The 103463-nt window shown below is 37.9% G+C and overlaps 2 protein-coding genes across 6 annotated transcripts; both read left to right on the forward strand.

Moving 5' to 3' along the window:
* The first annotated feature begins 574 nt into the window (after positions 1-574).
* Positions 575-94963, forward strand: actn1 (actinin, alpha 1). 5 transcript variants are annotated; one of them, XM_030126208.1, is made up of 22 exons: positions 575-1039; positions 43010-43124; positions 44358-44477; positions 53253-53339; positions 53937-54024; positions 61939-62017; positions 65985-66066; positions 67829-67914; positions 74413-74505; positions 76719-76949; positions 77290-77437; positions 79367-79517; positions 81518-81626; positions 82018-82158; positions 82980-83162; positions 84511-84645; positions 85962-86141; positions 87410-87556; positions 91523-91603; positions 91925-91990; positions 92343-92501; positions 94389-94963. In XM_030126208.1, the coding sequence occupies exons 1-22, from the start codon at positions 932-934 to the stop codon at positions 94545-94547; spliced, it is 2748 nt and encodes a 915-aa protein (XP_029982068.1). In that variant the 5' UTR covers positions 575-931; the 3' UTR covers positions 94548-94963. The 5 variants fall into 5 exon arrangements, with proteins under 5 accessions (XP_029982068.1, XP_029982069.1, XP_029982073.1 ...); XM_030126209.1 differs by lacking the exon at positions 67829-67914 and adding an exon at positions 69338-69423; XM_030126213.1 differs by lacking the exons at positions 67829-67914; positions 91523-91603 and adding an exon at positions 69338-69423.
* A 2494-nt stretch (positions 94964-97457) lies between these two features.
* cox16 (cytochrome c oxidase assembly factor COX16) lies at positions 97458-102216 on the forward strand. The gene is made up of 4 exons (XM_030126222.1): positions 97458-97611; positions 98439-98516; positions 100469-100537; positions 101674-102216. Exons 1-4 carry the CDS (start codon positions 97552-97554, stop codon positions 101785-101787), a joined length of 321 nt encoding a protein of 106 aa, XP_029982082.1. The 5' UTR covers positions 97458-97551; the 3' UTR covers positions 101788-102216.
* The last annotated feature ends 1247 nt before the right edge of the window (positions 102217-103463 follow it).

Genomic DNA, 103463 nt, shown 5'->3' on the forward strand with positions numbered 1-103463 from the left:
TCAGTTTTATCTGTTTTGATAAAATAACCTTTGAATTTAGTCTGAGCTTTTATGAACATCTACAGGATCAGTAAGTTAAATATAGGAAAATACCTGATTATCACTGAAAAATGGAAAATGTAGAGGATAGTATTATAATAAATTGTAATAAATCACTTGTGAAAGGTAAAATGTAGAGAAAATATCATTTAGAAGTCGCTACAGTAACAGTTATTTAAGGGTTATTTAGTCTGAAACCTCCAAACACCAATTAAAACAACAATATGGTCACAAAAATATGGGCTGATAGATTATAAAAAGTTTTTTTTTTTTTTTTTTTTTTTTTAATTTTTCCAGAACTTTATGTCCTTCTGTAAATAACGTGTTACTCTTGTCTCAGTCTGATTACAGTCTTGCAGAGTTTGGCTCAGTCAAGCTATGCAGTCAACCTTGGATATAAAGCCTCCACCGTGACAGCAAAACTAGCCAATCGACTTTGAGTGGGCGGGCCTTGTGCTTCGGGGCGTCCAATCAGATTCCAGGGTTGGTTATCGATTCAATTTGTCTGAAGCAAAGTTTTTGCGTCTGTCGCTCCTCGCTACTAGACCTGCCTACTGCCGAGAGCTCCTACTGGGGGAAAATAGAGCAGATAGGAAAAGAAAAGAGGCAGAGTTTGAGGGCGAAAGAGAGAGAGAGAGAGAGAGAGCAAGAGGGAAAGACAGCGCAAGAGAGAAAGAGAGAGAGAGAGAGAGAGAGAGAGAGAGAGAGAGAGAGAGAGAGAGAGAGAGGGAAGCAGGGGGTGGACCGTTAATTTCATCCACACACCGTCTTGAATGCGTGGAGGAGAGTAGACAGACTCCAGTGTCAGATCCAGCTGTAACATCACCTCGCCGAGGACCGGGGGACGTACGACACAGGCAGAGAGCGTCTATATATAAAGCTTTATAAATACATGTATAATATGGATCAATATGATGGAGAGGTTGATTATATGCAACAAGAAGATGACTGGGATCGGGATCTGCTCTTGGATCCTGCGTGGGAGAAACAGCAGAGAAAGGTGAGCCCCAGACTTCCTACCTATCCATATCCACCCTACCTACCTACCCCCTCCACCCCACCCTGTGCGTAAAGGTGGTAACAATAAACATGATTGGTATTATTATGGCAAAGAAATGAGGAAGTCTACTACCGCATGCGCCGCTTGGACTACTTTAATAGCGGACAGATCAGCAGGGATCAGCAGACAAACACGGATTGGTAGCTGTTTAGTTTCATTATCAGGCTCATTATCACCTGTGCGGCATTCTGAGCTACTTTGAACCACACGCAGATGCCGCTCCAGAACTTTTCTGGGCTGTAAATGTGCGCACACTTACACATATCCTGTATAGGGTTATGAAATATCCTGTAGGAGTAATTACAAGAGGCCCACCCCCATTATCTTTGCAGCAGGGTAAGGGGGGGTTTAACAGTAGGGGGGAGTACAAGAGGGTAGGAAAACAATTAAAACTGCACGGCGCCCACCTTTCCAGCGCAACAGATGTCAGCCATGCGCTTGACTGCATATGTGCGGCTGGCCCCTCCTGTCATCTGGCTTATGATGCGACGTGGATTAGGCTATGCTTAACAACCGGGGGATGGAGTGTGTATATGTGTGTGTGTGTGCGTGTGTGTCTGAGGAGGAGGGGGATAAACCGACCACAACTCACTCTGCGTCTCTGTTATTCATTTGGCGAATTTACGCGCGAGTTTCGCACGTAATCACAGCAACATGTTGCAGTTTTTAGGGCAGAATTGAATCATTTTAGAGATAAATTACCCTTCTATTTGCCGATCACAGTCTGTTTTTTGCTGTTCTAGTCTGTTGGTTGAATATGAGCTGTGAAGTATCCGTGTATTGTCCTAAAGTAGAACCTGATCATCTTCCACGCGTCTCACAGCTGCCGTCCCTTTTCCCAGACAGACAGAATATGAATGGTTGATTTCGAGAAGTGGTGCTACTTTTTTTTTTTTTTCTAGCTCCCATACTTTTCGTCCGCTTTGAAAAAGGGGGAAGAAAAGCGCTGTGGAATCTGAGTAAGCGCTGTGGTTTGGGCTGGGCTTGCATGGGAGCAAGCGTGCCCAAAAATGGTAATAATCGGCCCCTCTCGCTGCTGTTGGAAAACTTTTCCCCCAGTTTCTTTCTTGCTCTGCAAAGCTCTAGTTTCCTGGATTATGTCATCGACAGTCTGCTACCGGGCGAAAGCGAATAAAAGGAAATACAGTGTAGGTATGCAGGACTGATGTCAGGTGTGAACAGGAGGCTGGACTGCTTCCTCCTCTTCATCATCATCATCATCATCATCATCATCATCATCTGATGCTGTAGCTCAGGGGTCTCAAACTCATTTTCGGTGCGCAGACATGCCCACAAGACAAATGCCCACAAGACAAATGCCCGCAACCTTAATGAAAAAAGAGACAAATGCCCACAACTTTATTTTATAATATTTTATTTGCAACAAAAGTAACAAAATTATATACATTGTTAGGGTTAGGGTTAGGGTCAGTGTTTGCATACTTCATATAGTTCCCCCATTGGAATAATGCCATACTACAAATTGTGGGCATTTGTCTCTTTTTTTCATTAAGGTTGTGGGCATTTGTCATGGAATCTCATTTTCTTTCAGGGGCCACATTCAGCCCGATTTGATCTGAAGTGGGCCGGACAAGTAAAAATATAGCATAATAATCTATAAATAATGACAACTCCAAATTTTTGTCTTTGTCTTAGTGCAAAAAACCCCCCCTTTAATTATGAAAATACTTACTTTTATAAACTATCCAAACAAAAAAGATGTGAATAACCTGAAAAAACTGAAATTTGTTAAGAAAAAATAAGTGCAATTTTAACAATATTATTCCTCAACTTATCATTTATACACGTACATTATGGATCAGATCTACAAAGACACTAAACACTTGTAAACAGGCAGAAAATTGTCAAAATCATGCTTAATTTTCTTTAGACATTTCAGGTTGTTCATATTTGTTCAGGTTATTCACATTTTATTGTTACAGGATAGTTTGTAAATGTGAATATTTTCATAATTTAATGTTACTTTTTGCACTAAAACAAAGACAATAATTTGAAGCTGTCATTATTTATAGGCATAATGTAATTTTTTTTTTCACATCAAACCGAGAAGAAAATAGGGAGTCATTATTATTTGTAGGTTATTATGTTATTGTTTTACTTGAGATCATATTGGTCTGTATGTGGAACCTGAACTAAAATGCCTTGACTGGAATTTTTGCACTTTTTAAATTCATCCCACAGGCCAAATTGGAACCTTTGGGGGGGCTGCATTTGAACCGGGCTGCATGTTTGAGACCCTTGCCGTAGCTTTTGTAGTGGATCACAGCTTTGAATACACCTCAGTGAAAGTTTTTAGTGCTCTAATACCTGACACTACTTCATACATCTCCAGAAAACAGAGATGATCATGTAACACTTTCCTGAGACAACCCTTGCATTTGTGTCTGATGACTCCCACTGATGCAGAGAGCAGGATGTTTTATTCATCTGTTTCTCTCTGCAGACGGTGGTGATAAGTAGTTATGATGAGATCTGACTTGAGGCACAGACAATTACAGGCTGACAGGGATGACAGCAGCCCCCTAGCAGGCATATACCTCTGTCCTCAGCTTCAAGGGGAGCATAGTTAACAGACACACACACCCATCTATATGCATGTGTGCACACAGAAACACACACACCCAAATTCTTTAACAGGCTTCAGCAGTCAACTCGGATCGGCAGATAACCGAGGTGTTTGCTGATTTTTTCTCCATTGAGAAAATTGCTTGAATTTGAATGCGTTCAATAGGGACAAAGCAGTCGACATAGTTCCAGTGGAAGGTATGAAAACTGGTGTGGTACAGAGGTTTATCTACTGCTGGTTCTCAACCCTTTTTCCAAAACATACAGTGTTCATCAGTAAAACCACAACAGGCCTCATTCAGAAGTGTAAACATAACAAAAGACACAGCTAAAGGGTTAGAGCTCATAAGCTTTGTTATGAATGATTTTATGTCTAAAGTAGCTTAGAGTCAGTTGGAAATACACTCCAGAGTTGTTAGTCTTTACATATTTATGTTGAGACACATCCAATGTTAATGAACTAATGAAATAACAGCTTGGAGCTCCTTCTTCACTCATAAGGTGTTTTTACAGAGCTGTGATGTGCAGAATAAATATGTCAAGGACAAAGAAAAAACATGGCAGGATCTAACAGTTTGACAGATTTTGCCATCATGCTGTATCACATATTGCTGGTAGATGCAGTGATGTGAATAAAACTAAAGCTTACATCTCTTGGTGCTTTTCCCTGCATATGCTGCTACACTTGTCTGCAGCCTGAGGCCTATTGTTGATGAGTAAAGATTTACCTCCAGAAGGATCCTGCTTTGAGAGTCAGGTTCCAAAAAGTCCCTTGGGTCTTTGTTGTTTTTAATTTCAGGTCAGTTTTAGTCTTAAAGTACTTACCTGTTATACAGAAAAACACATAAACATAGAGAAAATCACATAACGGGCAGGTGAGGACAAACCACCAAACCATGACTGTTTGTTGGGATCTGTTTTGCAATACACTTTAATGCTCAGGAGCCTAGCATGTCAGGGAGTGCTTAAAATATTTTGAGTCCAGTGCAAGTCTTAACTTGACCCCAAGTATAAAGGATGTGGTATCTTGGAATCTTAATGTCTTTACAGACTCAGTTGTCTCGTGTACACTGAGCCAGAGGTTCTTTAACGGTGCAGCCATCTCCTGTAGTCTAACATGTAACATATGATCTATCCTTACAAATGACTCTGACTGATTTACTGATCTAACATTAGGCCTGTTGGAGATTTTCCACATTTTTCACAGCAAGGAGGTGGAGTTCAGGTGTTAACTGCTGTGGCTAATTTGTCCATGTTTGTCCATATAAGGACATAAGCTGCAGCACCTTCGACCGGCCCTGCCTGTAAACCTCCCACTTCCCATCGCCCACACCCCAACCCCTGTATTTCCAAACACTCCCATCCCACACCCACATTCCCCAGCACAGACTGCACAAGTCAGGTCATAGATAAGATGAGTGATATCATGATTTGTTCACTTCTGCCAAGAACTTTTCTCATTTTGTGTTGTCTCTTTTGACCTGAAACTGATGAGCCTGGACTGAACATGACAGGCGTGGACCAGTATGTTCTTTTTTGTCCTTTTTTTAATGGCCAACACAGCTCTTAAGTAATCAAGACTTTAAAAAAAATATTTGGAAACTATACAAATTTGGAGTAAAAATGAAGTGTCAGACTTTGGAAGGCCAACTCAAAGCTTCTGTGAAATACCTTTAGGCATATGTTTAATTAAAAGACCAGTTCTGAATGTTAATTTAAATGAATAGATACTGGGATCCTCATACTTTAAACATTAGAAAGTTCAGCGAAAATTTAACAAAATATCTCTTGGACGTTTTCTAAAGTAAATATCGAAAAAGAGTGAAATTTGTACTTAAATCTGAGTATTCTCGCAGAACAGTGTGTTTTAAGATGAATTAATTGTATTGAATATTAGATAAAAACAAAAAAAAAATAACCACAAACATGTTGACTACTGGATCTGCAAAGAGGCCGAGAATAAGTTGACCTTTAACATGAACCCTTCCCATTATTTTAAGCTGCATGTCTTTTCTTGACCTACTAAGTAAGAAAAACAGCAGGTATGCCTCTTTGTGTAACCTTTTGGCTGAGGTGATAGATTTGTTTTCTTTTTGGAACATAATCAAGGTCTTGGTGTTCAGACTAGCAACCAGCAGCAGTGGCTCTGTCAATGCATTTCTACGATTGACAATTGTAGACTCCATTAATCCACCCTGCAGGACCGGCAGCTTTGCAGGAACTTGTCTTTTTTTGTGACAGATATGCAGGAAGTGACCACTAAGCACATCAGTCATCAGACTTGTCACCACTTTACACACCCCACTTTGACTAATCAGCACTCCATAGGCAGGGCTGTTGCTGGCAGCCGGCATTCTGACCTACATCTAAGTCACATTTAACTGCAGCTTGAGTAACATTTACTGAATCTGCAAAAAAATTGTTTTCAGGATGAAAAAGGTGCCTGCTGTTTCTTTTGGATAGGATTTTTCTGAAGTAGCGGATCTGTTAATGTAAAGGTGATTGACTCAGAGCCAGAATGACTGTATGATGTTTCAGTTAAAGAACACCAAAAACAGTTACGTGTTCCATCCTGTTACAACAGAAGTTTACTAGATTGCATAATGCGAAGGGTAGTGTCAGCTGGAACCTATGAGGCAGCTGGCCACCTCACAAAATGCTTCCTGTCATCAGATTCCTCTGTTCCCATGATGCACCTTTTTGAACAAAAGACGGAGAGCGTCACAGACCAGCAGTGGCAAAGCAGGGAATGTCAAAAGACTGAATTCCTCTTGTCTGGAGCAGGCGACTCCTCTCTCTGTCCTGACGAAGGCGTTATGTGCTGAGATGTTGCTTCTTTTCACTACATAAAACATGAGAGCATGCAAGAGTGTGTCATTTTTTTTTTCCATATTCAGTAAACTGCCTTGGATCTATCATGTGATGTTTTTCACCCTGCAGGCTACAGTAGCAAATGTCAGCGAGAACTGGACTTGATTATAAGATTAAACTCACATGCCAGTATTATAGTTTTACATGACAGCATGACAGAAGTACTGCTGTCATCTGTGGGTCATTAGTTCATCAGACTTCACCAAACTTGTAATATGACTTTAACAGTATCCCTTCCCTCTTATAAACCTAGAAAAAAGTCTATGATTTTGTTATTGCGAACAAATTCTATGAAAAAAATCAAAAATCAACAATGAGCTAATTACTTTTCCAGTTTTCTTTTAGTGTCTATGGCTCAAAATGTTAATAAACTCACACAAACACACTTTGAGAGACTATCTACATTACCATGTTATGTAGGGATGCCCGGTTATATCAGCCAGGCATTGTTATGGGCCAATATTTGCTGATATCAGTCAGTATAAGTATCAGCTGTAAACTTGTCTTTTCACTGATGACACAGACAAATATTTTTTTCTTTTTTCTTTTTAAACAAATTTGTGTATTTGTATCTATGTTCATTCAAAGGGAGATAAATAACAACAAATACAGAATAAAGAATCAGACTGTAACATCGATATCAGCCATCAGTGTGGCAATTTGGTGTATCCAAAGTGTTATCATTTTAATATATTTTTTCTTCAGGAAATCTGTACAAAGATATTAAGTGTCATTATTTGCTTTTCCATTGGACATATGCACAAAACTTTAATGTTATTTACTAAATGTCGAAAAAACAGAAGTGCGTAATGTCGGTTTTTCCATTAAATTATAAATGCGATAAGTTGTTTATTTATTATCATGAGATGACACAAGAAGTCATTCCATAAACATGGCGACAAACGTAGATATCATGTTGATTTACAGATATATTCATTATTATTATATATTACCCCTCTATCCCGTACTAAATGAAAAAATAATTCAGTTTCCTGGTGTGTCCACACCTACCGCGCCATGTTTCTGTTAAAACTCTTCTACTTCGCCTGTTGTAATGTCTGTCAACATCCGGTTTTCTTTTGGGTTGTTTTTTTTTATTCAGGTGACTCTAGTTCCAGAAAAAGGCCTTTCCATTGTAGTTTGTGTGATATACCAATTACGCTATTCCCAAAAAAAACACCTCTTGCCAGCGCAAAAACTTTTAATCGAAAAATGAGGGTTTTGGCGAAATTGTTGTTTTTTTCCATTAGGTACATTTTTATGCACAGGTTATCTTTGCACAATTTAAGGGTCAATGGAAAAGCGACTATTGTCAGATATTCCAAAGAAATCATAAAATTTTTGCATTTGACAATCTGCAACTAGTGCAAAATTTTGCTTTAGTATTTCTGCTTTAAAAATTCCCTAAAACTGATGATCAAGCTAATCTATTATTTTCCACATCTTTACTAAAGTGTCTATGATATTAATTAATAAAAATGTCACTGCAATGACCTGGCAGTTACGTTTGGACAACTGAAGGTCTATGAAATTTGTGTCTGAATACAAAGACTGCACTACTCCAGACTTACTCTTTTAAAGTACCTTTGAGCAGGGCACTAAAAAATGACCCACATTTATTCTAATCATTAAACAAAACTGACACTACTTTCTCTCCAGTATCACCTGTCTGAAACAAAAACACCACAGGGAAGTGAGCAGTGTTTGTTTCTCTGCAGGAGCTGGTTCACAGTTTCTTAGTCACCTTTTAGGACTTCATCTCTACAAAAAAAAAAAAAAAAACAGGGCCATGACTTCCTATCTCAAAGGTTCCCGGATGCTCATAATCGTAAGTCTGCTCGCTGTCATGTTTAGCACGGCCGGACAGTAAATCCCAGCAGGAGTGCTCTTCAGACCCAGCCGGCCGCCCCGGTCACGCTGTCATGACTGTGTCTCGTTTGTCATGATTGATGGGGTCATATGCTGACATCCGGCTGAGACAGACCAGGAGCATCCACTGTATATGTCGCAGGAAACTTTATGCATAATTCAGTCATAAGATTTGACTTGAGGTGTGCAGCGTTTCATGAATATGGAATAAGAGATGCAGATTGGCCTGAACGTTTTTAATCAGATATTGTTTTATGAGCATTTTTGTACATATTCCATGATTTGTAGATGGGCATTAGAGGGATGATAGTGAAAGACAGCAGAGGTAAAGGTAAAGGTTAGTGATGTTCCGATCTGGATTTGTTTGCTTCCAATCCCATTTTTTTATTGATTAGTTTTGCAGATACCGATCCGATACTTTTTACTATGAAATTTTGATTTAAATTTGGAGCCATTATCTATAGGTTATTATGCTATTATTTTACTTGAGATCACAATTAGGCTGAATGTGGAACCTGAACTCAAACCAGTATGACACCTTTGACTCTTGATAACTTGTTTTGCACTTTCCAAATTCATACTGTGGGCCAAATTAAAACCTTTGGCGGGCTGGTTTTGGCACGCCGGCCATATGTTTGCTATTCCTGCTATAGCGCATCTATGGACAGGTTTGGCCAGGAATTATATGGGGGGTGTGTTCCCTGCTGTCCGTACCTCACAATGAGTACACGCAGACCATACGACCGTACAAACTGAAAGTGAATCTTAAGGCGTTTTACTAATTCCTCTAAGTCTCCCACTGTTGTGCAGGTCATTTTCCTTTACCCAAACTTTGGAAACTTTCATTTCAGGGGGCAGGATGTTTGTTTAGGAGGGCATTGCCCACTCTTGCCCCCCGCCCCCCCAAACTGCTTGGGGACATCAGTAGTAAAGGTCATCAGGACCCTGTGGCTCATGTTAGGGACTTCTAAAACCTGAAAGCTAAAGTCTGACATTTGCTGCTCTGTATTCATTTGATCGTTGGTATCAGTACTGCAAACACACTAACAAACTTTGCGTGACATAAGTACATGCCGGTATCATCTCCTGTGTGGGTTGCATCTCTGTGTACTTGACAGTGACTGGTGCGTTTGATGTCAATACTTGAAACACGTTGTTTTCATTGTCACTCTTGTGTTATTATCACAGTGTTATTAGAAGCAGAACCAACTTCAACTGCAAAACAAGACTACTTTGAACTCCCCAAACTTCTCCTGAAGCAAGTTCTAATAATACATAAACGGTGCTACTGCATCTCATTTTTTGCCCACTAATGCTAATGGTTGCCTGCTGTAACTGTTCCAAAAGTCAAAAATATCCCAAAAAAAAGTTCCCCCACATTAGAAATGATTCAAGATCAAGATCACCTCTGCGTGGCCTTGTCTGTGGTCTAGGGGAGGTTTCACAACAGCACTTTTAGTTCAGATCAAACTATGAAGTCAGAACTCTATCAAGCAGCTCCATTTATAATTTTATTGACCGTGGACACAATTAGGTGGTTAGATTTGATAATTTAAAGATGATAAGTTCAGAATAAGCTTTATGTCAAGACATAGAAGTGTCTGTTTTATGTGAATAATGATTAATAAATGAGCAGAGCTGTAATGTCAGTAAGTTAATTAAACCCCACATCATTTCTTTTAAACCTGTAAATAGTGACAGACAAGCTCACTTTTCCACCGTCTTGCCTCTTCTTTGTCTTTTCTCTTTTTGGCTCTAAGTTGATGCTGCACTGTCACGGTCCGAGTTTGATGGAGCACATTTCATAATTAACCGAAACATCTTGTTATCTGCTGCTAATAAGAAGCTTTCAGTAAGGAGGAAGCCATGTACTTTTTATAGCCTGTAGCTCCTGGATGATGTATGGTGTGTCAGAAGATACTGACCTGTGTCTAATGGCTCTTACATAACCCGGCTCTACGTCTCAGCCAGGTCTATTGTTCTCATGTGCAGTGTATTGTGGCTCTAGTGGGAGAACTGGTGGCAGTGTTGTTTACCTAAGAAATGTCAATGGGACAGCTCACAATGCTACAACCTTTAGGGAGTTGTTTTACTACTTAAGCTGGTGAAAATACCAGCCTGTTTTCACTGTGTTAACAGGTTAATTAGATATTTAAACTTTAAGCAACCCTGGTTATATAAAACTAATAAAAAATGTACAGCCTACTCCATCTGGATTTTTACTTTGGGCACAGGTTTTGCCTCTGAAATGCCTGTTCTCCTTGGATATTGGTGAACGACATCTCCTTTGTGTTTTGAAACTTTTTGGGTCTCATAGCTGCTCCAGTGCCAGTGATTGAGAAAGCGAATCCAAACATTTTGTGTCTGGGAGAGCTCCTGACTCTTTCTTCTTTCTCGTCTGGAAAACATTTTAACGCTGTAGCTGCAGTACTTACACATGAATAGTTCCTCCTCTGTTTGTTTCAGGAAAGCGAACGCTAATTCTTCCTCATCAAGCTGCACAATGCATCTGTTTTGTAGAATTCTCTGTTTGAAAAGTCAAATGTGAGCAATTACCAGGCTCTTATCTGAACAGCTCCCAAATGCCGGGGCACTGATGCAAATTCTTGCAAAGCTTATTTTCTCAGGCTCATGCTCCAAATTTAGAAAGGTATACAGACATGAGCTCCAAAGCTCTTGGTTACAGGTCATTAAGACTGTGTCAAGGCCAATTGTGCAATAAATATTATCGACTCAGTTTCAAGACTTTGGATGTGTTTGTTTTGCTTCATTTGCAGTTTCATAATTGGAAATTCAGTATGCACAGACTTGTATTATATTTGCAGCTTGGTGGCAGATTCGAAACCCCAGAAGGGGAGCTTTTTGGATTCCTCATTCACCATGGGATTTGGGGTCAAGGTGCATTTCCTGTGGAGCAAAGAGTGCAGAGCAAAAATCTGCTCAATGCTCAACCCTGTCTGGAACCACTACGTATTTATGGTCACATGTCTTCAATAACATACAATCCAGAGGGGGTTTAAAGGCAATCTGTCTGCATGTTTCCAAGGAATTTTTCTGCACCACATGGGAAGGATGTAGCCGGGTCTTTTCTCCGCTAATGCTATTAATCAAACCACATGCATTCTCAAGTGCATGTACTCGACGTGAAGCCGGTCTTTGAAGCCCGGGGGGGTGTTCGTGCTGTACTCACATAGTCCATGAGTGTATTAAACTCCTCACAGGAGCAGCTGCGGTGCGTCTCATGTAAGTGAAAGCAGCTTTGAGTAAACAGACACCGTGGTAAAAGCAGGCAGCAGGCACACCTTTCCACTGAGTAGCTGTGTGGGTGGAGTTCAGGAGGGAGAAAGGGAAGGAGGGAGGAGGCAGTGAGTGGAAGAAGAGGCTCAGACAGAGGAGCTTTCAGGCCTCTGCACAAAGAGAACGTGTTCAGGAGGCCATCCTTTGTCACATTGTCAACCAGGAGTCAATAATTTATCATCACTGACCCTTTTGAAGCTATCAAATAACTTTCCTCTTTCGTCGTCTGCTACCTGAGGGTGTTTCCTCCCGAAATACACCGCCGTTAACAGTGTTAGGCACGATGCATTTAAAGTACAATCAAGTTCTGAGTCTCAACAGAAACAACAATTACCATTAAATTAAAAAAAAGGAAAATTCAGTGCAGTTTAAAGAAACCTGAAACAAACTCCAAAGCCACCTCCTCACCTTCAAGTCACATCTTGTGTACTGCATTTCTAACACGTAGACAGAATACCAACTGGAAGCTGATGCTGTCATTCTAGCTCACTGACAGCATGTTTCTACAGATAAAAAAGCCCAGATGACCTAAAATGTTACATTTTAAGATGTTCACCACCAGAACAAAAACCTGGTTAAAGACAAAACATGACTGTTCTCATCTGTAAATATTGTGTATATTGTGTAAAAGAGTGAGTGAGTGAATGAATGCCTCATATCATATAAATGCAACACAGGATTATTGAATTGTATAGTATGATTGTTTTAAATGATGTATATTTTATATTGTACTGCAGTGTTGTGGAAGAGCCCAGCCGGGGACCGAAGTTGAGAATTAGCACTAGCTATAAACTCTATATGCATCACATCAGCTGCAACTATGTTTGACTGCATTGTCTGACCGGCTCGGTATATAAAGTGTCATGAGATAACTTTTGTTAAGATTTGGCGCTAAATAAATATAATTTGATTGATTGATTGATTGATTGACTGTCCCTGTCAAATAAATAAATAAATAAATCTAGGGCACAGGTGTCTAACAAACACACATCCCACGGGCCAAAACCGGCCCACCAAAGGGTCCAATCTGACCTGTGGGATGAGTTTGTAAAGTGCAAAAACTACCCTGAAGATATCAAGAACAGGTTTAGTCCTGGGGGCACATACAGACCAATATGACTTCAAGTGGGTCAGACCAGTAAAATACTATCATAGTAACCTATAAATAGTGACAGCTACAATTTTTTCATTTGTTTTCATGCAGAAAAAGTAAATTTTCATGAAAATGCTTACATTTATAACTATCTTTTCACAAAAAATGTGAATAACCTCAAAATATGAACCTGAAATGTCTAAAGAGAAGTAAATTTAATTTTAACAATATTTTGTGTGTTACTAAGTGTGCTGTGTGTTTTAGATCCAGTGTGATCTGTAAGTTGTAATACACGTGTAAATGATAAGCATATGAAAATTGCAGTTAATTCAGGTTGTTCATGTTATTCACATTTTTAAGGAAACTTTATAGATGTAAACATTTGCATAATGTCCTTTTACTTTTTTCACTGTTATTATTTTACTGGTTCGGCCCACTTCAGAACCTGAATGAGTTTGATGCCCCTGATCTAGTGTATTAGTTCATTAGTGCCTGATTCCAGTAAATCACCTCAGAACACACAACAAATTAGACATGTTTGGAGTCCGTTAACTGGCTCCCCTTAAGTGTCTATTATCATCTCATGGACAACAAAGACAGACACTGAAAAATGAATATATTATAGTCTTCAGAGAACCTACAGTTACAAATAAATTCAGGCATTTGTTTGTAGCAACCATTGTTAGTCAAAAACCGCAGTTACTTTAATAGTTTACAGGCTACTAGTCAGTTAATTTAACCACGTCATCGAGCTAATGTAACTTTTTGCTTTTACTTGTACTAATGACTTTGATGACTTTTACTACAAATGTTTTAAACTGGCCAGTAAATCTGAAAACTCATAAAACATGCATTTAAATCAGACACTGTAAACCTCTAACAGTACTCAACACTGATTACTGTCAAGCTTTGCTGACCTGTGTGGTCTGTAAATCTGCCAAAAGAAGGCATTTCTGCACAATTTACAGATGCAAATAACAGAATGAATGATCAATTCTGCACAGAAACTTTTAACTTTGGATTCAGTCTTTTTGTCATCACTAACATTTTGAATAGTAAGTGAAATTCAATTACAATTACATATATATTTTTAATGTAGTTATTGTTTCTCCTCAGCATTCTGCACAGTAAATGCCACATCTGGTTGTGCTTCTTCTCAGTTTTCTTCTATGGTTTATTAGCAGCAGTGTCCATGTTTACAGGTGCTTCTTCATTGATATTAGTAGAACAAAATGCATATTTGTATGAAAGGGGTCATTGTTGTGCTTGTGGTAACAGTGCCAGAGACAGTATTGATTCCAATGTCAGCACTTAACCCATAAGATGTTAATGTACTATCTAGAGTGTTTCTGGGATAAAGAGGCTAAGGCTAATGATTGAATGACTGTGAGGACTGATTCCCTACAGTATATCCCTACGTTTAACATGATACTAAGTGATGCATTACTTTGCAGCCCTGATCATTAATCACAATCCTGAGAGAATGAAAAGTTGTAGTCCTGTAATGTCTGCAAGTGGTTTTTCTTTGTGTCTGAAGCCACAATAGGAGTTTCTGCTAATTCTAGCTACCTATTTCTTTTGTTTATCGGTGCTGCTTTGGCCTCAGCATGTTGACATCTCCCTCCTGCCTTATCAGGAAGCCTGTTTTCCACAGCGCAGAGGGTGGTGCGTCACTTTTATTTGCTTTGTGCCTAATAAATGGAACATTGCAGCATTTGAAAACTCAGGACAAGAAGTTTCATAGGGTTTTATTTACACTGTGAGCAATTACGCCTAATTCAGTGGGAGGTAAATTCAATGCGGCAAAGCAGGATTTTAAAGTGTTTGTGATTACAGGGAAGGGGTTAGAAGGTTACAGTTACAGAGTGCATGAAAAGGAGATGCTCATGTGGAAATAGAATGATGATAATGTCGAGATAAATCAATCCATCAGTCTGTGTTAGTGAGACCTTGCAATGAGAGTGGTCTGCTGAAAGTCGAGGCCACAGGCCATTTGTTCTAGTGCTCTCTTCCACTTTTCTAAAGTGGGACAAGTATTGAACGTCTGAATTTCAATCAGTGGATCCTATTGATTGTCTCATCCACTGCTGCTCACGGTCAGTTAGAGCAAGAGTTGACTCCCTGCAGGCTTGTGGCATTACGCACTGATGCCTCTGTGATGTGTGCGATGCAGTTTGACCAATTACGCTCTGTAGCATCAACAAACTCTCACTGCAAAACCTCATGATAGAACCAAGATGCACAGTCTTATTTAACTTTAAAGTTTTTTGGAGAATAACCTATAAGAACAGAGTAAGATTATTAAGATTGTATAAAGACTATTTATTTTTTAATTATTTACAGGGCAACTTTTAAAGGAGTTATATGTAATATTTCTACTTTAAAGTATTTAAAAAATGACCAAAATGTATAAAATGTTTAAGAACTGTGAGAGAAATGTGATTAGAACTGATATAATACAACTTTCAGAGTTAAAGAAAATGATGGAGCAATAAAAGCTAGAAGCATCACAGTTGTTTTCACCATTATTGTTATTATGTGATTTTATTATCTTTGCTAAGTTTGCCATTTGCTGATCCATTGTTCAAACTGGGACATTTCTGATGTTACTTGGTTGATTCCAGATGGATCTTAATGTAGCTATTGACAACAAACTGTGTTGAAAATGGGGGTAATTTGTGATTTTATTGTGGCTGTTTTCTGTCTAAAAATGGAGCCAAGCCGACTGTTATAATGTAAACAATCAGGTGATACAGTTACTGATCTAAAGATGATTATAAGACAGTGTTATTATACTGGCTTGACAGAGTAACTGCCCATGAGTTTTTGTTGGAAGAAAAAAACTTTGCTTGACATTTTATTCAGTGAGCGATCCAGGGCTTGGAGACATAATTTGTCAGTGGTTTTGGTAGTCATGTGATTCCTGATATGCCACTTCTCTCTGCTGCTGGTAGTTTTAGACAACATTCAGCACCCAGACTCAGTGCACAATCACAGTATCACTTTGGCATCAGACACACACGCTCCTAAGAGCTACAGTCGTCTTTCACAAAAACAGTAATTTTACTCACAAAACGCATGAGTTGCCTCTCATCATAGTTTGTGCTATTATGTGGTATTTTGACATTCAAGTTTTGATCTTAACCTGCTCTTGGAGGCAGCACCAGTCCAAAAACACCTGTGTTCTGCAAGGCAGCATCTGAAAAGAGCGATGTGACAACTTGAGTTCCTCACCAGAAAAAACAGTCTGACGGCGAGGTAAAGTGATGAAAATATTCTAAATATACAGTGGTGTGTTCACAGCGCTGACTCTGCTGATAATACATAACTGTCTCATACAACCCTCTTCTGTTTAGCCCATAAAAACCCAAACAACCACTGGCAACCAACAGCATCTACTAATTTAAATATGTAATACTTGTTGATCCACTAACCCGATCAATACATGTAAATAATTGGTGCAAAATGCAGTTTGTCATCTTTTTATTGTCATCAGATATGACCCATTTGGATGTTCAGAGGCTCTGTAGTTACCGTGGAAACACCATCATCTTCTACAATATTGATTCACCAGTAAAACCCATGGAGTTGGATCAATGACAGTGGATGGAGATATTTGTTTTTGCATTCAGTTATTGATATCTTTGATGAAGAAGTAGCTTTTTCTTCTGTTTTCTCTGTTTTAATATAATAATATTGAATTTGGTCAGAGTTTTTATGTATATCTAAATAAAATATAGGCAATTAAATATAAGAAAATACATGATGTTCAGTGAAAAATGCAAAATACAGAGGATAATATAATAAATGTTGATTATAGGTGCATGGTTTGTGTAATTGATGGCAGTTTCAGTTCTGTTATTAATTAGTGATTAGTAATGTTATAATTTAATTGCATTTAAAAAAAAAAAGTCCTACATGAGTGTAATTTAATATTTACATTATTATTTGCACAGTCATGGCATTTTGGTTATTTCATGTCAATGTACAGAAAAGTTGCTAAGGATAAATATAAGAGCCTGTAGCTTTAGGAAGATCCGGTGAGTTTGGGGGTGCTTCCTGCCTGGGGAGTATACGGCATTAGAGCCAAGAGGAGGTCACGGTTTGACCATGTTCGGACTGTGTGGATAAGTTCTTATGTATTTTGACCGTGTTTGAAGAGAAAACGTAGGCAGTGGATTCTTGTATGTATTTACCTTTTATTTTTCGTATTTTGTTCAATAAATCTGAGAAGATGAACTTTTGTGGAGGACACACTATTTACAACATGAGTCAGCCATAAGCTCCGGTGGAAGCTTTTATTGGAAAACCTACAGTTGATAAATCACTTAAGAAATGTTTATTTGAGAGAAAAATTCATTTGGGAACTGACACAAAAGTAGCACTGGGTCTTTACGGGTTAATTCTGAAGTTAAATTACTTTTCTGAGACATCCAGCAGCGTCACTTCGCTTCTCTTGTTCAGTGTCCGTCTGCAGGATTAGTCTCCACGCTCCCAGTGTCACCTCATTTGCGACTGTAAACAACAGCAGCCCCTGTGAAGTGCTCACGCCGGATCTCATTACAAGTTGTAACAGACACCTCCCCTCGACGGCCACACCTCTGGTAACCCAGCGCACGAGGAGAGCCGGTCTGATACTTGTTGTTTTGTGCTGGAGAGCCCTTGGCAGACCGGCTGAGCAGCTGAGTGGTTGGAGCTGTGTGAAGTGCTGGCAGGTGCTCCCTCCTCCTCTGTCGGTCTGCAGAGGAACGGGGGTGACACCAGCACCGTCATCCTCTGGTTCATTATCAGTTCAATCTCTGTGAATGGCTCCACTGAGGCCTGGTGTCTGTGTATATCCTCCTGAACTTTGCACACAGTTTTGTTTCTTTCCGACTCTGCCTTGACCTGTTTCTTCCTTTTTTGCCCATCGTAATTACAACCTCTATGACCTTCCGCTGATCCAACTCGGAAAGCTGAAGAAAAAACACAGATGCCCACAAGATTCTTCTTTTTTGGCATTCTTCAGCAGAAAATACATTTCCTTTTACAAATATCCATGATATATTCATTACCGCTGCTCCTGCTGTTTGTTCTACTCTAGTTCAGGCCTTATTTGGTTGAATGTAGCTACACAGAACTGTGACATCCTGCAGCATAGCTCATATACAGCGTTTGCCTCTGAATGGTACCATGTGCAACCACACTTTGAATAATTTATCTCCTCATCCAGATTTCTTAGAAGTGTCAGATATTTTATTTTTAGGGTTTCCTCTCATGTAAGAATTGCACTCCTGACTATTCTCACATTTGCATTTTGCTGACACTGAATGTCAGGTATGTTGTTTACTTTTATCTCTAAGGAAGCCAAAGACAGTCTACAACCTTCAGGGATGTCAGTATCTGTCAATTAATTCAAAACAAGTAGTGCCAGACACAACAAACCCCGCCCCTCGCATGTATTGGAGCTTATTTTGGCATCAATCCAGCTGATGTCATCATGTCTATGTGTGTGGTGATGTCAGCATATCAAGTGCCTCTGTATATGTGCCAAGTTTGAAGTAAATTGAAAAAAAATTGATGTTTTTATAGACATTTGAAATTTCGACCATTGTAAGTAAATGGGGAAAAAAAAAAGATTAAAAAATTCGTGACCAACATTTCCCAAATGGAATCAGATCTATTCTTGGTCACTGGCAATCTATAAACCCAATTTGGTATGAATTCAACAATAGTGTTGCTGCTAGAGTATTAAACAAACAAACATGGATGGGCTAGCCCCATAAAACTACTTGTACTTTACTAGTATTTCCACTTCATGCTGCTTTTTACTGATAGTTGATATTGATATTATACTGAGGTTGATATTGAACTTTTTACTCCATTACATTTGTCTGGCAGCTTTAGTTACTTTTCATATTACAGTTATTCATCACATGTGCATTGAACTCCACCTGATGTACTGATTTTGAGATTTTCCAAAATCTCAAATAAAATAATCTAAATAAAATCAGATTTTACTTTTTCATTTAGAATTAAATGGTAATACTTCAGGTGTCCTTTTTATAACGTCCAAGGAAGTTAGCATCCTCTTCCTCCGCAATGTTGGTAATCAGTTTTCATTTTTTTGTCAATGTCTTCCCCTCTTGATCTCAGTGAGAAAGTCATGTTTTTAACTGTTTAACTATATCCACCCATTGCTTGAGGCTGGCAGATTCAGAGTTATGCCACTTTTTCATAATACATAACCTTCTTACTTGCAATAAAAAAAGATTTTACAGAATTATCAGTATTTTTTAGCAAACACAATGCAACGGGTGGGAGAATGCACTTATACCCTTTACATGGAATCAGTATGTGGCACATAGCAGTGGGTTTCAGATTTAACAGAGTTTATTAAACAGGAGAAGATGGAGGAAGGTGGCAGGATGGGTCAGAGCCAGTGGAAACCAGGATAGACCAGGAGGATCTGAGGATCAGGGAGTACAGGATGAGGGATCAAAAGATATAATCAACAGTCTCATTCATTATGGACACCAGGGCACCGAACCAAGAGAAACTGCACTATGGGGAATTAAGACAACCTTCTGGTGAAGGTGACTGGGAACACTGGGGTTTTAAGCTCTAGTTGATGATGATGATGATGGGGAACAGGTGGACCGATCCCCATGCTGCCAAACCTTCCTGGGAAGAGAGGGGAGAGAGTGCAGACACTAGAAGACACAGGAATTACAGGGACCTGACACACTTCCTCTGTCATTACACCAAGATAAAGGAGCTGAACATCATGAGGATTTTCATATCCAAGGATCTTTTTTAACCTAAACATACTTATCAAATTAGACGTGTCCAAAAGATACGGGAATGATCGGCATCCATGTGTCCATATAGATGCAGATACTGATGAATTCATTGGTTCGCGGGAAAATTCAGTTTCTTAATCAGCTCAGTAAAATAAAATAGAGAAAGAATGAATCATTATACTGAGGTTTTTTAGACTCTGATGGCAGAGGGTATGAAGGATCTTCTGTCGTTCACAGTTCTGTATCTTAATGAGGTTTGACGCCCACTGTAGCTACTCTTCTGATTTGTCAAAATTAGATGAAGAGGATGATAAGGATTCTTCAAGATCTTCTCCACCTTCTTTAATGTACATCTCTCCAACACATATTGTCTCCAACACTGTTCTTGTGTTTTAATTTACTGTGTAGTAAAACAATAAATGTCAGTCCACCAGCTGAATTCTCTCCACATTCATAAATTGGTCAATGACTGTTGTGTTTTCCACACTGAACACCAATCTACCTACTGTATCTCTGTGTGTATTTCTTTTTTCGCATTTGTAGTAATGTATTCTGTTTTATTTACTTCCTGTTTTTGGATGGCCTTAAATAACTTAGAAGTCCTTTTCTTGTTCTTTTTCTGAGCTTCAGTAAAAATGATCTACCACATCATTTCTCCCTTCAGACCTTTCTGGTTTTATCTTTTTTGTTCTTAGTAACCTTTGATTTGTAGGCATCTAAAAATCTTGTTCTCTTTTAAAACACTTTGTCGTAGGGGTGTGCGATATGACAATATTAGATCGTGAAGGATTAGAATGTGGGTATACGGGGGTGCATTCCGTGCCGCACTATGAGTACGCGGGGTGAAAGTGAAACTTAAAATGACAGGGCAAGTCTATCATAACTTAAGACTTGGCCCCCACACTGGGGCGCCGTAAAGGGCGGGTAAACATGACACATTCATGGGGCCCAGCATTTGCAGGGGGCCCAGTGGATATAGGTTAGAAGTTGTCGGGAGTCAGACGTCCAAAGTTAAGTCTCACTTTCGTTTTTCATGTCTGTTGTGGTTGTAACAGCACTTATGAAACGCATCCCTATACCTGCAGTTGTTCCATTACATTTATACCCCCAGCCACCTGTTCTGTAAGCCTGGAGGATTATTTTAAACAGGCATTTCTTCATTGATATTTTGTTCTGTATCTTATTTATTTGTTTTACTTTTTATGTTATTGAAAACTACCTCAAAAACCAAGTGCAGTTTAGTATTTATGTTCAAGAGTACACTTAATCAGAGTGTTGTTGTTTACATTTTAGTACTGTATGTTTATGTTCTTGGCACATGTTGGCAAAATTGCACAAACTAAATTAAAAATGTTCTGGAAGGTTCTTTGGGCTAAATTATAGTTTTACATAGGTTGTTACATTGGTTGCATTGTTTAGAAACTTGCAAATTAGTTTCAAAGATCAGTGTAAAGAATCACGATAAAATCGAGATCGTGATTTTATTTTTTAAAAATCGTAATATCATATTTTTGCCATATCGCACACCCCTACTTTGTTGTTTCTTCATTTTAACTTTTTGAGTCTAAATTAACTCTTTCAAAACTCTCTTGGACTTTTACTGTCACCACCCTGAAAACTTGACTTTTCTGGAGGTCACAGAACTGTGAGGCCAGAAACATATTGCAGAATTTGATCCATTGCTGTAGATTAAACAGTGAAGAGTATATGAAATAGATAAAATGATCTTAATATTGAACATCTACAGTGGTAAAATGCACATTTCATTGTAATATGAACCCAGAATCATAATATACAGTAGTAAAATACTGACTATGGAGCAGGTCAGCAGTTCAAGTCATTAATGATCTCCTTTTCTGACATAAATTCTCCACTTTAAAGGGATTTTTCACATTGAGGTCACAGTAAGTCAAGTGGCTCCTGTAGCTCAGCTGAACAGATTTTCTGACATGTGATCAAAGTTTCAGTTCATTTATTATCAGAACATGTTCGGTTACTGAAACGAGCTGCTTTCAGGTTGATGTGCTGAAGTGAAAACGTTCCTGCTTCTCACTTTCAAATCATGTGGAAGTGATGATCAGGAAGATTAATGGTGTTTGTTTGGTTCTCATAAGGATCACGTATATGAACAGCACTGAGGCCAAAGCAACAAAAGATTTTTTATAGTCTGTAACAATCACAGTCCGACTCTTTTAACCCTTTCATGCACAGTGGTCACTACAGTGGACAGTTATTCTACAGCTGTTCTCTTGTATATTCATGGGTTTTGTTGTTTTAGTTCCATATCAGCCAACACAGTGGACGCTCATGCATCATCCCATACACTGACATTCAGACCATTACTGTCACTGCTGTTCTTGATAAACCTTATCTGCACTAACATGTTTGAGTGTAAATCAATTGCTAATAATAATTGGGAATTTGATAAAATGTGAGAAAACATCAGATTAGCTGCATTAAAAATGTTTTGATTTGATAGTTTTTTCACACAGTTTATCACTTGATGATATTGCATTCTTTGCTTCAAAAATAAACACATGGTGTCCAGTGGATTGGACATTTTTGGAACTCCATGAAAAATTATGAAGGTAGATTTGTTTCTTTATTGCTTTAACCAAAAAAAAATATTTTCAATAAAAAAAATCCAAAAAATTAAAAAAAAAATAAATAAACATAAATACTTCAATCAAAAAAACCCTTTTCAATCAAAGAAAACAAGTGTTCAAATTACATTTTTTGGATCATAATTTTTTTTTTTTTTTTTTTGCATTCAAACACTTTTTTTTATTGAATTTTTTTTAGTTAAAGCAATAAAGAAACAAATCAACCTTCATAAAAAAAAAATAGGTTCAATAAAAAAATTCAATTGCATTGTTTTTTCATGCCTAAAGAGGAATAAAAACACTCAGGAAAAAAATCTAGACTAAGGTTCTCATTATTCATGCATGAAAGGGTTAATATTCAAGAGCGGAACTTGTATAAATTCCCTACAGAATACCAAATGGTTCCTATGGAAGGAGCATAATATGAGATAATAGAAGGCCGAAGAGATGACTTTTAGCTTGGATTGCAGTAGCTACCTGCTGGTGGAAATATATCATAGCAATAAATATGACATGTTGTAGAAACACTGGCATCAGCGTGCATCATAACATACAGTATGGTGCAGTAAAATATAACACACTGATCTTTACTGCGCACATACCACACGTGTTGAAAGCGTCCTTTGTTCGAGTGCAGTGTGGCTCCGCCCAGCTCAGCAGTTCTCTGAGTCAGGTGACGGTCAGCAGTGAAATCGCTGCTCCGGCACAAAGCGGCGCCAAGAACCGAGCCGCACGCTTCCCCTCACACGACTGCTGGCTGGAGCTGACTCATGATTACTGTGTTATGACTTGGGCAAAGCGGGCCCACTGTACTTCCCATCACTCTGTTTGGATTGGCATCTGACTGTTGACAGAGGGCACAGAAACTCAGTCATGACTCAGCTGCTGTGATAACAAGTTTATTACTGTTGAACTTGAAAAATGTCTTTCCTTCTGTCATCCTTTACATGTTGATCTCTTAACCGGGAATTCAGGATTGTGACATCAATAAACTGATACGGACTTTAACTTTCTATAAAATTTTATGATAATATATAAAATGCGAACTCTTCTTCCAAAATGACCTTATCCAGATAAACTGCATAGAAATTATTAAACCACAAAATAAAGGCAGTAAACAACTTTAAAACAGTCTATGTAGAGATATACATAGATCAAGGTAAAAGGAGGATAAGGTACGACTTCAACAGTTATTTCAGTGCAAATTTAGAGTCAGTCACATGACCACTACTCCCTTAGTTGACATAAATTCCCCCAAACTAATGAGCTTTGACAGTTTCAGTTCCTACTGTAAAATATTGTGAGAAAAGGTCGACTTGTCTGAAAGCTTTTTTGCCCTACGCTGTTCTAAATCTTGCTATCACCACTTGTGCAATATTTTGAGAGCACAAATGGAACTAATTTTTGTTTTTACTCATGTACAAATATAATACAGTTTGACAAGAACCTTTAATATTGAAGTGAAGTTCATATGTGACTGTCTGTTGCTTGTCATTCATGTTGTTTCAGTGCCATAAATCGAAGCCGTAGCTTCACTTTAAACACAAACAGTACTGTACAAGGAGCAGGACTCTACAGACTGGCCTTTGTGCTATGGGACACTTTTGCTCTGACCCAGTGAAGCAGTGAGATACATGTTCACGCTGCGCTTTTCAATGACTTGTTGCTCAGCATGGCAGCTTTCATGTCTGAGCTCCATTTGAATAACATCTGCACATGGATTTGCATCCAATTTGTGTGCTTGAGATCAGCAGAAGTGCCGCATCACTTTTGTGTCATGCTCAGTCAGACACTTGTCAGGACAAGGAGAAATTTGTTTCTGTCTTTGCCAAATATGGACCTTTTTTGAGGAGATGTGACAATGCAAAAGCAGACATGTTATTTGTCTCAGAATTTCTTAACAGACTGTAGATTCATAAAAAACAATAAAGTACAGTTATTTTTCAGATGAAGTCTTGAAAAGGCATCACTTTCACATCCAATGAAAATCCTAATGTAATATTTGATCTCAGAGTAATTTAAAAATGATCTTGGCTGAAAACATTTTCTAAATCTGAATAAAAAGCCTTCCAGGTGACTCGTAGAGGAAATAACACAGCGATTTGTCACAGTCACAGATGTTTTTATGGTTGTAAACTTGTTTTGCGTGGGGTGTGTGTGGATGCTCAGGGAGCCGTGGGTTTAAGAGCCTTCATGCAGCCAAGCTGTTTGTTTGTCATCTCCAGGCTTGTGTGGTTTCCGTGGCAACCACCCAGCGTTAGGTGCTCTGCGGCATTTTCACAGACGAGCCACTCTTTGTTAAATGAACTGAACTGAGGAAAGAGCTATTACCACTCTTTGACTTCTTATTGTAACACACAGACACACATGAATATGCAACAGAACCTCTGTGGGCCACAGGAGAGTAAATATCAGTGAACTGGTCACAATGGAGCCTATTCTTTGTCAGTCTGCACTTTTTGGCAGTCGCGTTGCTCTGTCAGCAAACACTGGAACAGATGAGTGTGTGTGTGTCTGCAACTGCACATATTAACAGTGTTTTCTTGCATTTGCTTGCCTCAACAGTATGTTTTCAGATACTTGTATTTGCACTCAGCCTGTACAGACAGGCTGCTTCTTTTAGCGTGTTTGTTGTACCTGTGTTCACACTCCAGGGTGCATTTGCTTAAACAGACACACAAACACGCTCATGCACACGTGTGTGCTGAAGCAGCAGCCAAGGGGAGAGATAAGTGTAATGGGATGACTGTGCTGAGTCAACAGTTTGCAGTAACAGGCTGTTAGAGTGGCCAGTTGGATGGATGCTGTTCCTCAGAGTGTAGAGGCTCCATGCAGCACTCCATCATGACTGCAGGACCGAGCAAAGTAAACTTCCTCTTCTTCTCTTACTCAGGAGGAAGGCTGCCTTGGGGCGGTGTGTTGTGTGTTTGTCTGAGAGAGTAAAGTCTGAACTGAAACAAGAGCATCAATAGACATAATAAAGGAACAAAAAGTGAGTTAAACAGCCTCAGCCAGTCAGACTGACATTGTTCATGAATGCACCATTATTGTGCATGAAATAGAAAAGCCTTAACGTTTTGTCTATCATTTCATGCACATTTAGTTTAAATCCAGCATGACTTGTGGTGTATTTGGAAGTTCTTAGAGTTTGACAGAAATTCAAAATAAAGTTTTGTGGGTTTCTACAGTCCTTTGTTATTGCATACTGAGCCAGGGGTCTGTGAGGTTGAAGAACTAGAGTTAGTAAAACATCTTACAATAATAGCAAGTGTATATCTGTAAATAAATTGAATAAATAAATTATTAGAATTTCAAGCCAAGCCATGAACATTGCCCAGAACTCACATCAAACAAGATCTAGCTATATAATGAGAACTCTTTAGAGCTCCCCCTTTACACTCTTAAAACTAAACTGGATGAATTGTGGTCATTAGAGAACACTGTGTGCTGTATAATTATAAAGTTAATATAACTAATAAAATATATTACCTAATAAACTTCTGTCTGTTGGATTAATCCAGCATGCTATAGTTATGTGTTTGTGGAGGTTGAAGTCTGTTGTAGAGCATTTACATTGTGCACCAGAATATTTTAATACATTTTAATAAGTTGGTCAAGTTTTAAGCCTTGTTCATCTATTTTTGGATTAGACTTTTTTTTTTAATCTTTAATTTATGTATTTTGTGGGATGTGACTGTGGGAAATTAGGAAAGTAAAAGGGTAGTAGTAGTAATAGTATGTGATAATATCCATCATTCTTGTTAAAATGGTGGATTTTTTAGGAGGATTTATTATGAAAATGGGAGGAAGTGATAAAAAAAAAAAAACAACAACTTTAGAGACATAAGTTGACTATATTTAGATGCACAAAATATATCAGGTTTTTTTTGCCATTATTCCAAAAAATGCATCATTCCTGCTAAGCTGTTTACGTGGTCACTTATATATTGAATATTATTATATTCTGCTTGTATTCCTGTCTACGTGTAGTCTTACTCTGACTAAAGTGACGAACTTGTTTAACCAAAACACTGTAAACAAAGCATCATCCTTTCATTCTGGAACTGTTTTCTTCAAAATGTCACATTTCCAAATACCTGTTAATATCCAACTCTTTCCTAATGTGTAAAAGTAGATGTTTCTCCTTTTGACTATAAATATGATTTCTTCTTTTGGATATGTGTCTGTATCAAACCGTTGGCTCATTGGTTTGTGTGCAACTCATATGACTACAGTAAATGTAAACAGTCATGATGTGTAATAACCAACAATGTGCAATAATGGAAAACACCAATGTGCAATAGCCATAATCAGCAATGTGTAACTAACAACCAACAATCGGCAATAATGAAAATTAGGGGTGTAACAGTACAGAAAAATTTTGGTTCGGTATGTTTTTGGTACAGTGAAGGAGACCAATTTTATAAAAAAAAAAAAAAAAAAACAAAAAAAAAAACTTTACTGAAGTAAAAAAAAATGCAACATATTCTGAATAATTAAATGTCACTCTACAGCTGAAGTTTTTATACTACAGTGTGCACTAATGAAATATAACTAATATACCTAATGAAAATCTAAAATGTGCAATAACTACAGTACTTCCCTCTCACTATCCTCTGTACCTTAACTATTTATTTTATTTTCATTTTTATTTATTTATTTATTTCGAACATGCAAAGAAACAAAATAAAACAAAACAGAGCAAATTAAGATAAAAACAAAATAACATTTAAATGGACCGAATCTATCCTCAAGCACATACAAATCTGAATATTGCTTGGTCGAAAAGGAGTAGGAAGAAGTATAAACTTAAACTAGGTGTGAATATGTGAGTTGACAGAATGGGAGAGGGGCGGGGTGTGTGTGTGTGTGTGTGTGTGTGTGTGTGTGTGTGTGTCTTTTTTTTTTTTTTTTTTTACTGTTTTTACTATTTAATTCTATATTGCATTGTATATTTCATTTTTTTTTACTCAAGAAGTAACATTTCTACAAGTGCATCAGAATTTCGTCGTGTATGCTCTGTGTATACAATGACAATAAGAGGGATCTTGAATCTTGAAGATGCTGTGTTTTGCAAAATGCAGTAAAAACTCTACACATATTCTGAATGTGCTGTGTGCATGTCCACACAAGGCCCCTGAAACCACAATAATATCAGTCTGTCATGCATGTTTTAATTGGAAGATGCTGCATTTGGATTAAGCTGGCACTGCAGTTTTTGAGAAAGCGAATGAGGGAAGTCCGAGGCTGCTGGGATAGTTTGTGTGTCTCTTCACAAATTGCTGCAGTGAGGAAGTAAAACTGTCCCTGTCATCCTCCTGTTCACATCCAACATCTGCCTCACAGCCTCTGCCAAAATGTGTCTAGTGTGTGTGTGTGCGTGTGTGGAGGCAGACAGTATCCTCCAGTGAGCTTTAGAGGAACAACACTGAAGGGATGAATGATGACCTTTGACCCTCTCAGTGCACTCCTCCTTGTGAGTGTGCAGGCCCCCAGACGCCTCTCCATCCTCTGCAGAGACAACATTGTCAGGGCTGTAACTGAAAGACAGGGGTAGATACTTCCCCTTCATCTTTTACAGAGGTTCAACATGCAGAAAGGTCATATTGTTCCTATCCATGACTCACTCTGAGCAGGATGGATGAATGAGCCGCGCTGTGTTTTATTTGCTGCTGTCGTCTTTTTGTGTGCGATGTATAAATGTCTACGTGTGGAGGTGCCTCAGCGGGTGTCAGGTGATTTGTTTTGCATGTGCTTTTCTCCTCGTCAGAGATTTTGCTGTTAAATGTCATTCCTTCTGTGACAAACACAACTCTGTTTTCACTTGTTTCTGTTTACAAATTTCATTGTTTGTTTCGTTGTTGTTTCTCCTCAATGCTGCCTCTGTCTGCCATTGTAGGTGTTTGGTGGGAGCCTTTTTCCAGCCTGTGCTTGGAAAATTCAATAGTTTTGAGTCAACAAGAACACAGCCAGAAGTGACAGAAAACATTTGTTTTTCTTCCCTTATGAGAATATATTGTTTACAATAATCAGAACTGAAAAGTCTTATTGCTGCCAGGACAGAACAGAAGGTGCTACAATGAAACCTGGTGTTGTAGTAATTACCTGCGCTCTGTTTCTCTAATTGGACAGTAAAGTATTCAGGAGATGGTGTCTTTACCGACTCGTCACTATTGAAAAAAACACCAAATCTTTTATTTGTGTTGAGGAATGTACACTTAAGCAGAACACATTTATAATAACCCACAAAGACTCATTGTTACTTTTGTGGCAGTTCCCAAATTAATTTTTCTCTCTATTTCATCTTTCTTAAGTGATTCATCCCCATTTTATCCTCTGTATTTTGTGTTCTTTCAGTGAAAATTGGGCATTTTTGCTATATTTAATTTACTGACCACGTAGATGCTCATTAAAGCTCAGATTAACGTTGAAGGTTATCATATCAGAAACAGAGAAAACTGAAGAAAAAGTGACATTTTCAGTCAAATCTATCATTAACCAAACGTAAACCCATTGTCTCCATCCACTGTCATTGATCCAACTCCATAGGTTTTAGTGATGAATCAATTTTGTAGAAGATGATGTTTCCAGGGTAACTATGGAGCTTCTGAACATCCAAATGGGTCATATCTGATGACCATGAAAAAATGACAAACTGTATTTCACACCAGTTATATACATGTATTAATAGGATAAGTGGATCAACAGATATAAAACAGTTTAGGTCAGTAGATGATTTTTGTCGCCAGTGGCTGTTTGGGTCTTTACGGGTTAAAGTGTGAGGTCTGGTGGCAGAGTGTTCAGAGCACTGACTGTTAATGTCCCTGGTTGGACTTTACACTTGGTTTGTTGACAGTAATTCCTTCTCATTCTTATTTTTGGTCTCTCTTGTCTCTTAAATGGATGGTGTGAATTGGACGTGTTATTATTGAAATGATTACAGATTACAGATTTCTTAAGTAGGGAAATGATTTTAATTACTTAATCAGCACCACAGCCTATTTATTTTTTTAATTCTCGCATTGCATTTCTTCAAGATTTAGCATGTAGGGTAATATTAGAGCCCTTTCTCAGTTCACAAGCAAAAATATTGCCCTTTTTCAAGCATTGAAAGGCATTTTTGTCCAACGATATAGCTGCCTGTCTACACATGGGCAGCAGGTTACAGCCAGAAATAACAGACTCAGATGGCCTAAAGCAATATAGCGATATATGAAATAGAATAAGGTAAAGTTTGTTGTGCACAGACTAGAGCTGCACAATATATCGTTTGAGCATGGTCATTGCAATGTACGTGTGCGCAATAGTCACATCGCAAGTTCTGCAATGTAGGAGGCAATTGAACTCGATGTGTTCTCATGTAATTTCAACCTGGGTACCTGACACACACTGCGCAGAGTGATCCACCAATCAGTTTGCTGAACAGACCACGCCCCTGCACATGGAGTAAGTTGCTGGTAACAACACTGAAAAATGAGCAACAAACAAGAGAAAATCACCAAAAATGAAGACTTGGCAGGGCTCAAAATTAACTTTTTGACCTAGGAGCACTGTGCTCCTAACCCTAAAAAGTTAGGAGCACAGGCTAAAATCTAGGCGCACCACTATTATATAAAAAATTTGGAGAACAAGCAAAACTCTTGGCCATACCAAGTAATATTCCTATTAGGGCTGCACGATTTTGGCAAAAAAAAAAAAAAATCCAGATTTTTTCCTCTAAAAACTCGATTTTCGATTTTGATTTCGATTTTTGGGTAAAACTACAAAAGACAACAGAAGTCAGCATGTCGTTTTCATGAGCAGCCCACAATGCAAGGCACTGCTCTGACCTCAAATCTGTGATGGTATCACGTGATGAACCCCCAGAAGTTTATTTTTTCTTTATTAAATCTTTATTGAATGAAATAGAGTATACAAACAATGTATGCAACAAGAAAATAACATAAGTTTGCCAGGGGGAATACACTATAATACAATGTCCAAATCAGAGCAAATACTTATGTTTTTTATAGCCTTTTTGTTTCCAGATTTATCTAACAGCTTTAAATAAAGTTCAACATCTTTCAAAAAATAAAAATTTGTTTTTGTGTTACAGAACTTACATTTGTGAATGAAAAATTTAGCAAGTAAGAGGACTAAATTAATTATTTAATTTTTTTTATATATATGTGTGTGTGTGTGTGTTGTTGTTGTTGTTGTTGTTGTTGTTGTTTTTTTATTTTTTATTTTTTTTTTCCCTGGGTATCTGGGCCCACAGAAGAGACACCAATGTAAGTCAGTGACAGGCATCAGTCGTGCGTGCGTGCGTGCGTGGACCAGGTTAATATAAGTGATCCACATGCGGTTCTGTTTAAACTGAGGGATCCGTGCGTGGAATAGACTGACCCAGGACACGCTGGAGGGATTCTATCCTGGAGCGGGTGGATGTGTGTGGGCACAGGGCTGTGTGGGCTCCTCTGCTGAGGCTGATGACCCCGAGACCCGGATCGGAAGAAGACAGTACGGTACGGATCCGGGACAACGGAACATGAGTGATCCGCATGCAGTTCTATTTCAGTTGCGGGATCCGTGCGTGAAGCCACGGCTTACATTGCTATTAGTACTGCGGGCTCATGAACACATTTAAAGTCCGGCCATTGCACGGAGTTCTGTGACAGACCGCTGTCACTGATAGGAGGAGGAGCCTACGGGAGCCCGCAAGCGCACGGCCCGCAGGCACGAGAGAGATGAAATCGATTTTACCATTTCCCTTTTTTAAAAATCGTCCTAATTAAAAAATGCGATTTCGATTTAAAATCGATTAATCGTGCAGCCCTAATTCCTATATGTATTTAAGCAATGTTAACAACCTAGAATAAAGTATTTGAATAGAGTATGAAAGAAAAAGCTTACATTGACACAGGTGCAAAACAATTGTCAGTGTATGGTATATACTTTAGTTGGTTCTTGGAGAAGAAAGACGAATCACACCATTATTTGCAACAACCAACTTTTTTATTTCATGGCCTAAAGGCCCTTAGTCACTGTGGTCTACACCACGCCTGAAGTCAGGTCTCCTTGACCTGGTGCCAGAGTGTAGGTACTTCCTGACCGCTGGCAGTGCATCGAAGTCATGCAGTGTTGGACCATCCGCAGAGATGCGCACGCGAGGGGGCGGGGACTAGATTTTCCGCTTCAGTCAGCGGGGCGTGGAGCTTGTTTATTTTCAGCTGACGAGTTACTTCTGCAGCCATTATGCTAGGCGCACGTATTAATTTTCGCTCATTTTTTTATTGGCGCACCGTGCGATCGTAATCTCAAAAACAGTCGCACTACCGAAATTCTCAGGCGCATGCGACCGTAATTCAGTCGCAGTCACGAGCCCTGCTTGGTGCCAAAAAGAAAAGCAATGTCAGTTATCTGGAATTATTTTGGCTACAAGAAGGATAATACTGAAACACGTGTTCTGCGTCGACAGTGCCTTGCAATTGTTGCCACAATGAGAGGAAACACAACTGTTTGTTTGATCATTTACGTTGGCACTACGCAGATATTATATCCTCCTGAGTAGATTTTCATATCGCAGGGTTAAAAAAAAATCGCAATGTTAGTTTTTTTCCAACATCGTGCAGCCCTAGCACAGACAAACCAAAACAATGTCACGACCTGGGTTTAACTACACGAAGAGATAAGATCCTTCCATTGAATGATTTCTGCAGTGGTTAATATGTTTCAGTTCTTTAACTCTAAATGATGCAGTGAGTAGCGTCTCATTTCTTAAACATCCATCAGTTTGATTGAGAACATAAAGACTAGACTGTAATTCAATGGGAAAAAGGTCATGTGGTCTGATGAGTCCAGATTGACCCAGTTCCAGAGTGATGGGTGCATCAGGGTGAAAAGAGAGGCAGATGAAGTGATTACCCATCATGCTTAGTGCCTACAGTACAAGCCTGTGGGGGGAGTGTTATGATCTGGGGTTGTTTCAGTTGGTCAGATGGTTCTGCATGGTCCAAAAATGAGCTCAGCTGAACCTGAATAAACTGAATGAACAGGTGTCTTCCCTGAGGACACAGGTATATTCTTAGATGACAACATCAGGATCCACCAGACTCAGGTTGTTAAAGAGCACAGAGTTCAGGTTCAAGAACAAACACGAGTCAATGCATGATCCCCATTGAGAATTTTTGGGATGTGATGGAGACGGTTTTACGCAGTGGTCTGACTCTCCCATCTATAATGCAAGATCTTGGCAGGAAACTAATGCAACTCTGGATGGAAGTAATAGTTGTAACCTTTATCATGACATTGCATAAACAGACATCCCATAATCTGGTCGAGCCAAGACTGAACAAAATGAATGTGCCTAAATGATTTCTGCTTATAATATTCGTGTTATACAGTCAATGATTGTGTGACCAGGCCTCCCAGTACTTCTAAGTGTTTATGGTATAAATAAATAGTTCAGAGCATATTAATCGACTCTAAATAAACCCTCAGTGAAAGTCAGGCCGTACCGGGAAAAGCAACCTCAAAATAACTTCATTCTCTCCATCTGGGTGTATCGCTGTTCAGACTTTGTTTCACATCCCTCGCTTTTTGTCTCCCACTCAACTGCTGAGATGGAATGTATGTTTTATTCTGTCTGCTGCCAGATGCACAAAGCCCAAAGCCGCAGCGCAGCAGCCCGGTCCGTCCTGCACGTCGGCTCCATCCACCGAGCTTCACTCTGACATATACAATGAAATGTTGGCTCATTTTTGTCTGCGTGCCTCCACCCTGAGCGCATCTGCAACCTGAGTCTTCTGACTTCTGTTGTCAGTTCGGGTTCACCTTTCAATTCCATACTTTTGGATGACATTTTATTTTTATTTTAGGATGTAAGGCATATCTGAATATAACCTGACTGTGCAGTCAAAAAATACACAGCGGGACATCACAGCTGTGCTTCTTCAGCTTTTTTCACTCAGTCTGCTGCAGGTGTCAAAGTTGCAAGTTGTTTTTAGAAGATTTACATTTTGTCATGGCAGCTCTGACAAACTGCAAATTAACTATGCAGAGTTGTATAAAGTTTGCACAGATTGGAATACAAATTGCTACAGTGTATTTATAAAGTAGAGCTTAAAGTCAAAACAATAAGAGTTATGGTTTCGAAAAAGTTTTGTTTTTTTTTTTTTTTATCACACTTCCATAATAAGTTTACACTGAATGTGCAGTTGTGTTACCTTTAACACGTCTGTAAATTTTAGGTTTGATGCTGTGAGTATGACTGCAACTAATGATTATTCTTATTATTGATAGATTAGTCTGGAAAGGATATATTTGTTTATATCTGTGATTTATTTTTTTTTAACCTATATGCCTTTATTGGCATTTATTTGTTTATTTTAAAGACATGAATAAGTATATTACAACTTTTTATAGGTGTTTATACCATTTTGCTCATTTTTCTTGCATTGATTTGTATTTCAAAAAACCAACAATATAATACAGAGTAGGGTTATTACACTGTAATTAGTGAAAAATAAGACAAAAACTAGAACTAGTCGTGAGAAAATAATCTAACCAACTGAAATAAAAACACAAAGACTAAAAGACTAAAAATGATTAAAATCAGGTTTGTTCTCATTTTGACCCAATATTAATGCTTTAGAAGGATAAAGTGGCTTTACACAAGATGGGATATTTAGTTAAGACAAAAAAAATGACATAAGTATTGTGAAAAATTTATTATCATGTATTTTCTCGTCCTATGTTTTGTTTTCTGGGTGGCCAAAAAAATATAATTTCCATTTTTCTTTTTTCCCCCCCAGTGTTACAGGAAATTTACACTTCTGGGCACATGAAGTGAAGAAAAAAATTATATTTAAAAAAAACAAAACAAAACAAAAAACGGGCGACACAGTGGTGCAGTGGATAGCACTCGTGCCTCACAGCAAGAAGGTCCTGGGTTTGATTCCAACACCAGTCGACGGGGGTGGGACCTTTCTGTGTGGAGTTTGCATGTTTTCCCCGTGTCTGCGTGGGTTCTCTCCGGGTACTCCGGCTTCCTCCCACCATTCAAAAACATGCACTGATAGGTTAATTGGTTAATCTAAATTGCCCATAGGTGTGAATGTAAGAGTGATTGTTTGTCTATATGTTCAGCCCTGCGATGAACTGGCGAAATGTCCAGGGTGTACCCTGCCTTCGCCCATAAGTAGCTGGGATAGGCTCCAAGCGACCCCAGTGACCCTAGTGAGGATAAAGCGGGTTCAGAAAATGACTGAAAAAAAATCCCATCCTCTTCACTAAAAATACATTTGTGCCATATCTGACTGGAGCAACTCATGCGCAGTTACTAAACTGCAAGACCTAAATGATCGATTAATAAAATTACTTTGATATATTACCCAGTTTTATTTAGCCTTTCAGTTTGGTGGTTTTGGTAATTTTTTTTTATTAGATTTACAAGTAAGACTGGGTAATATATTCATTCATTAATTCATTCATCTTCTGACAAGAAGCTAAAGCCGGTCAGAAGATGAATTAATGAATAAACTAAAAGGCTAAATCAAAATGAAAATGAACAAAAATTTCTAAATGACAAAAAGTCCCGTACTTGGTGAAAACAACATAACACCACGCATAAGGAAGAAACAGAACTGTGTAAAATTGTTCCCCTCTTTAACATTCATCGTCGACAAGCCCGTAGGCCAAGCACACATCTTGGCGTCCCCCCACAGCTGCTCCTCCTGGGTCTGTTTTAAACGAAAACGCGCTCTCAGATAAGTCGTCTGGTTAAACGCGATGCTCCAATCCATCACACATCAGGTAATCATCTGGGAGTCTGAGGTGTAGGAAGGTGCCGTAGCTGTTAGAAGCTCAGTTTTCCTGGCACAAGAAAGTCTTTCCAGCAGCACTTTCAGGCCCCCATGAGCCTGAGTGAAATGAAGGCAGCAGAAATAGACTTAACAGCAGAGACGCCACTCTTACCTCCATGGGATTCACTGAGGCCTTTCTCCCTCCAGCTCATCCAGACGCTCTTCTGTCTCATCACAGTTCAAGCTGTGGGTGGCTTTCTAGTTTTTTTGCTTCTTTATGCATAAAGAAAAATGGGTTTACCCCCTTTGACCTCCTCCTGACTCCGTTCTCCTGCTTAGTTTGAACAATTCTGGAGGAGACTGTGGAAAGATTTTTTTTTTTAGACATTTTTCTTGCAATTCATCTGCCTGTTTCTGGGGTTTCACTAGGACATGAGAGGCCCTTTGGTACCCTGAACTGGAGGCTCAGGCTTGAGAAACTGGCTGTGGTGTTGAAAACTGTCTTCCTGAGTCAGACACTCTGCCAGCAATATCTGCCTTTCCTCTCTTCCCTAGACTTTTCTACCCGCCTGTGTGTTTGGATATGGCAGCAGCTCGCTCTCATGAGCTGGCTTGTTTCAGTAAAAGGATTGTACTAATATGGAACTGGCAGAGAGGCAGGAAATATTTTCCTAACTGAGGTTGATTAATGGAGTAGGAGGGAGGGGGAGTGGATGAGAGGGAGGTGAGTAAGAGGTAGGGAAAGGAACAAATGAGGAGAGAGAGGGGCTTTTAAAAAGGTAGATTTAAACCTCAGGAAGTTGATTTTGATACAGAAACGATACGATGATCAATAGATTTTTGGTCTATTTTCATGGCATTTAGTGACTGTTGTATTGAGGGACAGATGAGAGAAGTAACAGGATGTAAAGGTGGTGAGATAGGGACTGAAATGCAACTGGAGGTTAAACAAGTTCATGTGCCCGGCCAATCTGATAATAGTGAATGGTGTTCACATGTAATTGCTTCCAGAGAAAACATCTTTAAACAAAAAAATGCACCAAAAAAGCAATGAATATGACAGAAAATTCCAACTCAAGGTCCTTTTCTTTGTCAGTGTTGAAGCCAGTTCATGAGTCCATGCCCAGATCTCTGTGTTTAGACTTCTTAAGAATCAACTACTGGAAAAACTGGTTCCAGATCAGCACCTCTACTGGATCTAGATCCTTATGTCAGCAGTAGGGATGTAAGAAAATATCGGTTCGGCAATATATCGCAATATTTAATTTCACAATACTGTATCGATATTAAAAAGTACTGTATTGATATTTTTAGGTATTTATTTAAATGCAGATATGGCAGACGTTCATTTTTGTTTTTTGGTTTTCTTTTCTGTGTATATTTTATTTATTATTATTTAACACCGTTTTATTAAATAATGGTTATTTGAAGCATCCTAAAAGCACTTTTTACTGTCTGACTGGCAGATGTTAGTTTCTTTGGAAACTAGGAGAATTAGAAACATTTTGTGATATAGCATTAGACCCTGTTCTAATCAAATGAAAATATGTTTAGTGTTTGTACATATTTCTGGTGTAATTCAATTCTTCCAGGAAATAATCTTTAAAAAAAAAAAAAAAAGAAACAAACCAAAAACTGCTTTTTTAACACTATCATAATATATCGTATTGTGAACCTAGTATTGTGATTTTTACCGTATCGCCAGATTCTTGCCAATACACACCCCTAGTCAGGAGTTGAGGTGGGATTATAGTGACAAACAAGACCAAAACTGAAAAATAAAAATAAAAAAAACTAGAGTGACTGCTGCTTAATCCAAACATTGAGAAAAATCAGTGCTTTAGTTTGGACGTAAATTGGAAGCGACAGCGAGTATAAGTGGATATGTATAGATATATATAGTTACATAAAGGTGTAACTCAGTGGTGGTTCTTATAGGTGGAAAAGTTAGTAGAAAATTCACAAGATGAACCAACACAGTACCATCCAAAAACAAGAAATATGTGTGCATTTGTTGGAATTGGGATAATGGCGATAAATGTGATGACATGCTATTATCACAGCACTTTTTCTTATCCTTGTTAGTGCATAAGTCGGTCTTATAGGGTTTATTAGCAGCTTGTAGAGGCTCCAGATAAACGGGGTTTATCTGCAACCTTCCAGTATATCACTCAGTCTTCAGCTGTCTTCACCATTAAAGCTCACAGATGTTCCCAGACTGTTACAGATGAATACAACAGCAAACCTCATCCGCCCATGGTTAAAAGCCCCTGATGGAAATTTAACCTTGAGAGACAGTACAACTAATATCTCCATAGTCGAGAAAGAACTGTCGGCTTAAATAATAAAGCCACTCAAGTCATCTTTTTTCTGCTCCCAGTTTATTAAATTGGACTATTTCCTGATTTTCTCATCTTTAAATTGTTGTAAATGCACTGACAGATTAGTTTAATACTCAAATAATGGTTAACTAATGCAAAGCTTGTGATAATTAAATGCTTGAATTGAAGAAAGATGCTTGATGAATTCCTGCTGCTCACCATGAATTAAAAATCAAGTTTCTTTATGCGATTACTTACTTGACCATCAGTTAAGGAATATTAATCCACAGGTATATTAATTGTTATGCCACCCACTAAGATGATTCCACATAAGTTTCATCCCATATTCTCCAAATTTCCTCAATTTCTCTGTAAAAACCACTTTACCTCTTCAGGTATTGATGCTTTTTTTCAATCAGACCGGTCCAGATGTAAATATTTTTCTGCTGCTGCATGACCTAGTGCCCAGTAGAAACACCACCAGCATGAAAAGTTATGTCATTGTACCAAGAACAATTACAACCAGTTCAACAAGTATAAATTCAGGTCATTCAGTGTTAGTGCTTTAACAAATATATTTCCAGTTTATGCCATGAAAGGTTATCTAAATTCAGATTTATTATAATTTCTCCTCTAGATTACTAATAAAATGAACTCAAAGTCATCAGTCTGTGCAAAAGTATGTTCCAAATCACTGTCAAAGCTCATGTAAGACTTCAACAAAATTAGATAAACTTCCTGAGGGTGTCATAGCTTTTTCATTTCAGAGTATTCCATATGGATTAACTATGAGAGTTAACATTCCTCAACTGATGATGGCAGAAATGGAATAACCACACAGAGCCACAGTGAGCTGGTTGTCGTTTATAATCACAGTCATGATCATATCATGCATCTTGCATTAGTTAAGGATTATTAAGTATATGGTTTGTACCCTTATTATAAAATATTACCACTCAGTACCTTCATTGGAATAAATTTTCAAGGAAAAAGCTCATCTTCATTCTTCGTGCTTGTGTACAGTCACAGGACAGACTACAGTACGTATATAATCCTGCTGTTTATCTCGTCAGTGCTGCATTCAGTGGTTGCTATGGGAAAAATGTTGCATGTAATGACGCTAACTGGCAACTTTCCCTGAAACTGATGCGGAGCAGATTCCTCCCGCTCTTGACCCCTGTTGTTTTTACAGCCCGCCTTGTTTCTGGGAGGCTGAGACTGGAGAGAGGAGGCAGACGAGAGCTGGAGGGGGAGGCGGCCCTCAAAATTTATGACCCCTCGCTTCCTCCCGCAGACGCAGTCGAGCTTTCACTTTGCTCCGTTACACGACATGTCCTGTACTGAAGCTGAAACAGACGGTGATTAAGCCACAGTAATGAGAATGAGTTTCCCTGGCACATTGTGCATGGAAACGTCTCGGAGACTTTGAGAGGAGCCGACATGTTAACAGCTTACAGAGATTCACAGCACATACTGGATGTAATGACACAAATTTACACCAAGGACAACTTGGTCGCACAGAGGGATCATATGAGACACCACAGAATACTGCATTGATCACTCTACATTTAAGATATACCAGGCTGTGAACTATTAAATCTTGACTCTGTTCTATTGTTGTGAAGAAATTTTACCGTATTCCTGAGGGTCAAACATACAGCAGATTAAAATTGAATCAATGTGGCACGCTTGTTCTGTGGATGGGTAATCCTTTCACGGATGATTTAAGACAATGCTTCAGGTAAATGTTCTGTCAGACCCATAAAATAAAAGAGAAATTGCCCCAAAAGAGTCATAAATAATACCCACCTTTAAGTAATTCTGCACAGATAACTCCACAGTAGAAGAGACAGTGAGAGTTGACTTCAACCTCAGGAACTACAGACAACTGGAAAAGATTACACTTGTGCTCTGCACATTGTTCCTCTCCATCAACAGATTGCCTTTAACAGCAGAGGAATGCAACTAGTTTACATTATACCCTGGTCTGGAGTTAATCAGAAGTCACTCTTGAAAGTTTAACTAAGATAGAAGGTGATAAAACAACTTCAATGTGATGATAGACATGGATAAGTAGTTAAAATTCTGTATCTAGTGTAGGTTTCTCTTTTAATAATGTTACACGTTCACATGTTGTAGTTTGCAGTTATGTTATTGATGGTGTTTTCTTCTTTTTCAGGTAGGTGTTATGCTAATTTGTATGAAGTGACAACAAACCACTTCTAATAAGAATGGTTACACAAAGCTGCATGAAAAGCAGGAACTGATCAAACATGGACAATGATACACACACAAGAGGTTCTCTGCTCACAGCTCCAGGCGTAGAAAATGAAAGAATATATCTGAAGTAGAGCCAGACAGTACATCAAATATAGTCAATGTATTGTGACTAGTTGTAGTTGTAATGCAGTAAATATTGAGTACAAATTGTCACATCATTTTTCGAAGGTGGTGTCTTCAGACGCACTTCACAGCTTTTCTTTGGTGCTCTCACACAGATCACTTTTTAAACCGAGTACAGAGTAAATCTGGTATTTTATAGAGAGCACTAGAGCATGGGTTGTTTGTAGCGTTCATGTTGACAGGCTTGTGAGCTTTTTTTGGAAGACTCTTTAGAGTCTGTCGTGGCTTTCGGTGTGTCCAGTTTTACCTGCAGATCTTTGTATGTTGTGTTTTACTGACACGGAAAAATCAGTGTTTTTGTGACATCTTATGATTGTATGTCTTATCCAATCCAATCCAATTCAACTTTATTTGTAAAGCCCTTTAAAATAACAACATAGGACCAAAGTGCTGTACAGAAGATTAAATAAAAACCAAAATAACAGAGTAACACACAAGAATAGATTAAAAGACAGAACAACTGTAAAAAATTAAATAAAAATAAATTAATTTTAAAAAAAATTAAAATAAATAAGAAAAAATAAAATAATTATGACTGAAAATGTAACCTACTTAAGAAATAAGATCAAAATGCACAAAAATATTGAAACATATCACACCTGCAGCTTTTAGGACTTTGCAATCCGAAGGAATTTGAAGCATACGTCATTGCCTTAATTTCTTGTTTTCTGCTCAGTAGTACCCATTTTTAACTATCGGGATGTGAGACTCACCATGGGGTTTCTTTTTTAAGCCTCATCTAACTCTTTGCAACAGCATTAATCTGCCACTGTGGCCAGTGGACCGGTAACAGTGTCATGCCCTGCCAAGAGCCCCAGAACACCTGAAGGGCCTGGGAGTGTTGACCATAACACAGCCAGCGGGTCATGTGACAGTGCAGGTGGCTGCCAGCCTGGACTGTAGCTGCCGCCAAACTCCACAGTGACCCAGAGAGTTCGAAGAACTGCAGGGGGCCGGCTAATTCTTGTCAAGAGGACGCCTGTTGCCCGGACCAAAGCAGCCAAACCTAGCCTCCTTCCAACACATTTAACAAGCTAACATTCCTCTGCTGAACTTTTAGCCATTTTCACAACTGTACCCTTTGTAAAATGACTCGAAGCTTCTTGACATTTTCAGTTGTCTAGTCTTGTTAAAGCTGCATTAAGCAGGCACAAGCACACTCATTTCATATACTGGAAACACATGTCCCAATTCTGACCTGTCATAGTTTTCCCCTCTTTACATTTTTGTGTAGACTTCTGTTGACATGTAAACTTCGTCTAAACGCTTCGCTGTTCATGTTTTTGATAACATTTCCCTCTCCTTCATTTATACTTATTTTGTTCTGTTTGCTCAGTCCAAAAGTCAGGCAACTTTTTATCTGCGTTCCTGATATGAACTTCTCCTTTGGGCGCATTTTATCAGGAATGTGTCCCCATTAGCAAAGGTTTGGATCTGAACTTCAAAACCAAAAGTCAGGCGGAGTAAATGAGAAAGCTGGCACCAACAGGGACGGAAAAAGTCTGATCAGTTAGAAAGAAGCAGAGGGACAATGCACACCAGGAAGAAATCTGTATATTTACAAGTTCTAAGTTCTTTTACGATAACTTTTTGGTTTCAGTGAGTTGTATTCTCTCTGAAAGTCTTATTTTTGTTTGATGATCAAGATGTTTTCTGTATTTAAATGAAAAAGTTTCAATGAAGTCATCAGTTTTACGTCAAAATGTAAAGACACCTAATAAGAGTTTCAGCATATTTCCTTTTTAGATAAGGAGTGGAAATGTGAACCAAAAAAAGCCCTGCAGTACCAGTAATACGACCTTATCTTAACTCTTTGATTAAACTATCCACATGCTGCTGACGCCAAAGCGCTGCTACAACACTTTAATATCTTTGGCAAAGCTCTCAAAGGACTATTGATCTGGATTAATTGAAATATCTTAGAGCCTGTTGACTTAAATCATGAGTAACTTTGGAGGCTGACAGTGTCTTCAGGACTGAGGGCGTGTGCCTGCCAGCTGGTATTTGCAAAGCACATAAATCTTGTGCACTGGTCTTTTTCTGTCAGTTCTGCCCTTGGAGATAAAACACCATATAATCTGGCCTTTTCCCTCCACATCTTCAGCAGAGTTTCCTTGACTTTTCTACCGCATGCCAGCAAACTCACACACATCTGAAACCTGGCTCCTCCACACTCTGGTTTATTGATAGTCGTGTAAACCTCATGCCACTCCATTTTCAGAGTGATCTCATCGAGGAAGTTCCAAAAACGCTCCGTAACAGCCAACCAGTGACTTTTAAGTGGCTTTTGTTCCTCTGCAGTGGAAGACTGGCCAGTAAAAGACAGTGCTGGCTTTCATAAACGCCTGGCTCTTCTCCTGCAGGTCCTCCTCTGACTCTGTGGTGGAAACACGGTGCCTGAAGTTTCAAACCCTGGGTGTATTTAACCCAGGATCTTATAAAGAGGCGTTCACAGCGGGGTGTATGGCGGGCTCATGCCAGCTCCTGTTGGGCGGCTGAGATCCTTCTCCAGATGTTTTCCATTAGCAAGTTTGAATGCCAGCAATACCAGGGAATCCAAGGCCTGTTACACCTACTGTATACAGTATACAATGCTCCAGTGTACTGGGAGAAAGTGTGGTACAGACGCTTGTTAGCATCACTGAGAAAGAGTGGGAGTATGTGAATAAAACAACAGGAAACACATTCAGTTCCCAACAGATTTCCATTCACTTTTCATTTTTAAGGGGCTGTTCTTATGGTTTAACAGGCATCTGCCACTAAAAGGTCAGAGGTCATGTTTGACGGCACAACTGCATCCACAGAGCGGGATTTACTCAGACTCTTAAAACATGTAAAGGTCTGTTTTTTAGTTAGAGAAAACCAGGCGGAAATATTGTTTCATCACTTTAACTGTACTGTTGCTGCATACTGTGAAATTTTGCACATATTAAGAAGTTATTTTATTGATATTTTTATTTTGTTTGCACATTTTATGGTAGTTTTTATCTACCCTATTTACCTTTTATATTTTATTTTGTATTTTATTCTATGCTACAAAACTGAGACCTTGGTAATTACATTTCACTCCATCATGTACCATTGATCGAATGACAATAAAGTTGAGTCTGAGTGAGTCTGAAATACTTATGTTTACCAGCTTAAATATAATTACATAGCTGTGAACATGTGTTAATGTTTTTGCTGAATTAATGGTGATGTAGACTAACACCTTTGACAAATATACTAACAAATATAAAGAGCATCACAAACAAAAAGGTCAGATCTTTTCATTGAGCAATATTTTTTTCCGTTTTCTCACAGACATTTACAGCTTGGTGTAACTCCCACCTGAGGAAAGCTGGCACGCAGATTGAGAACATCGAGGAGGATTTTAGGGATGGATTGAAACTCATGCTGCTGCTGGAGGTCATCTCAGGTAAATGGCCATTCACCCAAATTGATTAATTTAGAGCAGTGTGAATGGAACAGCTTGGAAAAATGAGCATTTTTCATGCGAAAATCCCACCTCAGGCAGACAGAGAAATTATAACCATTACATTTTGTTTGATTTGCAGAAAAGTGTTAATCAGTAATTTGTCTTCTCTTTTTGTTTTTGTTTTTGTTTTTTTTATAGAGAAGTGGATGTCAATATTTCTCACATAAAGAAAGAGAAAGAAAGAATATTTTGTGAATCTTTGTTATTAATCAGTAATTTTAAGGTTTTTATGTACCAGGTTATAGATTACTAGGCCTGTTGAAGTAGAGAGAAGTAATGTAACTATTAGATTATGTCAGTAAAGTAATGTAACTGAACGATGGAGCTGAAAAATCAGAAGTTTTGCAGAAAACCTCACTGCAGTATTCAAAAATGATTGTTATTAAACCCATATTAATGTAGATATTTAGATTTTACATCAAAAATACCAAAACAAATCATAAATATGTAGAGAAATCTGCTGTAGGTTGGTCTTAACCAGGTGTTAAGGTGTCAGGTTTTTCAGTTCTATACACATTGATTTGGGGTTCAGACTGTGAGCACATCCCGCCAAAAGCCTGGGGTATGTCTGGACATGGAGACGGCTCTTTGTGTTACACCAGAATTTATCCTGACAACTTTGCTGACCTGTCTTGTCCAGAAATCTGCCCCAAAAAGCATTTGTATGGGTGTTATATTTAGCCTACATGTAAGCATTTCATTGAAAAAGAAGTAATGCTTTTGTAATCAACTACATTTTGATTTGTAACAGCTCCAGTGTAGGTGATTTAGGAGGACATAAGTGCAGAAATGTGATGTTATATGTCTTATTATGTGTTAAATGGTTGGATTGTGGAGTTTTCTTTACCTTCTAATGAGATGTTTGTATGTACAGGAGTTTTCATGCTATTTCTACTGTACCTCAGGTTTTTATAGTGAGTGACATCCAGTGTTAAGGTGGATCAGAGTTACCATCACCTTCACTAAAAAGCCCAGAGTGAACAAAACTAACACTGACTCTAACAACAGACTTTCTTAGCTTTAATCAAATGGTTGAAATCAATAACTTCACTGCTAAATGTCATCACACCGAACCTTTTAATACCATTTTACCGTCAATACCATCATTAACTCCAGTAGAATACAGTTTTTGTTTTAAACTTGCATGTTGCATGTTGTCTTGTCTGTCTTTAGGCGAACGCTTGGCCAAACCAGAAAGAGGCAAGATGAGAGTCCACAAGATCTCCAACGTTAACAAAGCACTTGACTTCATCGCTAGCAAAGGAGTGAAGCTCGTGTCTATTGGAGCAGAGGGTGAGTTGATCTCTGAGTGTCTGTAAATTTTTTCTCCAGAAGATGAAGCTCATGCATTTTCCACCTGACCTTCTCTAAGTTTGTTTATGACCTACAGTACAGGTTTTAATGAGGCCATCAGCCAAATCAATAGCTGCTCCATTGTATGTAGTTAGGTGTAATGTAGTCTCTTCCCCTCTTGTTACCATAGCAGTGCTGCCGGCTGCTGTGCAGTTTAATGAGATCCTTACTCTAGAGTGTTCCGGTGGAGGTTGTGCTTTGCTGTGCATTTTCTGAGAGTAGATCTTAGGATCAGCAATCCCCTCAGGGGCTGAGGCTGCTCATTGTTCAGCACAAATAACTTGGGGATGTCCGTCCTCCTCCCTTCGCAGGGTAAACAAGTCTTTAGCAGAATAAACACTCTCACTCTCTCACTATCTGTCTATCTTCTTCTGTCACTGCTGCACACTCGCCTCTGGTATTTTCTGGAGCTGACAGTCTGCAAACACATCCTACAAAATGTGTCTGCTCAGTGATCTTAAAATATTTAAAGCTTATTAAAAGAGTTCATAAAGTTTATATTTACCACTAGAAGTATTCAGCTGTGCAAACAGTTTTGGTTTTCTCTGCCCAAGTTTTGGAATATCTTTTTTTTTTTCTCTCTGCATGCTGTCTCTTTATTACAGCAGAGATGAACTGAAAACTGAGCAATTCTACTTTTCCTGAAAGATTACTATGGTAACCAACAATGTTCATTAACTTCATAGTATCAATGGCAAGAACACATCCACTGAAATGTCTTGATATAAAGGTTTTGTGTTGTGTTTATTTCTTATCTATATGAAAGCCTACTAGTCCAAGGTCTTAATAAGAAACAGAGGAGCGCCTGAACGCAGCATGAAATGCCCCTACAGGCCACTGTGACCAAATAACTAACAAGCATAGTCCTGAGTAGACATTAAAATTGTAGCGCTCAAACACATAGTTCTGTTGCAGTTGTGCTTGATGGATTTTGTGATTTACAAGTATGAATGAATAAAAGTAAAAATTTAACGGTAAAATTTTTATATTAACGGGCCAAATCTGATTTGACTCACAGAAAGGTCATTTGGTTAATGTTGTAATTGGAATATCAATAGGTTTGGTGAATACACAACAATCAAACTGGTGACATTAAACCAAATCCACCTTTATGATACTGAGGAAAAACATTCCTTTTTTTTATTTTTGTTGAACTGACCCTTTAAGAACATGAACCCTTGTCATTTTGTCAAAGCTGGGTTAAACATACAAAAGCTCTGGTTGTCACAAGGGCCTGACCCTGTACTTCATGCCTCACCCCAGCCCTACCTAATAAGGTTAACCTCTGACCTCCAGTGATGAGACCCGCTGCTCTTTTCATCAGTACCTGTTATTGTGTCTTTATTGGAATAAAGCTTGACTAAAAGTTCTGTGACTAACAGTCCCAGAGCTGCAGGATAAAACCAACCAACCTCTGTACACATTCTGCTGCATCTCCATGACCATGGATCGATAACATAATGATTTCACTTTTTTTTTTTTTTTTACCACTTCATGGTTCTCTAATTCACCCTCTCTGTGCTCTCTTTCTGCCTGGGGGGTAAACACAAACTCTGCAGTAGTGTCTCTGTTATCTAGTCATTATTCATCCTGTTATAAACTCTAATATTCTCAACAAGTGAAAAGATATTATCAGTGTGATAAAATGATTTCACTGTGTTTCCAAAGCAACTTTTGGAATTTCTGACAAAGTTTATAAATGAATAATGGCTTATTTTCACTTGGATCTGTTCTTTCTAGATCTAAAGCACAAATTTGCCAAATTCGACTGTTTCTTCGGCCAGAGCATGTGTTTGTGTTCAAGCATTTAACATCAACAGTGCACAAAGAAACATGCCAGTCTCTCATAGCTAAGAGCAGAGGATAGCTTGGCATGAAATCGAATGAATTTCTTTAAAACTATCTTCAATAGTAAACAACCAGACATAACTACATTGTCTGTATTTGCAAGTGAATTACATAAGAAGCCGACACCAGGCCTGAAGCGGGTACTAGGAGTTATGTAGATAAACCAATGGGTTGTAAGTACATATGATCACTGAAGAGCCCTGTAAGACAAGCTTTAAAAGACTAATAAAAACACTGCAATCATTTACTCAAACATTAATTAACAGGTTTGAATAAAGCTGATGGAAAGTGGTTTGATAGGTTGTAATGCTACTTGTTATACATGTGTTATATTTCTAGTCTAGGATTTAACAAATTCTAGGCAAATAACTGAGATCCTTCCAGTCGGTAATTACTGCAGGGGGCACAGTCAGGGGACTATGAACATGTTGGGTGAAAAAAAAAATTAAAAATAGACTTATTTTGTCATTTGTAGTTGATACATAACTGTTTGGGAGTCCTAAAACCAACTTCTAAATAATGTCTACAAAAAAAGAGAGAGCCGTTTGATTTTCATTGTTTTTAAAGACTATATTTGATGTCCACATTTACATTTTTTGTCTCATGCTTTTCTCGCCCAAGAGAGTATTGGTTTAACGTACTGCATGTATTTGGATGAAAGTGATGTTCTACATTGCATTTGTATATATAAGTTATTTATTACACAAAATTTTGCTATAACTATGTAACAGCACAACAGGAAAGAGAAAAACTAAGGATCAGGCTCTCAGGTTGTGTGACCCTAGGCTCTCATTGGCTGGCATTCTGTGATGCTGTGCTCTGATTGGCTGGTGTTTTGTGATACTGTGCTCGCATTAGCTGATGATCTGTGATTCTGCGCTCTCATTGGCTGGCATTCTGTGACGCTGAGCTCTCATTGGCTGATGTTCTGTGACGCTGCGATCTCATTGGCTGACGTTCTGTGATGCTAGGCTCTGATTGGTTGATGTTCTGTGACACTGCGCTCTCATTGGCTGGCGTTCTGTGACACTGCGCTCTCATTGGCTGGCGTTCTGTGACGCTTCACTCTGATTGGCTGGCGTTCTGTGACGCTCCGCTCTGATTGGCTGGTGTTCTGTGACGCTGCGCTCTGATTGGCTGGTGTTCTGTGACGCTGCGCTCTCATTAACTGACGTTCTGTGATGCTCCACTCTCATTGGCTGGCGTTCTGTGATGCTGTGCTCTGATTGGTTGATGTTCTGTGACGCTGCGCTCTCATTGACTGATGTCCTGTGACGCTCCACTCTCATTGGCTGACGTTCTGTGATGCTGCGCTCTGATTGGTTGATGTTCTGTGACACTGCGCTCTGATGGGCTGATGTTCTGTGATGCTGCGCTCTCATTGGCTGACGTTCTGTGACGCTGCACTCTCATTGGCTGACGTTCTATGACGCTTCACTCTGATTGGCTGGCGTTCTGTGACGCTGTAGCGTGGCTCAACTTTGTAAAGTTAATAATGTGGCTAATCGAAAAATAAAAAAAAATAAAAAATTGCAGGTCTTCCTTTAAAGGTTTTTTTTTTTTTTATTCCAGTCTTCCCAAACCCAGTGACAGCAATTCACAGAATATTAACAGGAAAAAAAAGAAAAAGAAATAACAGCAAAAACCCTCTTTGCAGACTGACAGAACACCCACAATGTGTCGTCAGCTTTTTCAGACCCCTAACAAGGCCAAAATGGCCGACATATATAGGGAGAAGCCCCTCCCATTGGGCATGACCCACAGCAATCAATTAAACAAACATGGTTTTTCCTCAGGCAATCACAATAGGATGAAACCTCAAAACACAAGAGAAATAAAGAAAAATACTCCTTTTAACCTTTCCCCTCTATTTTTATCATATACCACTCTCCATTAGAGCGAAAAAACCTTAATAAGTGGAAACCACTAATTAAATGGTCAGGTGACCATTTTCCCGCCTGACGCCCCCTTTATTAATCGGCGGCACTAGACACGCCCCTGTTTGGCCAGCTCGGGGTCAGTCTGCAGGAAGCAGCGCATGTGGTGAGTGTACAGCCTGAGTGTCGAATGTATGCATATGTAGATGTGTAGAACAAACAAGTGTGCACCCTTGTACGAACTACTGTGTGTGTGTGTGTGTGTGTGTGTGTGTGTGTGTGTGTGCGACGTGTACTTGTGTGGATGTGTGTGGCGTGTACTCGTGTAACACGTATTGTGTGTGCGCGGCGTGTACATGTGCATTGTGTAGTGTGTGGTGCGTACTTGTGCGTCGTGTATTGTGTGTGCGTGCGTGTGTGAGTGCGCACTGTCCGCACTCAGTAAAAAGGACGGTCCGTCACAGACGCTATGCTCTCATTGGCTGGTGTTCTGTGATGCTCCGCTCTCATTGGCTGCTCAAAACAAATAAATGAAAGAATGAAAAAAAGCCTGTTTTGTTTAAAATCATTGCTTCCTGCTGCTTTTTAAGGCTAAAAACTCAATAAAGACTGTTTGAGGTAATTTGCAAATGCCCATGTTCCTGTGACTTTAATAAAAGAAACCTCAAATCATCACAACTTTCACCGCAATTTTTTGGAAAAGCTGCCGCAAAATCAGGCATTTTAGGCCGCAACAATCAAAAAAAAATCCCACGAAATCCTGGAGGGACTGATATCTCAGCCTTAATGATTATAGGTTTTAAACATTATTTATACTTATTTACTCCAAGTGTGATATTGGGATAATATTAAATCGTTTGTGCTTGACAGATAATTTTGATTACCAGCCTCCAGGACTTGAAAATGTACCCTACGTAACCATAATCACTTTACCCTACGTAACCAGACTTCCCTTCATATGGATATCCCCCAATCCTAGACCGATTAATTTTTTTTCACCAAAATTGCAGGAGTTGCAGTCAACAACATACCTGACACTATGGTAATGTTAATTTGGGCAACTTCAAGTGAAAACAGCAATTTTTGATATGCCGAAAAATTTACCAGTTTTTGATGTCATTTTTTTTTTTACCCTACTAAACCGAGATGTTTTTCACAAAGATTTCAGTGAAAATGGCTGAAACTGGCAAATGTCTGTGCATGGCCTCAAAGTACTAGAAATACCCTTTCCATTCATGTAGTACCCCTTTATGGAACTTTTTTTTTTACCCTTACGTAACCACTTGACCATGCCCAGGGATTAACATGTTTCAACTAAAATATTTTGATGAGTATTATGATCTGAGGTTGCTTCAGTTGCATACATATAGCTTCAGCAATGTTATGAGTCCAGAAAATGATAGAAATAAGAGTTGTTAAATTGCATAAGCATCACTATGCCACAGTGAATGTGTGTTGCAATCAAAGCTAAAAACAGTCCAACAAAATCTTAAATTGTTTTTTGGCCAGGCTCTGTAGATTTCTTAAGGTAAAAAAAAATAGTAATAATAGTGATAAAATTTGTGTTCCTTAAGCAGGAGTTAAACAGTAAAGAGTGCAATTTAATCATTCTTCGTCTGACTCTTGGTCTGTGTAATCTTTATTTCATGTAACTTTCATGCTGAAGAATTAAAAACAATGCTTCATTTTGCACAAAATGATACGCATCTTTAGCTCCTGAGGACTAGAGTTGACTTTTTTGTAAACACTCATTTGCTATCTCTTTAGGATCAGCAATTTTTACATTTTAATCATAGTGTTGCCAATGTCAGACAGTAGACATCAATAAAAATATAACATTGTGATAACTGAAGTTAATATTTCTGGAACAAATCTGAAAGAGTCATATGTTTTATCCTTAAACTCAGGTAGTAGGTGCAGGGTTCCCGCGGGGTCTTAAAAAGTCTTGAATTTACAAATGTGCATTTAATACCTTAAAAAAGTTTTTAAAAGGTTTGAAATTTGATATGATAGGTCTTAAGTTATGCTACCATAAATTTGTTGGCTGTATTGTGTTTGAAAGTATCTGTTAAATGTCCAAGCTGCAAATAAAGTAATGTTAATCTACTTAGTTCCACCTGTTCCAACCCGACAATTTATATTGAAATTAGGAACCAGTTATCGCTAACTTTGCAGCCCCTGGTGAGAAACGACTCTGAACAGTGGCAATCAAGGTGTTGGAGTAAATAAATACATTTTCCTAAATTCAAGGAGTCATGAATTTTTGCCAGTATGGCCTTGAAATAGGCTGTGAAATGGGCGTTAAATTCTGTTCTAAGTAGTCTGAAAAAGTCTTAAATTTAACTTGTAGAAATATGTAGGAACCCTGTATGTAGTGGGTAAAGCTGCGGACCATAAACTGCAGTGTCGTTAGTTTGATTCCTGGGTCTGAGCCTACTATTTCCAGTTCCCTGTGCTTATTTCCTGTCTCCTCTCAACTGCTCAATAAAGGCACAAAATGACCAGAAAACTAATATACAAAGAAAACATCTGTAATACATTTTAAATGATGTTTCATCCTATTACAGCCAAGATGAATCTGTATTCTGTTAAAAGTCAACTCAATAAAGGCTGAATAGATAAGTAAAAATACCTGATTAAGTGGGTATTTTTAACAGCGTACAGTGGCCGGTATAAAGCCTCTAAACCAGACCAGCATTCCAGACAGATTATCCGCCTGCAATCCCCTCCCAGTCGACCCGCTCCCCTCTCACTGTGGTTATACTGGTGGTAGATGTGGGATGGGGCACCGGTCAGCTGGCTCACGTCCCTCATTGTGGAAGTTTGTTGTGGGTGAGGGATGAAGGAGGAGGAGGGAGGGGGGGGTGCAGTTTCAAATGAATTTAAGAGGATTTGTGTCCCTCCCCGAGGTTGATCAGTCATGTTCATTAGAGCTAATCTCAACATGTATCTGCATGTGTCAACGCCAACCACTGAGCGCGACTGTTTCGGTCTCCTAATTCAATCCGAGCCGTCCTTCACACCGTGTTACAGGCCCAGACATCTGACTGACATCTCGCAGTCCAAGTTCGTCCGTCACAGTCGAGCGGTTGTGAAGCTGTCGTGCCCCGTGCTTTATTGGATTAGAGCAAGAAACGAATGATTATTGACGGTGGGCAAACAGGGTGACCTGCCGAAGGGATTTGGTATTATTGACAACACACAGAGGAGTTGACAGAGACACTTCACTCAGAGCCTTTAACATCTACAGCCTGATGGACAGATTAACAGGTCTAGCACTGGTACTCAAGTGGTGTACAAGTACAGTTTTGATGTACATGTACTCTAAATTTATATATTTACTCCATTACATCTCAAGGTCAAAGTACCATTACATTAGAGCAAGGGTGTCAAACTCATTTTCTTCCAGGGGCCACATTCAGCCCAATTTAATCTGAAGTGGGCCAGCCCATTAAAATAATAATATTGAGAACTCCAAATTGTTTTAGTACAAAAAAATGACATTAAATTATGCAAATATTTACGTTTACAAACTATCCAAACAAAAAGAATGTGAATAACCTGAAAAAAATGACATTTGTAAAGACATATAAGTGCAATTTTATCAATATTATGCCTTGAGTTATCATTTATACATATGCATTACAGACCAGATCTACAAAGGCACAAAACATTCAGTAACAGGCAGAATATTATTAAAATTGCACTTAATTTTCTTTAGACATTTCAGGTTGTTCATATTTGTTCAGGTAATTCACATTTTATTGTAAAAGGATAGTTTGTTAACATAAACATTTTCATAATTTCATGTTTTTGCACTAAATCAAAGAGAAAAAATTGGTGTTGTTATTATTTATAGGTTATTATAATATTATTTTTGAGTTTGATGCCCTAACTTGAACATTGTAAATTCATCCCACGGGCCAGATTGGAATCTTTGCCAGTTTTGGCCCCCAGGCCACATGTTTGACACTTGTGCATTAGAGCATAGATGTCAAACTTATTTTCGTTCAGTGGCCACATACAGCCCAATTTGACCTTAAACAGGTCAGACCAGTAAAGTAATGGCATAATAACCTATAAATAATAAGTCAATTTTTTTTCTCTTTGTTTTAGTGCAAGAAAAATAAGTTCGATTTCAACAAGTGGTGCCAGGCACAACAAACCCCACCCCTCACACGTATTGTAGTTTATTTTGGCATGGATCCAGCTGATGTCATCATCTCTATGCGTGTGCTGATGTCAGCATATCAACTGCCTCTATATATGTGCTAAGTTTGACTTAAATAGAAACAAAATAGATGTTTTTGTAGACATTTGAAATGTTGCCCATTATAAGTAAATGGGAGAAAAAAAGATTTGGTCTTTGACCTACTTTTCCCAAAATGTAGTGACATTTATTCTGGGTCACTGGCGTTCTATAAACCCAGTTTGGTATGAAATGAGCCAATAGTTTTGCTGCTACAGACATTTGAAATTTTGCCCACAATAAGAAAATGGAGGGGGTTAAAAATAATAGATAAAGAGATAATAGTTTAAATAGATAATAGAGATAATAATAGAGATAATACACACGTTTAAAGACATTTTCCTAGTAGTGGGGTATTTTCGTCTTGTAGTATTAGTATTTTTACTGAAGTAAATGATCTGAATTCTGCTTCCACTGCTGCTTTTCATACATAAAAGCTGTTCATAAATGCTGTACATTGTAGTACTATGAGCTTATTACAGTCTAAGACAAGAAAACTAATTGATTTATTCGCTATGATTCACATTATTATTAGGCCTTTTACACAGAAAAATATACATAAAAGTATTTACTCAGAAAAATATCTCCAAGAAAATGACTTTATCCAGAGAACCTTGGAAGTGGTGTAGAAAGAGGCATAAAATATTAAAGTATCTGCTGCCACTGCTTTTATCTGTATATAAACATGCTGTTAAATATATCAATTATGAATGTTGCTGACTTTTTTTTTTCTTTCTACAGAGATCGTAGACGGCAATGCTAAGATGACCCTGGGAATGATCTGGACCATAATCCTCCGCTTCGCCATCCAAGACATTTCAGTGGAAGGTACCGCATTCGTGTGTGTGTGTGTGTGTGTGTGTGTGGGAACATTTCCCCACACTTCTTATTCATTCACTTCTTTGAAAAGAAGCCCACTGTCTTCATTTGCAAATGAAAACACTTTCCTTTGAGGTTTAAGTCCTTTTTTTTTTTGGACATCACATTGGTCTTAAAAGAACCGTTCAAGATACAGACTTGAGATAATGCACGTTCATTTAAATATGAATGTTTCAGAGGCTGTTCTTTTCCTATGGAGATGTAAATGTTTACGATATCCTCCTGTTTGGTTAACGTATGTAATGCACTTAATCTGTAATCCAATTTAAATGTCACAAGTGATCAGCCTTGATACGTCCATTCTAAAAATTGTGTTGCGTAGCCTGTATTTGAACATTTTACTGGACTGTTTGGGTTTATCACCACACCAGACGCCTCCCTGCTTCCATTGTAAACAAGAGAGCATGAAACATCTGAGCAATTAAACATGCTTCCCATTCACTTCACCTTCACTTAATCCACCACTAAACAGGGATTAGTGGGGAGTCAGTCAAAGTAAAAGCCTGAGTTTAGTTTAGTTTTTTTTTTTTTTTTCTCCAATCGCAGAGACATCTGCCAAAGAGGGGCTGCTGTTGTGGTGCCAGAGGAAGACTGCACCGTACAAGAATGTCAACATCCAAAACTTTCATATCAGGTAAGACTGTGGGGATGAAACACGATCAGCACTGTAAAAGGTTATTCTGCTTGGATGCTGATTTGTAGTTAGTATTAGTGAAAGGTGGTTAAATAGCAGAGTCAGAAGGAGATGTGGCAGTAGTAGCAGAAGTAGTTTATTCGGTTGTTAATTACTTTAAACAACAAACAAAAACAACATATCCCTTGTTCCATACTTGTTCCATCACTCTTGGCATCCCTAATGAGAGACATAGTGACAAGTGGTGCAACATAACTAAGGCTGTAGCGTACCACGTTTTTAAAGATATGTTTTTTTTATTTTCCACATATTTTGTTGTGGAACAATTTCATTTCATTTATACTTACTTACTTACTTACTTACTTACTTACTTACTTACTTACTTACTTATTTATTTATTTATTCTTTTCTTACATGCATGTTGATATTGTGCTGCTTTCCATCAATTAAAAAGTGCCTATATGACAGTTGGCACCCATGAATTTGACCTAGAACTGTCTTTTTGGTTTTACTTTATGGAAAAATAATATATAGATATATATATCATGTATCGCCATTTCACAAAAAAATATCAAGATTCTGTTTGGATGCTGATTTGTAGTTAGTATTAGTAAAAGGAGGTTAAATAGCAGAGTCAGAAGGAGATGTAGTAGTCGTAGTAGTAGAAGTAGTTTATTTGGTTGTTAATTACTTTAGACAACAAACAAAAACAACATATCCCTTGTTCCATACTCGTTCCATCACCCGTGGCATCCCTTATGACAGAAATGGTGACAAGTGGTGCAACGTAACTAAGGCTGTAGCGTACCACGTTTCTAAAGATATGTTTTTTATTTTCCACATATTTTGTTGTGGAACAATTTCATTTCATTTATACTTATTTATTTATTTAATCTTTTTTTATGTACGTGTTGATATTGTGCTGCTTTCCATCAATTAAAAAGTGCCTATATGGCAGTGGGCACCTGTGAATTTGACCTAGAACTGTCTTTTTGGTATTACTTTATGGAAAAATAATATATCGAGATATATATCATGTATCGCCATTTCACAAAAAAATATCAATATATGATTTTTGGCTCATATCGCCCAGCCCTGTGTGTTTAGTTGCTGCAGTGTGTGAACAATCCAAAACTTTAAGATCAATCACTAGAGCCTTTTTTTGGCCGCATAGTTATGTTGAAATATCATAAATAAGGAGCAGATTTATGTGTTTAGACCTTGGCATGGTGTGGATCAGGAGTTACAATTATGTATTCAGTAGAGAAAACTCCCCTAGAGCCTAGACACCACCAGTGTGGGTGTGATGAAGATGGATGGAGGTGAGGAGGTGATGGTTTAGAGTTTAACTATATGGGTTTATTGGACCAGATAACAGAGCTGAGGTGGTGGAGAGAAGGAGGAGAGTTGCAAAAAAAAAAAAAAAATCCTGACTTAGTTTTCACTAAACTTCATTTGCCAGAAACAGCAGATATTTATTGAGTAATTTAGCATTTTATTTTTTATTCCTGTTGATATAATAATGGACAATAACAGTGTGAAAAAAAAGAAAATTTGCCACCACTGCCTGCTGAGTGTCTCTCTTAAATATGTTATTCAAGTAACATTTAAAGTACTTTATTGGTGGAACAACGCACTCAATTTTGTTTTCTGTTCTGCAAAGCCAAGGAGGAAAATCAAGTAATTTATTATTAACCTTTATTTACCACCTCTGAGCAGGGAGAACTTTTTTCTTTTGCAGACTTAAAAATGTTCTGCTCTTGCATTTTTATGATGAAAAGAAGGTCTGTTTTTTTTTTTCTGATCTGAGTTAATATCGTCTCAGTGAAATTTGTTATTTTGCCCAGTTTCAATAGTGGTGGTAAAAATAGCATGCCAGTATGTTTACTAAAGTGAATTAGTGATGAATCATCCTTATGCAAGAATCACAGATTGATAATAGTCTAATTTTACTCAGATACGTTATAAAGATACAGAAAGGCATGGCAAGACTAGGAGCCAATGACTTATTAAAGGGACTCATAAAAACTCCCACCTGTCATCCAAGTAGTTCACACCCTGAGGTCTAATTTTCCATTAATTATGGGAAAATTAAGACTTTTTTACTCTTAAAAAAATACAGTTGATAGTGTCACAGTTTCAAGCCTTTTAACTCTGTTTACTCAATCAGAAAACACTGTAAAACCTGCTTAATGTGTTAATGTGGCGAGGGTTAGTGCTTCTGAAAACTCCTCCATCAGACTCAGGGGAATAACTTTGGACAAACAAAAATGATTGACAGCCTCTGTGTTGTGTATTTCCAGCTTCTGCAGTTACCGTGGTTTCTAAAACCTTTTCTCATCTGTGGCTCTGCGGTGTCATCAAACCACAAATACATAAATCACCAATTAACGCTCAGACTTTTTCTCCAGTTTGTCAGTCAGTGCCACCGTTTCCCAGGTGCTCCTGACTGTTACCATGGAAACAGCAGTCTTAGTTAGCCCCGGGGTCAGGGCGCAAAATTTTTTTTGGCATCAAATTCTGTTTAAACAAAATTCATTTCTATTTATAACCACTTTATGTGAGTAGAAAGTTGTTCAAAGAGTGTGCTGAGTCATTTTAGTGCTCAGGATTGTTTTGGCAGGTCAGAAATCACGGCTCAATGTCACACTGGAGGCATAATTAGCGTAATTCTTTCCACAATACTATAAGGTTATTAAAGAATAGAGTTCATTAGCATCAGTAGTACTCCTGGTCAATCAAAAATGAAAACAGAAGGTAGAGTGTGGCTTATAGTTGGATCTGTAACAGTAGAAATAAAACTATGTTAAAAGGAACAGATTTATCTTGTGTTGTTCAATAAGACATAGTTCTATCACTGACTATGATGAGTGTCCTATGGCTCTGACCTTTGATTAACACTGAGCAGTGTTTGTGATACTTTACTATTGCTGTTCTTTCCATCAGTGGTGATAGCAGTAATAAGTCATACTGGTTTAACCCATAAAGACCCAAACATCCATCACCGACCAAAACCATCTACTGATCTAAACTGTTTAATAATCCTAAATAATTGGTATAAAATGCAGTTATTCATATTTTCATGGTCATCAGATATGACACATTTGGACATTCAGAGGCTCCGTAGTGAACATGGAAACACTGTCATCTTCTACAACATTAATTCACCAGTAAAACCAATAGAGTTTGATGAATAACAGCGGTTGTAGACACTTGTTTAATCTTCTGTTAATGATATATTTGACTGATAAAGTCAATTTTTCAGCAGTTTTCTCTGTTTTTCATATAATTACCCTCAACTTTAATCTGAGCTTTTAAAAACATCTACATGGCTTGTAAATTGAACACAGGAAAATACCTGATTTATACTGATAAAATGCAAAATACAAAAAATAGTATTATAATGAATGGTGATAAATCACTTAAGAAAGGTTAAAAATAGAGGAAATTTCATTTGGGAACTGACACAAGAGTAGCACTGGGTCTTTGTGGGTTAATAATGTTGATTATCTGGATGGATCACCTTCATGCATGAAACATACATCAATGCATTTTACACATGATTCATGGTGGTTGTGCCTCTAGTGCCTCAAACAGGAAAGTCTAATAAAGCTGCAAGATGGAGCATTCTTTTTTCAAGTCATGGTGGTGTTGCATTTGAGAGGCTGTGACTGGTTTCAGAGCTTTTATCAGATACACCCCAGTGTGCGAAAGCAGAGAACACTGTTTATTATTAGTATTTTTTACTTAAATTTTATATATTTGGTGATTTTTTTGAGTTATAACATTTGCATTAGTGCTGAATAATGGATAATCTTTGTGTGATGTTAAAACTCCGGTTACACAGACATGAAATAAGCCTGTCTTGTGAAGTTTTCTAACTCACATAGTCTAAGTGGTTTGTCTCTACAGACTATTGTCTAAACACTTTTGTGAAACTGGCTTCAGGGGTTCCAGACAAAAGTAAACAGTCCAAAGTTTGTGGTTTTTTGTCAGTTCAGAGGTTTTGTTACATGGAGCTTCAAAACACATCCTCTTGTAACTTAAGCTGTACAAGACAGACTCTAGTATACTCTAGTAGACTTTAGTATTCACACTGGAGTCGATATAAAGAAACTGGTGAATATGAGTCAGTTCAGACTGTGGTCAACTCTCACTTTTTTTATTCTGTATTCAGAAGCTGAGATTCTTAAACTATTTAACATGATCGTGTTTCTTCATACATATTCTCAGTCCTGACACACAACTACTCACAATGTTAGAGAAAATACTTTGAAAGTATAGTTTTGCAAACTACACAAACACTGGAAGTTGTACTACAGGACCAAAGGGGAAACTGGGTTTGTTTAACTAAAGCAACTTTGAAAAAGTAGTTCTACTTTGTAAAAAATGATATAATTGTTAGTGAACCTATGATGAAGTTTTTATGAAACTAAAAATTCCTACATGAATTAACCAAGCTTTAAAGGGGTTGTATGTAGTTTTTTATTCCAAACTATCAACAGTGAGAATGCACCCACACCCACCAACAAATGCAAATAAATGCTTAGTCTTCACAGACTGCCTTTCACTAAATAAAGTGTTTAGCACATTTTCTATACTGATATTTTGTTATCAGGACATTTTACCCATCAAACAAAAACTCAGTCAAAGTAACACTGTATATAATCTTTATGTGCAGCATCAGCCGATAGTTTACATTCTAGCGGTATTAGCTTAGCTCTGTTTTTAGACAGAAACCAGCCAAAATAAAACCATCAATCAGCTATTTTCTGTACAGTTTTTGTTGTCAGTAGCTGCACAAAAGATCTGTTTCAGATCATCCCAAAATGGCCAGAACTGTCACAGTTTAGTCTGACCCTTGGACCAACAGACAGCAGCAAATATAACAACATAATATAGGAGCTTTACACCATCATAGGCCTTATAATTAAACTTGTCGAAGAAACGGCACAATTTCAGAATCAAACTCTGTTCTTTTAATTTAGAGCTGTGTCCGGTGGGGAAAATAATACCTCTGTTTTTTTTTTTTCTTGTATCATTTTGTCACTTTTGTTGACTCTGAAATTATTCTCATCTCAACCTTGGCGTTAGTTTTCATTGCCAGGGGAGACCGGAGAACTGACTCACTACTCCCTCTAGTGGTCACATACATTCACAGTAACACAATGCCCCATGACTGTGAATAAATCATCATTTATCTTTTTTTTTTTTTTTTTTTTTTTTTTTTTAACTTTTTTTATTGGGTTTTGCAGATGTATACAAATGTATCAGAAAAATTACAAAGAGATAATTGTACATTTTTCTGAAAAAAAACCAAAGATCAAGAGAGTGATTACTGAAGTATTAATGTATACCCAAACAACTCTTATAATACTAAAACCACAGTAAAAAAAAAAAATAAATAAAATAAAATAAATGAATACGTAAACAAACAAAGGTAGGACTAGGACAGAATCAACAACAAAAAACAAAACAAACAAACAAACAAAAATATAAAAATAATATAAACACCATCACATCAGTCAGGTATTAATAAACTACAATCAGCACATCGCAAGTCTGAGCAGTGGCACACAATTCTCCTCACACCAGGAGTAGTATAAACAAAGACAACCTTTGTGTCAGTCAGGGGTAAGTGAAAGATCTGTCTTCTTGACCAATCGAAGAAATGGGTCCCATAGTTTCCCAAATTTAGTGGAGCAGCCAATTAAAGAGAGTCTGATTTTTTCCAGTTTAAGAAAATAAAGAGTATCTCTAATCCAGTGGGTATGATGGGGAATCATCATTTATCTTTAATATTACATCCTTACTCTAAACACTCAAATGACACTTTTGCATTATATGTTTGAATATTTTAAACTAGAAATACTATAACACATTTAAGCTAACAGAAGCTAAATCTAAGGCACAGCTTTGGTGACTGAATTACTAACTCTTCTACAATTATTTTTAGAGCCACTGCTTCATATTAAAAATAACTGTCAGCTCGTCTGGTTTAATTTAGTGTATAAAAAGTTACGTTTTGAGCCCACCAGCATTATATAAATGTAGAATTTCAGTCGGAGCTCCTGATTCAGCACAGATGACAGCAGAGTCCTGGTGCTGTACTGAGTCAGCCTGAGAGCAGACAGGTTTAGGACTGATATGTTTTATAACTTAGAACATCAGAGAAGGAAAAAAGGCGGCAGTAATAGAGTCTTAGATGTCTAGTTATGTGCTTGTTGTGTGTAAACGGCATGTCTGGTCCACCATCCTTGCAGCCCAGAGTGGGTTTAGCAGGGTTGAATCCACATCACAGATGGACTCCACGCATGTTGAATTATTGAAGGTAGACCACTGTGATCCTCAGAGGTGGATGAAAGCTGAGGCAAGAAGAAAGGTGGAGGTGAGGTCATTTCAGGAGAAAGTAAAAGGAGAGGTCTGATGATCCCAGCCCGGCAGAACAGGGGCCAAGTCTTTGATGTGGTTTTTCTGTTAGAGATGATAGTCGAGAGATGAGAGCCATTGGAGTGCTGTGTTTTTTCTGAGTCACTCAAACACCACTGCTTCAGGTACATGAGTATCCTTGGAAAATCTCTGTTTTTGTTTTTTTATTACATGGGGATTTTATAGCAAGTAATATTTGTAAAATATAGTTGTTGCCTGGCAGGTGGAGAGGAGGACTCACTGCATTTAGAAAGTACACTTATCTACTGAAGACAAGTTAAAAATATATAAGAACATTGTACTGGGCTTTAAATTTAGCAGCTTTTTATCTGTTATATACGAATTTGCGTAGGTTGTTCAAGTATTTATGGATGCGTCACTTCTCTAGGAAAAAAAAAAAGGACAATACTAGCCGATCTATTTAGAAACTTTAATTTTAACAATATATTTTGACAAAGCTATAAAAAAATACAAACAGCTTTTACCCACAATGAGGTGTATGTGCTTCCCAGACATCAAATCCCTTTTCTTTTTTCCTGATCATCATTTATTTGTTGTCTACTATCAAATACAGATTCAAAATGCTCCCAAAATATGAAAACCAAAACTTAAATCATCACAGATTTACAAAGTACCTGCACCAAGGCACAGATGATATTCAATATTAAAAACATACACAGTTTTAAATCTCCAAAAGTTTGATGATGTACTGTAAATGAAAAAAATAACAGTAAAACTTTTCATTCATTCCTGTGATGCAGACTTCTCGGATTATAATTAAATGAAACCACAAGGCTGCAGATTTCTGTAAAAATGAGACCACATCTGTAAGTCTGTAAGTCACACTGAGATTACTTGCCAAGAAAATTACTCTGGAAGTAAAACAGCACCCTAGTGCCATGTCTGCTCAGTGTATAAACGCATCCGAAGAGGTTTTTTTTCCCTTTCTAAACATGTTCCAGGATCTGTCCCTCAAAGCTAACTGTGAATACCAATTTTGTTTTACTTCTCCAAAATACAATGACTCATTTTCCATTTTTTCTTCTTCAAATAGTCGCTGTCTTTGTTTCAGCCCGTTTACCGTCAGATTAATTTAAAGTCTTATTTCTGCTAATTTATAGCGTAATTTGGTGTTTATATGATATAGATATGTTTCTATTGTAACGTGTGGATTTACGACTTTGAAGTCATGATATGAAGCATCAGAAACATGTTTGAAGGCGACTTTGACCATATGGACCATTGGAAAACACATCACCCCCTTTCAGTCTGATAGTGGCAGAGTTTCAGACGTGTTACAGTAACACATGTGCTGGTGGGAGGATGTGGGTGTGTTACATGAAACTAATTATCCAAACAGATGAAGAGGAATAGCCTGGATCAAAGATTGGAGTCAAATTCCTTTTAGCTTTTATGCATCTTATTAGGTTTCACCTCACTTTCACCCTGATCACAACATTTTCTCTCTCTGTGTTTCTGTCTCAGCTGGAAAGATGGTTTGGGTTTCTGCGCGCTCATTCATCGACACCGTCCTGAGCTCATTGACTATGGAAAACTGCGCAAGGTGAGTGTGTTGTCTGATGTAAGCTAAACAGACAAATGCATTAGGTGGCAAGAATGTGAAGTGGAAATGCTGATGGAGTGGGTTATTTTTATGCAAAACCAGGAAAAATGTATGTGTATGTGCAAGACCAAGTAACTGCTAGATAACAGAGCTGTATTAAATCACAATGTGGGTGCACGAATATGGATAGGAAGTTCTGAAAATGAAAGATTTGTCATTTTGCTAATTAAAGTTTATTTTTATTAACTTGATTGCAAATGAACCTTGGAGTTAATTACCCCACCCCGAAGGGAAGGCAAGGGGTACTGTTTTTGGTTCAAATTTTGTACCTTGTTTCTTTCTTTGTTTCTTTAGTTGTTAACACGCTAGCAGCAAAACTATTGGTTGAATTCATACCAAATTGGGTTTCTAGATTGCCAGTGACCCAGAATAGATCTGATTACATTTTGGGAAAAATACATGAAAGTTAACATTTTTTACGAATTTTATAAATCTTTTTTTCTCCATTTACTTATAAGTGGCAAAATTTCAAATGTCTGTAGCAGCAAAACTATTGGTTGAATTCATACCACATTTGGTTTATAGATTGCCAGTGACCCAGAATACATGTGGTTAGTTTTTGGGAAAAGTAGGTTAAAGTTAAAGTTTTTTCTGAATTTTTAATTTTTTTTTCTTTCTCACATTTACTTATATTGGGTGAAATTTCAAATGTCTATAGCAGCAAAACTATTGGTTGAATTCATACCAAATTTGGGTAATAGATTGCCAGTGACCCAGAATAGATCTGATTAGATTTTGGGAAAAGTAGGTCAAAGTTAAAATTTTTTATGAATTTTTAATTTTTTTTTCTTCTTCCATTTACTTATAAGGGGCGGAATTTCAAATGTCTATAAAAACATCAATTTTGTTTCAATTTCCTTTAAACTTGGCACATACAGAGGTGCAATTGATACGCTGACATCAGCACATGCATAGACATGATGACATCAGCTGGATCCATGCCAAAATTAGCTACAATACATTTGAGGGGTGAGGTTTGTTGTGCCTGGCACCACTTGTTACATGTTCATTTCAGTGGAAAATAAGCAGCTGGAGGCATAGCATATACGGATGATAAATAGGAGAAGAGTGTTAAGATTGTGCAAAGTAGTAGGGCAAGTTTCCACATGATTTTTTTCAGGATAATTCAGGCACACGCTAGGATGTAGAGGTGAGTTGGTGTGAAATGAGCCAAGAAATAAGAATGCATATTACAGCCCTACCCTGGTTACCTTAGCAAGTAGCAATTCAAGGATTCACTGAGGCGCTATTGTCAATCCAAGCAAGAACATCATAGGATAGGAGTGAAGAGGAGAGGAAAGAAATCACTTACTTATTTCCCGGTAAAACAGCATGTTGAGCTAAGAAACAATAGAAGCAGTAGAATTCATAAAAGCACTCCTAATAAAGTATAAAGATTAAAAAGTGTCAGTGTCAGAGATTGAGCGTGTCCAGCCATATAAAACCAGATAAAAGAATATGTCTGATCACAGCAGTAGAATACGTAGCAGCGTTTAGTAGATTGTCTTATGGCCTTGGGAAAGAAACCTGGGTGTTCTGGCCTTGATGCGTCACAGTTCTTCCTGAGGGGAGGGAGACAGTCAGTTCATAAGCAGGATAAGGTGGGGCTGTTAACAGAAAAAAGTAAAACAATTTATGAAACCAGTTTATTTAATTTACTTAACCATGATGTCTATTTAGAATAGAATCTCTGCTTTGAGGGAGATGCAGCCCATTAATAAAATCAAACGTAACAAACATGACAGACCAACAGATAAAAACAACTGGTAAACAAAGAAAAGGAGGAGGAAAGGTACTTTAGACCAAATACAGCTGACGAATAGCAATTACACTCTTCAGATCATTAAGTCGTAGCATATTTTGCATATTCTGAAGGTTTTGCCAAGGCTAAAATGCCCTATCATGTTCTTTATAAAGCCCAGGAGCTGTATGCAGAAGTCATCTGGAAAAAAAAAAAAGTTATAACAGTTATTGATAAGTGATAAAAAAATTACACAAGAAAGACAGGAGTTTACCAAGTAGAGCTTTATGACTAAAAACGTACCACTAATATCTCCTCAAGCTGAATGAAGGCCAAGAAATAATACATGGACTACAGCAGTATTTTACAACCTTGGGGTCGCCTGGAATTCAAATGGGGTCACCTGAAATTTCTAATAATTAATAAAGATAAAAATAAAAATGTACTAATTAAAAATATGAGGTGAGTTGAGAGAGACAATCCCAATCCATAAAAGACATGACAAACTCTGAAGCTGAAACTGAAGCACTGTGGTTCTGTTTATCTTTCAAATGTTCATTGTGGTCAGTTTCAGATGCTGCAGCTCTTTCATAATTCATAGTTTGAGTTCTTGTTTGTTCAGTATTAATTGTCAGCCTTGTAAATCCAAGCTGGACTGACTGTACATATCCTGACCAAGGAAAATCAAATTCTCACTTTGTGCAGTAATCTCCACCTGACTTTTCTGCTTCCGTCCATAATAGTATACATTATATAGACTAAATGTCGTCTAACATGAATGTTTATTTGCAACATAGTATAGCAAACTATTACATGATCATAAACAAATTAATTTTAGCAAAAAAAATGTCTTCGTTTTGAATGTCTGGGGTCGGCAAAAATTTGTGATGTTAAAATGGGGTTACGAGCCAAAAAAGGTTGGGAACCACTGGACTACAGAGTGATGGGTAATGGATGATGTACATATATATAGAGTCCAGAGAATACAACATATAAAAAAGCAGAATCCATGTAAATAATGTCTCCATAGTCTAGAACACTTAAAAATGTAACTGGGAGAAGTCTTTTAGTTAAAGCTTAGAAATATGGTTTACTTTGTACTTGTTTATATCAGTCAGAAGTGATTATTTCCCCACTACAACTACGCACTGTGGGCTGGATCTACTAAAGGTTTGCATGTATTAAAACGTGTGCAAACTCATTGCACTCGCAAAAAAATTTACAAACTGATTTACTAACAGTGTGCACTAAGGATTGCATTTTTCAAAGGTGCAAAATAGTGCGTCTGCATCCATTTAGTACATTTGCCACAATGAATATGCAAAATGGGGCGTTTGCACGCAATTGTGCATGTGGTGGGAGGAGAAAATGTAAATATGTTAATTTAGCACATGCAAAAAGATTTATCAAACCCGAAAGCAATTTTGCTCATAGAAACTGTGTCTATATTTAACATGTCTCAAAAGGAGGTGCAAACAGTTTGGATGCGTAATTGCACACACATGGTTGTGGATAGGAGACATTGAAATGATGAAATGAGATGCAGAGAATGCATTTTTCACCCTCGTGTGAACATTTTTGGAGTGACGGAAGAAAAAATTATTGAGACGTATGCCCCCCCACACACACACACACACACACACACACTTTACAGGACTCTTTTCCACGCCTGATGATTGTGATTAAAAATATGCACCATTAGGCTACAGTGTGACAAAATTATGTGCACCTGACAGTCAATCTAACCCCCGCCCCCCCCCCCCCCCACCTTTAAAATGAAAAATACATGAATGAATGAGTCATGCAATACCCTCTATGACAAAACTCCTCCAACTTTACATTTCCGTGCATCTGGATCATTCAACGCACTGTTCCCATCAGTGCTAGCTTATCCCAGCGCAGTTTCTACAGGATATTGTCTCCAGCAGCATACGCAAAATCCTCATTTAAATAGGGTGGTCTCCAAGACTTGGCACTTGTTGTAATGTGTGCAAGCAATCTTAGTAAATCATCCACAAACTGCGGTTCAGCAAAATTCTAAATTGCACACGCAAATTAGTACATGCAAAATGGGAGCTTAGTAGATCCGGCCCTATATGTTAAAAAGGTCAGAAACATGACCATCTGAGCTGCAGTTCTGACATGTTGACCATGTGTTTTTGTCAGGATGACCCGATGACCAACTTGAACACAGCCTTCGACGTGGCAGAGAAATACCTGGACATCCCCAAAATGTTGGACGCAGAAGGTGAGGATGCAGGGAAAGGAACAGGATGATGATGATGATGATGATGATGATGATGATAAGGGGAGCAGACCAATATACTCAGTCTAAGAAATGATTCTATGAAGTAATGAAAAGCTGTTGTTTTTGTTTCATAACCAACAATTTGACATCCACACCTGCTATTTGCCAGGTGTTCAGAGGTGTGAAAATGGGCAGAGCTCCCAGCACATTCTCTCTTCAACAGTTTTGAGCCGTATTTCTCACATTCCTGCTCACTCCAGTGTTCACCGCTGAATTGCAAGGGTTCCCTCTGTATCTGATGCGATAAATATGACGTGATTACAGAATAGAGAAGAAGAGATTGCAACAAAAATTGGCATCAAGTTCCTGAGTGACAGCCCAGAGTCAGTTTGAAGTGAATTACAGATTCTGTTTTTTTTTTTTTTCACTCCTGGTGCCACAGCCTACTTTGACCAAAATGATTTAAAACAAAAAACGTCATTTTGAAACATTAAAAAAGGATATACAACGTGATACATCCCAGTACTGTGAGAGAGTGTATTTTTGGTTGCAGCTGTGCACACACAGGGAGGCACACATGTTTTAATGTGAACATACAGTCCAGTCTTTACAAATAAACTGAAGCCTTTGGACGTCATTCAGAACATTCAAGGTTTGTGGACACTGTGATGGAATGTGAGGAAGTGCTATTACACATATACTCCACTTAGAGTCGCAGAAAAAATTATTAGACCACTCCTTGTTTTCTTCAATTTCTTGTTCATTTTAATGCCTGGTACAACTAAAGGTTCATTTGTTTGGACAAATATAATGATAACAACAACAATAGCTCATAAGAGTTTAATTTCAGAGCTGATATCTAACCATTTTCCATGTTTTCTTGATAATAACCAAAATCACTTAAGTTCTTACATCAGTAGCTATGGCATTGTACTGTCTGTTTTAGTCACATGACACACACAAGTGTTAGTATTTGATTGCATAACCATTGTTTTTGATGACTTTTGATGGTCTAACATTTTTTTCCGTGACTGTAAGTACAAATTTACATGTACATGAGTTTTTCCACTTAATATTTCCACTCCACTGCTTATCAGAGGACAGTATTCTACTTTTTACTTCCTTACACTTCCTTTCCAGTCGAGTGAAAACGACATATCTCCAAATGTGTTGATTTCCGCCTACTTTATAAGTTAAATAAACTCTTTAAAACCACAGCAGGATTTGCTACAACTTGGTGTAAATTGGCCCTGAAGTGAAAACAGTTGACTTTTTAGAGATATATGATTCTCACATAAGATTGTAACATATTTGTGGTTGATGCATTGCTAGATTAAATTGCTCAACATCACATAATTAAAGGAAAGTTATAAGAATGAGTTGAGTCTAAAATATCGACAGTACTATGAGTCCAAAAATATCACATACAAGAGTAAAACTACACTAAAACACTAAAAGGGATCATTTTACTGCACAATGACTGCTTTTTTTCATACTTAAGTATTTTCACAGTGCGGACCGCTGGACACTAAGTAGTAACAGACAGATAAGAATTGATGTGTTTTTCTGTGTTTTAGTGAAATCCTCAGTCAGGCACATCTGGACAGTCATATCGTGTTTTTCTTTCCTCTCTGGTTATTATTTATGTGAGGTGCTAATCCCCTGGTCTACTTCCTGTTTCTGCATTTATGTGAGCTCTGTTTAACGGCCTTAACCCCCCTCCGTCCCCCACCCCCTCCCTGACCTCCTCTCTTCCCTGCAGACATTGTGGGCACTGCCCGTCCGGATGAGAAGGCTATCATGACCTACGTCTCTAGCTTCTACCACGCCTTCTCCGGCGCCCAGAAGGTATCCTGGATGCAGCGTTCCACCTTCCTCTTCCTCCTCTTCCTCACCCCTTACCTCCCTTGCCTCCACTTTCATGTGTTTCTCCTAACAGTGTTCCGTCTTTCTCTGCAGTGCGCAACGCCACCTGCAGGGGTCACTCTCCTTCACTTTCCGCATGGTTCACCAAATGCATGATGGGACGACACGTTTTTAGAGGGAGCGAGCACAAGCACATCTCCCGTCTACGTCATTCTGCATTGCGGGCTGCCAAATTCACCACTGATTAATTAGAGAAACTGAGCAGGGTGGGAGGTGTGGGGAAGTTCGTCTGATAAATGATGATGATTGTCTGTGATAAAAGCTGTGGTAGCTGACAGAGAGAATCAAATTAGCCTGAAGTCTAGCGTGGTGGGGGAGATGTAACTGTTTAAATGGATGGTTATGTTCAGCCTTGACAATGACAGTTTAAACAGAGGGTGGAGGAATGAATGAAATTAAAACCGGCACTTCAAAGTCAAGCGGAGAGCCAACGCTTCATTTGAATGATTATGTATTGTCTGACTTTAGCAGGGAGTCAGTTCGCTTGTTTCTGTGGAAGAATGAAATGTTGTACCAGACATTCTCCATTGGGTAAAGAATTATTTTCTGTCAGTTTTGACAGCTACCTTGGAGCAGATTGTGATGTGCCTTCTCTCAGACAGTCAGGGTGAAGCAGAGCATCGCAGAGCAGCCATTATATAAGACCCAGGTTCATTTGAGAGGCCCAGCAGCAGAACCAGCATTTCACCACAGCTGTGTTTAAGCAACTCAGATCAAAAATGTCTGTGTTTATAACTCCGAGAGTCCGGAGGCGTGGCTTCACTGAGAGCAGTCAAACTTCAGCTGGACTCGGTATTGCTTCATAAATCTTAGAGGCATAAGATAAATTTGTCTAAATTTAGTTACAAAATAAAACAAAGTGTGAAGTTTTAAGTTTGAAAAAGTGAACCCTATTAAAATTCCATCAGACACAAGGGTTTCAGTTTGACACACTGAATCCTCTGATTATCACAGGTCTTGGCAGACTTTGGACACTTAATGTTTGGTGGTGTTTAAGGGATGAATTACAACAGGAACTTGGCCTCAATGTCCAAATTTATTTACTCTGAATCTGGTGCTAAACATGAACAGATTACTTTGATCTTGTAGACATTTCATTTAATTTCTCCACTCTCCTCCCACTTGATTTAAAGTGAATTTAACTTTAATATTTCACATGAAAAGCTCAGATTTGACTTAAAACTGTGAACTTTACATACAAATCTGCATGTAGACTGGGGATGCCTTGTGCTCGGTGCTGCCTCCTCTTGTGATTACGCCCCCTGCTGGTCCTTTTTTCTGCACACTTTTACTCCTGGGCATTTTTTCTCTTCTCTGTCTTCTCCCCTCCTCTTTTCCTGGGCAGATATCATTAGCACCTTGAGGCCAGATGAGAAGGCCGTCATGACTTATGTGTCGTGTTACTACCACGCATTCTCAGGCAAGCAGAAGGTGAGAAATGAAATGGAAAAAAAATTTACCCGATACTTGCCAAAGTGAATGGCAGACACTAACAGATCACATCACAGTCTGATTTAACAAACATTTGGTTTGTGTTGCAGTGATACACAATCTGCCTGTCATGCAATACAGTCTATTTGTGAAAAGCTGGAACATGCTTTTGACATACAATGCAGACCTACTTATTTATATATTTTTATTTCTATTTTGTACTCAGTTGTATTTAAGCTTTTATAAAACACAAAAAGAACTCAAATGTGTTACAGGGAGGGCAATGTACAGCATATGGTCAGCTTTCTCTGTCATTTTTCAGGTAATCTACAGAAAAAACTAAAGGAAGTGTTGGACCAAGAAAGAGTCAAGCAGACAAACCTATGTAAAACGACAGATTTACATATTTATATTGATCTTTAGGCAAATTTGTCTTAGCCACAAATAGTCTTTTCCTTGTTTCCTTAAGTTAACTAGCAGCTTAGTTTTACACAAAAAGGTATTTATTTTTCATCTAACACTCACTGAGTATGTTTTATATCTGTATTAATGTGTATGGATCACGTTATTAGCTTAATGGGAAACACATTTCTGCAAGGATGAAAGTATTTAATGACACAACCAGCCAGTCTGTTAGCAACTTTCTTCATCTCCAAGTTTTTTGTTGAACCAACTTCTTTTTAGCTTAAGAAACACTCTTATATCTTATCTCTGGATAGTTGAATCTCATAAGCTCATACATTTCAGCTGTGGGCGGCCTCAGCAGGAGCCAAATCCTCCATATCTGCCGTTTTCAGCAGCATATCGATCCCCGATACAGCCAGCGCACAACCTTTCCCCTGTGCCGGCGGAAAGTTCCTGCTCTCTCATTGGAGTACATTAGGCCAAATCTGCTAAAGATCTCTGTACAGAATAATGGAGACTTATCACACACACAGGATATCCACTAAGTCTCCTGTACTTAAGCACTTTGTTAGGATCCACTGCTTAATGGAGCTATTGAACCCTGTGAGGAGCAGGAGTCCGGAAACCACTGCAGGCTGGCACAGGGTTTTATAGACCTGGCATGGACGCCACATAGAAACGGGGGTGGAAGAACAGTTACTTCTCCTCTGTCTAGCACCTCAAATTTGAGCACTGCAGGGCAGAAATTCTCACATAAACACCATCAACTTCACCTTTCCTTGTTGGCTGCATCAGGACATGGAAATCCTCACTTTAACTTTACAAAGGCATCCATGTTAACTCCAGTTTATGCCTCTCCTTAGTGGTTTTCTCCAGCCCTGGTGAATATATATACACAACTTTTAAGCATTCTATTAGTAATTATGGTATAAAAAAACAAAAACAATTCTGCCTGCTGCACAGTAATAACATTTAATCTGTTTTCAAGCTGTGTAAATCACAAGCAATAAGGCAAAAATAATTAAATCATGCGCCGGGTTAACCTTCATAACAGTGTCAAGAAGTAGGGAGAGACATTTCAATGTGAAGTTAAATATATACACATACAGTACATTTGAGTATTTATTATAATTTAATAATTACTAAACATATACTCACATTTTTATGCTTTTTTTATTGAGATGGGGACAATGCACAATATACATTAACCTTAAAAAGGAGAGATGTAATGTGCCAGGTTGTAGCACTAGTGCTAATTTCCACCTGCAGTCCCTGGGTAGGCTGATGTTATCATTAAAAAAAAAAAAAAGAAAAGACATTAATAAAAACTAAAACATTCAAAAAAACAGTAAAAGAATGCATTTCTGTAACTCCATCTATATAAAATATTCATTCACATCCAACCATTCACTTTTATTGGTTCCACTACAGGAAGATTATTGTCACACAAGTTTCGTTGTGTTTTCTTGTGCAAAGACAATAAAATGTCTTTTATGTATAATTATACTAAATATGTTTTCTTGGGAGTATGTTTAATAAGAAAAGTTGTACTGTCAAAAACCTGCCCCAGTTATGGATGACTGATTCTTCCAATTTCTTACTGACAAAGCTGAGATGTTTTATTTATTCTACAAAGTGTTAGCAGACTGCAGTAAATGCTGCTAAATAACATTTGTGTCTTTAAAGAGATGTTTCCATTTTTAGGACATAAACAGATGCTTATTAATACTTCAAAAACACAAAGAGATCTCAGCCAGCGCTGGTTTCATCCAAACCCTGTACTCAGTTTTTTTTAGTCAACCCTTCCTGTGTCTTGTCTCTGCTAACTCTGATGTCAGGACAAAGCAATTCATAAAAGAGGTCCTGGCTGTCAGGACTGTCAGTAAACAAGCTCAGTCTGCAAACATTTGCTCAAAGAAGCAAGACCTGCACATCCTGAATCTCCTTTTAAGGCAGCTTGCCGGCTGCTCCCGAAGCCTCCAGAGCATGTCTCTGACCGAGCCAAGTTTCCCCCGTGATCTTTTGACAAAAGAGGCTGAAAGGAGTGCTATGTGTGGGATGCCAGTCTCTCTGCTATGAAATGTGGTGGGAGGGAGATTCAAGTCTGTCTTAGTAAGGACACTGCTGTGAAAGCTACTACACCCTTCATTCTGTAGCTTTTAATTTATTTTTCTGGCACATTTGAGAAACTAAAAGTGGTGCAGTTTGGGTTGGTTCACTATAATCAGGTTGACTAGGTTGGTTTTGATATTATATAACCCATAGTAACACTTCAGTTGTGATTATTGTGCATTTCTCAGCTATAGCCATTGCATACTGCAGTTCTTTGCATGTTGCTTCCTATTCTACTGTATCCTCTGCTTTCCTACACATTTACTATTTCTACATTATAATCATGGTCTTACAGGTATAAAATGATGTCAATAATGTTCATATTCAGAGAAACTGTAGTTTTATTCAGTCAGTGACTCACATTGTTACTCTCATTACCTGCAGTTATTTAACTAGAATGACATAAACATGAGTTAAATGTTAACACGTTACCTCATCTGTAAACCCTATTCTTATCAAACAGATTTACTTTGGCTTCCAAGAGCTCATGCTACTGCACAACATCATCCATTGCTACATATTTTACTATTGTTTTGATTGACTGGTGTGTCGTCATTGAAACACTGTCAATCATGCATTATCAGTGCAGTGGTGAAGATGGACAGACCATGTTAAACACCTGTTATGTCATGGATCTTCTTCCAGTTTAGGCCATTTTCAGCATCATGGGAGCTTTCTGTATGTAGGTTGAGAGCTTAGCACCATTCTGTACACTGCTGTTCTATAAAAAGACAGTGGTGCAGGGAGAACGGTGCCCCTGGGAAACACACCTGTCAACAGGTACACCATGAAATGTCCTTGTTACGAATAAGCTCTGCAAGTTGTCTCTGTTGCTCTCTTGAGTCCCTCCTAGAAACAGACATTAGATTATTAATCTCAGTACATTTTGGTGACATTCACAGTGACACACAAGCCCTGACAGGGTTACAGAGATAACATCATACCTTACAGAAGCAAGGCGCATGCTTGAAATATTGTTGCTGATGTATTACTTCATCTCCAAAATGACACATGAGGGAGATTTTGAAGCGCTTATGTAGGCAGTGGAGATAATTGCCTGCAGTCAAATGTTGGAAGTAAATCAAAAATATACACCAACTAGCCATAATTTACATAATGTAGATCAATGATTCCCAACAGGGGGTACCTCTACAGTTGACAGGATTTTCTAAAAATATAAATCTATTTGAAAACAGGATAACAAACTCATGTTGTGTTTAGTGAATGTCAGTTGTATCTCTTGAACACTACATCTAGTAATTTGGAGCACATGAAATAGACACTTATCTACATTTAATGTTTTTATGTTTCATATCATCACCTTCCTAAATTAAAATCTTAATTTTTTGACTTTTTTTTTTTTTTTACCTAAATCATCGCCTTATGACACTGGCCACTTCTGGTAAAATTGCCTACATTCTCATTTGAGCAGATCATGTGATTCTACCTTGTAAAATAATTGTATATGCCAAGAGTGTGACTTAGGCCTGGTTATTTTTTTTTTTGTGTTTCCTGAATAAACTGAAAAGATGACTTTGTCAGTTATTACCCTGCCCCCCAAAGGGGAGGCAAGGGGTATTGTTTTTGGTTCAGTTTGTTTCTTTGTTTTTAACACTCTAGCAGCAAAACTATTGGTTGAATTCATACCAAATTGAGTTTATAGATTGCCAGTTACCCAGAAAAGATGTGATTACATTTTGGAAACAGTAGGTCAAAGTTCAAATTTTTTTTAATGAATTTTTAAATTTTTTTTTCCCCATTCACTTATAATGGGTGAAATTTCACATGTCTGTAACAGCAAAACTATTGGTTGAATTCTTACCAAATTGTGTTATAGATTGCCAGTGATCCAGAATGGATGTGATTACATTTTGAGAAAAATAGGTCAAATTTTTTATGAATTTTTAAAGTATTTTTTCTTCTCTTTTACTTATAATGGTCAAAATTTCAATTGTCTATAAAAACCTCAATTTTGTTTCAATTTATTTCAAACTTGGCACACCTAGAGGCTATTGATATGCTGACATCAGCTGGATCGATGCCATAATATACAATATGTGCGAGGGGCGGGGTTTGTTGTGCCTGGCACCACTTGTTTTAGAAGGGTGATGATATAATAAGCTAAATGTAACAGATATGCTAAAAAGTGGATTAAAATGTAAGTTGACAAAGCTAAAATAGTTAAAATTACAGGTGACATGAGATGGGCAGGTGAAATTAAAGGCTAATGATAAGAATTGATTTGTATGAAGAGTAGATTCTTTAATGTCAAAAATCTAGTATGTGTTGTGGACTAGTAAATGGTACATAAACTACTCTGATCTCATTATTGGGTACAAGAAGATAAAAAATAAGCTGTGAACTCTTGATGGAGATTGAACTACCTAAGGTCAGAGTCAATAGCTACAGATGCTATTTCCACTCCAGTCTGCATCTCATCTGTTTTTCCCTATGCTTGCCTTCGTCATCCAGGCGGAGACAGCGGCCAACAGGATCTGCAAGGTGTTGGCTGTCAACCAAGAGAATGAGCAGCTGATGGAGGACTATGAGAAGCTGGCCAGTGATGTGAGCACACCCCATCTTTCCTCTGATTCTCCTGCACTTCCTCTACCCCTCACTCTCTCTCTCTCTCTCTCTCTCTCCCCCGTTGTCTCCCTTACCTCCACATCCCAGGGGTGTTTGTGCTCATACAGGTGTAGAGAGACGGTAGATAGAGATAAACAAGCCCTTAGACTCACATAGTGGTACATTCAGTATCTTACTTGGATTTTTCTGCAGCAACGAGTCAGGATTTGCTCATTTATCAGCCGGTGTTCTGCAATTTACTGAAAATTAGTAATTAACTATAGTTACTAGTTATTATCATCATGCACTGCCTCATAGAAATAACATTTTCTTTATTCTTTCTTCTCAGCGCACACACAGTTATCATCATACCCATATTACCGCAGTGAAAAGTCATTTGTGATACAATAAAATACAGCAGATATGTTCCAATAGTTCCTATTACTATTCACTCACCATCCACTTTATTACCACTTTGTTACCAGGTGTACCTAATAAAATGGCCAATGAGTGCATATGCTCATTTGTAGTGTGTTCAGAGATGCTTTTCAGCGTACCTCATTTGTGATCAGAGGTTGTTTGAGTTATTTTTGTCTTTCTTTAATCTCGAACCAGTCCAACCATTCTCCTCTGACATCCAGCATCAACAAGGCCTCTCTGGATATTTTGGATCATTATCTTCTTAAGTCCAAGCGATGGTTGCATGCTAAAAAAATCCCCAGTTAGATTCACAATTAATGAAATACTCAGAAAAGCCTGTTTGGCATCAACAACCAAGTGATAAAAAAATCACTTAAAATACCTTTCCTCCCTATTCTAAAGCTTGTTTTGAACGATCATCGAAATGCATTACATTTTTGCCATGTGATTGGCTTATTCTATATGCGTACAATGTTGCCCATAAAGTTGGAATAAAACCGTTTTGACTTGTTCTCATGAAATGACTGTGACCATGTGATTTGTTCTTGATAGATGAAGTGTAACTGGGACTCAGTATGTAATCATTGGGCCTGGTCAAAGGTTAATACTGATGTGTAAAAAAAAGAATAAAGAGTCTGAAAACAAAATTATTCCAACTTTATGGACAACAGCGTATATTCGATGTACTTAATAAAGTGGCCGGTGAATGTAGTTTACCAGGCCACATCGACATAGCAAAGCAAAAGAAGATTTTTTTTTTCTCTGACCTTTAAAAGGGAAAAATAATTTCCATATTTCCAACTCAACAAGCTCACATTGCTCGAACCACTGTGTGTGCCAGTCTAATGCTGATTGATTTCTGAATCACTCGTTCAAAGTTCCATCAATGTTAGATCATAAACAGGCGATTAGGGGAATGAGCTGTGTTTGTCCCCCACAGTTTCCCACTATTTTCATGCACATCAAAAGCAACAAGTTATGAGCCGTTTACATTTTTGTAATGATACTTGTGTTATTTACCAAAAAACAAAATGATTGTATTATTTATTACAGCTACATGCAGTAGAGTTACAGTAATGTGTTACTTTCAATAGCTTTTACAACCTCTTTCATCTATATTTCAGTTATTTATGACCTGGGTAGCTTTGGTTTCAGCTCGTGACTCAGAAAGACTTGAAATTAACTCAGTAGGTCACATCTGAATGTTCTAACTGAACATTAAAGGCATAAAAAACTATGAAAACACTTGATCATATTATAGTGAAGCAGCTTAGAGTTCAGTTTCTGCAGGTGTCGTCAGCACGTACAAGTAAAATCATTCAACTGTCTGTTTCAAGCTTTAAACTTAATAAAACTAAAAGTTTACTTTTGAGGGAAGTAATGATAAATGTCCCTTAGCAGTGCCACTTAGTAATTTTCTTAAAGGAGTTGTTAGTCTTAAAATTTATAGGCTTTTACAAAGACAGCAAAAATTAAAACTGCGCACATTTAGTAGGAAATATGCCAAACCTATGAAGTTTCAGAAGATTTAATGAGCTACATTTATCAGAGGAAATGAAGAATAAAGCAGTTAACTAACCAATTATTTCAACCTCTATTCTTCTTTTTTTTGACACAACTTCTAACATTAATTACACCACAATACCTCATTATTTCCCTCTCTATTTTCTCTTATTTGCATGATTCTCCTATGCCTATCCATGTTGGTGTTTATCCTCCGTCGCTTCCTCTCATTCTCATCCTTCATTACGACACACACACATACGCACACACTCACACACACACCACTGCAGCTGTTGGAGTGGATCCGTCGTACCATCCCCTGGCTGGAGAACCGCATGCCTGAAAACACCATGCAGGCGATGCAGCAGAAGTTGGAGGACTTCAGAGATTACCGCCGCCTCCACAAGCCACCCAAAGTGCAGGAGAAATGCCAGCTGGAGATCAACTTCAACACCCTTCAGACCAAGCTGAGGCTCAGCAACAGGCCTGCCTTCATGCCATCAGAAGGAAAGATGGTCTCAGTAAGTTTCAGTCACTTGTGAAAGAACAAACCCCCACACAAACATTTTAACAGATTGAATGTGACAACACTGGGGCTATCCAAACCTCAAGACAAGGAAAGTTTTTGTGCAACTTTGATGGAAAACGGGAGCCAGAGACTTACCTCAGCTCACTTTAATCCTGTTGCCATAAAACATTTGAACCAATTTTTCTGACTGGTTGCTTCTTTGTTGCTTGTTTTGCTGAATAATAACATTCTGTTTTATCATTTCACATATAAAAAACTTTTTTTTTTTTAACTATTTGCAGTCATGAGGTTATGGTTGTGATTTCTGAAGTATTTGCATTCACCTTATTCAGGATATTAACAATGCTTGGGGAAATCTAGAGGGAGCAGAGAAAGGCTATGAGGAGTGGCTCCTCAATGAGATTCGCAGGCTGGAAAGACTCGACCACCTGGCGGAGAAATTCCGCCAAAAAGCAGCCATCCATGAAGCCTGGACTGAAGGTAGGGACTGTGTGGAAGAAGCTGTTCAGTGTCTGAGTAAAGGCATCCAGCATGCTTTTGGTTTGTTTGTTTCACACCTAAATTAATTACTTATCGCATCCAAAATTGTAGCACTATTTTGGTGACAAAGTGGATCAGTAACTGTAGACCAGTGTTATGTCTACTGGTTTTGCCCCAGTATTGTACAGTTTTAGGGAAGTGTTATGGTTATTAATAAAACTATATATTGACAGTCAATGAAAATGCATCATCCTGAACTGTATTTTTTTTACATGCAGTTTGTGATGTCTGATGGGGTTAATTGTGTTCATTAACTCTAGACACAGTATTATGAGTGCTCAAACCAGTGGATTTCACACTTCATTGATTCTGTTTTTATCAAAAGTCAAAATATACCATTATTAAGATTTGTTATTGGTTTAAAAAGTAACTATTTAAAACAACTCTTTAAAAATGTTATGTGCAATTATAGACGAACGTTCTGGCAGTAACATGCAATGACTCTTATGGATTGACTCCCTGCCAATCAAATCTTTTAATATGTATAAAATACTTTTAATTGTGCTTCAGAAACACATGGAAACAAAACTGATGTAGTAAAGTTGCAAAAACAAAATTTGTGTCAGTACCAAAAGTTTTGACCCCGAGTGAATATAAAGCTAATCCTACACTGCAGAAAAGGGTGTCTAAAAACAAGATAAAAACACTAAATCTGAGGAAAAAGGTACTCAAAACAAGTGACATATCTGTCCATTCAGCAAGATAATTTCACTTGACAAGATTTCTTGAATTAAGATTTTTAAATCTAGAAATAAGCATGTCTACAGATGTATGAAGACTTTAAATGAGAAATTAACTCTTAAAACAAGATAAACAAGTGGTGCCAGGCACAACAAACCCCGCCGCTTGCATGGATTGTAGCTTATTTTGGTATCAATCCAGCTGATGTCATCATGTCTGTGTGTGCGGTGATGTCATCATATCAATTGCCTCTATATGTGTGTCAAGTTTGAAGTGAATTGAAACAAAATTGATGTTTTTAATAAACATTTGAAATTTCGCCCTTTATAAGTAAATGGGAGAAAAAAAGAATTTAAAAAATTCATAAAAAATTTGAACTTTGACCTACTTTTCCCAGAATGTAACCACATCTATTCTGGGTCACTGACAATCTATAAACCCAATTTGGTATGAATTCAACCAATAGTTTTGCTGCTAGAGTATTAACAAACAAAGAAACAAACAAACCAAACCAAAAATTATACCCCTTGCCTCCCCTTTGCCTTTGGGGGGGCGGGGCAATTATCTAACACTTCTAAATTTAAGTTTTTGTTTTCTCTTGATAAGAACCAAATAATTTGCAGTGTAGAAGCTGAAGCTAAAATACAGTGTAAAGGAAGCAACAATTTGTACGTATGTTGTGCTTAAAACACAAAGAACATCATCATGCACTTAGTATGACTGAGGCTGGTGCATCCCACAGAACTGCAGCACTAACTGTGTTGCAATCAATCTACAATTGTCAGATTTGTCCAGCGCTGCCAGGCCACAGCTTCTGTGGATGATAAGCAACATCCACAATGGGCTCGTGTCAAGATGCTGTGTCTTATTTTTATTGTAAATCAGAAGTTATATAGTAAAATGTTTCAAAATTTTGAAGGTGATGCATTTTTTTTGACTGTCTGCATATTTATGTTATGCATAGAAGTCTACCTTGGTAATAAATGGTGAAACTGTGTTGAGAATAGACTGATATTTGATGAAAATCCTCTTAGAAGCCTGTACAAAGGCCATCATGTAGAGCAATACAAGATGAATGGTGTAAAATTGTGAATGCTGGTGTGTAAAACTAAAAACTAGAACTCTGTATGAAGACAAATATGACTGAACTTGTGAATGGTTTTTAGCTTGACTTTTCTCTCCCTGTAGGTAAGGAGGACATGCTGCAGAAGCGGGACTACGAGACGGCCTCTCTGTCAGAGATCAAGGCCCTGCTGAAGAAACACGAGGCCTTTGAGAGCGATCTGGCTGCACATCAGGACCGTGTGGAGCAGATCGCAGCAATCGCACAGGAGTTAAAGTAAGAGACGATAAACAAGAGCAGACAGTGGAGATGTGCATTTTAGATGATAAATCAATACAGTCTAAAATAGAGTAGAATATACTAAAGGCAAGAGTGGAAACATGGTGTTTGTTCAGTTAGAGACTGGTTTAGAGGATGTACCCGGACTAAGGAAGGATTAAGGGTGAATGTTTCTGTGCTGTGGCAGGATTAGGTTTTCTCTTTCATTCTTTTATCTGTCCATTATTGCTTTGGTGCCCCTTACCTTAAATGAAACAACAACCTCTGAGCTACAGATACACCCTGAAAATGACAAATTCGACACAGACACATGGCTTTTTATGTGCCATTTTCTTTAAGGGATTTGGTCATTTTATTACCATGACACACTCCCTCATGCAGATGTGCAGCTCCCTGTACTCAGCACCACCTAAAAACTACATAGCTGAACACCCTGGATAACCTCGACCCCAATTCCACAGTGATAGAGGACAGTGCTGCACTTATCTATATATCCAATGAAGTGTGGAGATAGTTGTGGCTACATGCGACTACAGTTGGCTCTAAATCCAGGACATGTAGTTGATTGAGATAAATGTGTTGATTAATGACTGTCTCCTTTTTAGTGACTCTGTTTTTCCATAATTGTATTGATCACCTTTTTGTTTGTGTTGTTGTTGGTGGTCTCCAAATGTTTTGTTCTTTGTTGTGCTCTCCAGTTCTTTTTTTTTTTTTTTTTGACAAGTGCCTTTTTATTGTCTTTTTCAGTTATAATACACAAATATAAAAAATAACATAATAGGTACATCAGTAAGTACAAAAGGGCACTTGAAGAAATGCATAATATGCAGGTATTAGTGCAGTGTTTTTCAACCTTGGGGTCACAACCCCACATGGGGTTGCCTGGAATTCAAATGAGGTCACCTGAAATGTCTAGTAATTGATAAAAATATGAAAAAAAATTACTAATAAAAAATATATGGTGAGTTAAGAGAGACAATCCCAATACATAAAAGACATGACAAACTCTGAAGCTGAAACTGAAGCACTGTGGTACTGTTTATCTGTCAAATGTTCATTGTGGTCGGTTTCAGATGCTGTAGCTCTTTCATAATTCATAGTTTGAGTTTTTTGTTCAGTATTAATTGTCAGCCTTGTAAATCCAAGCTGGACTGACTGTACATATCCTGACCAAGGAAAATAAAATTCTACCTTTGTGCACCTGGCTTTTCTGCCTCTGTCCATAATAATATACATTATATAGACTAAATGTCATCTAAAATTAACGTTAACATAATATAGCAAACTGTTTCATGATCAAAAAGCAAATTAATTTTTGCAAAAAAATGTCTTTATTATGAATATCTTGGGTCGCCAGAAATGTGTGATGTTAAAATGGGGTCACGAGTTAAAAAAGGTTGGGAACTACTGTATTTGTGGTATATTTTCCTAGTTTGGAAACTGACTGTTTCTCATCATGGCTTATGAAGAAAGAAGAAGAATTACAAACATGTTGCAGGCATGTACATGTACGGGTGGACACAGTTTGTACCCCACATAGAGTGCACCCGTGTTGTAGTCAGTGATCTTCAGAAAAAAACAAAAAATACAGTAGACTACAAAGCTGTTATGAAATCGTCCCCCTCCAGAATCTCTATAAATGAGCCCAAATTCTTTGCAAAATAAAATAAATGTAAGTCTCTCTAGGGCAAGGCACTGCAGTAACCCCTCAACCCAAATTCACTTGCTTGGTCTGTGAACAGACTTCCACAACATTGCAATTTTATGTTTAGCAGTTCATTTTTTAAAGAAGTTTTGAGCGTAGACTAAATTGCAGTTGATGAATGAATGGAAGAGTGAAAAGAATTGTATCTTAGAGATGACTCAGAGAAACCCTGAAAGGCTGTGAATGCTTCACACCTGAAAAGCATGAGACCAGGTTGACAAAGTCAAAGCAGGATGCAAAGTGCATCTAAGAAAGATGTTGATGACTAATCTGTGGTCTTTCTGTGCTTCAGTGAGCTGGACTACTATGACTCCCCCAGTGTAAACGCTCGCTGCCAGCGGATCTGTGACCAGTGGGACGCACTGGGAGCTCTGACCCAGAAACGCAGCGAGGCTTTGCAGGTGAGACCTGGTTAAAAAATAGGCCCTGGACTAACTTTATAGAAGACTTTTGTTGTTGTTGATTTTCTTTTCCGTTTTTATCCCTCCCTCCTTCATGGTGCTGGTTGGAGCAGAAATAATTATACATTTAGAGATGAAAGCAGGCTCCCACACAGTCTGAGCTTGTGAAGAGACTACGTGGTTTTCCAGGCTCTCACTGGCCTTAAAATCTTAAAGAGATTTTGTTTTTTATTATTTATTTGTAAAAAATATTATCACCCAAATCCAGCTGTATGCTTCAGTTCTGTGGAAAATCTCTTTGAACTCCCTCAAGAACCCAGTGGCCTTTAAAAAGTTTAATTTAACTTATTGACCTGTGTTTTGTGGTAACCTTGTTTTTTATGCCTAACAGAGAACTGAAAAGCTGCTTGAAACCATCGACCAACTGTACCTTGAGTTTGCCAAAAGAGCGGCTCCATTCAACAACTGGATGGAGGGTGCCATGGAGGACCTGCAGGATACTTTTATTGTCCACACCATTGAAGAAATCCAGGTGAGTGCAGACGTCAGCAATTAGAACTTTATCTGACACACACATCCATGTAGACTTATATCTGGGTTAGACTATATAAGGTATGCTTGGTAACAAGTACACAACAGATAAAAATGAACAGAAACTGCACATTATAATTTAAGTTACAAAAACTCTAATTTACTCTATTTTTTTTACTGGATTTTATGAATTTTCCTCATCTTGCTTTTACCCTGCTGTGTACTAATATGCATTTATTAATCGTGAAGTAAAAGGTACTATTAACACTTATGGGCTCATGTGTATAATATCAATTAGATGTATAGCTGAAAAAGTGAATTATTTACTTTTGTGTAGAAGTTTTCTACAGATGTTACTTCTTTAAGGTCTGTAGTTTTATCTATAGTGTTATACAGAAATAGTGTCATTGAAATACTTTCACTTCCTGAAACAGCATTTTTAAGATGTAAAACAATAGGAAAAGATCATACCATGCAAAAATAACAGCTTATATTAATTCTGATAATATCTATGTGTGGGTAAAGATATCGGGAAAGACCTGATAATTGGCTGAATGTCACTGCTATATATTGTTGTTTTTTTTGTTTGCATTATTATTGTTATTATTGTGAGATAACAATACATTGGCTAGTTTACAGTCTGAGAGGAGACCACAGGCTCTCGTTGTTTTCTCTATTTACTGTTTTCACAAAGCATCATTACATGTAAATCAAGAAGAGGAAGGAAGCCAGTTTCCATTAAATGTAGAAATGAAAATAGCCTTGTTATTTTGCTGTTTTGGTGTATATTTTAAAATGATGTATTTGTGTTTTGTGTCTCAGGGATTAAGTACAGCCCACGAGCAATTCAAAGCCACACTGCCAGAGGCGGACAAGGAGCGCCAGGCCATTCTGGGCATCCACAACGAGATCGCCAAGATTGTGCAGACCTATCATGTGAACATGGCTGGCACCAACCCTTACACCACCATCAACCCACAAGAGATTAATGCCAAATGGGATAAGGTAATGAATCAGTAACACACAAGGAAATGTGGCCTTACATGATTTCATGTGTTTTCTGCTGTGGGAGGGAATCTGTCACTGTCTCACACAAACAATGAACAATTTGAAAGAAATGTGCATATATTTTTGGTGGTGGCTCCACAGCTGTAGTTACAGTGTGACTACAGCCACAGCCAAAGTCCAAGCAAATAGATTTTCTCACAGCAGACACTTGTTCAGGTGACATGGATAACATTAACAATGACTTCATTCCATTAAGTTGTAAGTCCAGTATGTCTGTAAACGTCTGCCTTGAAGAGTCTAGTGAAATGCATTGGTTCACATGCTCCTCCTCATGAGTGTTTTTCCCCTACAAGCAAATACTGCTATTGTACAGGCTCAAATCTTACTTAGTGTTATTTTGTGACTCTTTAACAGCAGAGTATTATCCTGTATCATAACCTTTGATTCACTGGGTGTATCATGCATTGTATCATAGTTTATGTCTTTAATGTAGATACAATGTGATATTTATTATAATGCAGTGCCAGTGATACATATGAAACATTATGGTATATTTTGATAAAATGAGATACAACACTTTCTGATTCAACATGATTGGATTTAATGTTTCTAAATATCAAAGGCATAGCAAATGTTAATAGTTATTATAAGAAATAAATCAGACTTTACTGAGGCAAAGATGTCAGAAATAATTCATATGGATTTCATCCCATATTGTATCCCATGCACTTCACTATTTACTCAAGCCTTTTTTTTTTGACAGTTTACTGATTCAAATCAATGAATCTTCCCAGCTGTAGTCAACATTAAACTGAATGTCGTGCCATTCTTTATTAGATCTGTGTAATGTAGTAATGCTGGCAGTCAACTTATTAGATTGCTCAAATCTCACATTCAGCACAATACAGACAAAACCATCTGTTTCATTAGTCATTGCATGGCTGCTTTTAGAAATGTTTGTATTTTGTTTCTTCCTTCAAGGAGATAAAGATATGAAACTTTTCTCATGCTGATAGTTATAACCCTGGCAGTGAATTTAAGTGGCCTTTGGTCTTCCATTAACTTTCAGTCAGAGCGAACATCAAGCATCACGTGACTGGAAAAGAAAAAGTTTTGTATGAAGTATCAGATTTTGTACTTCACCACTTCTGTCCCTCATTAAAAGAAATACTGATATAAAATAAAGAAATGATATAGTGTTGCTGAACTGCAGAAAGATTTATTCCATGTAGAGTAGTATGCAAATCAAGTAAAGTTTTGCCTTCATTCTAAGTTTGATTGTCACATTAATAGATGAGTGCTGTTATTAACACATGTCTTTTCCATTACCCTTGTGCTGCTGTAGGTCAGACAGCTGGTGCCTCAGCGCGACCAGGCTCTGATTGAGGAACACGCCCGGCAGCAGAACAACGAGCGTCTGCGTCGACAGTTTGCCAACCAGGCCAATGTCATTGGGCCCTGGATCCAGAACAAGATGGAGGTCAGTGTGAGCTCAGCCGACATTCAGATGACTAAATTACAAGTTCAGAATGAGGCCAGTGTGGTGACGAGTGCAGGGCTGCGTTCAGTCTGGACTACTTGTGTATAATTTAGTTTGGGCATGCGGGATGTGTGGGCACTTAAACACTCTAAAATCTAAAATGTTTTAGGCCTTAAAATGTCTTGAATATGATTTTGACAAGTCTTAAAAATGTATTAGATGATAAAGAATATTATATTTTTATATATTTTTTAAATTTAACTCAAAGGCTACATTCAGACTGCAGACAAATGTGGCCCAAATCTGATTTTTTTGCCCATATGTGACCTGTGTCCGATCTGTTAAAGACAGTTTGAACAGCACAAATCCAATTTTTTCAAATCCGACCCACGCCACTTCCATATGTGGTCCTAAATCCGATATGTATCAGATATTTTGCAATGCAACTTCAGTCTGAAGCGCCATGTCACATTTATCCAACCTTTATGTCATTGAAATGCAACAAACGTCCCAATTCTGCGTCCCAGGAGGAGGAGTGGCGGGAAATCATATTTACTTCCATAAACACAGTGCATGTCTGTGTGGTCACATATTATGTCAGGACCTCTTTTATGCATGTGGGTCACTTCAGGGTCGCATTCAATTCATACTCAAAACTGATAGAAATCGCATTTAATGTGTAATATGAACGAGCACACAAAAAAATCGGATTTCACCAAAAAATCCCATTTTTGCATTAAGACCTGCTGTCTGAACATAGCCTAAGAGACTAAGAAAGTTCTGCAGTGTTTGGATCTATACACAGTATCTAAACATCAGTCATATTAAAAGGACTGAAGACACTGGTGAGGTGACATTTGTAAAACATTTAAGTATCAAAAGGACAACATTTCTTGCGTTACATAATTTAGATTTTCACAATTTTCTCAAAAAGGGGTCATTCATGCTGATGTTCCATGTGAAACAGGTCTTAACAACAACCTAAAGGTCATTAAAATGTCTTAAATTTAATGTGTTGAAACCCCGAGAGAAAACATAATATAATATTAACCCTTTAGGCGCCAAAGTCCCAATATTGCAACAAGCAACATAACTGAATGAAAAAGACAGCTTTTTGAAATCTTGATACCAAAACTGAATATTAAAAAAAAAGAAAAGAAAAAAACACTGTCACATTTGTATGCATGACCAGGTTGTCAAATTAAAAAAAACACAAAATTGGCAACACGTTTAGCTCCGTGTTGAGTTTAAGATTTTGATGCTTTGATATTTTTTAATCTTCTACTAACACTTCATTCACGTTTGTGTCTTTGCAGGAAATTGGCCGCATCTCAATTGAGATGCACGGCACACTGGAGGATCAGCTGACACACCTACGCCAGTACGAGAAGAGCATTGTAAACTACAAGCCAAAGATCGACCAGCTGGAGGGAGACCACCAGCTCATTCAGGAAGCTCTCATCTTTGACAACAAGCACACCAACTACACCATGGAGGTAAAAGCAGACTGTAACATTAAATAAATCCATGCACAACAGGCAACATACAACAGCCCTAACCCTAACGGTTAGCACTCACAGTGTAAAGGTGATGTATTGGTCTGTTTAACTGCAATTCATGCTTTATTTTATGTGGAGGGCTGTGTGATCATTTCAATGTCACCATAAAAACAAAACAAAGTGTGACAGCAAGTTTATAAAACTACAGGGAAGTATTTAATATGAAACTTTCCTGACAAGGTAATTCACCTTCCACTGTGTAAAAATGACAAAACTTGAAAACACAGCATGTCAAGAGAAAGCTTAACTACATCACCAAAAAGTATTTTAGAATTTGTCAGAGAAATTCAGCACAGCAGCCGACCCATTTCTAAAGCTGTTGAAATGTCTGAGGCCTAAGGTAAAATGTCTCACACCCCTCATTTCTTGTCATTTTTAGTAATTTATGCAAATGTGCTGGAGTAAAGTATTCATTCTTTTACATGGCTTTTTGTGCTCTGTGTCTAAGATTAGTCATGGTTGCTATTAAAACAGAAGAAAAACAGTAGTATGTCTTTTATCTAAATGACAGACAGTTAGGAGTGGGGCCAATTAAATTAACTATTAGGTTTGCTCTGAAGTGTTTCTCACAGGGTGTATGAAAGGAGTGAGTGAGAGTAATGAGAATGTAGAACAGTGTACATGTGATAATAACATACAAAAAAATACCATAACTTAATGTAAGGCTGTCTGTAACATTCCAGCTTAAATGTTAGAAATGTTTCTAGGACTGTTGTTGAGAGCATTATAACTTCTAACACCAAAAAAATTTTTAAAAATTGGAGAATTATGATGTTAGGTTTTGTGATACTGTACGATTTCTCAAAAACACTGTATAGATTTTAAGCCAAAAGTGTCTGTGCAAAGAATTGTGGCAGGGAGCAGTTAATTTTGTGCAATGTTTAAATCCTTGGTTATTAGATTAATGTAAATACAGATCCCAGTCTTTGGATTGCACAGAACTATGTGAACACACTGGATATATGAAACCCCTGTATCATAATACACAGTGTCATATTACCAGTTACATGCCAAAACACAGCCTTATTTCAAACATAACACGTTGTCGTCATCTGAGACATACTGTACAAGTCATCTTGTCCAGACAGGGTAAAACCAAGTTCACACAAAGCCTAGAGCCCAAAAAACTCAAGAGTCTTATTACATTTGACTGTAAGTTGTCCTTACTGAAAGTCCCCTTGCCTCGCGGCCTCTTTCCTCTGCAGCATATCCGCGTGGGCTGGGAGCAGCTACTCACCACCATCGCCCGCACCATCAATGAAATCGAGAACCAGATCTTGACGCGAGACGCCAAGGGCATCAGCCAGGAGCAGCTGAATGAGTTCCGGGCTTCCTTCAACCACTTCGACAGGGTCAGTACTCACAGTGAGTCACAGAGAGCAGCGGGGGGGCAGTATAGTCAGCTCTGTGGATCTGATGCCAGGGGTTGGCAACCTTTAGTATCTACAGACATATATGTGCCCAGAAGCCAAATAAAATATATGTCCAGTCACAGAAAAATATCTGAGCCCTTTAAACTTAAATATCAGAGCTTGTCTGCTTTAAATTAGCCAACATCAGTATTACAAATGGGTTTGTTTTACCATAAGGCAGCTACTCTATGGTACGATATAACTTTACATTTCCCTTATATTTGTAGATTAATTAGATTTTCTGCTGCATTTTTGAAACTACAACAAAGAAAACAGTTAAATTAAGTTGGTAATTGGGGAATAAAAACAAAAGTGATGAATTCACTGCCATGTGTAGGCTTATTTAGAAATAGCTGTGCAGACAATTATCTGTGCAAATGAAATGAGTAGCCCTGTTAACCTCACAAATGTTACAAAAATTTGCAGCTTTTAACATAATAATCCCATAAATGTAAAAACTTTCCCACAAATGCAATAACATGTCTACTACAAGCGTAATACTTCATTTCCCACAAACTTAATAATTATTACTTTTGTGGGGATTTATTACGTTTGTGGGACGCTAAAAATCTTCATTTTCCAAAATTGTAAGAATTTCCCACAAATGTAATAAATTAGTACATTGCATACATTTAAGTAATGCATGCATGAATATTCATTCATCTTTCTTTTTCTCCCCATTTATTCTTGTCCTTTGGATACTCGCCTTCTTAGAATGATCAGATGTTACTGTTACACCACATGGTACTAATTCCAGATTAATAGGTGTTTAATTACAAATACAAGTGGAGGAACAAAACAGAATGGGCAAAAATGTTATAAAGGTTTTATTATAAAAGCTTCAGTATGAACTGGATAAGATTATGAAAACAATGGAGAGGGTAGGAGCACACTGTGGGAAAATGAAGTATTACATTTGTGGTAGGTGACTGTTATTAGATTTGTGGGAAAGTTACTACATTTGTAGAATTATTACGTTAAAAGCTGCAAATTTTTACTACGTTTGTGGTTTATTATGTTTGTGGAGTTAACAAACCCAGACATAAAGTAAAAATAAATAAATAAATAATCCATACAGTCAGGTCTGTAAGTAATTGGACAGTGATACAAATGTAGTAATTTTGCCTCTGTACACTACCACAGAGGATCTGAAATGAAGCAACCAAGATGTAATCGAAGTATGGACTTGCAGCTTTAATTCAACGAGTTTAAGAAAAATATTCTATTAACCATTTAAGAATTATAACTGCTTTAAATGTAGTTTTTCTATTCTCAAAAGTAATTGGACAACTGACTACAGAGGCAGAATTACTAAATGTATGTCACTGTCCAAATACTTGTGATCCTGACTGCTTTTGTCATATGAATAATTAATAAATCAAATTTTTGTTTTTAGTTATATCAGCTATGCATTTTTTACAATTGAATCATATAAGAAGGACTTTACACCTACAATAATGAAGGTGTGAAAAAATGCACTAGATATGTGTGTAGTTATGGCTACCCCTGGTTAATAGCGAATTAACATGTTGTCAAATGAACCTGGAATAGAAGGTGTTATGTTATTGAAGATGGGTTTAATTATTTCTATTGTGTGGAGTCACAAGTTTGTCTTTTATACATTCAGACTGCGTTGACAAAGCTAAGAAGCAGAGGTGAGACTATTTAAGACAGTTTGCGTTCTGTCATGCTGCCCGAGGTGTGGCGAACGGCAATCCTTTAACTAGGCAACACTGTGTGTGCAGAGCGTACGGTTTGTGTGGACTGTCTAGTGACCTTAACGCTTGGTTCAAAAGGGAGTTACAGTTCAGTGGCACAACATTTATCTTCCAAAGCTCAGGGGCTCTCAGTCACATAAAGGAAGATGGCAGCCAGAACCAGCCTTATGTATCAGGTATATTTTTTTTTTGGTAGGAAATAGAAGAATAACTACGTTTAACAAAAACAGAGCAATGTAGTTTATAGCAAAGTTATATATGGAGCTGTACAATGTCTTTCCATTGATGGCTGTTTCTATAAACCCAACCCCCTCCTGCCTTTAGAACAGTCTTTATACTCCAGCCCTCAGTGTGTCAGGAACAACACCAATTATGGATGAGTTTTTATTTAGCTCTCCCTGCAGTCTCCACCATTACCTCATGCATTTTTCCAGAGCTGACCTATTGTTAATCAATACTCAAGGTTGACAGTTGCATCCACAGGAGGCCAAGTGTAAACCTGAACCTGTTTGTGCCTTTGTTTCACATTTCATAAGGATTAAGCTTCTGCCACTGCAAGCCACTGTGGCATTTCTCTGTGGATATGTGGGAAAAAAACAAGCAAAAACAGCAGATAGATCTAAGGAATCAGAAATGAATCCATGATCAATGTGATGTAAGTTAGTTTAGGAAAAAAGTAAAGTGGAAAGGTTGTCATGGAGCATTTCAGTCTGACTTTGTTGGAACAAAAATCTTTGCCAGAGCAGAAATAATTAGCTGATTAGTTGAGTACAACATCAAAAGAAAGTTCACTCTCATTAAATTTGATAGATTAACCACTAATCAAAAATGATATTACATTTCTAGTTTGACCTATTAAAGTACGGTTTGCTGCATTTCTCTGTTTTATTCTTATTATAAATGACTGAATTTGGGTTTCATGGCATGGGTTTTATATCTAGCACTTTTAAGCAGTCACCTTGGACATTTTATTGGCCTAATCAGGAAAAAATGCTGGCATACATCTGTCCAAAGTACAGATGTGTAAAGCCTACATTTGTGAACCAAAATACTGTGTTTCATATACAGTTGTGGTGTTTTAACCCCTTTGCTACTTTTCCTTACACAGTCGGCAGGAGGTGGCTGAGGTGGATGGTGGATTTACAAATTCCAGGACTTTGCCACCAGAGAGCAGAGTCTGCATCCTATCACTGGAAAAAAAAAAAGATCATGGTTTGGGTTAAATGTCACTAAAGAGTCATTCATTATTACATGTTTGCCTAAATCTTTTTGTAACCCAAACCAAGTGCTGTCAGGACCTAAACTTAAACGTAACATGGTTGAATAGTGTTATGAGATGTTTAAAGTATCTTGGTTCACAAATAATGACATTATGCATGCAGTATAAGGTGTTTGTCCAGTAACATCATTTTATTCTGGTGATTGTTTGGTCATCAAATAACCAAATAGTCAATAAAATGTTGGACTGCTAAAAAGTACCTGATTCACAAATCCCACTTTATTAAACCTGACTGAAAAGTGCTCAAGGTACTAGTACATTGATGCATATTTTGGTTCACAAACTTACCTATCTGTGATTTGCATAATTTTTGAATATGCTAGAATACGTCATGTTAGTTTGGTGAAGGGTTTAATCGACTAAAAGCTAACAGATTGATCAGTGATATAAACGAAACAGTAGTTGCAGCTCAACCCTGGCTGAAGTCTTTCTTGTTTGCCTGTACTAAAAAGGTAAAGACATACCTTTGCATCTCAGGAGAGCATATTTTGTGTTGTCAAGTACTTGTGCGATTGACGATATGAATAACCTCACCACAAGGCCCTGTAGTCTGCCTGCCACTCTGCACATTAACGCCTTTGAATGCCCTCGCCCAGCATGGCAGCAGTGCTGCCACCCTATGTTCACCTGCCAGATCCTAATGAATATGCACTGTGTTCTCTGTTTTCTATCTCTTGTGCATGACCCTCCCTTCACCCCCTCACCTCCTTCACCCCTGTGCATGGTGCACCCCACCCCCCACACCTCCTCCTTCTCCCCCACCACCAACACCACCATCTCACCTCCTCCTCGTCCTACCTTGTCCATCCACCCCCCCACCCTCCTCACCGTCACTGACACCGCTGTATGTGTTGCTGCATGGCCTGTGGCCCCCGACGCCTCACCTGGCACTGGCCTCCCACACCCCAGGACCACTCGGGCACTTTGGGCGCAGAGGAGTTCAAGGCCTGCCTGATCAGTCTGGGCTTCGATATCGCCAACGATGCACAGGTATTTCATAGCAGCCACACCCCAGTGGTGAGAATTTTAACCTGTTTCTTTTTTTTTTTCTTTTGCACCTTTCCCTCTTTGTACTATCCTCCCTCCCCCAACTCTCCCTCTGTTTGTGCTCTTTTCCCTTCCTCTTCGAAAATATCTTTTGTAATTTCTATCTGGCAACTTCTACCTTGTGGATTGTTGCAACTCTCTTTCTAAATTCTGCTCTTTGTTCATCCTTTATCATTTCAATGATTTCCCCTCCCTATCCTTGCTACTTCTTCTCTTTATCACTCCTCTCCTCGTGGTTTCGTTTCCCCATCGCCTACCTTGTAGAAGAGAACAGGAATCATGGATGCTGAAGACTTCAAAACCTGCCTTATCTCCATGGGTTACAACCTGGTAAAGCTTTGAGCACACTTCAAGTATGCACATTTATGGTGTGTAAATGTTTCTGAGCAAAGTAAAAGGAAACCGTCTGGAACTGGTAATGAACAGTAGGAAACAGTTTTGTATTTAAAGGAAACATATCATGTTTGTTTTATAAAACTGTGGTTCATTTTAGAGTTAACGTTGAAGCAAGGTGTTACTGTATAGTAATGCTATTTACAAAAATCATAATTAATGCTGTTTAATGAACCAGATTAGTTAGACAATGCTGTATCTCCATAGGCAGAATGGATGTTTTCTGTGTGTTGCTGTGGAGAAATCACCACGGCAACCCAGTTTCACAGATCATCTTTTTTGTCTTCAGGGTGAGAATGAGTTTTCCCGCATCATGAGCATAGTGGATCCCAACCGCATGGGCATCGTCACCTTCCAGGCCTTCATCGACTTCATGTCCCGCGAGACGGCCGACACAGACACTGCCGACCAAGTCATGGCCTCCTTCAAAGTCTTGGCAGGAGATAAGGTAGTGTGTTGTGCTTAAACATCCGCAGAACAAAAGCAGACAGAAACTGGAATATTGAGGAGAGCAAAGACAAGATACTAAACAAACTGTTTTGGACCACTAGGGGGCAGAACACAGCCACACACAGATAGCGTTTGGGGTCATTCCATTTAACACCATCCAACTCTCATGGATGAAAGAAAAAAATCGCAAAGCTCTTATAGATAAATTTCTGAATTCTAAGTCTTGTAAGCTTGATCCACAGACCTACACCTCATCATTATGTGTATTTTAAGCCTCAACAGATACTTATTTATCACTAGGATGCACGTCAAAGAAGTTCTCTGGATAATTTTGGTATTTTGGATGTAAATGAAGATTTTTATAGCTGACTAAATATCATTTCAGAGATTTTATGATATTTCAGTATTCCAAAAAAGTGGTATTTGATTTTTCTTAAATGTTTTTTCATGGGAAAGTGTTGATATTCATAAAAGAGATATAAGTTTTGCTTCCTCTTGCTTTTGATAAGATGTAATAATGGCATCTGGATAGGTATCTTTATTATATTGATTTCAAGGTTGTTTTTTTTTGCATTTGACACCTATTGAGCCTTTTCTTTCAGTAGCTTAAGGAAATGTGGTTTATTGGATGCTCAGCACAAATTTCAACACCAAATAAGTAACTGATGAGGCTTAGAATACAGATTTATGATGAAATTCTGCTGCAAGGGACGGTATCCAACTGAGGGATTTGTCTTTCTTGTCACTGTGTGTTCTAGAAGTTTGTTTTACTTTGGCTTTCATCATGTCTGGCTCAGTCAAACAAATTAACAAACCAAACAAGTTACAATGACTGATGTTGACTGGGATTAAATGCAACACTATTTCACATTATAAACCAGTGGATAAACGTTTTCAGACACCCTTAAAATTTTACACAATCTCAAATATTATAATGAAATATTAGCGGAAAAATTTTTCTAGTGTTTCTAAAGGTGTGGCTACATCAGACATGGTTTACTAACAAAACTTAACCCTTTAACCCCTGACGTGTCTGTGGTGACACATTCTGAAGGTATGGTTTAAGTTAAATATTCATAAAAATTCAAATGTTTGCTCAGTAAGAAAAATTTAAAAATGTGCTGATAGAATAGACCTTGCACTTTCCATAAACATCTGATCAATTCCTCTCTTTGTCTTTTTCTGTTTTTCCACCCTGTTTTGTCACCTAAAACACACAACAAAGGAAAACAGCTGCCAGATCTTGAAAGTAGAGCAAATTCCAACCGGCCCGTTTCATTGAAATAATGTCTCAGGGGTTAAAGGGTTCATTCTTGATAGCTTCAACATGTCATGCCCTGGATGTGTTTCATTATTTTGCTGAATCATCTAGTTTTGACCTCGACGGTACAGAGCATGTCCAGAAGGGAGCATGTGTGTTTGGAGAATGGAACAATACTTGGCAGAGTTCAATGATTTCGGAGTGCTTCTAAATGCACTATATCACATACATGGGATTTCCAAAAACTTTTTTCCACGACAGTATGATTAGTTTAGTTTAGTTTAGTTTATTAGTTTATTATATCGCGGACAATCCCAATTAATGAACTGTATCAATAACAGTAAAAAGAGGCAGCTTTAGCCAACATGGCTAGTATCCTGCTGTAGTCCCCCGTCTGTTGACAATAGGCACCTTAAAAAAAAACAATATATTACAGAACATTAATTAAACGAGGGAGTTAAAACAGCTAAGAAACAAGATAAATCAGTAAAGATAAAACAAAAAGATACAAGAGAACAGTGAAGCATCAGTACAATCATACATTTTAAAGAACATCCTTTTACTACTAATCAGCTCTATATTACCAAAAAAACTATAATTCCCTTTGTTTTTGACTGTCAACAGAATTACATATTAGCCGACGAGCTGCGCCGGGAGCTGCCTCCAGACCAGGCAGACTATTGCATCGCCCGCATGGCCCCCTACACCGGCCCCGACGGTGTCCCCGGAGCCCTCGACTACATGTCATTCTCTACTGCTCTGTACGGAGAGAGTGACCTCTGAACACTCTGTCAGTCGTCCTGACCTGGGACCACCAGCCTACCTGCTCTGACCACCGCCACGTCCTCAGACTACCCCACCACCACACTCCTGTCCTACTACGCTCATTTTTTGTATGTCTCTGGCCTTATCTTTTTGTCATTATCCTCTGTCTCCTATTCCCCTCCTACTCCTTCCAGTCTCCTCACCGCTCCCTCACACTCTGTCTCCGTTGTATTTGCTTCCCACGCAATGCAGCTGCTCTCCAGGTTTACAAAGAGGGAGAGAAAAAATGTTCGTCTTGTTTTTATTTTCTTGTTGTCATTGTTTTTTCTTCATAAAATGAATAAAGTTAACATATTTTATTATACTGAACAAAAGGTATTTTTCTTCACCTGATTGAAAATAAGAGACAATTGTAATAAAGACAAATTGCTGTACTTCCTCTTCTTCTGTTTGCTGCAGTTTTAATGGACAGATGGACATAACAGGTTCCTAATAACCAATAGCCAAAATATATTATTGGATAGATTAATCAAGCAGGTGGCCAAAACTGAGCTGTGGGCCAATACTGACTGTGTCCATGTAATGTGTATATTAAGATGTGTTTATGGCAAATTCAGCCACCGGTCCAATAAATATGCAGATCTTTTATTTAAGTAAACGCACTAGTACAGACTGTGAAAATACTTCACTATATGTTCCATATTCAAAGCCTTGAGTAGATTTATCTTAGTATTATCAGAAAATGTGCTTATACACTAAAGTAAAAGAAAAGAAGTAAATTATACATACTTCTATATTGTAAAAATGTTTTACTGCAGCATTATTAGGAATATTTCATGTTACTGCTGTTAATGTTTAAAGTTCAACTCATTTTTACTGTATGATGTTTGCAAGTTAAATCTTCAATGCAACCTGTCTTATGTAAGATTATGGTATATTTGTAATGAGAAATGCACATTTCTAAAAAGTTTTCAGCAGCTCAGATCTGTGAGACAATACATTTTATAGATAATCCAAGATTTATTTAATTTAAGAAACGGAATCACTTTGTATAACGACAACACATCATCCCTCAGTTTAACAAGGATTAAAAATCAATAGCCTCTTTTTTTTCCCTTTGTAATTTGTAAAACAACTAGTAAATGAATACAAATTAAGTCAGTAGTCGCAAACTACAAAATATATAAGTAGTAAGTAGCTATTTACATTGGAAAACTAAATCCAACACACTTCTTGAGGTGGTGGAATTTGTTTTCAACTTGGTACCACCTTCTTAAACAAAATAAATTGTTTGGGGTTAGCTATTGGAGTATACAAATATATTCGAGTATACAAAGCTCCTGAAATTATGAAATCCAAATGCATATTATTAAAGGGGGAGAAAAGTAACGATGATTCTAAGGCCCATGACTGACAGAGATCCTACAGAACAGTAAAACAGTAGAACATTAATCAATTTTTAAGTTTTTCTTTTTCTTTTTTTTAAAAATTTTATTATTTATTTATTTATTTAGCAAAACTATTAACCCATTGCAGTAGTTTTGTTTTCTTTTTCTCACAAAATAATGAAATCCAGCCCCCACCCCCCCTTATCTCAGACATGGTTTGGTCCAGGTGTGGTCAGATAACCCCTTTCCACCAAATTAGTTCAAGGGCCAGATCGGAGCCAGTGCCTGACAGAGCGTCAGTTGTTTGTGAGAGTGACAGGCGACTGACTGAATGATGTCTCATGTAAAAGGAAAGTCAAGTTTCCAAAGAAGAAATGAGAGGGAAAAGAGACAGAACAAAGCAGAGGAAGAACGACAGTATGTGACAGTTTTTAACCAGGTGGGTCTTGACCTAGTATTAATTAACTTATTTCTTTCCAAAACAAAAGAAAAAAAAAAACGTGATTCTGACTTATTTTATCCAACATTTGATAAGTGCAGGCAGAGTCTTAGTACATATGTAAACCAAATAACTTTCCCCTCAGGCTTAGCTCCCATCTCCCCACACCCACCTGACATTGAACCAGCCCCACTGATGTCTGAAGAGGCAGGTGGGTTCATTTATGACACAAGTGTCTCTAATTGCAGGAGGAAATTTACTATTCTATACACAATTTATTTAATAATAATAATAATAATAATAATAATAATAATATATTATTATTACTAAATTCCACATAATGATCCATAGATTACACAAACAAACAAAAAAAAAAACTACACGACTTGTTGTATGCTGTAGTCATGATATTATTATTTATTTATATTATATTTTGCGCGTTTTTAGGGACATATTATCAGAGCCAGGACCATGTATAGGTGACACTGTTATGGCAGTGAGAAGTGTGGAAGTGGATACAGATGATAAGGAAGAGGCATATGAGAAAAGAGAAAAAGGTAGACAAATTTACTTATATCCAAAAAGTAAAACCATATATGTATATCAATTGAAAACAATTCTAATACTGTTGCCATTAAAAAAAATTAATATGTAAAAGATGGCTTTCACCTTTCTCATCAATGTTGCACAAAATCATACAATTCATCGTCAGCAGAATATTGATCTATGCATGCACAGTGTTATATTTTAGGGTTTGCATCGCTTGCAACATTAAGGTGATAGGACCCAAAGTGATATTTTTTCAAGGGCCCACATTCCTAGTGGGACCCCTGATGAGGGCAACTAACCAAGGCAAAAAAGAAAGAAAAAAAGACACTTAATTGAAAGAAATTGCCTCAAAGCACTGCTTATAAACACAAAATGTGACAAATTAAACAGAATGTCACGAGGGTAAATTAGTATCAACAGAAGATACTTGGGGAATAAGTTTGTTTTTGTAATTTTTCACATGCTAACAGCAACACAAAAGAGAGAAAATGCCCAGTTTTTCGACGAACCGCGGAACTATTCACCATGGATCCTCCGCGACGCTCCGGACAATTTAGTGCGTCGGACTCATTCAGGAAACGCGTCCCAGCTGTGACCTGCTCACTTCACAACCTGTTAAATGGATAAATAGCAGAAAAGAAGAGTCATGTTTAACCTGAGGACGTTGCAGAAAAACAAAACTGTCAAATATGGAGTCCCGATGCTTGTAAGTTTCTTTTATATTACGTTTTAGCACATTTTTTTGCGGTCACACCAGACTGTTACCTAATAGCAGCTAGCAAGCTCATAGCTTTAGGAGCAGATAGACTTGATAAGATTAAATATCATTTAAACAGTTATAGTGTTGATAAGTTAAGTAAAGAGTCGGGTCTTTAATTTGATGTCATGTATGTTGGTATTTTCTTAGGTTGTTTAAAAGTCATGTTTTAAGACCATTTATGTTTGGGTTTCAAGGCAGCAATGTCTGGATTGGTTTAAGTAACAGGACATGTTCTTAAGTTTAAGTCAAACTGCAGTCATGGTTTTCTTACAGAATTCATCTACCTTTGTGCACTCGTTCTCAGACTGGAACCCCAATGCTTTTAAAGATACTCTAGGTGCCAATTTACAGGCAAAATAAATATAAATGTGTTTTGTGCTGCAGAACATCTTCCCTGACTTTTCTCATAATTTTAGCTATTGTGGAAAACTTGCAAATCTTCTCATCAGCTATATACAATAACGTCGTAACCTGTAATATCATTAATTTTAAGGGGCATAAGACTGGTAACTAGTTCTGTAAACTGATGAGGATATAAAGCTAGAATAAGTGGACAGTCCATGTATTATTTCTAGGTAAAATTAGACACAGTCTGAGGACCTTAACTATCTCCAGTCTATGTCTTGCATATTGTGTAGAAGTAACTGTTGTAAATTTCCTGTAGATTGTGATAAAGTTAACTTGCTGCAGATGACTTTCTGTCCAACTTTTATTTCTGTAGTGCCGTAATGTTAGTAACCGTACATTAATTAATCATTGAAATGTTGTTTCAGTTGCTGGTTGTTGGAGGTTCCTTTGGCCTAAGAGAGTTTACGCAAATTCGCTACGATGCCCAGAGGATAAAAAAAAAGGTTTGTAGAAAATGTGTTTTGTTTGGAGTAGACACATCCAACTAGGTTGTGATGGGAAATCAAGTTTAAAATTAAAACTGGTTCGAAAAATAAGACAAGCACTTTAGGGGTGGATAAATCAGTTTTATTTAGCCTATATAACCCAATACCACCAATCACACAATTGTGATTGTACAGTTACACTATGTTCAACACCCCACCTTCAACTTCACTTGAAATAAGAATAAATCCTCTGACAAAAATCCTTCAAATGTCAAAGTTGGAGGAAACTCAGGAAGAGCCACACTATGAGGATCCATCCTCTCATGACAGTCTATCCTTTGTACAGACATTTACACATATATTACATATGTCAGTGACAATTTCAGCTTCCATGTACTGCCACTAGTAAACAAGTCTTTACAGACTGTGCAAACACTCCCCCCAGTGGTTATAACCATAATTCTACCAGAGAATGAGGTTCTCTCAAGTGAATTATGCTGGGAGAACTGTGTCTACGTCTGGTTAGACTGTTCACATTTCTTTTCAGTTTTACTACTTTTGCAAGAATATGAGAATTAAACGCACTGACATTTAGAGTACGTCAGTGCAAAACCAAGCAGTGAGAGTAAGATCTAATAACTCATTAAATGACAAACTCAATTCATTAAAATGACAGAACACCGACCCTTTATTAGAAACCATTACAATCTGATGAGCTGGCTGTGAGGGGAAGTAGCAGTTTTGTTCTATTTTACTGTGACAAACGCCGATGCATGTCATTTGGGTGGAAGCCAGATGGCAGGGCATCTTTCCTTATTACTGTCCATGTGAGGCAGCACTAGACTGGATGATGATGATGGTAGTGGAGGGGGCTTGATGCCGCTGGCACCATGCCTGTACAGCTGCCGCCATACTGCTCCTCTCTTCCGATGGGGCCTGAAGCCAACTGAACTTCTTGTCCTCTTGTCTCAGACCCTTTGGAATAAAGATTCAACTCTGCTTACTAGCATGTGTGTGCACATCTGATTTACTGCATGAAATATCTAAACATGATTAATACGGCTCTTCCAGTTCTACTCTGAACTGTTACCAGCCAGTTCCATTATTTTGTTTTCATACATATTTGCCCACTTAAATCATTAAAACCGCCGTCTGAGAACTGCGATTTTACTTTGAAGATTTAAGTCAGCCAGCAGGCACACAGAAACTTCTCCCTGTCCAGATTTTGTGAGTTTTCTAACCTCCCAGTTTACTTATGAGTCTCATACTAGAGGCGGTAGAATTAGCTTTTATAGCACCTCTATAGTAGGTGTGATACTAATTACTCGTGCTATTAATTCCCTGGTCTGAAGGCTGCAAAATATTATATAAATAATTTATTAGCTGTCATAATGTAGGCCTAATTAAAAATCAATCATGGTATTATGAAACTCATCAGTCACCCAAGTAACTGCAGCATTATTGCTATAAAATATTAGAACTCATTAAAAGCAATGATTCAGAATGGGATTTATTTCAGTCCTATTCTTGGGCAAAATCAATTTGAATCGCAAAACACAGATAACTCTGGATTCGAGTTGACTCTCAAAACCCTCTGAGACCTTTTTTTTTTTTTTTCCTTTTCTTAAATCAAGCAGAATAATTTACAAAGTAAATTGGATCCACCCGCTAGGTTAGGAGATGTGATGCCAGTAGTACTCATGAGAAAAACATTTCAATGTTCTTCACACAAGGTTATGGGCCAGATGAGAACCTCAACCAAACGCAGATCTCATTTGTCATACATTAAAGAAATAATGCTTAAAAAATAAGTTAAATGCTTCTTTAACACTTTACACCACCTCAAGTTCATTACTCATAGAAGAGGCTGCTATAAATGTTGGCTTTTTAGTTCTCTCTTTTTCTGTCTGCTTTCATTTTCTTTGTTGATGTAAACTTAGGAGTCTCTTTTCTTCTCTACTCTCTCACAGCTGGATCCTGCACTGGAGGCCAAAGTGAACATCCAGAGGCAGCCAAACATACTGGAGGAAGAGTATGAGGTAAGGAGAGACAGGTTGGGAACCCTGAGGGGAGAGGGCAGATTAAAAATGAGCTCTGGACTCTAGAAGAGCAAAATGTTACACTGCATTTTTTCACTTGAATTATCTGCGCGAACAGCTCAGAGTTGTAAAAGCGTGGGTGTAGATATGAATATGTAGATTTTGCGAGTTTTAGTCTTAAGGTTTTTAAACCAAAGTTGGCAAAAAGGTGTTTGTAAAATATTTAAGGAGGAATGGATCAAGTTCAGTGCTTAAGTGTTCTTTAGTATATGAGGATTTTACTATATAGTTATGCATTAACTATTCTCATTATGATGTAAATGTTCCCATCACGACAAACATCTAAAAGCTGGACATTTCTCATGTTTTATAGAATGAAAATGGCTCAAAACACTTAATCTAATTTGAAATTAAACAAACTGGAGTGGTAGTAAATTACTGACTGAGCTTTTAACAGAACCCCAATCTAACCAAGTATTAATATGAGCCTCAGAAAACTGTCTCAGTTTAATTACATCCTCTTCTCTTACTTGCATTACATACCAGATGGTCAGAATTTTCTACATCTGGTCAATTCAAACTGAATCAGACAAGTTATTAGAGAAATTTGCTTAATTAAACTGACATGAAGTTGAACATTCCTCATGCTTTTCCAACTTTTTGCACAAGCCATACTACCAGAAAATGGTACACATACTGTATTTTTGGGACAAAATATCAGCACAGAAATATATTGGTACAGTCAATATATCTACAAACTAGGATCCAATATTAACATTGTGATTAAAATATTACCAGAGTCACTACTGCTCGGAATACATGTATTAAAGAGGCACCAAGCTAACACTTTATACATGTATTTGTACATTCATTGTTTTTTTTTTCTTGTAATTTTGTGAAACTGACACAACAGTGAAGCGAATGAATATATAATTCCTGCCTTTTCCTTTTTTAAGGCTATTTTTATTTTCTTAAACATAGTGACGTACTGTAGATATGTGTGGTTTATCAAGTATCGCTAAATATCATGTTATACTGTCATAGGTAAATCTACGTATTCCCTCTGTACTAAAATATTTGTGAAATATACCTGCATCTGAACTGTGTCCTCTATTGTTTTTTTTTATCCACTGCAGAAGTTGAAAGAGGTGAATTTGGATGAGTGGAAGAACATTCGTGGTCCTCGGCCCTGGGAGAACTCCAGGGACTACCAGGATCAGCAGCGCAGCAGGAAGAACAAACAGGACTGAGGCCTAAGGACACCAGACTGCACACACTGCAGCAAGACAGACTGAAACAGAAAAGACTGGACTGAGTCTGTTACAAAGCTGCCACCGAGACCCAATTATGCCAGGTCCCGGAACTTGAAGGCTCAACTTGTTTGGCTTTGGCTTGTGTTGGACTCTGTGTGTTTGGGGTGTTTCTTAGTTCTCACACATTAATTTCCACTTGTGGTCAAAAATGTACAATAGAAATGTAAAAAAGTTCTCACCTATTTTATCAACAGAAGCATGAAAAACTCAAACGCTTTGAAGTTTTCTGCAGCAGTTTGTAAATTAACCAGCAGGTGGCGTATCTAGGCACTGTTGCATCATCCCTTCACACAAAAGGGATGAAAGGAAATGTGTATCATTATATGATATCCATGTTTTAATAAATGATGTGCTTTTGAGCTGTTACTTTTGTTTCTTTTTGACAAAAGGTTTACATGTGGCAAGTCTGTTTACAACAACATTGCATTGATTTACTCTTTGAAAAGTATAAGAGAACAAATAGCACAACAGTCCAGCCTTTCCTCAGGCTTTATAGAGCTCGACAGTAATCTCTTTCACTGACAGTTATTACTTTGCTATGCGGTGGATTTATCACGTTTATAATGGAAATAGTATTACCTTTGTTTGTTTTTTTTTAGACCTACAAACAAAAAGAACATGAGTTTTGCTGTCTGCCGCAGTGTCTCCAAATCAACACACGTAAATTATATTTGGGTGACTGACAAATGATGTATAGAGCATCGTGTTTGATTTATGAAACGGGATGTAATGAATATTCTTCAAGTATAGAGGCTTGTATGAAAATGTCCAGGGATACATTTTCTGTAATCACATTTTTTATGGTTGTGATTTTTGAGTTCCTTAATACCCAATGTTTCTCAGGCTCAGGAATTTATGGAACACAAATAACGGCTCACATGAGGATTATCTTTTCATGCACAGGTTGCACAAATCTGGATGTTGCTTGGAGGGTTACGTGCATGTCAGAGCTGCCATGAAGTAGCGATCGCCTCTAATCCACCAACCAGATCTGAATGACAAAGCACAGCAATCAAGTAATTTGTGACAGGATTAGAAGATCAAATCAAGTTTTATTTCTTAGGCTGTGTGTGTGTGTTGATTAAAAAAAAAAAAAAATTTGGAGTTTGCCTCTTCCTCATGAAGCCTCTTCTAAATTTAGAGTCTCCACATGTTGGTGCATCTGTAATCTTAGAGGTGAATCACACTCGTTCTAGATGCTTCTCTGGGTTCCCTAGGGCTGTTTTTGATTAGATAGATAGTGCTTGGAAATGACACAATAGCGGTGAGGATGCTGGTGTTTTTCTCTGTGGGAATGAAGAAACGCTGGCTTTGATTAGAGTCGGTCATCTAGCCTGGTCAGTATGTGAGAGGACGTACCTGTAAATAGCAAAACACAGGATGCTTAGAATATGATTTGAACTCCTGTTGAACTGTAGTGGTTTACAACTCTGAATTCTCCCCACCATTAGGGTCAAACATACGGCCCCCGGACCAGAACCAGCCCACCAAAGGGTCCAGTCTGGCCTGTGGGATGAATTTGTGAAATGCAAAAATTATACTGATAATAGTAATAATCAATGGTGTCAAAATCATTTTAGTTCAGGTTCCACATACAGGCCAATAAGATCTAA

This window comes from Sphaeramia orbicularis, chromosome 22 (genome assembly GCF_902148855.1).
Source record: "Sphaeramia orbicularis chromosome 22, fSphaOr1.1, whole genome shotgun sequence".
In the NCBI taxonomy this organism is placed as follows: domain Eukaryota; kingdom Metazoa; phylum Chordata; class Actinopteri; order Kurtiformes; family Apogonidae; genus Sphaeramia; species Sphaeramia orbicularis.

What these genes read in the sequence shown, in the direction of transcription:
- actn1 (XM_030126208.1), top strand. Translation starts at nt 932, where the DNA reads ATGTATAATATGGATCAATATGATGGAGAGGTTGATTATATGCAACAA. An exon ending in GGGAGAAACAGCAGAGAAAG is followed by an intron (nt 1,040 to 43,009) that starts GTGAGCCCCAGA and finishes GTTTTCTCACAG; the next exon opens with ACATTTACAGCTTGGTGTAA. An exon ending in ACACCAACTACACCATGGAG is followed by an intron (nt 86,142 to 87,409) that starts GTAAAAGCAGAC and finishes TTTCCTCTGCAG; the next exon opens with CATATCCGCGTGGGCTGGGA.
- cox16 (XM_030126222.1), top strand. Translation starts at nt 97,552, where the DNA reads ATGTTTAACCTGAGGACGTTGCAGAAAAACAAAACTGTCAAATATGGA. An exon ending in AATATGGAGTCCCGATGCTT is followed by an intron (nt 97,612 to 98,438) that starts GTAAGTTTCTTT and finishes ATGTTGTTTCAG; the next exon opens with TTGCTGGTTGTTGGAGGTTC. An exon ending in CCCAGAGGATAAAAAAAAAG is followed by an intron (nt 98,517 to 100,468) that starts GTTTGTAGAAAA and finishes ACTCTCTCACAG; the next exon opens with CTGGATCCTGCACTGGAGGC.